Source organism: Pongo abelii, chromosome 9 (genome assembly GCF_028885655.2).
Source record: "Pongo abelii isolate AG06213 chromosome 9, NHGRI_mPonAbe1-v2.0_pri, whole genome shotgun sequence".
In the NCBI taxonomy this organism is placed as follows: Eukaryota; Metazoa; Chordata; class Mammalia; order Primates; family Hominidae; genus Pongo; species Pongo abelii.
This window is the reverse complement of record NC_071994.2, coordinates 18,012,018-18,152,134: the sequence shown is the minus strand read 5'-3', so window position 1 is coordinate 18,152,134 and position 140,117 is coordinate 18,012,018. Positions and strand designations below refer to the sequence as shown.

The window sequence follows — 140,117 nt, the reverse complement described above, 5'->3', positions numbered from 1 at the left end:
TAAACAAAAACTATTGCTATACCCAAAAAAGTCTCTGACACACACACACACACACACACACACATACACACACAAAAGGGTATTTCATTCATGCTGAACCTATGCAAAGTGAAATGAAGTAACTCATCAAAAGTCACCACCTAGCATATGGCAGAGTTGGTGCTGATTCATCCATGTTTTTTCAACATTAGCATGCAGAAGGGGTAACTGGAAAAAGATCCCACTACCCTAGAGATCTTAGAGCAGAGTTCTGGAATGAGTAGGCTCAGCAGTCACACTGCTTGGTGGGTGCAGAGATGGAGTTTGAAAGGTTCTGGGTGTGGTCAGTAGTATATAAAAATGGTGCCATAGATTCCTTCCCTCTCTGCTCTTGCTCACAATTCCTCGCATCAAGAAGTTAGGTCTTTTTTTCCTCCCCTTCAACTTGGGGTGGCCTTTTGATTTGCTCTAGTGACTGAAATATGACAGAAGTGACACTGTGCCCATTCTGAATCCAGACCAAAGAGGATACCTCTTTCTTGAAAGCTAGCCACCATGTAAAAGTCTAGTTACCTTGGGTCCACCATGCTGCAAGGAAGCCCAAGGTAGCTATGAACAGGGACACATGGAGAGAGAGGGTAGCCAAGTGGAAGAGTACCAAGGTGCCAGATACATGCATGAAGCCTTCTTAGGCTTTCCATCCCAGGCCCAGCTTCCAGATAAATGCAACTGAGTGAGTGACTAGAGCAGAAGAACCACCCAGCTGAACCCTGCCCAAATTCCTGACCCAAAGAGTAATGAGAAAGCATAAGTCATTGTCGTTTTAAGCCATTAAGTCTAGGGATAGCTTATTTTGCGTCAGGAGTTAGTTGAAATACTACTCGGAGGGAGAGGAGCTATGGAGGTGTGTTAGAAAAAAAGATATATCATCAACAGGCAGGGAGTAGGGAGGGCAGGTCAAGACAAGAACCAGCAAGAGAATATCATGAGCCTTAGCTGGGCAGACAAGGTCTTCTACAGTCTGGCCCCATGATGCTCCCTGGCACTTCAAGCACACATAGCTATGGGGTGATCTCTAAGCCTCACACAGCTTTGCCTTTGCACATGCCATTTCTTCCTCCTGGTGTGCCATTTGCTCACTTATCCTTCCAGATCCAGTATCAAAGACAGACCAAAAACCCATAGGAAGGCAATGGGTTTTAAGGCCCTTAGAGTCTCTGACTCTTGTCTATTTCTCCAGCTTCATCTCTTACCCTCTCCTCTCTCTGTGCTCCAAACTCATGGGTCTTATTATATTAGTTATTTGTACCTTTTGCTCCTTCCCTTGCACCTTTTGCTCCTTCCCTCTACAGAACCTTTGGAGGTGCTGTTTCCTCTGCTAAGGATGCTTCCCAACCTCCACACCCATTCCACTTGGCCTAGTTAATTCCTGCTTCTCCTTCAACTATCAGCTGAAGCATTTGATCTTCAGGGAAGCCTCCCATAGATCCCAAAGTCAAGTCTGGTTCCCTTGTTATTTATTCTCATAGCACCACGTTCCTGCCCTGCCCCCAGGGTTATTCTGAGAAATCTGATGCTCCTGTTCTCATAGACTATCAGTTCCTTTAGGTCAGGGACCATATCTGTCTGTGATCACCACTATGTCACCAGTGCCTAGAACAGTTTGTGGCACATAGTAGATGCTCAGTAAATACCTATTGAATGAATGAATAAATATTATCTCCTCTAAATAGCTTTAATTGACACTCCTCTCCCTCTGAGATTCAGGCTTTCTTTCTCTTCTTAGTTCCCAGGACACTTAGTTTTTATCTCTGTACATCTTATGCTGAACTGTTCTGGTTATGTTTGTCACCCCTTCTAAACTGTGACTGTGATAAGGCCCAGGTCCTGTTTGTTTTTCTATCCCAGGAGCACAGCTCCAAAACTGGTGCAGACTAATTTGTCCATTGTAAAATGTGGAAGCTTGGAAAGATGGAAGGTGGATATGCATGCTAGTGGTGAGATTCCCCATCTCATCGTGTTCAGAAAGCCAAAGATGTTCTTTAGAAAACCATGCCAGTGTACCAGTCAGGACTCTAAAATAACTGAAAAAGTCAGCTGCCTTCAGGTATGGTGGGATCCAGGGTCTCACACGCAATGGCTTCAGGATGTGGCCTCTGTCTTTCTCTCAACACTATGCTTTGCTGTGTTAGCCTCACTCTCAGGCAGGCTTTATCTATACTTACTAACTTCCAAAAGCTCTAGGTCATATCCTTCTAACTATGAGTCTATTAAGAGAGATTCTATTCCCCAATAGTTCAAATAAAAATTCACCAATAGATGCCAAAATTATTATAGTCAAAAAAAAAAAAAAAAGGCTTACCAATAGAATCTCATGGGACCAATTTGGTCACATGCCCACCCCTAGGCCAATCACTGTGGCCTTCAAGAATCAACACTGTAATTTATCAAACATACATCACTTGCCCATTCCTGGAGCTGGAGATAGAATCAGTCCCACTGAACCTATGGGTTTAAAATGGGCTCAGCAACCAGGAGACAGGGCAATGGACACTGAGCACATAAAGTCCACCACATTCACTCTGCCCAGACTTTACAGCTCTGTTCACTGGAGCTCCAAACACACCGAAGGGTCTGCAAGGGATGTTGCTGCAGAGGCCATGACAGGCTGCGCATGGTGACATTTCCCACTCACTGTGGCTCTAAGATTTCACTTGAGCGGAGCATAGCCTGGCTTTCCATCATCCTGCTCTCCTTCCACCAGCCCAGAAGCCTGGTGGAGTGAAAGCCAGAGACTCCATGACTAAGGTGCCCTGGGATGGAGATTCCCCCCACCCGCTCCTCCTACAGAGAGAACCCACACCAAGAAAAAGCACTTAGCCTTGATGCTGGTTTCCTGTCGCTGCCCTTCCTATTGAGACGTCATTGGCCTTGGCTCCCTTCCTGACTTTTCTATTTTTTTCTACCTTCTGTTAAAGAGGCAACAGGTCCATAAAAGATTTATCCCATAACCTAGTGTTTCAGGCTCTACCTCCCTGTTGGTTAGACTCCCTGACAGATTAATAAATTAACAATTTATTCATTGTTTTGTTTGATGGATGGATGGATGGACATACGGACAGATGGACAGATGAGTGGATGGATGGATGGATGGATGGATAGATGAATGGATAGACAGATGGAGGAGTGCAATGAAAGGTGGATGAATTGGTTCTGAGTGCCCTCAGAACACTCTATCTCCTCATCTTCTCATATTTACCAACCTAGGCTCCAGATTACTGTAAATATAGAAAGCCCTTTTTCTTGTCCTGAAATCAGTTTCCCAGCCCTCTCTTATTATAACAATGACTGATATTTAACATGGTTAATTCTTATCCAGGCACTTACCCTGAGCTAAGTACTCATTCAATCTTCACAATTCCATTGTCTGGGTGCTGTTATTGTCTACCGTTTACAGTGAAGGAAACCAAGGCTCAGAGACAGGAACTTGTCCAAGGCACACAGCCAGTCAATGGCAGAGCCACAAATCAAAGTGTGTGACCTTAGCCACTATCTTCTAGGGCCCTATGAACACGAACCTCAGCCCTGTCTACACCAATTTTCTATGGAATAAGGTCTTCCACCTCACCTCTTTGTAGACTCATATCAAGGAATACATTCATCAAAGTAACACTAAGCTATACTCTGAACAAATAAATCCTCAAATTTCAGTAGCTTATCACAACCAAGATTTTTGCCCTACTCATGTTATGGACTAATGTGGGGCAAGTGGCCTTCTTCCATCTGATAGGGGGCCTCCAACAGGGGAAGGGAGAGGTGGAAGAGGAGCACTGGCTCTTTGCTGCCTCAGCCTAAAGGGAACACATGTCACTCCTGCTCACATTTCACTGACCCAACCAATTAGTGTGTGGACATTTGGCGAACACATCCCATCTCTGCCACAAAGAGCCATACACTCCTGCCAGGGGTCATGCAGAAGATAAAGGCTCAGCCAGCCAAGTCAGTACAAATTCAGAGGGTGGGGGAGGAAAAAAGAGCCAAGATTCAAGCTGGTGGCTGGGGAGTGGAGAGAGATGGATAGGATTCCGGAATTAACCAGGTACAAAGCACCCAACACTTGGGTGGTACCCCCATGTCTATTGTCTTGACTATTGCTCACAAGTAAGCCAACCCTAAGCTTCTTGGCTAAGACTCAGAACTCTTGTTATCTAAGTTTATGGCTGTTAATTACAGGATTTGACCTGAATTAACTGAACAATGCAGAAAGAATAACAATCCCTGACTTTTCAAACTTTAGATTTTCCAAATCATACAGCAATCATCTCATTTGACCCTCACAATAACCCTATGACGTGGGTATGCTATCTCTACCTCTATTGTGCGATAATGAAATTTAGAGAAGGACGATGTAATTGACTGAAGTCACTCAAAACCTGTGCGTGCTGGGATACATCTCAGTGCCAGTTTTCTAATACATGCTAGGGGCTCTTTCTTCTACAGTTCAGCTGTGTCTCATGCAAATTTCTACGGAAATCGACAATGTGAAAATGAACATCCATAGGATTTGAATTCAAAAGCTTGGGTGCTCTGTGCACCAAGAAGGAGTTGTTTAAGCGTACAGGTGTTGAAGTCAGATGGCCTGGGTTTTAATCCCAGTTCTGCCACCTGCTAGCTGGGTGATACCTGGCAAGTTAATCTACCTGCGCTCACTTTCCTTACTTGGAAAATAAGGATCTACTGTACCTAACCCATAAGATTATGGTGAGGATTAATGAGACAAGGAATATAAAATGCTTAGCACAATGCCTGGCTCAACATTAGAACTTTATAAACACTGAGTGATGCCGCCAAGATCTTTCTGGGAGACAAAAAGATGCCACTATTCCTTCCTTCCTCCCCCAGGGCATGATCGTGTCTCACTACATGACACTCTTGGCTTCAGCTGGAGAACAAACTGACCACCTAACCCGGCTTCACGTGCAACTGCCCGCGAGAAGAGAATGTTCTTTTCTTTGTCTGAGATTCGGCACTGGTCACTGCCGCCAATCCCAGGTCTTCGTCTCAGATTTGCTGCCACCCAGAGGCCATTTCATGCCATGCCAGGATGACTCTCCAAAGTATTCCTTGGGACAGTGGTTTTCAAAAGAAAGTAGGACGTGGGGGCGGGGGAGGAAAAGGAAAACATATCCAACTCTTGGAAGCAGGCGAGACTGTGGGGGTTGAAAGAATCCCGCAGGGGACCCTGGCGTGCCCTCCACTCTGCACACTTGAGGTTGTCTGATTTCGGTGAAGCCGAAAAGAGAGAAAAGGGGAAAGGGAGTCAAAAGGATCCTGTCTGTCTTCACCAGCACTAGGAATGTATGTCAGCTGGTGCTTCCAAGGGGTGTCAGCTCCACCTCGTGGAATGAGAGCCAGTGATTTGTTTCTGATGCAATTCTTCAGCCAGTAAACACAGGAACAAGGAAGTTATGACATGACCTTTCTAAAGATCCTTAAAAATACACCAGCCAAAGGGACTAGTATGGAGAATATGTAAAGAATCCTTGCAACCTGGCAGAGCATGGTGGCTCATGCCTGTAATCTCAGTACTTTGGGAGGACAAGGTAGGAGGATCACTTGAGCCCAGGAATTCATGACCTGCCTGGGCAACATAGTGAGACCTCGTCTCTACAAAAAAAAAAGAACTTTTACAACCTAATCATCAAAAGACAAATCAGCGAAGGGTTTTGTATTAGTCCATTCTCACATCGTTATAAAGAAATACCTGAGACAGGATAATTTATAAAGAAAAGAGGCTTAATTGGCTCATGGTTCTCCAGGCTACACAGGAAGCATAGCAGCTTCTGGGGAAGCCTCAGGGAGCTTTCAATGATGGCAGAAGGCAAAGGGGGAGCAAACAACTCATATGGCCAGAGCAGGAGGAAGAGAGAGAGCGGGGAGGTGCTACACACATTTAAACAAGATCTCACGATAACTCACTCACTATCAGGAGAACTGCACCGAGGGAATGGTGCTAACCCATTCATGAGAATTTGGCCCCATGATTCAACTACCTCCCACCAGGCCCCACCTCCAACACTGGGGATTACAATTCGATATGACATTTGGTGGGAGCACATTTAAAAAATGTGCTCCCACCAAATAAAACCAATAAGCACATGGAAAGGTGATCAACATGATCAGCCATCAGGGACATGCAAAGCAAAATGATAAAGACATGACCTCACACCCACAAGGTGAGCTAAAATCAAAAAGACAGGTGTTGGTGAGGATGTGAAGAAACCAGAACCCTCACACACTTCCGGGGGGTGGTGGGGAGAATGGAAAATGGATGCAACTTCTTGAAAAACAGCCTGGAGGCTTCCCAAAAGGTTATAGAGTTACAGTATGACTCAACAATTCTACTCCTAGTTATATATATCCAAGATATGAAAACATATATCCACACAAAAACATGCACACAAGCTCCCATAAAAGCATCATTCGTAACAGCCAAGAAGTGAAAACAACCCAAATACCACCAAATAAGATGTCTATAGTCGGCAGGGCACGGTGGCTCACACCTGTAATTCCAGCACTTTGAGAGGCAGAGGCGGGCTGGTCATTTGAGGTCAGGAGTTCAAGACCAGCCTGGCCAACATGGTGAAACTTGTCTCTACTAAAAATACAAAAAAATGACCAGGCATGGTGGCGCAAGCCTGTAATCCCAGCTATCAGGAGGCTGAGGCAGGAGAATCAATTGAACCCGGGAGGCAGAGGTTGCAGTGAGCTGAGATTGCGCCACTGCACTCCAGCCTGGGCAACAGAATGAGACTCTGTCTCAAAAAAAAAGATGTCTATAGTCATACAATGGAATGTTATTTGGCAATAAAAAGGAATGAAGAACCAACACATGCTATAACATGAAGGAACCTTGAAAACATTATGCTAAGTGAAAGAAGCAGTCACAAATAACCGCATATTGCATGATTCTGCTTATATGAAATGAAATGAAATGTCTAGAATAGGCAAGTCTATAGAGACAGAAAGTAGATTTGCGGTTGCCTAGGGCTGGTGCAGGCGTGAGGCTGGGGGTGGGGGTAGACAATTTTGGCTAAGGGGTGCAAGGTGTCTTTATGGGCTGATAAAAATGTTCTTAAATTGCTTGTGATGATGGTTGCGCAACTCTGAATATACTAAATGCCATTGGATTGTACACTTTAAATGGGTGACTTATATGGCAGGTAAATTATTTATCAATAAATCTGTTAAAAAAGTAAAATAAACCAAGCTCTTCTTTGTACAGCTGCTTGAGGCAAGGGCAGTTTCCAAGCCCCTGTATTCCCAACAGTATGAATCACAGAAGGAAAACAAAATCAGGGCCTCTGGAGGCTGGAGTCAGGAGAGTTGTGTTGTACTGCGACCCTCAGTACCCAGAGGGCTCTTCAGTCCTGGCAGCAGCTCATTGCCAGTGGCCAGCATGGCCAGGCCCATTGAAGCTGGAGGATACACTGTAACCAGCTGACACCATGTACCAAGGAGAGTAACACAGCTCTACTAGCACCAGGTATGGCTGTAAGGCCGGGTGTGGCATAAACTCTGCCAGGTCACACATAGGCTCCAGACCCATAGACACCTGCTCTAAAGACAGAGACAGAACAGAAGCAACATGAGCTTTGGCAACAGACAGACCCAAATTGGCACCACGTCCCTTCTGTCTATCAGTTCTATGACCTCAGGCCTATACTCATCTTTTAAAAAATTCAGTAATAATGCCTATCATGTAAGCTGCCCTCACTCTTCCCCTCCCCAGTTTGTTTTCTTTTGTTGGGCTAACATTTATTGAAGGCTTACTAGGTACTAAGCAAATGCTGTACAGGCATTAATATCTCTGTTAGTCTTCACTGCAACCCCAGACAAATCCAGAATGATTTCTTATTATGCCATTTTTAGATATGAAGGAACTGAGGTTCAGAGAAGTCAGACAACTTCTCCATTGTCACAAAGCTAGCAAGTGGCAAAGCCACTATGCCCAAGTCATCATTTTAAGTGTCATTCTATGCTCTATCCATATAGCAAGAGTGACATTTCATAAGTAAATAAAGAGCTTGACACAGAGTTGGGCCCTCAGAAAACAGTGCTGAGAGCCAGGTGTATCAGCGTCCCCACACTGCTATAAAGAAATACCCGAGACTGGGTAATTTATAAAGGAAGGAGGTTTAATTGACTCACAATTCTGCATGACTGGGGAGACCTCAGGAAACTTACAATCATGGCGGAAGGTGAAGGGAAAGCAAGGACCTTCTTCACATGCAGGCAGGAGACAGTGTGAGCAAAGGGGGAAGAACCCCTTATAAAATTATCACATCTTGGGAGAACTCACTATCACAAGAATAGTATGGGTGAAACCACCCCCATGATCCAAACACCTCCCACCAGGTCTCTCCCTAGACACATGGGGATTACAGTTAAAGATGAGATTTGGGTGGAGGCACAGCCAAATCATATCACCAGGGTACCAAAATCATTCCCCCTGAGTGATGTCCCTATCCAGAGGCCACAGACAGGACACCTGGCATGAGAAGGTGACATGGTTTGGATGTTGGTTCCCTCCAAATCTCATGTTGAAATGTGACCTCCATTCTGCAATTATACAAGTGGTAAGAATGAAACAAAATGAAACAAACAAAAAAGAAAAATGTCCTCCAATATTGGAGATAGAGCCTAACAGGAGGCATTGGAACATGGGGATGAATCCCTTATGAATGGCTTAGTGCCAGTCCCTTGGTGATGAGTGAATTCTCTCTCAGTTAGTTCATGTGACATCTGGTTATTTAAGAGTTTGAGACCTCCCTCTTCTCTCTTCCACTCTCACCATGTGACACACCTGCGTCCCCTTTGCCTTCCTCCATGATTATAAGCTTCCTGAGGCCCTCACCAGGAGCAGATGCCAGTGCCATGCTTCCTGTACAGCCTGCAGAACTGTGAGCCAACTAAACCTCTTGTCTTTATAAATTACCCAGTCTCAAGGAATACTTATTCTTTGATAGCAATGCAAAAACAGACTAATACAAAAAAATTGGTACCAAGGAGTGGGGTATTGCTATAAAGGTACCTGAAGATGTGGGAGTAGATTTTGAACTGGGTAATAGTTAGAGATTAGAAGAGTATGGAGAGTTCAGAAGAAGACAAGAAGATGAGGGAAAGTTTGAAACTTCTTAGAAACTGGTTAAAGGGTTGTGACCAGAATGCTGACAGAAATATGGACAATGAAGTCCAGGCTGATGAGGTCTCAGACAAAAATTAGGAACTTATTGGACAGTGGAGGTCAACAAAGGTCACCCATGTTACACCTTAGCAAAGAGCTTGGCTGCTTTGTGTTCAAGCCCTAGGGATCTGTGGGAGTTTGAACTTCAGAGTGATGACTTAGGGTATCTGGCAGAAGAAATTTCTAAGCAGCAAAGCATTCAAGATGTGGTATGGCTGCTTCTAATAACCTATGATCAAATACAGAGACAAAGAAATGACTTACGTTTGGAACTTGTATTTAAAATGGAAGCAGAGCATAAAAATTTGGAAAATTTGCAGCCTAGCCATGTGGTAAAGAAAGAAAAAGCATTTTCAGGAGAGGAATACAAGCAGGCTGCAAAGCAACCACTTGCTAGAGAGATTAGTGTGACTAAAAAAGGATCCAAGTGCTAATAAGCAAGACAATGGGGAAAAGGGCCTTGAAGGCATTTTAGAAATCTTCTAGTTAGCCCCTCCCATCACAGGCCCAGAAGTCTAGGAGGAAAGTACAGTCTCAGGAGCCACTCCCAGGGCACCCGCTGCCCTGCACAGCTTCAGGACACTGTTTCTTGATTCCGGCCTACTCTGGCTACAGCCTTGGCTCAAAGGTGCCCAGGTACAGCTCAATCTGCCACTCTAGAGGGTTCAAGCTGTAAGCCTTAGTGGCTTCCACATAATATTAAGCCTGTAGGTGTGCAGAATGCAAGAGTGAAGGAGGCTTGGTAGCTTCCACCTGTATTTCAGAGAATGCATGGAAAGGCTTAGGAGCCCAGGCAGAAGCCTCCTGCGGGGGTGGACCCCACCACAGAGATGTTCTACTAGGGCAGTGCAAAGGGAAAGTGTGGGGTTGGAGCCTCCACACAAAGTCCCCACTAGAGTGCTATCTAGTGGAGCTGTAAGAAGGGGGCCACCACTCTTCAGACCCCACAATGGTACAGCCAACAGCAGCTTGCATCCTGAGCCTGGAAAAGCCTCAAGCACTCAACTCCAGTCTGTGAGAGTGGCCATGGGTGCTGCACCCTGCAAAGCCACAAGGGCAGAGCTTCCAAAGGCCCTCGAGTCCCACCCTTCCATAAGTGTGCTCTGGATGTGGGACATGGTATCAAAGGAGACTATTTTGGAGCTTTAAGATTTAATAAACGACTTGCTGGGTTTCAGACTTGTGTGGGGCCTACTGCTCCTTTCTTCTGGCTGATTTCTCCCTTTTGGAATGAGAATATTTACCCAATGCTGGTACCACCATTGTATCTTGAAAGTAAATTACTTGTTTTGATTTTACAGGCTGATAGGTAGGAGTGAGTCTCAGATAAAACTTAACACTTTGGACTTGATGCTGGAACGAGTTAACACTTTGGAAGACTGTTGCGAAGGAATGATCGTAGCTTGCAATGTGAGAAGAACATGAGATTTAGAGGGCCAGGGGCGGAATGATATGGTTTGGATGTTTGTCCCTTCCAAATCTCATGTGGAAATGTGACCTCCAATGTTGGAGATGGTGCCTGGTGGGAGGCAATTGGATTATGGGGGCGAATTCCTCATGAATGACTTAGCATTATCCCCTTCGTAATGAGTGAGTTCTCTCTCCATTAGTTCATGAGAGATCTGATTTTTTTTTTTTTTTTTTTTTTTTTTTTTTTTGAGACAGAGTCTTGCTCTGTCGCCCAGACTGGAGTGCAATGGCACGATCTTGGCTCACTGCAACCTCCACCTCCCAGGTTCAAGCAATTCTCTGCTGCAGCCTCCCAAGTAGCTGGGATTACAGGTGCCCACCACCACACCCAGCTAATTTTTCTATTTTTAGTAGAGACAGGATTTCACCATCCTGGCCAGGCTGGTCTTGAACTCCTGACCTCATGATCCACCCACCTCAGCCTCCCAAAGTGCTGGGATTACAGGTGTGAGCCACCATGCCCTGCCAGATCTGATTGTTTATGGTTTAAAAGAGTCTGTGACCTCCCTCGTCTCTCGCTCTTGCTCTTGTTTTTTGCTCTGTGATGTACCTGCTCCCCCTTTGCTTTCCTCCATGATTGTAAGCTTCCTGAGGCCCTCACCAGGAGCAGATGCCAGTGCCATGCTTCCTCTGCAGCCTACAGAACCATGAGCCAATTAAAGCTCTTTTCTTCATAAATTACCTAGCTTCAGGTATTTCTTTTTAGTGATGAAAGAACAGACTATATGGAAGGGAAGGATAATGCCTTTGGTAGGCACATCTCTTGAGCACTGTGTGCTTGGGACTGTGTTAAGCAACTTACTTGCACATGCCAGAAACTATCTGTCCTGCCCAAATATTCCATGTGCCCACCTCTTCAGGAGACTCTGATAGAAAGGCAACAGCCTACAGGAAAAATCATACCTTTACCAGAAGCTGCCTTTTGCTTTAGAGGGAAATGGGGCAGACAATTTACAACTGGCCTAAAGTGAATAAGAGAAGCTCTGAAGACAGGACCAGAGGATGAGGCCAAGGCAGGGCTGTACATCAGCCACTAGACTTACTGTGGAACAGCCACCCAGTGAGAAGGCTAAACTTACCCTTCCCAAGTCCAGTCACTTCTCACCCTGTGTTCCAGTTACTATTGCTACGTAACAAATTACCCCACAATTTAGCATCTTAAAATAACCATTTTTATTATGCACCTTTATTCTGTGGGTCAGGAACTTGGGCAGAGCATGGGGTGAACAAGATGACCAGAGGGATGACTTGTCTCTGTTCCATAATCTGGGGACTCAACCAGAAAGACCCAAAGGCAAGGAACAACTTGATGGCTAGGGCTGTAGTTATCTGGGGCCATTTTGCTCATACGATGGGAGACTCAAAGGCTGGGATTAACAACAGAGCACCTACATGTGGTCTCTCCCTGCAGCTTGGCTTCCTCAATGCATGATGGCCTTGGAGTACTGAGACTTCCTACTTAGTGGCCCAGTGCTCCAAGCACCAGTATTCCAGCTACTAAGGCAGAAGAATGTCAAGGAATTAAGGAATTTGGAGGCCGTGTTTTAAAGCCTTCACACCCTGGCTTCCAGGAAGGAGCCAAGCTCAAGGGCATATGCAAAAGAGACTGCAGAGGATCTTCCCCTATCCGGGGACCTATTTCCTGCAGAATCCAATGGCAGAATCTCCCAGGCATAATGATAAGCAAAAGAAGACAGGTGCAAAAGAGTGCCAACTGTGTGGTTCCATTTATGCAGCATTCAAGGAAAGACAAAACTAAGTTCAGAACAGCAGTTACCTGCAGGTGGGGTGCAAAGGGGCACAAGGGAGGGAGCTTTCTAGGCTTCTGGCATGTTCTTTATATTAATACATTTGTTACACAAATGTATTCATATGTAAAAAATTAATCAACTCCTACACTTAAAAGTCATGCACTGACCACACTATGCATTTTCTACTTCAATAAAAATTTTGTAAAGGAATTATCCTCAGGAGGAGAGGAGAGGGGGTACAAAAGAATTATCCTATCCAGTCGGAGCACCTCACTCTCCATTCCTTCCCTTAGCCAGATTTACATGCCCTAGAAAAGCAGATTCCCAGGCCTCCCCACTCTGGCTAGTCGATGGCGTGTGGATGCAGCTCTTTAGGGGAGGTGTTTCCAGCCCCTCCTCTGCCCTTCTGCCCGGACTTCCTTCTCCGTTTTAGAATCCAAAAGTGCTGGAAGGTGCCAGGACTATCGCAATTTCATTTCATACCCTCATTTTATGGAGGAGGAAAGCAGGAAGGGGAGTGGTGGAGGGACCAGAATGTGCAGCCAGGGAGGCAGGTGAGGCCCGGACTCCCCTGACGGCCAAGGCAGAACTACAGTCTTAGCGTCTTTCTCTTCCTCTCATTGAGGCAGAGCCCTCCATTGCCCGTAAGACTGTTTAGCATCCATGTCTATCCAAATGGGAGTTTCTGGAAGGCAGGAAGGTTTCTCACTTGATAAGCTTCCCGGACCCACCCAGCTGGGTGGGGATTTTCCACAGGGCCCAGGCAGAGGGATAATGCTAGCCACTCCTTGGGGCGTGGCTCTGATCACAGACCCTGGGGGCTGTGGGCCTGAGAGATTTCACCCCTCCCAGAATTACCAGAAACGGGATGGGAAGCTGAGATGCTTTCACTTTCCAATGAACCTCTCAAGGCTCGAACCAGAAGCCAGCATCTTGAGTCCTAAAATGTGAAGCCCCAACAATCAAGCCCTTTCCTGATCTGGCTTTGCCCATCCCCCTGTCTCTTGCAGTCAGCTTCTATTATGGACTGAATGGTGTTCCCTCAAAATTCATATGTTGAAGTCCTGACCCCCCCAGTGCCTCAGAATGTGACTATATGTGGAGATAGGGTCATTAAAGAGGTTAAGTTAAAATGAGGCCGTTAGGATGGTCCCTAATCCAGTCTGAATGGTGTCCTTATAAGAAGAGGAAATTTGGACACACGGACACACCAGGGATGTGCAGAGGAGGCAGGGAAGAAGTCAGCCGTCTGCAAGCCAAGGAAAGAGACCTCAGAGGAAACCAGACCTGCTGATACCTTACTCTTGGACGTCCAGCCTCCAGAACCATAAGAAGATAAATTTCTGTTTTTGTCTGTGGCATTTTGTTACAGCAGCCCTAGAAAACTATACAGCTCCCATTTCCTAAGTGTAACACATTTTTACACCTGCCTGGGGTGCCTTTCCCTCCCTCCTCCCTTGACCCTCTGAAAAACACCACCTTCCAGTCCTTCCCTGCCAATTGCTCCATGACATGTCTCTTCAAGCCCCAAGTCAGGGAACTGTGCTACACGGTCTTGCATTGTACACATGTAACCATTATCAAATCTATGACACCATATTTTAGTTTATCTTCTTGCCAGACCTTGACCCTGGAGACAGGGGCTATTCCTTACTCATCTCCGCATCCCCAGCCTGAATAATAAATGGTTTGATAAAATGTCTGCGGGATTGAACTGAACTGGAGAATTTGCTGAGTGCTTCGGCATCCCCTGGCAGGGACTCTGGCCCTCAGACCCCACACTTCCCCTTCACTGTATCCACCTTGCACCCTGCACAAATGCCAAGAAAGGCTTTAAGGTCAAAAGAATTAGCACTGTCTTAGAAATTGTATAGAGGTGGTCCAGATGGTCCCCAACTTACAATGGTTCAGCGTACAATTTTCTGACTTTAAGATGGTGTAAAAGCAATACACATTCATTAGAAACCATTCTTCAAATTTTGAATTTTGATCTTTGCCCAGGCTAGCAATAAGTGAAAATATGCTCTCCTGTGATGCTGGGCAGCAGGAATGAGCTGCAGCTCCCACTGAGCCACACTATCACGAGAGCAAACAACTGGTACTCGACAGTATACTGTGTTGCCAGATGATTTTGCCCAACTGTAGGCTAATGCCAGTGTCTGAGCATGTTTAAAGTAGGCTAGGCTAAGCTGTGATGTTCAGTAGGTTAGGTGTAGTAAATGTATTTTCAACTTACAATGGGTTTATTGGGCACTAACCCCACATCATAAGTCAAGGAGCAACTGTATTATAAAACAAAGACTAGGGGAGGGCAATGTTTAACCTGGAGACATGGATTGCTCATGATAACAATCTAGGATGCCAGGGGCTGAACACAGCAAACTTGAGGGGAGGGGACATCCCTTCTCACCTATCCAGCACCCCAAAGCTTGAATCAATAGCTCCTTCCCATGCTGGGTGAAATCAGCCCTGAGCTGTCTGTGAATCAGAGGAAGTGTTTGTGTGTGTGTGTGTGTGTGTGTGTGTGTGTGTGTGTGTGTGTGTGTGTTGGAGAGGGTCCAGGCGAGGAATGTATATATGCATCCTGAGGTGGAAAAATCCCTAAACTCACTTGTGTGGTGAAGCAGCAGGGCTGGAGGCTTCTAGAAGCCTAGGGAGGGTGCAGCCTTTGACTTTCAGACAGGCCTGGTTAGAAGCCCCACTCCTTTGCTGCCAGCTGATAAAGGAGCCAGATGAAAGGGCCCAGCATAGCTCCTGGCCTTTGGAGCATGCCCTTTATCCATAGGATGCTACTCTTCTCCTGATGTCCATCTTCCCCTAGTGCTGAGCCCAAAGCACAGAAGGCATCCTGTTCGGGGCCAGGCTGGCTGGGGTTAACAAGAGAAAGGCAGCTGTTTCCCGAAAACAAAGGGCTGGGTCAATAAATCTGCCGCAGCAGCCATTGATCAGTGAGGGCAAAGGCTCCCGCAGGGAGCAGTCAGCCAGTTTCTCTGAAACGTCTAGAACAGAGCCATCCAGGAAAGCAAGGCTGAGGCTTGAAAGGCCTTTAGGTAGGCCTGTCCTGGGGTCAATATCCTCAAAGCACAGGGTCCCTCTCCTCACCCCCAGCACCCTCCAGGATCAGACTCAAGAGTCTCACAGAATCACAGAGCTGGAAAGGACCCCAAGCATTCTCCAATGCAGTTTTTTATCTGGGGAACATGTTAAGAATTCATCCATCTATGAACTTGGATAGGTCGGGGGGAAAAGGTTCACTAATCTATAACTGAAATTTAGCATTTATTTCTATCATGAACCTCAGCAACAAACTACAGTAGAATTCAGAGAACCTAAGACTTTGTCACCAAGAGACATGACAGGCATTTTTATAGCTCAGTACAGGCATTCCAGAATTCTCAAAACATTGTTCATTAATACTACCTCAAAATTGTAGTAATGATCAGGACCACCACTAGATCTCGCTTAATGCATTAATAAATAAGCATTGTTACTGCTATATCACAAATTTGTTTTTTTATTTTGACAACTGTATTTTGGTATCATTAGTTAAGTTTGTTATACCATGTATTTTATATTACCAGCCTTCAAAAGTGTCCATGACACAGAAAGGATTAAGAATTCCTACTGGGCTTTAACCCTCACTGTAGATGGAGAAACCAAGGTCCAAGACAGACAGTGCTTCTTCTGGATGGATGGATGGATGGATGGATGGACATATGGATGGATGGATGGATGAAGGGATGGATGGATGGTGAGTGCACAGATGGTGAATGGATTAATGGATAGAAATGTAAATGAAAAAATAGCACAGTAATAGCAATAATAACCCTCATGGACTGCTTACCCTGAGCCAGGCATTATTTTAAACTATTTAATTCCCACAATAGCCCTATTAGACAGATAATATTATTTTCTCCATTGAACAGATAAGAAAACTGAGATATAAAGTTGTGAAGTGACTTAGACAAGGCTACAGAGCCAGTAAGAGGAAGAGCTATGTATGACTCAAACCCCCGAGCCTGCACTCTGAACCTCTCTTCTCTATGACTGCTCTGAAGCAGTCTGGTGAAGCTTGGTTTAGTGCTGAGCTCTGGGATCATAAAGCAAGGACTGAATTCCAATTCTGGCCACTTGCAAGATGGTGACTCTGGGCAACTGATTTCACTACTGCAAATCACAGTTTTCATCCATAACATGAAGACAGTAGTATCATCTCCATCATGGGATCATACGTAGATTAATAAGTCAGGGAAAGCACGTAGCACAGTGCCCAGTACGTAGTATTGCCAGATAATTTTGTTTTTGACGAATGACAAGACCAAGGCATAGACCCATTTAGAATGGTGATATGTATCTCTGTGCTAAAATTGCCAAAAATAAGAAAATTAAAGTAACAAGGCTGGAACCCAGATCCCAGCTCCTGGCAAAATCGAAGGGTGTCAAGAATTAACAAGTTGAGACTGGGCGCGCAGTGGTTCATGCCTGTAATCCCAGCACTTTGGGAGGCCGAGGCGGGTGGATCACTTGAGGTCAGGAGTTCGAGACAGGCCTGGCCAACATGATGAAACCCTGTCTCTACTAAAAATGCAAAAATTGACCAGGCGTGGTGGCGGGTGCCTGTAATCCCAGCTATGAGGGAGGCTGAGGCATGAGAATCACACCCGGGAGATGGAGGTTGCAGTGAGCCAAGAATGCGCCACTGTACTCCAGCCTGGGCGATAGAGAGAGTCTATGTCTTAATAAAAAAAAAAAAAAGAATTAAGTTGACTTTCAAACTGCAAGAGTCGAAAAAAAAAAAAAAGAAAAAGAAAGAAAGAAGTGCCTAGTGAAATGTTGCTTTCAAGGTGGTGTAGACAAAGGGATGGATTTAGATTGAAGTAAATATATGAAAATTCTAGTAATTAGCGATTCCTTCTGAAGAGTATGGTATAGAAAGGGAGGGAAAGAACAACCTTGCAGTGGAGAAATTCAACAAGCACTACCCCAGCCAGCTGGCCAAGGTTAAAGTTACTGGTGATAAATCACGTTGATATGACAGACATATCATAGATAGATGGCACTTTAACTTCCAAAAACTCATGTACCCAGTCTAATCATGAGAAAAGTATCAGACTGACTAAAATGGAAGGGCATGCTACAAAATACCTGACCAAAACGTCTCAAAAACTATCAAGGTCTTCAAAAAACAAGCCTGAGAAACTGTCCCAATCTAAAGGAATCTAAGGAGATAGGATGACTAAATGTATTGTAGTATCCTGAATAGGATCCTGGAGCAGAAATAGGACATTAGGTAGAAAGTAAGGAAATGTGAATAAAGTATGGACTGTGGTCAACAATACTGTATCGATATTGCTTCATTCGTTGTGACAAATGTGCCATACTAATGTAAGCGATTAACATTAGGGGAAACTGGGGGTGAAGTACAGGAGAACTCTCTGTACTATCATTTCAGCTTTGCTGTAAATCTAAATCTATTCTAAAAAAGAGTATTCGCTTTCAGAATGCTAGTAGTCGATCTGATGGTGAGATTACAGGCAATTTCTTTTCTTAGTTTTGTCTGTATATTTTTAATTTTTCTTCTTTTTGAGACAGGGTCTCTCTGTGTTGCCAAGGCTGGAGTGCAGTAGCTATTCACAGGCTCGATCACAGCATACAACCGCCTCCAACTCCTGGGCTCAAGCAAGTAAACTGAGTCTGTAGCTGCGTCTGTATTTTTCAAATGGTCTATGAGGAATACATACTGCTTTTGACATCAGAAAAAAAATTCAATGAACATTACTTTTTTTAAAAAAATGAATGGATGTTAGGCTCTTTGGAGACAGTACTATATACACAAAAGTATAACTAGAGTCGTCCTTGGACAGCGACTAAAACCCATTTTATTGGCCGGGCGTGTGGCTCACGCCTGTAATCCCAGCACTGTGGGAGGCCAAGGCGGGCAGATCACTTGAGGTCAGAAGTTCAAGACCAGCCTGGCCAACATAGTGAAACCCCATCTCTACTAAAAATACAAAAATTAGCTGGGCATGGTGGCGGGTGCCTGTAATCCCAGCTACTCAGGAGGCTGAGGCAGGAGAATCTCGTGAACCCGGGAGGCGAAGGTTGCAGTGAGCCGAGATCATGCCATTGCACTCCAGCCTGGGCAAAAGGAGTGAAACCATGTCTCAAAAAAAAAAAAAAAAAAAAAAAAAAAAGGCCAGGCACGGTGGCTCACCCCTGTAATCCCAGCACTCTGGGAGGCTGAGGCGGGAGGATCACAAGGTCAGGAGATCAAGACCATCCTGGCTAACGCGGTAAAACCCCATCTCTACTAAAAATACAAAAAATTAGAATTAGCCGGGCGTGGTGGTGGGCGCCTGTAGTCCCAGCTACTTGGCAGGCTGAGGCAGGAGAATGGTGTGAACCTGGGAGGCGGAGCTTGCAGTGAGCAGAGAGCGTGCCACTGCACTCCAGCCTGGGCAACAGAGCAAGACTCTGTCTAAAAAACAAAACAAAACAAACAAACAAACAAAAAAACAAAAAAACACTTTATCACTCTGCACCCAGGGCCTGACACTCTCCCCGGGGGAGGGTGGTGTGCTTCTGAACCTGCCAGCATTTTTTCTATCTGTGATGCACTTGCTGGCAGAGGTCAAAGGGCTATCCCAGGTGAGCCTACACTGCTGGCTCGAGAGGCCCCAGGCAAATCAGCCCCAGGAAAATCTCGTCCATCAGCTTCTAGGCCAAGCCTCAGCCTGCTCTGGGTCATCAGTCTGGGAGGCAGGAAGACTGCAAAGGGTCCTCAGTTCTCACCATACGAACAAAAGACAAGACGAGACTCGCCAGGAATGTGTGGTTTGTCCCAGGCACTTTGTCCTGCATCCAGACCTCAAGCAGTCCCATAAAGCTGATTCTTTATTTTTGCACTTCTTTTAAAGCTCAGGCTCAGAGAGAGGGTTCCCAGCTCACAAGAGGCAGAAGCAGGATATAAATTCTGATCTACTCACTCCAGAGCTGCCCGCAAGAAGGACACCTGTCTCTACTCATCTCGGGAATGTGCCATGACCACAGAAGATGGCTGGACTACGTTTAGGAGACAGGATGCTGGAGAAAGGAAGTGTCAAGCAGCGGGCAGCACCCTTCAGACCTCCCCTGACACCAACCACTACCACCCCAATACTGAGGGCTCCATAGACAAAGGCCAGCTCGTTCTTGGGCCCAAACACCAGTTGCAGCTCCTGGATCCTGGGAAATGTGGGAGAGCACCAGAGACTGCTCCCTGGGCTCCACTCCTGTTCCATTCCTAAGGGCATCCTCCATCATCCTGGTGTCCAATTCCTAGGCGGACAGGCCCTCCCCTTGCTGAGGACCTCCAAAGCAGGGGCCAGGAGAGAAATGGTGCTGACACATTTCTCACTGTAATTGCATTGGGACCAGACTCTTTCTCTCTCTGAGAGTTAGCAACAAGAACCCCTGGGAGGAACAACAACTCAGCTTTCTAACAGGTAGCCTTCCTTTTTTTTTTTTTTTTTGAGATGGAGTCTCACACTGTCGCCCAACCTGGAGCTCAATGGCGCGATCTTGGCTCACTGCTACCTCTGCCTCAAGCACTTCTCTCACCTCAGTCTCTGGAGTAGCTGGGATTACAGGCGCACGTCACCATGCCTAGCTAATTTTTGTATTTTTAGTAGAGATGGGGTTTCATCATGTTGGCCAGGCTGGTCTCGAACTCCTGACCTCAAGTGATCCACCCGCCTTGGCCTCCCAAAGTGCTGGGATTACAGGTGTAAGCCACTGTGCCCGGCCACAGGTAGCCTCTCTAAAAGGGTTTGTTTTTTTTTTTTTTTAAATACAAACACTGAGATGTTGGCTTCAAAGTGGTCCCCTGAAAGGCTGTCCAGTTATTCTAGTGACTCCTCCAGAGCTCATTCAACTCTTCAGAAATTGCCTTCAGCGCAACCTTTGACCAAAATTGGTCAACCTGCTTGATTGTCCAAAGTATTCCCCAATACGGGTAGCCAAAGAACTTTCAGCTATTTCCAAAATCCAAATCCAGGTTCAAAAGACCAAGACCTGCCCCTCTGAGGCCGCTCCCGAGAACCCTGGGCATAGTCTGAGAAAGGGCTGCATGGCAGACAGAGCCCCTGTGCTGGGATCAGACCAGGCTCTATTTGTTCCTCTAATGAGTCTTAAGTATTTGGCTTGGGCTCCTGCCAGTCCTACTCCTACAGAGAGAAGGGAGTGGGAAGAATGGGACAAAGCTCATGCCAGCTCAGTTCTGCTGGGCCCTGGGCAGACTGGCACAGGGGCTGCCTGGCCCAGACCCACCCAGGGGTGCAGCCAGGCACCCATTTGAAGCCCACAGCCTTTCTTTACCCTCCACTTCAGGGGCTTCCCACAGTGCAGATTCCTGGGCATACTTCCTGGGTTGGAATCCTGGGGTAAGGCTCAGGAATGTGCATTTTTAATAAGCACCTCAGGAGACTGTGATGCATAATGAAGATTAAAAACCAGTGTTCCAGAAAGTCAATGACAGGGATTCAGGTTGGCTTGTGAAATTGTGTATATGTGCATTTTTCTAGAGTCCACAGTTGTCAAATTCTCAAATTAGGTCAATAGTCCCCATAACCCTTTAAAAGTTTTTTAAAAACAAGCCCGATGTGGTAGGTCACAGCCTATAATCCCAGCACTTTGGGAGGTAGAGACAGGAGGATGGCTTGAGGCCAGAAGTTCAAGACCAGACTGGGCAACATAGCAAGACTCCATCTCTACAGATAATCAAAAAAAATAATAACTTAGCTGGGCATGGTGACACATACCTCTAGTCCCAGCTACTCAAGAGGCTGAGGCTCAAGGATCACTTGAACCCAGGAGCTTGAGGCTGCTGCAGTGAGCCATGATCATGCTACAGCACTCCAGCCTGGGTGACAGTGCAAGATGCCATCTCTAAAAAACATTAAAAATTAAAACAAAAGGCTAAGAAGCACTAGTAAATGAGATGATTCCTAAGTTCAGTTGTAGCTCTGACCTGCTACAACTTGGTGACCCTGTTCAGGCCCCCAACAGGGCAAGCCCCCAGGATGCTCTCCTTTTACCAAATCTCAGGGAAAGACAAGGCTGGCCTTGAAAAAGGCTGGCAAGTCTGGGGAGACCAGGATGACATAGAACTAGGCTGAGGGACAATAGGATGGCAATGGCCATGGGCTTGGGTGAGAAATGACACAGCTTAGGGGAAATTCTAGAATACCTGAGCTGAAAGGACCCTTAGATATCAATGAAGGCAAACCCCTGGCAAGAGGGGTAAATTTTTACCAATATCAGGTCCTCTCTCTCTGGCCACATAGCTAAACTACATTTCTCACTCCCCCGTAGTTGGCGGAGGTAATGAGTTGAATTCTGCCCAATGGAATGTGGATCTCTGCTATGGTCTGGATGTTTGTATCTCCCCAAAATTCATATATTGAAGTCCTAGCTCCTAAGGTGATAGGTTTAGGAAGTGGAGCCTTATGGGAGGTAATTAGGTCATGAAGGTGGAACCCTCATGAATGGGATTAGTGTCCTTACCAAAGAGACCCCAGAGAGCTAGCTCCCTTGCCCTTTCCACCATATGAGGACAGTGAGAAGGCACTATCTTTGAACCAGGATGGGTGATATGGTTTGGCTCTGTGTCCCCACCCAAATCTCATCTTGAATTGTACTCCCATAATTCCCATGTGTTGTGAAAGGGACTCAGTGGGAAGTAATTGCATCATGGGGGCAGTTTCTCCCATACAGTTCTCGTGGTAGTGAGTAAGTCTCATGAGATCTGATGGTTTGATAAGGAGAAACCCGCTTTGCTTGATTCTCATTCTTTTCTCTTGTCTGCACCACGTGAGACGTGCCTTTCACCTTCTGCCACGATTGTGAAATCTCCCCAGCCACATGGAACTATAAGTCCAACAAACCTTTCTTTTGTAAATTGCTAAGTCTCAGGTATGTCTTTATCAGCAGTGTGAGAACAGACTAATATAATGGGTTCATATGAAAAGGCCCTCACCAGACATCAAATCTGCCAGTGCCTTGATTTTGGACCTCCAAGCCTCCAGAACTATGGGAAATAAATGTTTGTTGTTTGTAAGCCACCCAGTTTAAGGTATTTTGTTACAGCAGCCCAAACGGACTAACAACAGAAAATGTGTATCAAGAAGTAGGGTGCTGCTATAACAAATATCTAAAATGTGGAAGAGGCTTTGGAATTGGGTAATGAGTAGAAACTGGAAGAATTTTGAGATGAATGCTAGAAAAAAAAATCTACATTGCCATAAACAGACTATTAAAGCTGATTCTGGTAAGGGCTCAGAAAAGGGGTGCTACAGAGAGAGCCTCAATCTTCTTAGAGATCACCCAAGTGGTCATCAGAATGTTGGTAGAAATACAGATGGTAAAGGCTGTTCTGATGAGGTCTTAGATGAAAATGAGGAACATCTTATTGAAAACTGGAGGAGAGATGACCCTTGTTAAAAAGTGGCAAAGACATTTGGCTTTTGTTCATGTCCTACTGTTTTGTGGAAGGTAGAACTTGTGAGCAATGAAATAGGATATTTGGCTGAAGAAATTTCTAAGCAAAGTATTGAAGGTGCAACTTGGCTCTTCTTAAATGCTTATAGTAGAATGCAAGAAGACAAACTCTAAAGATGGAATTTTTCATCAAAAGAGAAGCACAACTTAAAGATTAGGAAACGTCTCAGCCTATTCATATTGTAAAAAATGAGAAAGTGTGCTCAGGCATTTGCTACAGAGACTAGCATGAATCAGACATGCGCTATTCATCAAGACAATAGAAAAATGGCCCCAAAGGCATTTCAGAGATTATAGGGGCTGCCCCTTCCACCACAGGCCTAGAGTGCCAGGGCCTAAGGAAAAGAATGATTTCAAAGGAGGAGCCACAGGCCCACAGTGCTCACTGTCCAGCATCACCTCAAGGCTCTGCTCCCTGCATTTCAGTGTAGTCCTCCTCACCATCCCAAGTTCAGCTCCAGTGGCCACCCTCCTCCCACCCCTAAAGGACATAGGTGGTAAATTTTGGTGGCATCCGCATGGTGCCATCTCAGCCAGTACACAGAGTATATGTACTGTGGGGACATGGTTACCTTCACCTAGATTTCAAAGATGCTCCAGAGAGCCTAAGGGGCCAGGCAAAGAACCACTGCAGGGGCAGGGCCACTGTAGAAAGCCCCGAAGAGGGCAATGCCCAGGGGAGCCACGGAGGTAGGGCTACCTTACAACCCAGACGAGTGGGACCACCAGTGTGTGACCCCAGCCCAAGATAGCTACAGGTGCATAACCTAGGCACAGAGCCTCCACAGAAAATGGGACCACAAGACAGAACTGCCATGGACGCAGGACCACCACCCCAGTGGGTCCAGAAGACAGGACCTCTCTACCCCTGTGGACTTAAGAGGGCAGAGCCTCAAGTCAAAGATGACTATTTTCCAGCCTTAAAGTTTTGCACTTGCTAGGGATCTGTTACCCCTTCCTTCCTATTTCTCCCTTTTGGAATGAGAATGTCTATCCTATGCCTACCTACCCCACCAGTGTATTTTGGAAGCACATATTTCACATGTTCACAGCTGGAGAACATTTTGCCTCAGGATGAATTATGAATTACGCTTTGAGTCTCATCCGTATCTTTTTTTTTTGAGACAGAGTCTCACTGTCACCCGGGCTATAGTGCAGTGGTGCAATCTCAGCTCACTATAACCTCCACCTCCAAGGTTCAAGTGATTCTCATGCCTCAGCCTTCTGAGTAGCTGGGACTACAGGCACACACCACTATGCTTTTTTATTTTATTTTTTTTCTGTACCTTTAGTAGAGATGGGGTTTTACCATGTTGGCCAGGCTGGCCTTGAACTACTGACCTCAAAGTGATCCGCCCACCTTGGCCTCCCAAAGTGCTAGGATTACAGGTGTGAGCCACCACACCCAGCATTAGATAATATTAAGATGAGACTTTAGATGGGTAGAAAGCCATGGTCTGAATGTTTGTGCACAACATTTGTTAAATGTTGTTAAATTCCTAACCTCTAAGGTGCTACTAGGAAGAGAGGCCTTTTCCAAACATGGTGGCACAGGCCTTAATCCCAGCACTTTGGGAGGCCAAGGTGGGTAGATCACTTGAGGTCAGGAGTTCAAGATCAACCTGGCCAAGATGGTGAAACCACGTCTCTATTAAAAATACAAAAATTAGCCAGGTGTGGTGGTGAGCGCCTGTAATCCCAGCTACTGGGGAGACTGAGGCAGGAAAATCACTTGAACCTGGGAGGCGGAGGTTGCACTGAGCCGAGATTGCACCACTACACTCCAGCCTCGGTGACAGGGCAAGACTCCATCTCAAAAAAAAAAAAAAAGGGAAATGTTTAGTTCATGAGGTTGCAGGTCTCACAAATAGGATTAGTGCCCTTATAAGAGAGGTCCCAGAGAGCTCCCTTGTCCCTTCTACCATGTATGTGAGGATGCAGCAAGAAGGCACTTTCTATAAACCACAAAACAGGTCCTCACCAGACACTGAATCTGTCAGTGCTTTGTTCTTCAGCTTCCTGGCCTCCAGAACTGTGAGAAATAGGTGTCTGTTGTTTATAAGCCATCCAAGTCTACAGTATTTTGTTACAGCAGCCTGAATGGACTCAGAGTGTCTCCCACAAAAGATTCCCCCTTTCTCCATTAGATGTGGCAGAAGACTCCAAGCCCTGAAGACGGCCGAGCCACAACAGGGAAAGAGCCTGGGCTCTGAATGACTTCAAGGTGCAGAGTGCCCCTATCACCAGCCCACCCTGGACTGTGTCATGGATGAAATATAAACCTTTTTGTGTTAAACTACTAAGATTTAGGGGGTGTCTGAATTCTTGATCAGCCTATTGTAAACAATATACCCTTCTCAGTGATGTAAGTGAAAGGGAAGTGACACATCCAGTGTCAGAGTGAGCCCCTAGCGGGGCAGAGTGGGAATCAGCATTTTCCAACTACAGCCTTGGAAGAGGAGATGGGCAGCCATGACCACGCACCACCACCTGGACAGCACCAATTCCCAAAAAACTTTATTTATTGTTTCAAGTGGCAAAATGTCATTGGTCTCTGTGGGGTACCTGGCGGGGCAGAGGGAGACCTGGGGTGAGGCAGGGGTACAGTCCCACCCATTATAAAAATCAAAGGCTTTTATAAAAAATGCTATAAATTGGTATCAAAAGAAAACCCAAGGGAGGCTGGAGGAGGAAGCAGAGAGGGAGAGGGAAGGAGGAGAGGAAGGGACAAAACCTTCAACCACTAGTGATGAAATCTGGGGAAGGGAAGGTGTGGGGAGAGTTCAGAAGGTGATACAAAGTGCATAAATGTGCCTCCCCAGACGCTCCTCAGAGGTGGAGGGGGACAGAGGCTACAGCCTGGGGCATGGTGGGGCTCCAGCCGTCTCCTCACCCAGGGACCCCACAGGAATGGGCACTGCCTGAGACTGCCAGGTAGGAAGAACCTGCAATGGGAAGGGAGGAAAAGACATCAGGGAAGGACACTGTGGAGGCTTCAGCTTCCTCTCCCCTACACCCATCTTGGTGCTCCCAGCTAAGCCTGGTCACAGAGCCTGGTAAGTGCCCGCAGGGTCCCAGACCAGAAGGGCTGGCTGACCACTCTCCGTCCAGCCAGGGAGCATGGGGGGACTGTCCCTGAGCACAGGGAGGCAGGCTAGGATGGTAGCCCTCCTCCTCTTCCATACCAGGCCAGACAACACCCTGACCTCCCTGTGGACAAAATCTAGAGGAGCCAAGGGCCTACCAAGTCTCTGGAGCTTGGCTTCACCTGCTGTTTCTAACCTTGCACAGAAAGGGGCGGGAGCTAAGGGACAGAAGGGGCACGAGGCCTCCCAAGCCTCCAGGGCAGGCCCTCCTCAGACTGGATCCAAGCCCAGGAACTGGTCCTCACCTCAGTGACTTCTCAGACCTTCTTCTTCTTCAGTTTCAGGGCTTGAAGCCAGTTGGGCGACGATCCTTCTGACCTAGGAGGCAGACGGCAAAGGTCCAGAATGCAAACTTTGAGGAAACTGAACAAAACAAGGAGACGAGATAGGGACAGAAACCACCCTCTAACCAGAAGAGGCAGTCTGGGGCCTGGCTGCAGGGACCCGAATTCTGACACCATCTTCATACCGTTCATCTGGGGCATGTCCGATTGAGGCTCCTCTTTGAGCCTCAGTTTGCCTCTTCTGTGAAGTGAGAGTTTCCCTTTTCATCAGGGTAATACAGTGAGATCAGCAGATGGCCAGAGCTTAGGTCACCTACCCTGAGGATTTCTCTGGCTTGGGAGGTAACGTGAGGGGCTTCCCCAGCCCTGAGACCTTGCAGGATTTTGAACGCTGGACCGCGGACTCCTTCTGGCTCGACTTGCTCTCGGCCGGCTCCCCCTCCTCAGCTGAGCGATTCCGGGGGCGCAGCTTGGCCTGAGAAACAAGTCCAGACGCAGATAAGATAGTAGAGGGACAGGCAGTAGGATTCTCAGGGGGTGAGACCTTATCTCAAGAGTGTGCAGTCCCCAGAATCAAGCAGAGACCCCTCTGCAGTCCTTTCACCCCCAAGGATGGGAAGTCACTTAGAGATGCACTTCCCGCAGAACTGAGCTATGCCTTGCACACCTTTCTGTCCTCAAAAAGATATGGCAGGATTGAACTCAGACAAACTGGGTGGGATAAAGCCAGTGATGACTTCCCACCCCTGTTCCCTCTGCCTGCGATGCCACTCCACCACCCTGGCTCCAGGAGCCAACTCCTGTGCCTGCCGCCGGCTAAGATCAAATACTTACAAGAGGCCTTCTCCAATCCACCCTCCCTTCCCCTTCCCCTCCACTCTGCTGTTAGGAAATAACTCCTCTTTCTCTGAACAGGCCCAGCCCTTATCTGTGCCTCTCCTCAGGCACACCTGAACTTCTTCCCTCATCCAGGCTAATTATGGGCATCATGTCTCCCACTGCCCCTGAGGTTCCAGCACAAGAACACGTCTTGTTCTTCTTTCCATCCCATTTGGCACACAGCACAGGGCCCAGTGGGGCACAAAGGGATCTTCTGGAGCCCTCGATGGAGAGGAGAGTGAGAGGAGGAATGGGAGAGGGGGACAGGGAAATGAATTGATGGATGGAGAGAAGAAAGACAGCATGCAAGGTGGCCACCTGGCCAGATGGCTGGACATGTTTGCTTAATGATCAGATGGTACCTTCAGGGCTGAAGGGCTGAGGCCAGGAAAGAGATTGACTTTCAGCCCCTTGGTGCCCAAGGACATCCGTGTCCGGCGGCTCTGAGGTTCCTCCACTACCTCTTCATCTGAAGACGGCACCCGAGATGCCCGTGGCTCTGCAAAGGCCCAGGAAAGGGGCTCAGAAAAGGCAGCACACCCAGACTCCCCGAACCCATAGCCCCTGCAAAAGCCTGGCTTAATGCCCCAGAGATCAAGAGACATCACCAAATAATACATCAGCCCTACCCGTAGAGTCCTGGAACAGGCGTGCGTCCGAGTCTGCTGCCTCTGACAGGCCCAAGGTACCCCCAGGCCGAATGGCCGGGGCCCGGTGCCCACGCTTGCGCCCCAAGTTGGCACGGCTCCGATACATGGCACTGTCGAGGATCTCGGTGTCCTGCTCGGGACAATGGTGACACCACTGCCATTGCTGCCTCATCCCACGGGAGCCCCTCAACAGTAGCTGACCAGGAGCTGGACCCCTCCTGCAGCTGGAGCTTCACGTTCACATGACACACCTACAACGCGCTTTCTGCCTCCTGGACTGGGACTGCTCAGGGAAGCTCCACGAATGGGGCTCTGGCTGCATCGCCCTCACCCACCCACTGTCTTGGGCTCACCCTCCACTGACCTCAATGAAGGAGAAGTCCTGACTGGGGGATCTGGCAGGAGGGCCTTGGGAGGGTCGCCGAGAAGTCTGTGCTGGCCCCTGATCGCTCCACCTGGCTGCTGAAGAGCCCCAGGTGCCATCCACATCTTCTGTTTGGCTGGCCTCACCATCAGGCTGGGGCCTCCAGGACGGTGGAGAGTCCCTGCCAGGCTCCAGCACCTCCTCCTGGGCAGCACCTGCCCGGGCTCCTTCCTCCTCCAACAGGCCCCCAAGGCCCAAGGCCGCTGACTCCCTCCGAGCCACCGCCTTGGAGCTGCTGGCTGCCAGCATCTCCTCCAGCAGGCCCTGGGAGCCGGAGGGTGGGGGGCGGGCTGGGCGCCTGCCAGGGCTGTAAAGGGGACAGAGAGAGAACGAGATCATCATGAGGCCCCATCTCCCTGCCCTGAAGCCTACTTCACAAGCTCCTTCCCGCAGCCCCCAAACTCTCCCTTGCCCTCCTCCTCATGCTTTTTCCAGACTCCTTCAAGAAGGACACGGCTGGGGCCTTGAGCAACACAGCACACAGGTGAAGAGCTGAGCCAGTCTGGCAGGTTCAAATCCCTGAGACCTTGGGTGAGCCCCCTCCCCTGGAAACAGCTCAGGCTTCTCTAACTGCACAGAGTCAAGAAAAATCTAAAGCACTTAGCACAGTCCTGGTCAGCACGCACCCCAGAAGGAGCCACCATTATTCCTGCTGCTGTTGCATGCTAGCAATGTGTTCCCTCCCAGGGCCACATGCTCGGGCAGTCACACTCCTTGGGGTGAGCCAGGTACTGGCCCACCTGCCTCTCCGGACTCATGTTGTCTTCAGTCCCCACGTTATGCCTCTTCATTCCCCAGGCTCACAGAGCAACCAGGGACCATCAGAAGACACCCGGCCCTCACATGCTGCTGGCTTTGAACGAGCTGCTCCCTCTTCTGGAAAGCTCCCCGCACAACACTGTCCCTGGTGGTACTGTCCCCTTGGTTCAGTTCCGCTTCCGAAGCTGCCCTGCCCCTCCCAGCCACCATGGCCGCCTCGGCACTACCAGCCCTGGGCTCCAATCCTGCTTCTGTCCTGTGGTTCTTTGTTCCCATAGCCTGTCAGTGAGGTCCTCAAGGGCAAAAACAGGGCCCTTTCTGCCTTTATGCCCCCAGCACCTGACCCAGAGCCTGGCTACACGCCGGACTAAGCAAATGTTTGCCAAGCAAATGAGGGGCTGGGTCACCTTGGACCTCCATGCAGCATATGCATCTTCTGTCTACTGCTTCCTCAAAACACAATGCAGCTGGACACGGGGTGCACGGCTCACGCCTATAATTCCAGCTACTTGGGAGGCCAGGGCAGGGGGATCACGTGAGCCCAGGAGTTCAAGACCAGCCTGGGCAACATAGCAAGACCCCATCTGAAAACAAAATACAAACACGGCACAAGCACACCACACACTCTCTCACTAACTCATACTACCCACCCGGTCCAGCGGCCACTCCCCAAAATGACAGACACATTCACATTCATCACACACACTCAGGCAGAGAGCTTGTGCGCTGTTTGTCACTCCCCAAGATGGACCTCGCACCCACCACATCTACAGGCATGGCACAGAGCCACACCTGACACAAACACGCGCATCCCCGTGCCCCCACCCCCCACCCACACTCATACCATGCACAGAGGTGTGGGAAAGGCTGGCACAGCAGTGCCCGGAAGCCAGGCCCCAGGTTCCCACTGGGATTAAAGCAGGAGGAAAGCGGGGCAGGTGAGTCAATACCAAGCAGAAAGAGGGTGCAGGGAGAGAGAGCATGAGTGGCAGTCTGTCCTTCCACAACCTGCTGACAGATGGAAATTAAAGTTGTCTGGGGAGAGACATTGGGGGAGGAGGCAGTGGCGGCAGCAGAAGTACAGCAAGGCAGCAGAATTGGGAGCAGCCCTGGCTGGGGGCCAAAGCCAGCTCAAAATCAGGGAGGATTTGGAGGGAGGGGGCGGCAACAGCACCCCACCCAGACTACAGAGGCCAGGCCCAAAGCCTCTCCCTGGGGTGTGGCAAAAGAAGACTAAGGGCAGGCCCCATGAGCTAAAGAGATGTAAAATGCCCAGGCTCATGCCTGTAATCCCAGCACTTTGGGAGGCCAAGACAGGCGGATCACCTGAGTTCAGGAGTTCCAGACCAGCCTGGCCAACATGGTGAAACTGTTTCTACTAAAAATATAAAAATTAGCCAGGCATGGTGGCAGGTACCTGTAATCCCAGCTATTTGGGAGGCTGAGGCAGGAGAATCGCTTGAACCCAGGAGGTGGAGGTTGCAGTGAGCCAAGACCGCTCCACTGCACTCCAGCCCAGGCAACAAGAGCAAAACTCCTTAAAAAAAAAAAAAAAAAAAAAAATCCACTCCTAAGGCGAGAGGTGGCCCAAGCCACTCAGGCAGAGGTCAGTGAGCTCTGGAGGTGGCCTTGAGGAGCGGAGAGTGGCAAGTGGGGAAAGCCCAAGAAAGTGCAGCTACGTCCACCCCGCCGGACTAAACCCCACTTGCCCTTCACCCCACCTTAGAAGCAGCTTTTCTACCCCTAAGCACCCAGATCACATACAAGCTGAGCCCCTCCCGGCACGGGAGCAGGAAAGAGGGGTAATTAGGAACACAGGGACTGAGTCCTGCCACTCCAGGACACAGCTAGGCTCTGTCTCCTCCTATGCCTGTGGCTTTGACCACAAGTTACTTGTCCCACTCTGAACCTCAGTTTCTTTATCTGTAAAATGGGGATAATAAAAGTACATAAACTGTTCTAGTTTGCTGGCAGAAATATGTGCCTAACACATAGTTAGCACTTGACAAATACAACAAATTATTAGGATAGTCATTATCATCCTCAACACGGGTCCCTGGCCAGAGAGGATGTGCCTCATCTTGTCGCCATCTACATCCTTCACCTGGTCTAAACTTTAGAGTACCCTGAGGACCAAGATTGTATCCCACCCCATCCTCCACCACTGCTCCAGAGGCAAACATGGCGCTGGAACTACAAAACGTGAATATCCCAGTGTTCTGAGACCTGAAATGAGGGAGGGGTGAAGATGGAAAGATGTGTCTAGAGAAACAGCAGCTGACCTTGACCCCACAGCGACAGGGAGGGTGCCCAGAGGAGACTGCAAGGCTTGGGCCCAGGCGGACAAGAAGAACCCACAGCCACCAGCCGTGGGAACCGGTGCAAGTCACACTGCCTCTCTGGGTCTCAGTTTCCCTAGTTTTTGTGAGGACCAATTAACAAAACCCCATGAGTACTGGGAGTAAGTTACTCCCAACTTACAGACGAGGAATCGGAGGCCCACAGAAGAGAACAAACTTGCCCAAGGTCACAGAGGTGGTGACAGAATCAGAATACAAGCCTGGCAGATGGACCCAGAGCCAGACCCCTCTGAGCTATTCTCAAGGACTTCTCGTTACAAAGGGAACCTCCAAAATTTTCTTTAAAGAGAAAGTGCCCATAGTGGGCCAGGCATGGTGGCTCATGCCTGTAATCCCTGTAATCCCAGCACTTTGGGAGGCCGAGGTGGGTGGATCACCTGAGGTCTGGAGTTCAAGACCAGCCTGGCCAACATGATGAAACCCCATCTCTGCTAAAAATACAAAAATTAGCCGGGAGTGGTGATGTGTGCCTGTAATCTCAGCTACTCAGGAGGCTGAGGCAGGAGAATCACTTGAACCCAGAAGGCAGAGGTTGCAGTGAGCCAAGATCACACCATTGCACTTCAGGCTGGGAGCCTGGGCGATAGACCGAGACTCCATCTCAAAAAAAAAAAAAAAAAAAAAAAAAAAAGAGAAAGTGCCCATAGTGTAGAATTTCCCTACATCAGAATTTCCCTGCACAGAACACTAGGTTCTTGGACATTAGCCAAATTAGCTTGGAAAATACTGCATTACTTGTCTTTAAGGTACTAATATATGCTAATATACAGACTAAGTCTTCTGTATGGCCACAGAGTACCCAGCATTTTCCAAACATATTCACAGACTGGTATTCTTTAGGACACATTTTAGAAAAGGCTGCCCGAAAGCATAAAATTCAAACAAGCCCCTCAAACTCCTCTCTAAATCAACTGTTTCTGTTCGGCTTTTGAGGAGCCATGCTTTCTGTTAGGAGCCACGCTTTCTGTTGCATACAATGAGGCTCACCTGTATGGCATCACGGCCAACCCCTGAACTCAGGTTAAAGTCAACACTGGCCAGATTATAGTAACACAATCACAAAAGCCTGGGTGCTTTAAAGACACAATGAGACCAAAGCTCAGAGAATCAGTGCTTCCCTGCTTCTCTGACACTATCCTCCTCTTCCCCTAACCTAGTCCCACCGCAATCCCTGCCCCACCTCCCTCCATCCTAAACTAAGGGAACAAGATGATCACTTTCCACTTCTTAAGAGCCACCCCACACAGAACGGAAAGGCAGAGAGCTTGTGGGGGGGCGCTGGCGGGGCAGGGGGGCATGTCCCACAACGGCCACACCTTAAAGCAGTTAACACATACAAGTGAGAAAGAGGTACTCCTGACTCTGCCCTTAAGGGGTCACACCACCTTTCCACCCTCCAGCGGAGAGGATAAAAATCACTTTCCTGCTTCACAGAGCAGCTGTGAACATCAATGAGGTAAGATGTGTGGTTAAGCATGGGGCATGCAAAGTTCTATGAGTCCCAGGAAAAGAAATCAGGAACAACCACGCCAAGCCTGGACTCTCCCCTGCACCAGGAACATTAAAGCTGGAACTCTGCACTTCCTGAGTCAAACCCTGAGAAACTGAGGCTCAGAGCCCAGCAACCTGCCCAGGACCACAAGGGCCTCCCGACACCTAGTCCTGCACCCTCCCCTCTTCCCTGCAGTCCTCAATGCAGCCTCGGCGGTTCCCTGTGCTCCACCACCACCCCATCAACAGCCTGAGTCATGAGGAAGCTCCCCTTCCTCAAACCACCCTGGGCATCTCCCTGGGCCCATCTTCCTCTCTCCCTTCTCCTCCTCCATCCCAAATGCCTCTCCTGACTCCCCAAGACCACCATGATGCTCTCTAGCCCCTTCCTGCTCCTCTCCTCCCACCACCAACCCCTTCCACTTATAAAAGCCCCTGCCCCACACACCCAGTGAGAAGCTCCCACTGTGGGGCTGGAAAAGGTACCATTTTCTGCTCACTAAAGGGAATAAAAGCAAATCTCAATGGATGGAAATGTTAACAAAACGGATGCAATGCCTTTTTAGCACCTTTCTCAGCTGCAAAATCATCTCAGCTGGTTTTAAAACATCCATGAAACAGATTGTGCTTGGCTTGCAAAGCCTTTGGAAAGCTCTTTCAGCAAATTTGCACATAGAGGCCAAGCTCATGGGGCCAGGTCCCCATACCCTTCGGGTTCTTGAACTTGCTATTCCAGGCTTTATGATAGGACAGGCAAGAAGCACCAAGTCCCTAACCTCTTTGAGAACCCGTGGGTGCCACTGTCCACTCCACTCCTGGCTGTGGTGGCCCCGGCCAAGAAGACACGGAATTCTCTGCCCTATGCCTATGAAAACACCTGTGGCTTCAGGGCTGAGAGGCCTGGGGAACGGCTACTGTGTACAAGAGTAGAACCCATCAGAAACCATCCAAGCTATGACATGCACCATTTCCTCCGTCACAGTCACAATTCCAAATCACCAAGGAAGCTCAAACATGGGTTGCAAAAGTAACACATTAGTCATCCTTCAGAAAAGGAACTCACCTGTATATCATATTTCAATTTTTTTTAAGTAGAATTAAAAATTCTTAGTCCAAAATGTCTCAATTACCCAAACACTAAAAGTCCTCAGGAAAAACTGTTTCTTCCCTCCTCAGAAAGGTTCTGATTTCTTGGACAGCCCTCACATGTTCCCTCCCACACTCGGGATGGGGCTCCGTTCATTACCTGGCTCCGAAGCTGAGGGCTTCTCCTGTTTCCATTCCAGGGTCTGCAGGGTGTGGCTCCAAGGAAGACGAGGAGTCATCTTCACCCTGGGTCTCTGGCCCACTTGTCTCACCAACCCCCAGCTCCCTGGCCTCCAAGGGGTCTCTGGCCTCCAGGCCAGGAGACAAGCTGCCATTGTGCCTCAGGCCGGGCTCTGGGCACTGGCTCACCCCACCCACCCCATGCTCCCTGGCTTCACTCGGAGCCCCAAAGAGCTCCACATTCCGGGGCGCCAAGTCCTGGGTCCAGTCCATCTGCCCCACTCCACATCCCCGTAGCCCCTGAGAATCTCCAGACTCTGGGTCACAGGTCACCTCCAAATCCCTCAGGCCCAGATTGTTACCCCAGTCCATCTGGCCCACCCCAAGCTCTTTGTGCTCTCCAGGACTGCAGACTGCCCCTGGGGCCATATTTCTCAGCCCAAGGTCAGGTGTCCAGTCTGCCTGTCCAACTCCACGTTCTCTTGATTTAAGGAACTCTCCGGCCTCCACACCTGACCAGTCAGTCTGCCCCACGCCACTCTCTCTGGCCTGGCTGTGGCCTCCTCCCTCCCCGACCTCAGCCAAATCTTTGCTCTTCACATTAACATCAGAAGTCCAGTCCTTCTCCCCAACTCCGATTCCCCCGGGCTCTTCAGACCCTCCACTTTCCAAACAGCCGGCCAGGTTCATGTCTCTCAAGCTCAGGCCACCTGACCAGCCCATCTGTCCCACGGCATTCTCCCTGGCCTCGCTCGAGCCCCCGGAACCCACACAGCTGGACACTTCCAAGTTCCTGAGACCCAGCTGGTCAGTCCAGTCCACCGAACCAGCTGTGGTCTTCCCAGGAGGCACAAAGTGACCACCTCCCATCTTGCTAGAAGGGCTAAAGCCAGCACCACTCACTCTGTCGTTGCCAATGATGCCAAACTGATAGCTCCTCTCACTGGCCTCGACGCAGAAGTCCCGGCTCCAGTCCTGCTGCCCTGGGCTAAATGCTGCCTCTCGCCGGGGGCCAACACTGAGGCTAAACTCACCGACCCAGCCTCGCTTTCCCATCTCCCCATCTTCCAGGTCAGCACTGCCAGGGCCGTGAGCCCCTGCCTGCTGTCTCTCCTGATGCCCTCCCACCTCCTGGCTAGCATCACTGTTTTGCCAGCTGCTCTGGTCTCTCTGCCCGAGTGCCCCATCCGGCACGTGGGCAGTGCTAGGACTGAACAAGCCCCCTGATTCTCTCTCTCCTGGCCGGCCAGCATCCCTGCTGCCCTCTCCAAGGCTGTCTTCCACACTTGGAATCTTCTTCTCAAATTCCTCATCCTGTTGCTGGGCTTCCTCGGGGCTGAACCCAGAGCTCAGGGGTCTCGTTCCAAAGCTTCTGTCCTGGGCGTCAAGGGTCCTGGAGCTGCCACCACTGCTGTAGTCCCTTATCCAAGCGCTCTTCCCAAACTCCTGTTCCTGTGGCTCCGCACCCCGGCTGCCATAGGTGCCGAGTGACACATCTCTCTTCTGAAACTTCCAGTCCTGCTCATCGGCATCTTGGCTGCTGTACCTGCCACGGTGGTCCCTCTTCCCCAAATCTTGGCCCTGCTCGTTGACATCTTGGCTGGCATAAGTACCCAGAGAATCTCTCTTCCCAAATTCCCAGTCCCCGAGGCTTACATCTCGACTACTGTAAGTACCCAGTGAATCTCTCTTCCCAAATTCCTGGTCCTGGAGTTCCGCATCCCGGCTGGAGTAAGTGCCCTGGGAATCCCTCTTTCTGAACTCCCAGTCCTGAACATCTGCCTCCTGGCTCCGCTGAGTGCCCAGCTGGGCTGGCTTTCCAACTACCCGGTCCTGGGCTGTGAGTGCCCCTGGGGCAGACACTTCACTCTGGTCTTGGCTGCTGCTGGCCTCCATCTCCTCCTGGCCGATGCCACACCTGCTGGCCCAGTCCCTAGTGCTCCCTTCCCCTGCTCCTTGCCCATACTTGCTGGTCCAGTCCCTCTCTCCGAGACCTGGGTCTCCTCTAGGGCTTGCACCCCCAAGGCCATAGTCCTGAGAAGCACCTTGACACCAGCTGGAAGGACTGAAACTGCTGGGCTGTGGGTCTCCTGTGATCCCAAATTCACTCTGCAGATCTTTCTGGGACCAGCCAAGGAGTCCCTGGGAATAAGAAAAAAAAAACAGACAAAGAAACGATTAGATTCAATCGGGGTGGGAGTCAATCCAGCATAGTCAGCGCTGCCTAGTGCCTGAAAGCCCCACTTTGGCAACAGAAAGCTGTGTGACCTCGAGCAAATCACCTAACCACTCTGGGTCTCAGCATCCTCATCCTTAAACGAGGATAATTCCTATTGCATGGGGCTGGTGTGAGAGGATTAAATGAGATCATTTAGGCCACGCACTCAGCACAGTGCCTGGCATGCAGTGGGCACTCAATCGATGGTCCCATGGTCATGTTTACAACTCTTGGGCAATACTTGGCCAACAGCCAGGAGAGGAGTGGTCTTCACACAGGAATGGCGGGCAGTGCACTTTCCTTTTGATTAGGAGAGGTCAAGATTCAAAGCCTCTCTGCGACTTGCCTTGCAAGGCAAGGTTCCAACACCCATGACAGCTTTTCCAGCCCGTCCTCCCCCATGTCCATCTGACCCCTGTCCTCCTATAAGTACCCAGGCCCTTCTTCCCCAGCCAAAGTGCCGTCTGCTCAATCTTCCCCAGGAAGACCTCTCAGCCCTCACCCTGGCCCAGGAAAGACAGGAAGGGCAGCCTCTGGCACAGGGGAAAATCCTAGCCAGGGCTTCTTGCACCCCACCCCCCACCTCACGCTCCCTGACTCACCCTTGTGGGCGGGACAGCCCTGGGCTCAGGGCTTCGGAGCCGGCCAGCCTCATCCCTCAGCGCAGCGTTGGCTAGCAGCCGCTCCAGGATAGACATGCTGGCCTCCCCATCCCCGGGCTGGGCCATGGCCCCCCGCCCCCAACCTGCCTTGGGGCTGGTGGGTGCGGCCAGACAGGCGCAGGGATAGGGCTGGGCTGCTCCCCGCGCTGGGACCTGTCCGACGGCTCTGGCGCTGGCTCTCCCTCACCCTGGCCCTGCTCCCTCCGGAGCAGCTGCAGCTTGGGCAGCCCCGCCCAGGAGCCAGTTGAGTCACCCACATCCCGGGACAGACACACCTACTGCAGGAGTCAGCTTAACCCCTTCCTGCTCCTCCTTCTCCCCGCCCCCCAGCCCCCAGAGGCCCCCAGGCTCCTCCTTTCCTGCAGCCCCGCCCCTTACAGCCCAGGCCCGGCTTAAGAAATAAATTTCAAAAGCCACCTGGCCCCCGGCCCTTAAATTCAGAGGCAGCCTGGTAGGAGAAAGGGCACTGGGCCGGGAAACGGCGCTGGCCCGGGCCCAGCCACCAACTTGCTGGGTAACTGCACAAGGCTCGCCTCCTCTGAGGCCCAGCTGCCTGTCTACAAAGCAGGTCTGGAGCTCAATGTTAATAACGTTTGTAAAAGCCAACACTTCTTAAGCACTTAGGATGAGCCAGGCGCTATTCTTGGCACTTTAGACATTACAGCTCATTGAACCCTTGCCAGCACCCTTGGAGGTAGAGCTCATCTTGTTATCCACATTTTACAGATGTGGAAACTGAGGCAGAGGGCAGAAAAGTCACTCTTTTAAGGTCACACCTGGGCAAAGGAAAGCAGAGCCAGGAGATGAACCCAGGAGCCCACGCTCTAAATGGCTACACTGTTTTGCCTTGAACGATATTCCCATAATGAGAGACTGAATACTCGGCACCTGCCACGCACTGTGCCGAGAGCTTTCCACTTCGATTTACTCATAGTATAACTCTAAGAGGCCAATGCTACTATCAGGAAAGCACTCTGAAGCTCAGCAGTTAAGGTACATTCTTCCCAAGACCAATCAGCTAGCGAATGCTGGAGCTGGGATAGAGCCTCACACTAAACCCCATACAGCGTCCTGTGTGGCTCTGCAGAGCTACAATCTGCAGATCCACAGCTGCCTTGCTCGCTACCACAGCCCAAGCTCTCGACATGTAAAATTCATGTTCAAAGAATGAAGCCCACCCAAGCCCTGGCCTCTGTCCCCAGAAGTCCCACTCTCCCTATGCCCATTCTCACCTCAGAGCAGGTACTTGGGGACTGTGCGTCCTTCAGCTCAGATCCAGCTCCCCGCCTTGCACTGCCACCACTGGGTGGTGGTGAAGCCAGGAGGTCGTCCAGCCAGCGGGAGCTGCTTTCAGGGCCCGGAGGCTCGGGGGACGCCCTACACAAGTCTTGAGCCTCTGTCCTGGGTTGGGTGGTCTCAGCCCGGTCTAGGGTCATGGCCTCCTCCTCGACAGGCAGTGCCTGCCCAGGCTCAGGGACATCAGCAAAGAGAACACAGGGCTGGTCAGGGGGTGCTGGCTGCTCCTGCCCCAGGACTGGCTCCAGGATGGGCAAGGCTGCCTCCCTGGTAGCCAGGGGGAGAGGGGACTCCTGTCCAGCCAAGGGCTCCTGCGACTCGTATCTCTCCTCTGCCTGCTGCAAAGGTAATCCAGGTGTGCCCTCAGTTGTAGGCAGGGGCTCAAGGGGAACAGCTGGGAATTGAGGTTGACTCTCCCCATCGCCCTTCTGGGTGAGGGACATGCTTGGATCATCCCCCTGCACCCAGGAGCTTCCTGACCCACTTGGAGCTGACCCGGCCCCTTGCCCCTGCTGAGACACTCCTTCTTCCCCGCTGGAAACGGCCAAGTTGCCAGCCTCAGCAGCCTCGGCAGCCTCACTTGCTTCAGTGATGGGGGAGGGAGGCGGGGAGTCCAGCCGCCACACACCCAGACCCGAGGGCCGCGTGGGGAAGGTCCATTCGAAGGACTCTGATAAGCTCCAGTTGGACTCTGCCCCAAAGGGACGATCCAGGGCCAACTGGCTCCCCTGGCCTTGGGGCAGGGCAGCCAGCGAACCCCCCAGCTTCTCCTGGTCCTGACTGGGTGACTGGAGCACACCTTCAGAGAATCGGCGCTGAACCAGGCTGGTGGGGCGGAGGTGTGCGTCTCCCTTGGCCTCCTCCTCCCCGCCAGATGGAAACGTCCGAGTGAGATCCAGCAACTCACCCACCTCGATCACGGGCTGGGGCGAGGTGGCAGGGGGCTGATCCAGGCTGTGGGGCTCCAAGACCTCAGGGGGAGGGCTGCTGGGTCTGGGGGCCTCTGGAGCCCCCTCGGCAGGGAGCCCTGGGCTGGGGGTGTGGCGGGAGCCCTCATCAGGCAGGGCTGCACTTGGAGCTGTTGGAGTCACAGGGGAGCAGGGAGAAGCCTGGGAAGCTTCAGGACTCTGGGCTTCCAGAAGCTGCGAGTGGCAGGGAGAACTCTTATCAGGCGAGTGAAGATGGGGAGAGCCAGGGCCTGAGCCTGAGGCTTCTGCGGGGAGGCCTGGGCTGGCAGGGCCTCCATTCTCTGAGGAGGGGGCTGGACTTGAGGGAATCCAGGGCTTGGAAATCTGCAAGAGAAAGATCAAGAGCCGTCACTCACCTCTCAGCGGGGCGGGGAGGGTCCCCTCTGACCCCACACAGACCCCAGGTCAGCTTCTCCCAGGCTGGGAGGAGGAAACTGGAACCCGAGGGGGTCCTCTTGGGATAGCTGGGAGGGGCCCCACAGACGACTCAAGGCAGGACTTCTCACAGAGCCCCCTTTAGACCTTCTCCCGCAGAATGCGCCTATCCTTATTCACAAAGCATAATTCCTACCATCTCAGGTGGTTGGAACCCCTCACCCACTCAACCCAAAGCTCATCTGAGGATCTCCTCAGAGGTCACAGTTCGGGGTCCAGAACGCCTGCTTTATAAAGGGAAAAGGAACATTGAGAATCTGGCTCTTGAAGCACCTCAGCACGTGGGAGTCGGGAGGGGAGAGAGGGTTTCGCATCCAAGCAGGATTCGAGGTGCAGTGCAGCTACAGAGCAGCTCGCGGGAGTGGCTACAGCATGCAGGGGGTGCCCCTCGTGGCACGGAAGGTGCCAAGGAAGCAGGAAGGCCATGGGACCCAGGCAAAAGGCACTGGGGGGTGTGACAGCGCCTGGCTTGAGCCGTCCCAGCACTGCCTCTTACCAGCATGTGCCCTCCCTCACGTATGGCGGACACTTGGTCTCTCTGAGCCTCAGCTTCCCCTGAGGTACATTAGGGCTGGTGGCGACAATGCTCATCTCCCAGTTAGGTGAGGGTGAAGGGAAATGTGTGCACTGGCCCCTCGGCCTAGGACTCATGGGATGATGGCGGCAGAGAGTGGGGAGGACGTGGAGAGAAGAGGGGGACAAACAAGGCACCAAGCACCTGGCACTCCACCTGTCCCCAGACAATGAAGTGAGTCTGGCTCCATCTGACCTTTGCCCTCTGCAGAGGTCACGCTTCCCTGGCCGCCCTCTCCCATGTAGTTATTTCTCCCACATCATCACCTACTAGGCCTGGGCAAAATAAAGGGTCCTGCTTGCTTCTCAAGGTCCCTTCTGTTCCCTCCATGCTCACTCCCCTCTGCAACGTTCTAATTTCAAAGCTCGTGCCCTTAAACTATAGAACCCACAATTCTTTCTTGTTATCAACCCTTACGCACCCATCATTCCTTGAAAACCATAACCGCTGCATCACTGCAACCCTCTCCATCATTGCTGTGATAGCTTACAGTCATCTCCATAGCCAGATGCGACCCTTCCAGCCTGTGTCATTGACCTCCTCTTCCCCAGTGACTGTGCGACCCATCCTCTCAAGGTCACACCCTAGACCTCATCCTTACCAGTGGCTGCAACCTCGGCATCATCTCAATCCCAAGTATCCCACCTGCCCATCCCCACCACCTATCTGACCGGCTCACTCTATTTCCCCAACGCCCTCATTTTCAGCCCCTCTCGTAGCACAGCCCCTTAGCCCTAATTCTTTCTCATTGTCCCCCACTCCCCTCATATCCTCACCTCTCTTCTTATCACCATTAACGTCACTTTTTACCCAACGCTCAACTCCCTCATCTGCTTCATCACACTGTTTAACCTGTTTAAACACAGCTCTCCAATACAGCTGGGCCAATCCCAGCCCAGCACCTGAGTAGCTGCATGTGGCTGGACAAAAACACACAATCGTGACAGCTGGTCTCACTCCAGATTCACCGCTGACCTCAAGCCGGCCCTAGAGCTGCCCAGAATCCCACGGCACTCCCCCTGCCATTCACTCCATGATTCTCTCCCAGGCAATGTTTTAGCATCTTCTCCCGTCAGACCTCCACACCTCCCCCAATCCTCTCTCAGCTGATGGCCTTGCTTCCTGTTCCCTGAGAACACAGAGGCCACCAGCAGAGAACCCCCGACAACCCCCCCCCCACCGCCACACACACACACACCACCCACTTCCTGCATGGGAGCCCAAGCACTCTGCCTCCCCTTCTGCTATCAGGCACTGTCCTCGCTTGGGGCTGAGGTCAATCCCTCCTCTCTCTCCTGCATCATTGATTTTTTTTTCCCCTCTCTACTGGATCATTTCCATCAGCACACAAACTGCTCTAATTTCTTCTGTCTTGAAAAGCCAAAAAAGCAAACCAAAAAACCACTCTTGACCCCACATCACTCACTAGCTACCATCCATTTTCTTGAAAGTCCTGTCTACATTCACTATTAATATCCACAGTTCTTCTTGTCCCCTTCTCTCTTGAACCCACTCCAAACAGGCTTTCTCCTTTACCTTGCCACCTAACTACTCTCGTCAAGGTCACGGATGACCTCCCTGGAGCTGAATCCAATTGTCTGTGCTTACCTTACTTGACCTGTCAGTGGCATCTGACAGCTGATGGCGCCCTCCCCCAGTCCTGGAGGCTGTCTCCACTTGGTGGACTCTCTCACTATCCTCCCAGTCTCCTTGGCTGTACCTCCGGGCCCTCCCCTCCTGCACCATCCCCACTCTCAGTAATCTCAGCCAGTCTTCACAAGCATCCCTACTCTGACAATTCCCAAGTGTTCCTTTCAAATTTGCTCACTTCCCTTGAAGGCCAGACTCGGCTACCCAACCATCCGCTTGACGTTTCCACATGGATGTCTGAAAACTATCTCAAATTCAACAAATCCACAAAACAAACTCCCATCTCCCCCGATCCTGCTTCACCCTTAGAAGTCCCCGTCTCGGCAACCAGAAACCATCCTTCCGGTTGCTCAGGACCCCAAAAGCCTTGGGGTCACCCTTGATTCTGTGCTATCTATCTGAAAGTCCTTTCCACCATGCCTTCAAATTCTATCCAAAACCAACCACTTCTCCCCATCTCCACCGTAGGCTACCTCCAGGGTCCAAGCCGTCATCATCTCCCACCTGGACTATTCCAACAGCCCCCTGACTGGTCCATGCTGCTGATCTTACCTCCCTGCAACTGATTCTTAATCCAGTGGGCCAGGTGACTCTTCACAACTAAGACAGCAGCATCCCATGCCTCTCCTGCAAACCCTTCAAATGGCCTGTTGCTCTCACTCAAGCCAAAGTCTTTCTAGAGGCCTTTGAGACTTGACACAAGCCAACCCCCCCACCCATCGGTCCTCACTACCACCTAACTCCTCTCTCACTGCAAGGCAGACATCCTGGCCTCCTTGCTAGGAAAGCACCAATGCCTTTGTACTTGCTGTGCCCTCTACCAAGAATGCTGCTCCCCAGACATGCACACAGCTCAGCCTCTGCCCTTCACAGTGACACCTTCCCTGACCACACTCGTCCCTGCACTCTCTACTCTACCTTCACAGCTATCCCCAACATCCAGCTCCTAACAGGCGCTCAGTCACTGCTTGCTGGATGGACAAATGAATCAAGTCAGATCTCCAGCTAGCAAGGGCTGTATCAGCAAAAAGGGCCATCCTGTACCTTGTTTACTCAAGAAAGCAGGCTGACCATCTTCAAGAACAGGAGTATGATGGGAAAATCTCAGCAAAAGGACTCACCCCTCTTCTGAACCCAGAAAAGGCAGCCCAGCCAGGGAAAGCATGGGAGGCAGACACAGCAGCTCCTGCCTTAGCCTAAGTTACTTACCCTTTGTAAGCACAGGTGCTCTCATCTCTCACATGGGACTAACTGGGTCTACTAGCCAGAGTTATCACAAGGATTGAGTTAGTTAACGTTCCCGGAACAGGCCCAGTACATAGTAGTGACTTAATCAATGGCAGTTGCTGTGGATACTACCATTACTGTTTATGATGAATGGCCTCATGGCCTTAACCACACCTAGCCACTTTGGTGATCAAGAGCACTGGCCCAGGAGTCGAAAAATCCCAGGTCCAGCCCTCCAGTGAGTCACTCTCTCCATGGGCCTCAGTTTCCCCATCTGAACTACAAGGAAAGTAAAAAGATGATCTCAGATGACCCTTCCAGCTCTAAAATACGTGATTCTGATTCATAACCGGAGGATAACTCACATCAGCAGGTAGCTCCGAGCTGGCTGCCTTAGCCAGGTCCCCGTTGAAGGCCAGGTCGGAAGGAAGGCTCCTGTGAGGGACGAGGACAGGAAATGGAGGCACGGAATGTTAGAGTCTGTCACAGAATGAAAAATGTGGGAGAGTCTCCCAATTCAACTTTAACAGCACCCAAAGGTTAAACCGTCCTAGTCATTTACTCTTGAGCCCTGCCTGCAACTATTAGGGACACAGAATCTGTCCGTTTTCCATTCAGCACGTGCCCTGGAAAACAGTGCTTATTCCCTACCTGAGCAGGAAGGGTTAAATTCCCCAGCTCCTTTAGGAAAAGCATCCTGGATGCCCAGACCTCTCAACGGCTCCTAAAAAGATAACTCCTCTTTCCTTTCACCCATAAGGAGTTAAAGTTCTCCTCTAGCCAGGAAGAGTGCAGCTGGTCCTGCTGCCCTGCCAATACTTCTTGAAGAATTGCAGTGGGGGAGGGGAAGAGGAAAGAGTGATTTTCCAGGGTTGAAGTTGTTCTTAAGCTCTACTTGGAGTGAGGGAGAGAAGGAAGATGGCGGGTGGAACCCAGCCTGGGCAAGAGTGTGACCTCACAGCACCCTGGTCTGGGACAGGCAAAGGACTAGCTCTGGGGCCAAGGCTCCAGACACTTTCAGGTGAGAGAAGGGCAAGGCCAGAGGGCAGGGCAGGGCAGGGCCCCTCAGCTTCCCGCTCAGCCCAGACCACACCAGCCCTTGCCTTCATAGCAGTAGGAAGAGAAAGGGAGTCTCGGAGCCCAGCAGAGCGGTCAAAGGCCCAAGGAGCCAGCCATACCTCAAGCTGGCTCTCCCAGCACTAAGGACAGCCTCTGTGCAGCTGATGGCTCCTGAGATGCCTCAGCCTTTTCCTCCAATGTCCCATGCCCACTACCCAAGAAGCACCTCCTGGCCAGCCTTGCTTTACACTAGTGGCAACTCTGGAGAAGCGTATCATATGCAAATATCTCCAACCAGCCAAAATCTCTGTGCAGACACTAGCTGGCCTGGCATCAAGATGTGTTCCTCTCGCCGGGCGCGGTGGCTAATGCCTGTTAATCCCAGCACTTTGGGAGGCCGAGGCGGGCAGATCACGAGGTCAGGAGATCGAGACCATCCTGGTTAACACAGTGAAACCCCATCTCTACTAAAAATACAAAAAAATTATCCGGGTGTGGTGGCGGGTGCCTGTAGTCCCAGCTACTCGGGAGGCTGAGACAGGAGAATGGCGTGAACCCAGGAGGTGGAGCTTGCAGTGAGCCGAGATTGCGCCACTGCACTCCAGCCTGGGTTACAGAGCAAGACTCCGTCACAAAAAAAAAAAAAAAAAAAAAAAAGATGTGTTCCTCTCTTACCTCTCCCATCAGATTCCGCCTCACAGGCAGAGACTGTGCCCTACTCATCCTGACACACGCAGCCCCACCCCAGGACTGGCACACTGCTCTGCCCACTGTAAGAGCTGGCAGTTAAGAGCAGAGGATTTGGAATCAAACAAACATCTGTCTCTGCCTCTTAAGTTGCTGAGACTATGGGAGTCATTTTTGAGCCTCAGTTTCCTCATCTCTACAATGGATCTAATACTCCCTTGAACAAACAGGATGCCAATGAGGCAAAGTTTGGTGCTCAGCTCTCAGTATATAGAAACTAAAAATAAACTTCTTGGCCGGGCATGGTGGCTCACGCCTGTAATCTCAGCACTTTGGGAGGCCGAGGCAGGCGGATCACCTGAGGTCAGGAGTTCAAGACCAGCCAGGCCAACAGGCTGAAACCCCAACTCTATTAAAAATACAAAAAAATTATTAGCTGGGCGTGGTGGCCCACACCTGTAATCCCAGCTACTCAGGAGGCTGAGGAAGGAGAATCACTTGAACCTGGGAGGCAGAGGTTGCAGTGAGCCGAGATCGCACCACTGCACTCCAGCCTGGGCGACAAGAGCAAAACACTATCTCAAAAAAAAAAAAAAGTCTATTGTCTATTAAACTTCTATACTGTACATTTGAACTCTCTAACATAAACCTGCATCAACTCTGTAAAGAAAAACTACAACTTTAAAAGCATACAGTAATGATAACACCATCTGCCGGGGAATGATTTGTGACCTAGATCGGGATCTGCCTGTACTCACAGCACACAACCAATCTACAGGTAAAAGTCACAACCCTATATGGGGCCATGCACTTGGTCCCCAGCCCCCACCCAATCCCACCCCACCTGACCTCCAGGCTGCCACAAAATATACAACCTCCCACCCTTCACCTCTCCTCAGGGGTCTTGCTGTGCTCTTCCTGGCACTCTGCTGGAAACTTTACTGGCCCCTCCTGGGACCATCCCCTGGAGAGGGTGCTGCCATCCTCATCCCTGGGAGCAGTGGTCGTGCCATAGGTCCTGGGGCCATATCGCGAGCTGCCATCGTGGTTAAAGGTGAGGCGGGAACCCCACAGGCGGTCAGGGCTGGCAGGGACCTCCTTCCGAGGCTGCTCCATCTTGGCCAGGATCTCTTCCACCGTAGTGGCCGCGAAGCGCTCTGAGGCTGGGCGGAAAGGGGCAGGGGCCTTCCGTACGCCCCCTGGGGCAGCACATCGAGCTGGGGGTGTCAAAGGGGGTGGCTCCTCTTTCCCAGCCTCCTCTTTCCCAGTCTCTTGGGTGGCTTCTCCTCCAGTGGAGGCCTCAACCGCAGGCCTTGGTGCAAAGGGAAGGGGGCGCTTGCTGCCACCATAGGGCTGGGGTCCTGCCAGCATGTTCATCTTCCTGGCAGAAGGCAACTCAGCCAGGGGACCCCGGGGAGGCCGAGGCCCAACAGGCACCAGCAGGCTGGGTTTGGCAGGCAGGGCTGGCTTGGCAGGCAGGGCCCGAGGTTTGGGCTTGACAGGGGGTTTGGCCCGAGTGTCACCTACCAAAAGGAAAGGGTTGGTGGGGGAGCTGTCAGAAGAACCAGGAAGCAGAACTTCTTTGTTTCCTGTTCCACCTCATCTCCCACCCTCCAATTTAAGAATATTCACGTCTTTCGAGGCACAAGTCATATGCCACCTCTTCCATGAAGCCTTCCTTGATTTTCTACACACATCCCAAAAGCATCTTCTCCCTTCTTCAAACTCCCAAAATGTTTTAGCCAATTCCCCTTTTAAGCTGAAGCTATTTAAGGACCCACCTGGCACCTTATTTCGTCCTGTACTGTATTTTGCCCCTAGCATAAGTTATAATTAAACAAAAGAATGAATGAACAAATGAGCCAATAAACAAATGCCTGCCTGTCCCTATCAAGCAGTCAGCACCCCCATATTCCCAATCTAGTTTTTTCACCTTACGTGACACTCTTCTCTATCATCCATAGTAAACTTTCAATCTCAGCTGAGCTTCTCTATCCTGCCTCCAGGCTGCCTCCTCCCCCAGCCACAGCACACTCCCAGGCCACCTCCCCACTGTCATCTGGTGTGTGACTGGGAATGCAAACTTACTACTGACCCAAGTCAAACAAAAGTAAATCTGCTATGGGAAGAAAAAAAAAAAAAAAAAACAGGACCAGAAGTCTACCTTCTATATAAAGCTAAATGACCTTGGAAGTTGGAAGTACCCTCGTCCACAATCCTCCTGATGGAATCTCGTACCTCCTACACATTCGGCTAAATATAAGAAAAGAGTCTACACAAGGAGCCAGGAGGTCTGGGTTCAAACTCCCACTTGTACACTCCATTTTTCCCTGTGGGCCTCAGTTTTCCCCTCTGCAAAGCATGCAGCTTGATCCATATAATCTCAAAGGTCCCTATCTGCTCTTACACCTGTTGGAGATTTATGATCCTAAACAGTTCTGAAGAGTCTCAAGAGAAGCTGAGAACCTTTCAAACTCATCCTGCACTGCCTTGGTACTCCTTCCCTATCTCAACAGAATAGTCACTCAACCACCCCCTAAGACAGATAAGAGGGGGCAGCCTCTGCCCTTCCCACCCCCTCCCAGCCACCCGCCTCCACCCTGTACCCATTGGTACCTGGCTCAGAGCCAGTAGGCACCAGCTCCTCCTCCATCTCCCGGGGCAGTGGGGAAGCCATGGCTGAGCTTTCCCTGAGAGTAGACACTTTCATCACATGCGGCAGACCCTTCTTGAGAGCGGGGAGGCAGAGAGGTATGAGCTGGGGTGGCTGCAGACCTAGGAAAAGAGAGAGAAGAGAAGGAAAAAAAGAGTTGGGCGTTGCCAGTAGGTTTAGCGGAGAGAAGTCTCCTATTTCTAACACAGGCAGAGTGTGGGACAGGAAGAGACAACTTGGGGTGGGGTAGGGGGGGTGGGGAGGGTAGGAGGAGGTCAAGGGAGGTTCCCAGCAGCCATATCCTCAACTCTTCAAAGATCCTCCCCAACTCTTACCTCCTAACCCCAAAGTCCTAGCGCTTCAGGGAGTCACTCACTGCTCCCTCCTCTGACAAGCTCTCCAAGACACCCCACTTAAGTCCCCACAGTGCCCCTTGGGTAGGACGGCCCCGCTGGAGGTGTCTACTCAAAGCAGAGCTAGAGAGCTGCAAAGTATGAAGTCTGTCTGTGAATCACCTCACGGGAGACGGGAAAAACCCGCTCCTCCCCAACCTGGGCTCCGCCCCACTGCCTGCCTCCCCCTTCCCGCTCACCCTCCTTCCCTCTCTCCCTCCCTCCCGCAGCTGGGAGTGGTTCCTTCTCCCCCCTCTCCCTGTTCTCCTTCCACAGCCCTGCCCCACTCTCCCCTCCCTCAGAGCTGTCTCATCCAAACACGGAAAAATAAGGAATAAAAAGTAAACATCTGGAATATATTTTTTTCTTTAATTTCTCAATCGCTTGGCTTCAGCTTGGAATTTGATGAGGTAAAGCCAGGGCCTAGTCCTGTTGCCATAGCAATGGCCTCCCACTGGATTTCCAGGGCCTAGCCAAGAGGAAGGAGGAGCCGGCCCAGGCCTGGGCTGGGAGAACGGGACAGGGCTTGAGAACATCCGGGGGGTGGAGTGACTTGGGGGAAAATTCCCTGGGGCTCCACCTTCCAAGACAGTCAGGGTGGAGCAGCCACAGCCTATGAAAAGGGGCTATGTGGGCTTCACTCACCAGCCTAGGGTTGGCTTTAAGGAGTTCTGAGGGGGACAGAAGAAATTAAACCAAGAGGCACAGCCCGGTGGTAGAAGCCTGTCACATGAGCTTCAGGATCTGATATACCAAGATTCAATGCTGGGTGGGTCTACCACTTTCTAGCCATGTGACTTCTCCAAGCCTCAGTTTCTCCAACTGAAAAATGGGATTATTGAGACCCTGAGGGGGCTTACATGAAATAGTACATGAAATAGGCTTGGCACAATGCCTAGCACATAATAAGGGTTCAACAAATGTTGCCTATTATTACTGTGATTCCATTCAGTGTCACCAATGAGGTAACATCCCTGATAACCACCTCCTCCTCTTCCCTGACCCCAGGCTACCAGCATTCCCAGACCATTCCTTCACTCTCCCAGGCCCTAGTCCTGTCACCTGTTCTTCAGATACTCCACCACCTCCTCAGTTCCCATCCTGACTCCTGAAGCACTCTCCCACCCACAAAAACATGGAGACCCTGGGGGATAGGGTCCTGCACCTCTCATGCAAGGCGGAAGTTTCCCTCACTTGGTATGCAGAGCCCTGAGGACAACCCAAACTTCTCCTCTCAACCTGCAAGGGGCATTGCCTCACTTAAAGTCACCCACTCCAGCTGGTCTGGGAAGACAGCACCAAATCCTTAAAAGGGACCCTCAGTGCTCAACCTCTGCAAAATCCAACTCCCCTCCCCTAACGCTGACCCTGCCCCAGGTGTTTCAAAGATGGGAGAGGGTATGAAGACAGTAGAGAAACCCAGTACTGTCAACCCGTTGGTCAGTCAACCACCACGGAAGACTGCCCACTGTGGGTGGGTGAATAACTGTGCAGAGCCAGACCAAGTGTGGTGGGGGGAGGGGCACATGATAGAAAAAATAAAATTAAAACACAAGATTGTTTCCTTGTCCTTGAACATTATTACTAGGGACATAGTGTGGGTGGTTGGAGATGGAAATGAATTGGCTCAGAACCAAAAAAATCCTTTCACCTGGGGTTCTGATGGGCCCCTCTGCGGTATGAGGGGCTGCAGCAATGAAGGCGGGCTCAGAGTCCCCAGGTGCGGAGGTGGCCACAGCAACTCAGAGACCCCAACCAGGGGCCCCTGGTGACCAAGGCCACCATGGCTGTGGCCAGAAGCTGCAAAATCGCAGCGGTTCTGAGCACTCCCCACCCCCAAGAGACCAGGGGGTAGAGGGTAGCAGGGTAGAGACGAGCTGACCCCTGGCAGATAAGGCCTCCAGAAGGGCTGGGCAGCTCCAGCCCCGGAGGAGACTCGGCGCAGGCGGGGTCGCCCCTATGGACCCCAGGATCTCCAGCCGGATCCGAGGCTAGAGAGGTCGGCAGGGACAGCACGTAAACTGCTGGAAAGAGGGAGGGCCAACGGGAAGATGGAACAGCCCCGGGCAATGGGCTGTCTGGAGGGGCCCAGTGGGGAGCTCTGGACACAGAAGGGACGGCGGCAGCCGAAAAGGAGGAGAAGAGGATGGAGGAGGAGGGGGCGGCGGTGGCGGCAGAAGCGGAGGACCTGTGAGCGGGCTGTGAAGCAGCCGGCGAACAGACGGTGGGCTGCAGACGTCGATCAGGTGGGGGCGGACTGGGGTGGCTGGAGGCGTGCCGAAAGAGCCGGGGGAGGGGGCTAGCGCGGCCCAGGGGAAGGGGAGGCAGGGGTCCCTCCAGCGGCTCTGCCCGCCCCCGGCCCCGCCCCAAGCCCTCGCCCCCTCCCCCCTTTCTTCTGGCTCTGCCAGCACGAGCTCCAAACCATGCGCCCTCCGCCCCCGCGCACACGCGCCACCTTCCCCCGGGCCTACAGCGTCCCCAGCGCCCCCGGCCCCTGCAAACTTTCCTGGTGACCCCCGACCACCACCACCTCAACCCGAGGTGTCGGCTGGAAAGCACCCACTCCTCCCATGCCCCTCCCCCGCCCCATCCCGGACCCCGCCCCCTCCTTCGCCCGCCCGCCCCCGCGCACTCACGCGCTCGCCCGGGATCCGGCTCCGCTCGGCTCGGGGCCCCGATGCCAGTCCCCGCCGCCGCCGCCGCTGCTACCGCCGCCGCCGCCGTCACCGCGGGACGAAGCCACTGCGAGCCCCGGCGGGGCCCCGCCCCTAGCTCCGCCCAGGCCCACGCCCCCAGGGCGCTTCATGAATATGCATGAGCCGGTGGAACCCGGGAGTGGGAAGCCCGTGCAGAATTCGTCCCACCGTCGGCGAACAGGCGCGGCCCAGTACTCAATTATTCATGAGGCTTGCAGATGAGGGGCCCGCCCCAGGCTCACACCGGGGCGAAACTGATGCAATTCAGCCGGCCGCGCTCGGGTAAAATGGCCACCGAGACGACTGCCTAGAGAAACTGCCTTGGCGGCCCCTCCCGGGCCCCGCCGCCTGCACAGAGCACAGTACCATCGAGCTACGCCGGCAAGAAGGTAGCCGCCGGCGGACTGGAGCGGCTTCCTGGTACAACCACCTGCGTGGTGAGAACGCGCGCAACGTGGCCATCCTCCTGTGTCAATTCAGATTTAGCGCCACCGTGAAGAAGTCTGGCAGCTCCGCATTCCTCATTAGTGACCTTTATCTCCTTTTAGGCCCCTTCTCAGACATGGGTTCCTCCCTACACTGAAGTTTGTATCCCCCCTTCTTCCCGTAAGAACAAAAGCTTCACATATACTCCGTACTTTCTTGCACCACCACCAGGCTGCAACCACCACCACCACCCTACACACACGCTCATCCTCCCCGACTCTCCAGGCTCAGGTTTCTACTCCCCCGGCTGCGGGAAGGACAGTCAATCCTGATTTCATTATCGAAAGCCTTGAAAGACCCTTGACTCATAGGTAAAGATGCAGCCAAGAGCTGCCTCCCCCTAGCTTGGTTGGCTAATGGAGTGTAACTGGGAGAGACTTCCTAATCAGATCAGCTCTCATTTCTAGACTCTCAGGTGGCCCATCCGGGCAGAGGCGGGTGAAAACCAATGCTTGTCCAGCCGGGAACAGAACAGGATGTACCTCGAGACTTGCTTCCCGGCTGGCCAGGAAGGCCCTGCCCAGTCTGACCAGAGCAGTAACCACCACCAATAAAAGTGGGAGCAACACACCAGGGCTACAAAGAAAGCATGAGGACATGGTTTCCAAAGTCAGTTCCCTTTATTAAATCATTTTCACAGACCAGAAATACAAAATAAAAGTAGAAATAGGCCCCAGGTAGGAGCTACAGGCCTGGCCTCACATGACCCCTGCTCCAGCAACTTGGAACAGGACAAGCAGCAGCTACATCCTTAAGGTCGGGAAAGTAAGATGAGGATGTGGATCCTGCATTGCCCTGCCTCCCACCTTATCTCTCCCCAAATTATAAACAGCCATCCTTGGGAAGCAGCAGAGTTAAGACGTCTCCCCACTGCCCTAGTGACATACACACCAACAGGAGAGCATGTTCAGATGGCACAGAATCCAGGGACTGCATTTCATGAGGAGAAACCGGTACCAAAATATGGGTGGGGAGTCTGGGGGTGTGAGAAGGCAAGCGCAAAGAGAACCTTCCTCCGTTTCTACTCGTCGGATCCTGACGCTGAGTCCTCTGAGCTGGGGGGAGTACTGGCTAGTTCTTCTTCTTCAGAGTCCTGAAAACCAAAGGTGTCTTAAGGGAAAAGCTGGAGTCATGGGTGCCCCACCCACTCTTCGGTGACGGGCCTGCAATTCCCTACCGCCCCCAACTACAGCACCCACCTTCAGAACCTCAGAATTCCACCATCCACTCCAACTCACTACTCTTACAGACCAACCCCACACAGACACACATGCCCCTCACCCTGCCCAGCCCACAGCCCCCACATTCCTGCCGCACCTCGCTCCTCCTCCTCTTCTTTTTGCTCTTGTTCTCTCCCGAAGAGCTCTCATCACTAGACACAAACTCTTTGCTCTTGAAGCTCTCGCTTAGCTGCCTTGAGGACAACTTGGATGATGAGCCCCTAGAGGGCGTGGATTTCTTTTCCATCTTTACCTTTACTTTTTTCTTCTTCTTTGACTTGTCCCTGTATTGGCAAGAGGGAAGGGGAGCTGGGCCTTCAGGTCCCCCATTACCATGACCAAACCTCTTCCAGCTTTAACAAGGCCTTTCCCAATCCCAGCCACACGGCCCATTTCGCTCTGAACGTAAATAGCTGTGTCAGCCTCAAGGGCACCAAGGGAGAGTATCATGAGTATACCAGAGGAATCAGAGGGCACAGCCTAAAGCAGCCCCATATGCAAAACCTACTTGACATTTCTTGCTTTATCTTTTAGAGTTCATGCAAACTGTGCACTGCACTCCATAATAGTTATTTTTTTCGTTCCCCCATACCTTCAAATAAAATGGTCCAGGAAAATAGGCCATATTTCCCCAGTGACTTGAATGCCCCATCGTGTCACCCATACTTGGGCAATGGCCTACCCAGGTTTGAGAAGCACTACCCTACTGCAGTCAGAAGCATATCTGCTGTGTTTAACTTTCCAATGCTCAACTTCAGCCTGTTAAAAAAAAAAAAAAAGTCCGCCACAAAAATCAGTGACTGGGCCGTGTTCTCGACACTCACCTCTTAGAAGACTCGCCTCGGCCCCCTTCATATTCTTTCATGGCTTTTTCATAGTCCCTCCTGGCATCCTCAGCCTTGCGATCCCACTCCTGTCACACACACACACAAACAGTGAAGAATAAGACCTCTCCCATCTCCCCTCACCCCTGATGCAGGCAAAATCGATACAGAAAGTCCCACCAACGGCTCATACTGCTCCCCTATCAGTCATGAGACTCGCCACCCCAAGACAGCGCCTCTTGCCAGCCCATGAGAGGCATCACCCCTCCTCTGCTGCTACTCACCTCTTTCTTCTCTTTGGACATTCCCTTCCAGATCTCGCCTGCCTTCTTGGAAAGATCCGTGATGCTGATGCCAGGATGGTCTGACTTGATCTTCTCTCGGCTGGCATTGAGCCACAGCATGTATGCAGACATGGGCCTCTTGGGGGCATTGGGGTCTTTGCCCTTCTTCACCTACATAAGAACCCAAATGCCTTCAGCTATTTCCCATAGAACCCATACATTTTCCCAAATAAATTATTTAGATCATTTAACTTGGAGAAAAAGTGGAGGACTAAATAGCATCAGGCGAGACGAGAGCTCCCTAAGGGCAAGGACAGTATCTCCTTCCCCTCTGCAATTCAGTGCCTAGCTTACCAGGACAGAAGCCCATCTCCTAATTCAGACCTTCCAGAAGCTTATTAATCTCAGGGCTAGTGAGAAAAATTTCCAAGAAGATACCCCTCAAGGCTATAATCACTGGCTATAAAAAACAGCCCCAAGGAAGAACAGGTCCTACTGGCGGTGGAGAGGAGAAGGTAAAGAGAATGCCTCCCACGCCCCCCGCCCACTGCACCACACACAGCACCCCCCCATCTACAGTCTGCACCTCCACAGGCTTCTTGCGGCTCTTGCGGTCCTTGGCCATCTTGGCCTTTTTGAGCTGTTTCCGCTTCTTCTCATCCCGGTCACTGTCACCCTCATTACTGGAGGAGCTGGCAGAGGCGTTGCTGTCAAACCTGCCAGAGAACAAGCCAGGCTTAGACTTGAGGAGGGAAGACAGGACCCCACGGCCTCAGGACAGGAGGAAGACAAATCCAAAGATACCCACCCAAAAGGGGCAAGGGAGGAAGACCAGAGGACAGTATCCACCACCAATCCCCAACACTGCTTCCTCGCATTCACTGAGGTGGCTTCAGCCATGCCCTCTCCAGACCCAGCCACAGCAATTGGTTACTTGATCGGAATTAATGAATGAAAAACAAATCCATGAGCCAAACCAGGTCCTAGTCCATCCCCAGGACACCACAGGCAGAAACGCTGCCTCATTCATGCCTGGAACATGGCCCAAATTCACTTCACCACTTCCTTCGGAGTAATCACCTTAATCTACCCTATAGTCTTTTTTGTCTTTTTTTTGTCAGATGGGTAATGTGTCAACGTCATAACAAGGCTGGAGGGTGGCACGTTTCACACACGCACGTAACACCCAACCATTATGTTTGTGAACTACAAAAGGATTGGCCCCTACAGTCTTCTGATGAAAAGATAATCAGTTACTACAAAAAGAGGAAAACCAACTTCAGTCCAACCCAGTGCCTACCCCTATAATTGACAGTCTTATCTGATATATTTGAAACTCCTCAAAAAATGCAACTACCTTACACCTGTATGCTGCTGGACAGTTTCAAGGCACTTTCACAAGTATTTGTTCATTAAACCTTCATAAACCTTCATAAACATGTGGCAGGCTGAACTAGTGGACTCCTGTTGGGTGTTTTTTTGCTGCCCGACATTCTTTTACAATTCTTCTGGAGTAAGAGAGCAGAGTCCCAATTTTCTGTTGGGAACCACCTTGCCCCCACTCAGGAAGGGCTTACCCCAACCACAGGCTCTAAGGGTGGGCACTTGGCCTATTTCTGGCCCATCAGACCCCGGCCCATCCTAATAACTCAGGCTAGAAAGGGGCAGGTAACCACTGTGTTCACTGTGCTGTTCACCAAAAGAGGCACTTCTGGTGTTGTTCTAAACCAGTAGGATTAAGCCTGCCCTGAGCTTCTGAGAGTCACTGGGCACCCCATGGGGTAAACCTATTTTTAATTAAGGAAATCGGAAGAAATAGATTTGAGCACCTGAATCCAGTAGTGTCTGAAGCCAATTAAATCCCCAAACTCCGCAGTAACATGAACTTATGAAATTCCCTTTTATATGTTCCCTTTTAAAGTGAGAGTGAGTCACATTTCTGACACTGCTAACAGAAAGTCTTAACCAATTTAGCAGGGGTACTACTACATTTCTACCGATGAGGAAATTGAGATCAATGACTTACTCGACAACCCCCAGCAAGTAAGTGGCAAGCACCAGCTCATTCCCATTCTCTCCTCATCCAACTACGAACCAGCCCCGACTGGCACATTCAGGGTGGTATGGCCATAGACCCCACCATACTTTTCTGACTTCAAAATATGCCTTGCACTTACAAAGCCCTTGACAATTTCCAAAACATTTTCGTGTATCACCTCATTGGAAGTCACTCTCCCATTCTGGGTCAGTAGCTAATGCTGGGACCTGAGAAATGTCCAGAAATCTTCTGGTCCCTTAAGCTTATGGGTCACCATCTTATCCCCACAAGGTACCACCAAAACTCACTCCTCTGCCACATCTTCCTCCTCTTCACCTGGGTTGAATGACTCATCTGAAAAAGGGCACAGGATGCATCAGCTTCTGCCCCAATGGAAATCCCCCCACCTCACCCAGGCACCCAGCTTTGGCCCAAGGGTGAGTCCAGCCCGGGCCACAGCAAGGAGCGTCTGACCATCCTCGTGCTCAGCACGGAGGCTAACCCACCGGTTTCTTCTCCTGAGTCATCGCTGCTGTCATTGGCATTCTCCTCCCGGATCTTGCCTTCCTCCTTCATCCTCTCCAAGTAGGCATCATGCTGGTCCTCATCAGAGTCGGCATATTCATCGTAGCTTGGGTTCATGCCCTAGCCAGGGAAGAGTTCACAGTGGGGCCAACTCACCCTCGAGCCAGAATCCCTGCACACTCAAAAGCACACCCCCATGCCTGTCAAGTCAGAGCAGCAGCTCCCAGCAGACCTGGGGCTGGATTGTCCACACACAGCCAACGTGCAGGGCCTACGCCCAAGTACTTCCTGCCAACTGGGTTAGTCCAAGCCCCAAGCCCCTCCCTCTCCCAGCCCCACTGGGGGCTCCTGAGGGGCTGCATAGACTGGTCTAAGGTCATGCAGAGGAAACCTGCACCAGGAGGGGGAAAGGGTCACACGCACCTCTTTTTTCTATAAGGGTAAGAAGAGAAGAAAGAGTGAAAAAGAAGCCGGAAAAAATCTCCACCCCTTTCTCCCCTACAGAAAGACCAGGAGAGGGTCTCATCCTCCCTACACAGAAGTACCTCTTTCAATCCTCGATTTTTGATGTTGAGCTTTTTCGCGTTGACAAAATCAAACAGTTTCCCGTACTCCTCCCTGTGAGGGGACATGCACCATGTTACCAGAGAGGTAGTGCCAACACAGGGGCAGACTAAACAATGTTCTGATTCCAAGAGCTGGGGTAGACTGTGGAGCCTGGAGCTCTTGACTATGCTACCCAACCCAACAGCTTAGAAACCCCCAGAGGATAGCAGTAAGGCAGAGCCAGAGCCAGACATTAGTCCTGAAAGAACTGCATGGCTTTGAAGAGCTCTGGGAAAGAAAAGGCAGGGAGCGGTGCGCATCTGTTTACCAAATAAGCTCAGAGGGGAGTAAGTGTGGGGCAGGGGATGTGGTCATCTTTTTTCATACTTCACAAGGTTGATATGAGGATTACACGTGAAGATGCTTATAAAACATTTAGTCCACAGTGAGCACTCAATAAGCATTAGCCGCTATGTTCTCAGGCACAAAGCTCATTCCAGGAAAGAAAGAGATAGCATTTCCATCATGGTGGGGAGTTGAGGAGAAAAAAGACCAGTAGTGAAGACATATAGCTTTCAGAATACGGAAAAAGTTTGTTTTTTTGTTGTTGTTTTGTTTTGTTTTCTTAATGACCAGAAAGAAAGCAACGGAGAGGTTTCTAAAGTCTGAGCACTCCAGGGAAAAGGACCAAATCCTGATGTAGCAAAAGAAGAATTCTGCTCTAGGGTTGGAGAGTGCCCCAGGCCATGCCAGCCTTCCTAGACAAAGCTGGCTCGGGACCAGGATGCCCAGGAAGTGACAGGTGGAGGTTCTCACCTCTCAATGCTGCTGAAGGTATACTGAGTGCCCTGCTTGGTCTCAATTTCAAAGTCAAAGGAACGAGTAGTAGTGGTACCACGAGCAAAGTTGACAAAGGAGATCTCATCGAAGCGGATGTGCACAGGTGGCTTGTGGACGTAGATGAAGCCCCGCTCCAGCGGGTACAGCAGTCCTGAGCTTGCCTTGTAGGAACAGGTAATGCACTGGGCCCCTGAGTGCCTGACAGAGGGTGCAGGGAGCCTGGTTAGTGCCAACCTCAGCAGAGGCAAAGGGCATATCTAGCAGCAGCGACACGCGTGCTCATGTCCTCGACTAAGTAAACCTCACTGAGCTGTTCTGACAGAGGTGCTGACACCTGTTGTGACACAAGGTCCCCTCCAGGCCTCTAACAGGCTGCATTCCCATCTCAGGAAGGGTTTACCAAGGAGACACGGCATTTCCCATACCCAGGCAGGGCAGGATCCCAGGCCCACACTCTCACCCTTGGAAGTTGCCTGGCACTGTGATCTTGCGGTTCACCAGTGCTTTCATGACCCGGCTGACCATCTCATAGAGGGATCCTGACATGTTCTTGGTGAGCCGACCCTCAAAGCGCTTCTCCACTTCTTCCCTACAAAGAAAGCAAGGTGAGGTCACAACACTACTGCCTTCTAATGGCACACCTGTCTCCTGCCTGGACAGTGGCAGGAAACGAGTCCAGGGAGACACTCACTCGTTCATGTTCAGAGTCAACGAAATGTCCTCGTCCTTGGAGAAGAGGAGGATCAGGAAGTGGTAGCGAGTTTGCCCTTGCTTGATTGGGGGATCCAGGCTGATCTAGTAAGGAAGAGTACTAATTGACACTCTACAACACCTTGCAATTAACCAACATAGAATTCTGCACACCAGTGAGATCCATCTACTTAACACTTAGGCAAAAACCAGGATTATCCGGCCATAGGGGTTTCTGCTTACCACAAAGAACATCTGGCGCTGGTCCTTGTGGGGTAACAAAAACAGACGCAGCACTGTGGTATAGGGGATCTTGTAGTCAAAGGTCTTGCCATGCAGGTGCAGAAAGGTGGGGTAGATCCGAATATCATAACGACCACGAGGAGTCAGACACTGCAGCTCCCGGAAGATGCAGATGGCATCTCCCGTGGCCTGGATTACATCCGCCTTCGACAACACATTCTGGGCAAAGGCCTGCAAAAGCACACATTGGTAACCAAGCAGCAGGCCCTACTCCCAGGCCAGCCAACGCCTGCTCAGCACCATCTGCTGCCAAGGCAACCAGGGGAAGCCTCACCTCAACAGGGTCCACACCATCCTCCTGGGTGGGTGGGACGTAGAAGCGCACCTCCATGAGAGACACCTCTGCGTCATCGTTTTGGTGGAATTCCAGTGTCACCTCATTCTTGCCTGTGGTGCACTGGGACACATTGCTGAGGGGTATCTCAAAGACTGGCTGGTCACCAATGTCAAAGGAAAGCAGCTGCCCTGTGAGGAAAGGGCTTATCCAGCCACAAGCTCCTCCCCTTAAGTCTGCATAAGCAATATTCCCACCAAACTCAGTTCCACAGAAACACGATACTGCGGTTAGTCTGTTTAGACTGTAACCCCAACCCCAGGCCGTATATTGTAGGTACTCAATAAACACATGATGAACATGCAAACAGATAGGAAACCAGAGACAGTGGCAGAGGGAAAAGAGCAAAACAAGTAAAAGGCTGAAACCCTTCGCCCTATCTTCCTCCCCAAACCTCAGTCTTCCCCAGGACTCACCACCAAATTTCACTGTCCCCCAGTTCCAGCCCTTCACACAAAGGTCCTTCTCCATTAGCTCAAGGCGATAGTGAGTTTTGAAGAAATCAGAGAGTTTCTCAAACTCCTGTGGGTGGAGAGAAGAAAGCACAATCCCAGTAAACCCTGGTGGCCTTAACACCGACTTGAATGTCCTGGGATTATCTATTTCTGAGAAACTGCCTCAAATAGGCTTTATAAGAAATCCATGCTGACTTAGCAACCCAGCTGATGGTAAGATTGTTGAAAGAGGTTGCTTCTAGCCACTGGATCTGACATTCCTGGTTATGGGCCATCTGACTTTATAAACTTTGCATAGGTATTACTTTAATGAAAATGGAAATTAAAATCAAATAAAGCCTTTAACTCACGCAGTTCAAAATAGAAAACAAAACCCACACTTTAAGACATCAAGCTAGCCAGGCACAATGGCTCATGCCTGTAATCTCAACCCTTTGGGAGGCCAAGGTGGGCGATCCCTTGAGTCTGAGAGCTCAAGACCAGACTGGGTAATGTGGCAAAACGCCATTTCTACCAAAAATTATGAAAAATCAGCTGGGCATGGTGGCATGTGCCTGTGGTACCAGATACTCAGGAGGCTGAGATGGAAGGATTACTTCAGCCCTGGAGGCGGAGGCTGCAGTGAGCCGAGATTGCGCCACTGCACTCCAGCCTGGGTGACAGAGCAAGGCCCTGTCCCAAAAAAAAACCAAAAAAAAAACACACACAAAGACATCAAGCTAAGATTCTGAACCTTGATAAAAGCCACAGGCAGAAACTACTATCTAAATCAAGATAGAAGAAAATCTTCTGGAGTCAAGGCACACAGAAATTCACAAGACTTCAACGCTCAAAGCCAAACACTGATTGCCTGATGGCCTCACAGCCCTGCTCTAAGGAGCCCAAACTAGCAATCACAGGGTTACATGAGGAAGGAACCTCGAGTCTCTAGAAGATTAAAATAAGATGATGCAGTAAAAGGAGGTTTATAGCCATGGGACATCTCACCGATTCTCGGAAGCCATCATACTTGTAGACATGGCCATTCTTTGTAAGCAGTTTAAGTCCATGGCCCAGAGCAACACGGCGCCAGATGCCTTCTGTTAACTCCCCAGCCTGGATGTTGTCCACTTTGCCTGTCTTGCTATTCTTGAAGATGATGCCCTGGCGGCTCAACCTCAGTCGACCATCATTCTGTAAGAAAAGCAGGCCCAGATGCATGGAGACAGTACACAGCATGTCCTGGGTTCTACGGTTCTACCTAACACACATTCCTGCTGCAAGTGGACTGGCCAGATTATCAATGCAGGAGCAACAGCTGAGGGGGCCAAGGAGTCTAGATTCTAAACCAGACTCTGATATCTAGAACCCTTAACAGATTCTCAGTTTCCTCATTTGTAAAACAGGAATTGGGAACTGAACAGCATATACGGTCCCTATAACTCTGAGACTATATCTCAGTATTGCCTTGTGTTGGTGGAGACACTAGGTACACACTATACTGAGTCTTTTTCCAAGATAACGTTACCAAAGCAAGCTCTCATTAATGGACAAAAACTCTACCCTCCTTCCTTCTCTCTACTTGTATCAACTGTCCAAACCATTCTCACCATGGAGCCTTTCACCTCCTGATAGACATCGTTGAACTCCAGTGTCTCTGCCATGTCGACCCCTGCCTGTGGTGGCCTGGGCAGAGCCCCAGGCTGCACAAGGGAAACCAAGTAAACTGGGAGCTGGGCCCCAACTCCTGAGTGGGTGTGCGGATGCTCAGCAGGTTGGGAATCTGAATTCAAGAGGAAGACAGATAAGCATGAAAGATAGCACCTCGCTGTGCTCACGGATGGAGCCAGGTAGCAACTCCCAGCTGCGCCTGGATGTCTCAGGATTTCCTCTGCCTGGAAACCTACAGACGGACGCTGCAGTGCCCGAGGATCCAGGCCTAGGCCCGGGTGGAGAACCGGGCCTGGAATACCGCTGACACCCAACCCGACGCCCGCTCTGGCCGCTCCGGCGGGAGCCATGGCAACGAGCAGCGGAACCCCAGGGTCTGCCCGGAGCCCGCACCTCGCACGCGCCCCAATCCAGCTCAGAGTGCACGGTTTCCCTCGCACCGCTCCCACCACCCCCGCGGCCCCAGACCCACGGTTCACCCCCGCCCCACAGAATGGATTCGCCCGCTCCCCGCGGTTTCGAACGCGGAATGGTCCATGTCGAGCGTCCCGTGGGGGAGCTGCCTTCCTGGGACCGGGGGACGACCACCACCTACCTCCTCAGGCTGCAACCTCGCGATGGCCCCGGCGCGGGAGGTGGGCGCGCTGGGGGGACGCGGGGGGGCGCGGGGCGGGGGATGGGGGGGGACACCGGGGAAGCTTTTCCCGCGTGCGCGGCCCCGCGTCCCGCCACCGGAAGCCGTGCACAGGCCACAGAGAGGACGAGCTGGCTAGAGAGACGCGAGCCGGGCCCGCCTGCGAGACAGTCGCATAGAGCGTCAGCGACTCTGGAGGACCTGAGGGAAGGGTGTTTACCGTGAAGCCTCTCTCACCCGGTGGAATCGGCCTGGAAAATGTGTGTAGGGCTCTTTAGAAACTACAGACACTTCTTCAGTTGAGACTAGATACTAAAGAGAAATTGTGTCGTTTTATTGTATCAGACTTAATACGGGGTTGGGTGGTGGAATGATGCGTGCCCGTTTCTCTGCAAAATAGTTTCTGTGTCATGGAAAAGAGTCTATGGGACAAGAAGAAAAGTATTTGAACAGTTGTGGGAAGAAACGACCTCTCCCACCGGCCGCGGAGAGTATGCGGGTGTTGGTGTCATCGTGGGTGCACTGCTTTCTGGCTGAACTGTCAAGTTCACTGTCTACACCCAAAATTTTCACATCCCTAACCGAAAATTATAGGTACCTCCAAGAGGCTGGCAAACGGCCGTATCCAGTTCAAGTCCTGGTGTCAGATTCACCTTGGAGCCAGAACTGATTTGAAACCACATCATCCTGGGGTTGCGGAAGCCAGGTCTCCCCCGTATAATCCCAGAGTGCATTTTGCAACATCAGAGACCACACCTGGAAAAGATGTTTTAGTTTTTCTACCCCAACCTCCTTTTACTGATGGGAAAACTGAGACCCAAAGGGGAGTGAGTTGTCCAGGGTCTCAGTGCGTTGGCAACAAGGCTAGGTAGGACCCAGACTTCCTTAACACCACCAGTCCAGTTATCTTCTGTCATAATCACAGTGACTGTTATGTTCAGAATGACTATTGATATGTGTCCTACATGAAGACATTAGTACAGAATATGTAAACTCAAGATTTCCCTGACAATCAGTACACCAGCTTGCTAACTCAATCCTGGGGTAAGAGACAACAGGAATGCACTCTTCTCCCCTGAACTCATAGCTTTAACCTCTGAGTAGTGGCTATTCCAGCATTATCTAGCAAAATAAATTCAACTGGGTTTAATAAATAGATATTGAGGGCCTATTACTACTTTAGCACACTTCTCGGATTTGAGGAAACTTGAACAAGGTGAAAACATCCCCGGCCAGGCGCGGTGGCTCACACCTGTAATCCTAGCACTTGGGGAGGCCGAGGCAGGGAGATCACTTGAGGTCAGGAGTTTGAGACCAGCCTGGCCAACGTGGTGAAGCCCTGTCTCTATTAAAAATACAAAAATTAGCCAGGCATGGTGGCGGGTGCCAATAATCCCAGCTACTCGGGAGGCTGAGGCAGGAGGATTGCTTGAACCCAGGAGGCAGAGGTTGCAGTGAGCTGAGATCGTGCCACTGCACTCCAGCCCGGGTAACAGAGCGAGACTCTGTCAAAAAAAAAAAAAAAAAAAAAAAAAAGAAAGAAAAAAAAAAAGGAAGGAAGGGAAGGAAAGAAAGAAAAAAAAAAAAGAAAAAAAACCCAGCCCCCCAACCTTTCAGGAAAACATAATCTAACAAATGATTTTAATAAATAAACTGACAAAAAAAAAAAAGAAGTTGGCACATATACACCGTGGAATACTATGCAGCCATAAAAAAAGGATGAGTTCATGTCCTTTGCAGAGACGTGGATGAAGCTGGACTCCATCATTCTGAGCAAATTATCGCAAGGACAGAAAACCAAACACTGCATATTCTCACTCATAGGTGGGAACTGAACAATGAGAACACTTGGACACAGGGTGGGGAACATCACACACCAGGGCCTGTTGTGGGGTGGGCGGAGTGGGGAGGGATAGCATTAGGAGATATACCTAATGTAAATGACAAGTTAACGGGTGCAACACACCAACATGGCACATGTATGCGTATGTAACAAACCTGCACGTTGTGTACATGTACCATAGAACTTAAAGTATAATAATAATAATAAAAAGGAAACAAAAAACAAAACAAAACAAAAAAAGACGTGCTAACTGCTATACTACAGGTAGAGCGAAGCTCATTACCAACTGGAGTTAGAAATATGTGACTCTGTACTCATCACACCCCAGAAGACCCAGAAAAACTTTCAAGAGACCTTCTCCCCCGACCCATGCCACTGGGGGCAACTCAGGAAAGGAGGGGACGGCTGCAGAACTGGGTGGAATTTGGCAGACACTCAGGAATGAAGGGGGTCCTTAGCTCAGGCAGGCTATTAGGTGACTGGGGGATGGGAAATTGCAAGGGGCTTTAGGGAGAGTGTGAGCAGCTGGTGAGCTGGGATGAGGATGCTGCAGAAGAGAACAGAACAGAAACAGTAGACAGAGTGCAGATAAAACATTAGTCCCAGAGGGCTCCAGCCAGCTACATCCCAGGCAATCAGGAGCCCAGGATTGGAGACCCCACCCCTGCTGTGACATCACAGGGGAGTGGGGTGGAGACTAACAAAAAGGGGGTCCCCCGCCCTGGTCCTGGCCTCTTGGAAGCCAGAGTATCAAGAGCAGAGAGAATCTGACTAGGATTGCCTGGCTTAAAGGGACAGGCTCCCCATTCCTCCGACCCCTCTAAGCTGCCCCCTCCAGGTTGTGATCTCGTCTCCCTGTCCTGTAGGACCTCCCTCTCCTGAGGCCACCACTGGGCCCCCTTCTGAGTGTCCCCTGAGCACTCTCTCAGCATGAACTGCATATCCGACTTCTTCACCTATGAGACCACCAAGTCGGTGGTTGTGAAGAGCTGGACCATCGGGATCATCAACCGAGTAGTTCAGCTTCTGATCATCTCCTACTTTGTAGGGTGAGTCTGTGGCCCTTCAGGTCCCTGGCGGGGTGGGCTGCCTGGCATCCCGTCTTCACCCTCCTGCCTCGGTGCTACCATCCAGCTTCCTGAGCTCCTCCGCTCCTGGGGGAAACAGTTTCTTCTGTGGAGCCGAGTCTTAAAGACTGGCCTCTGCCACCCCCACCTAGAACCTGAATTCACCCAGATGAATTCTTTTCCCAGTTCATCTTCCAGGGTTGAGAGTGGTTTCAAGACACACACTCGGAGGAGTAGGGTCCCTGCCCCCAGCACTGCTCTCCACCAAGGGAGGGCTCAGGAGCTCCATCTCCACCCTCCCTGCTCTCATCTCCCCAACAAAAGAACAGGCAGACCCCCTTCCACATCTTCGAATTCCCCTCAGTCAACTCTTTGGGGTCTCAAAAAGACAAGACAGCACAGGAATAGGGAAGGGAAGGCACTGAGATAAGGGGGTGGCGGCAGGTTGATCAAGTTGGTGGCTGGGAGGGAAAGAGAGAACTGGATCCGTTTTAGAATGAGGAATTTCCTTCTGGCATGGATGGGTGAGATGGTGAGAGAGAGAAGAGCAAGGGAGAAGCCCTCTGCTCTTGAAGGGGAGGACAAAGAGGGAACTGCCCCTTGATGAGGAAACAAACAGAGGCCCAAGGGAAGAGTGGCCAAGGAGAAAAGGAGCTTTTCCGAACATAGTGCGGCTCCCTCCCCAGGAATCCAGAAATGCTCCCCTTTGTCAAAAAGCGTAAGTTCCCTACCTCTCCCTGACCCTGTGCCATGTAACCCATCCTAGGAGTTGCTTAAGAGCCGGGAAGGTGCAACCATCCCCTCAGCCCCCACCGCCTGCAAGCACACACCTACACCCACACACACACACGCACACAAAGGGCTGTGGAGCAGACAATGGCTGGGGAAGAATGCAGGTCCTATCCTTCTTGTGGTCATTTCCACACACTGATGGGCACCAGGAAATACAGGCAGAAACCTCGAAGGTTTTCTTTCCTGGCATGCGGGTCTCCAATCTTATGCTGTTCTTTCAGACAATGGGTCTTTGCATTCGAGGCAGCAAGCCACTGACTGTCAGGAGTTAGCTCAAGCAGGTCAAAGGAGAATCCTGTGTGCCTGTGGGCTGAAGCTGCATGCAAACCTGCTTGCCTGAAAAGTTGAAGTTTATGTGAGGGCGTGGAGGGAAAGGTGGCTAGATGTGACTTTTTAGGTGATTTTTTGCTCTGTGTGCTGGGCAAGCCCTGGTAGGCTTCAGTGGGCAGGTATTGTAAAAAGGCTGCACCATCCACTGGTCCTTTGGGAGATTTTAGGAAAGGGATTCAAGCTTTGGAATAGCATTAAATGGCCACAAAGTTCCCTTCCAATGTTGAGGTTTTGTGAGATACGAGGTTTGCAAATGTTCGCTGTCTGCATCTCTAGAGCTTGGCTCAAAGTTGGTTCTTAAATGTTCTGTGTTCACGTGTATATTCAATGCTGTGGTTGTTTATAGCCACAAGATGGTATGTTGGCCCAGGTGAGTGCAAAAGCTGGCTCAGCACATTCCCCATCTGGCCTGGCTCCACTGGCTCCAGGCAGAGATTGATGGGGGAGAGAGTGGGCTCCTAGACCAGCCTGCTCAGCCCCCACTGCCCTTGTCTCTGTCTCATCATGATCAGATAGAATCCTCCAGTCCTCAGCGCTGGAGCCCAGCCTGCTGGAGCAAGTGTGCGAAGCTCTTTGGCGTCTTAATTTCCAACCCCATCCATCTCCTAGCCTGACAGCTCCCCACGGGACACTACCTTCCAGTTACATCAGCGCCCTCTGCAGCCCAACCCCCTGACCTGAGTCCCATCTCCGTGTATGTGAACCCATGCACGTTGTGACTTGATGGGTCCACTGTCATTAATTTAGCAAAAATGTACCAGCATCTCTGCATGCCAGGCACTGTGGACTGAGGACGGAATGGTGAGCAAAAGCAGACAGGGTCCTCGCCCTCGTGGGGCTTACAGCGGAAGGCAAGAGATGGCATTCATCTGACGATCTCCGCAAACGTGAAATGTCAACTGTGGCTTGGAGGTGCACAGTTATAGGAGAACTGCTTTTGTGAAGGTGTTTGGCCCGGTCAGGGAGTAAGGGAAGGTTTTCTGGAGATGTGACATTTTAGCCAAGACCTGAAGGACGAGTAAGAGCAACCCAGGTGAAAGAGGGAAAGAAAAGAGTTCAGGGCAGAGAAACCCACCTCTGCAAAGGGAAGGAGCCTGGAAAACAGGGGAAAGAAAAGAAGGTCGCTGTGGCTGGAGCCGAGGGAGCAGAGGTGAGTGAGGGTGGTGTACGGTGGATGGGAACACACACAGAGGCTGGACCTCAGACACCCTTAGAGAGCTTTTGTTTTTACAGGAGATGAGTAAACAGAAGGCATGGAAGCATTTTAACCCATGTGTCTGTGTGCACTTTTGTGTGTGTGCGCCCATGAGTTTGAGAGAGAGAGACAGACACGATGAGATCTGAGTTGGGAAGAGCACCCGGGCTGATTCGCCTGGAAGTGGAGGGAGTAGGAGTGGGTGCAGGAAAACCTGCTAAGAGGCAGTTTATGGAGAGAGGTGACAGTGGCTTGGACCCAATCGAATTTGAAGGGATTTTTAAGGCTATAGTGTTACTATTTCACTGATACTTCAATCTCTTCCCCATCACCCCAACCAGGTCGACAACCTAGACTCTGCCTAACATGAGCCCATCATTTCTCTGAGAATTTCTCAGCAACACACCACCTGGTCATCTCACATACGCTCTCACCCCCGCCCCTGGCCTCAGCTGCTTGTCTGTGGTTGACACCATTTCATCACTATTTTCCTTTACCCACTCCAGGGCACACAGAGAGGCCTGGACTTACCTGATGTTTCTCACATCTTTTCTGGGTCCAGGTGGTAATCCCCACTCGCCTCTGTGGAGTGGGACTTCCCGAGAGCCCATTCCCGTTCTGGATCCTGTGGGGACCTGAGAAGTTGAAGGAAATCCCTGGGATCTGAGTCCCTGGAGGCAATAGCCTGTGCTTGGCCTGAGGTTGATTTCCAGGGCCTTCCTGGAGGAAGCTGCCTCCTTGCAAACTAGGAGGCCAGGGACTTCCCAGGCTTTTGATGCCCCATTGCGCTGAAGGGTCACTGGTGGCTGCTGGAGCCTCTGACCCCGTCGCAGCCCTGCCCTGCCTGCCCTGTTCCTCCCCCATACAAGACCCAGTCCACAAACTTGCCATCTGTACAGCCCCATGCTTTGGTTCATAAAATTCAGCCTCATTTCAGATCTTAGGTGGGAGTTCAATACATAAAGCAGGTGAAAGGGAGGAGCTACTCTGGTTTAAAGAGAAGGGTCTGGAATCCTACATTCTTGGTTCTCCACTCCATCCTCTCAGCCCAGGGTATCACTGTGAGGCACCTTGTCAGCACAATTAAGTGACAGATATGGTGGAAAGAGCTGTTATGGTGGGAAGAACTGTTGGGCTGCCCCATCTTTTTTTTTTTTTTTTTTTTTTTTTTTTTTTTTTTTTTTTTTGAGACGGAGCCTTGCTCTGTCCCTCAGGCCGGAGTGCAGTGGTGCAATCTTGACTCACTGCAACCTCCGCCTCCTGGATTCAAGCGATTCTCCTGCCTCAGCCTCCCCAGTAGCTGGGATTACAGGCGTGTGCCACGACGCCCGGCTTATTTTTGTATTTTTAGTAGAGATGGGGTTTCACCATGTTGGCCAGGCTGGTCTCGAACTCCTGACCTCAAGTGATCCACCTGCCTCGGCCTCCCAAAGTGCAAGGATTATAACATGAGTCACCATGCCTGGCTGGATGCCCCATCTGGACCAGTCATCCTGGTCCACAGAGAGGAGTGACTCTCATTCCTGCCTGCCCTCTCCCCCAATATGGAACATAGAGCACTTGGTTAGAAGCCTGGCTCTGACACCAACTAGGAGAGGGCCTCCTAAGAGTGACTTTACATCTCTGAGTCTCAGTCCCCGTATCTGGAAAATGGATTTAGGAATACCTCCTCCCTGGGAGTTATAGGGAGGGGAGGTAACATATGTCAAGTACCTTGCGGAGATGGTGACTCAGTAATAGATGGCAACTGCGACTACTTCACAAAGACCCCCCCATCACCCCTCCCCCTTTCCCTCTGCCCAGCTCACACCTTCCTAAGAGACCCCTCTCCTCCTCCCACACACACAGCGTGCACTCTTCACACCCACTCCCCAGCCTCCTCCTTGACTCCCTGGGGGCGGATGGGAGGGTGCTGGGGCGCGGCTCTGGCCTCTCTCCTGCACATCCCACCTGCCAAGGAGCTGCCACACGCCTTCCGCTCTATAAATAATAAACCATGAATGCGAGAAGAAAATAGTCAGAGCAGCAGAGTAAATGCCAAGAATCGAAGGCTCAGGCTTGCCCTAGCTCCTGAGCCCTGGCCTCCAGAGACAGACTCAGCCCCTCCGTTCTGGAAATAAAGCATCCCTTTCTTTCTAGCCGCCTCGATGACATCCTGAGGCCCCGTGAGGCCATTGAAATTCTTCCACTTGTTATTTAAGTCAGAGAGAGAGTTCTAATGTGGCCTCTCCGCCCCACTGAGCACAAGAAGGAGGCTTGAAGGAGGAGGAGGAGGTAGGAGATTGGTTGATTGTTCCTTGGAGTCCTCGGCCCTTTCCTCCTGAGACTTTCCTAAGCCAGGAGATGCTTTCACTGGTGATGGAGCAGGAGCTGGTAGGAAAAGCACAGGGTCCGGTTCAGGGGGCCAGCATGGCCTGGCTTTGAGCTGGGACACAGCTAGAGACCTTCGAGTGAAGAGGCTGTGAGTGGTCTGGAGCAGGTTGTCTGGTTAGAGCCGACATACCAGCTTTGCAATCCTGGGCAAGTTAGCACCCTCTGTGTGCCTCAGTGACATGAAGGTAATAACGAAGCTGTCTCAGTAAGAATGTAGTGAAAGATTCAGCTTAGCAAGTGCCGCATTGGTTATATAATAGTCATCTGAACTCTGCATCTCCAAATGAAGGACGCAGGGCAGGGGCCTCAGAAAACCATTTCCTTAGGTGGACGCTGAGAAATATGTCTATTCTGTGGCTAGGCACATGGAGGCTCGGTTCCAGAAGGGTGTGTTGAGACGACAGTTTGCACTCTGCGAAGGTACAGCTGCGGCCAACAGCCATCTTAGCTGGAAGCAGAGAGCCTAGGACCCAGACCTCACTCCCTTCACTCTGCAGGGCCCCAGGCTGTGAGCTAATAATGCTCATTTGGGTTTCCTGTGACAGGGAGGCTCCCTTCTCTTCTGCTAGGACGTCATTTGGCAGATGGGATTTCTACATGAGGCATACTTCCTTGTGAAATCTGAATGAAACCCCTCCCCATCCAAAAAAAGAAGAAAAGAAAAGTGCTGGGAGATAAAGCAGCACCGCAAAGCCCCATAGAAGGCGGTGTGCATGAGGGCATTTTACAAGCATGCAAGTCACTCTAAGTGGTGTGTTAATCAGGATGCCGCCTGCCTGCTCTAAAGCAGCAATAGGAAAACAGGTAACGGGTTTGAAGCCATATGCTGGTACTGTGACTACGCCCTTTCTCTCCCGCTCAAGAAATCATTCAGAATTCAAGCCAGTAATACTACCGAAAAAATGATAAATATGTGAGGTAGGAAATATGATCATTAGCATGACATAATCATTCCACAAGGTATAGGCATATCAAAATACTCACATTGTGCCCCATGAATACATACAACTATTACTTATCAATAATAAATAGGGCTGGGCATGGTGGATCCCGCCTGTAATCCCAGCACTTTGGGAGGCCAAGGCAGGCAGATCACTTGAGGCCAGGAGTTTGAGACCAGCCTGGCCAACATGGAAAAACCCCGTCTCTACTAAAAACAAAAAAGTTAGCCAGGCATGGTGGTGCGTGCCTGTAGTCCCAGCTACTCAGGAGGCTGAGGCACGAGAATCACTTGAGCCCAGGAGGCAGAGGTTGCAGTGAGCCGAGATGGCGCCTGTGCCTGGGTAACAGAGTGACACTCTGTCTCAAATAATGATAATAAATAGTATTTATTTATCAAAAATTTAAACTTAAATTAGAATAAAAAGAAAAAAAGATTCCAATGAGCAAAGGAAGACCCATGATGGGGATAACGCCAAACCCTCTCACTGAAAACCGAACAAAGAGCCACTTGCAAATATCCGCTGGGGTTTGCAGTAAATAGGATTGTGGTGTCCAAACTATAAGTGGCTGGGACCCCCGGTACATTCTGGGAGCTGCTGCTGTTTGCATGTTCCAACAGTAGGTGACCTCAGAGATCATTCAGTCCAGCCTCCACCTGAGGAAGGGGCCTCCTATCAGCACACCTGCCAGGTGAGCATCACGCTGTCCTGGAGTCTTCCCAGACATGTGGCACGCATGTAGTGACTTTCCGCAGCAGCCGGTTCTGGGATTGAAGTCCTCACCCACCTCCTTATAGAATCCTCAGGTCAGCCCAGCTCCTGCCTCTGCAGCTTCCCAGCCTCTAACTCCTACGGCTTTGTCTTCTCTGGGCTACACAGTCTCAAATTCCTTCCACTCACCTTCATCTGGTGTGGTTTTCCAACCTCATGCCATCCTGGTTAGAAGCAGAAAATGCCCTCACCCAGCATTTCCAAAAGTGTGCTCCTCTGTTCCATGAGACGTCACCAGTATTTCTCCAAGACTGGCTTCTGTGGTCAAATAAGATTGGGAGACAGTGAGGTTAACAAAATGTAACAGATGTATTTGTTTGTTTACATTGTATGTTTCTCGGGGAGGGAGGAGGGTTGCATGGCATTTTCTAAACGTATTTGATGAGCTTTTCTCATCTGTCGAATGGGGATGGTGGCAGCATCTACCTCCCAGTGTGCCATCCAGGCGGGGAAAGTCTGAGAAGGAAGGTAGGGATGGAAAAAGGGAAGGCTTCAAACACGTGGTCCCATAATAGCTTAAAGCTGTAGGAAGTACAGGTAAATGACCACTGGGTGGCAGCACAATCCAAGGAATAAGATCCGACTCTTCCTCCTCCCCCAGCTCCCCCACCTTCAACCGAACTCCTTTACCTGCCAGGTAAAAGCTCAGCCGCTGTCCCCGCTTCCTCCTCTGTTCTCATCTGACACCTGGGCAGATAGATTCTGCCAAGCACCCAACTCCCAAGGACCTTTATTGATTTGTTTACTGAGCTACTTTGTGTTGGGCACTTAGGGTACAGTCGTGGGCCAAGGCGGGAACACACGGGAGCAGAGGCCTGGGATCCTCTGTCCTTCTGTCTCCTGGATGCCTGCCAGAGAAGTGGCCCCCATCAGCAGCATAGAATGACTCTGAGCCATGCATTCTCAATGGGGCCATATGGCCCCCAAGGAGGTGAAAATTGGTTCTCACTCTTTTTATGCATAAAGCACAAATTTGCATACAGTACATAAACAGATATCTGTGATATCAAAGTTTCATGGAGGGGGGGACAACTAGGGGAGAAAATGTCTAGAAAGGCACCTGAGGGGCAGTAATGGGACAAAAGGTGGAGAAATGCTATTCTAAGTCAACCAAGGGCTCACTCTAGGTCTCACGTCTCCGGAAGGAACCATCCGCACACCCTGCCAGGCATGGCCAAGTGTTGGCAGGAAGGTGACCTCTCCCAGCTTCTGTCTGCTGGGTCTATGGACTCCTCTCTTTCTCTTCATTTATGCTCTCCTGCCCCAGGTGGGTTTTCTTGCACGAGAAGGCATACCAAGTACGGGACACAGCCATTGAGTCCTCGGTGGTAACCAAGGTGAAGGGCTCCGGACTCTACGCCAACAGAGTCATGGATGTGTCTGATTATGTGACGCCACCTCAGGTATGGTCCCCCTACCCAGAGAGGCATGTGGATGCCCAGACACTGGGCAGGTTGGAAGGGAGAAAGCGAGCAAAGAGTGCCAATGGGATTCCCAAACTAGAATCCATGATGTCACTGATCCAGAGGACCTCTCCCCCAGCAGCTGAGAGCTGTGCGGGAGCTTGGGCCTGCGGTGCTGGGCATCAGGAAAGCTGGGTTCCTCTCCAGGCTCTGCCACAACTTGTAATGCAATCAAAGACAACACACAAGGGGGAAGGGGGCCATGTGGGTGGCTGCAAAGAGCCAGCTCTGCCCCTCACCAGCCCTGTGACCTTGGCCAAGTCACTAGACACAAGCCTCGCTTTCCTCATCTGTAGAGTGGGGATAATCAATTACAGTCCCTGTCTCACAGATTTGGACTGTTGGATGTTTTTCTCTCCCTTCTTCTCCTCCGAAGGGCACCTCGGTCTTTGTCATCATCACCAAGATGATTGTTACTGAAAATCAGATGCAAGGATTCTGCCCAGAGGTGAGGGGAGGAGAGAGGTTGGGTGAAGCAGGTCAAGGCTGAAAATATTGGTGGGAGTGGGAGTGGTGGCAGGGAGGGGCGGGGTATGAGCAGAGGCCCCAAGTCTGGCCTTGCAGCTGGGACCTGGGACCTGGGACCTCCACCCTCCTGAGGCTGCTGGTTGCGGGGAGGTCATGGGAGCCGAGGGGCTCACCAGGTCAGGACAGTGTCCTTCACCAACCTGTGACCCGTCTGCCCACAGAGTGAGGAGAAATACCACTGTGTATCAGACAGCCAGTGCGGGCCCGAGCGCTTCCCAGGTGGGGGTGAGTCCAGCCCCTTCCCCACCCCACAATCCCAAGTGTTAGTGGGACCCATGGGGGAGAGCCCGTCGTTGGAGAGGGAGTGGGAACCAGCCTGTTCCATGTCATTCTGCTGGCATTTACAGTTGCTCCCTGGGTGCCACACCCAGCGGGTGCTACAAAGGTGGCATGGCCCCTGCCCCCAGAGGAGTTCCCAGTCTAGGATGGTGGTGAAAGACAGGGGTGCTTGAAGTGACCTGTGCTGTCCAGGAGGTATAAAGGACTGTGGAGCTTGGGGGAGGGGGAGAGATTGCTTCTGGGTGGGCGGTACCCAAAGGCTTCCTTGAGATGGTGACATTTGGGATGGTCCCTGAAGATGAATAGGATTTGGCAGGACAGAGGGGGCTTCAAAAAGTGCATTCCAGACAGAAGGAACAGCTGCAGCACAGACTCAGAGGCAAGGAAGGAAGCACAAGAAGAAGAGGGGTCCTCAGGGTTGCTGGGGCTCGGAGCACATGAAAGGAAGGCTGTCACCTTCCTTTGGCTGGGTCTGGGGCTCAGGAGAAGCAGCAGGAGAGAAGTCAGCTCCCTTTTCCCTGCCCGTTCTTTTCCCCCACTTGCCAGGGTCCCTGATTGGGGGAAGGAAGGGAAGGGAGAGGAGCAAAGGGCAGGCAGCCACACAGCAGCTGTGGCTCTCACTTTAGGGATCCTCACTGGCCGCTGCGTGAACTACAGCTCTGTGCTCCGGACCTGTGAGATCCAGGGCTGGTGCCCCACGGAGGTGGACACAGTGGAAACGTAAGGCTCCAAGCCAGATGGGAGGAGACAGGCCCCCACCTCAGCTCCCCTTTGCCCATGTGGGAGCCGTGCATCTCTGAGCTTGAGGAGGGTCTGTGGCTCTCTCCAGTGTTGTTCCTTCCTGGTGTGGGGGGTGGCCTCAGACCCAGGGTATCATCTTCCCCAGCCCACCAACCTGCCTCCTCCTCCTGCTCTGACGCTCAGGCACAGACAGCCCCTTCCTATAGCCCGCTCTCAAAGTGCTCTTTATCTATAAGAGGTCTCCCTTTGGAGGCATCCACCAGGAAAGGTCGCCCTGGGGTGAAAGCCTTCATTTCCCCCTCTTCTTCCTGGAAAGCTAAGGCCTTCTGTGCTCACCCACAGGCCCATCATGATGGAAGCTGAGAACTTCACTATTTTCATCAAGAACAGCATCCGTTTCCCCCTCTTCAACTTTGAGAAGTGAGTCCCCACTTCTTCCCTAAAGCCAAGATGCAGGCGCCCCTGGCCCTGCCAACCTGTTTTCAGGGAAGTGGAGATGCCCCCTTGCCACAGTTCTTCTCACTTTTGCTCCGCTGACCCATCTTCCTGGGGCTTCCATTCCCAATCTCCCAGCGGGCCTTGGCCACTGAGGATCAGGTGAACTTTGGGGTCAGTTTCTCTGCCAGCCTCCCCGCCTTGGGGCTCAGACCCAAACGGGAGTTTTGCTTGGGGTAGGAGAGGGACAACTTACGCCTAGTCCTGGGTCGAGGATGCCTTCAATGGTTGAAACCCTTTCGGTCTCGTCCCATTTCTTTTTCCCCACATCTAGCCCATGTGTGGAAATCCCTTTTCTCTTAGTCAGTTCAGCCCCACTTCATTGACTTATTCATTCCACAGCTACTCGGTGGCCATTGGCCATGTGCAGAGGGCAATGCCAGTCACTACAGAAGTGCCCTAGGCCAGGTGCAGTGGCAAACACCTGTAATCCCTGCACTATGGGAGGCCGAGACGGGTGGATCACGAGGTCAGGAGTTTGAGACCAGCCTGGCCAACATGGTGAAACCCCGTCTGTACTTAAAAAAAAAAAAAAAAAAAAAAAATTAGCCAGGCGCCGTGGCGCACCCCTGTAATCCCAGCTACTTGGGAGACTGAGGCAGGAGAATCGCTTGAACCTGGGAGGCAGAGGTTGCAGTGAGCCGAGATCACGCCACCGCGCTCCAGCCTGGGCAACAGACCGAGACTCTGTCTCAAAAAAAAAAAAATGCACAGAGTAACCAGGAATGATTCCTGCCCTCCTGAACTACCAGCCTGGCAGCTGGAGATTAGTCACCGACATACATCACCCTGATAAACAGGGAAGGGGGTGATGGGGCACCAGAAAGATGCAGGGAAAGGAAAGAGGGGAGGGAGATGGCGAGGTCCAGATGAAGGCTGAGGGCTCAGATCCCCCCTAGACGTGGAGGGCCCTGAGGCTCCGGAAGGCGGGGAGAGATTGCACAAGACGATCTTCCCATGAACCCTGGGCTGACCTCTTTCTCTGCTCCTCCCCAGGGGAAACCTCCTTCCCAACCTGACAGCCAGGGACATGAAGACCTGCCGCTTCCACCCGGACAAGGACCCTTTCTGCCCCATCTTGCGGGTAGGGGACGTGGTCAAGTTTGCGGGGCAGGATTTTGCCAAACTGGCGCGCACGGTGAGGACCTAGCCATTCTTCTGCGACCCCAAACTCCCCACCTTCAGTCCTTTCCCATATTTCGGGGCCCTTTGGCCGGCACTGGCCAGGAGCCGCCACGAGACAGCGCCACCTGGTGGAAGCATCCCAGGCCTGCCACTGGCTTTGTGCCTGAATCCTTTCTGCTCTCCCCGCGCAGAGCGGTCTTGCCCCCCGCCCCCGACGAGCCCACCTTCCTCAAGCCTCAGTTTCCCACTCCCATCTTCACACTTCACCTCAGGGAGAGGCCTTAGATCTGTAATAAGCCCCAAACGATGGGAAAGTAGACCTGTGGCCACTTTCTCCTGTGTTGTAGCTAAAGGACTGAAGATCCCAAAAGTAGGACTCAGAGGTTCCAGTGTTTACACCCGAGCCACAGCCCTTTTTTTGTTTTTTGAGATGGAGTCTCGATCTGTCGCCCAGGCTAGAGTGCATGGCGCGATTTCGGCTCACTGCAAGCTCCGCCTCCCGGGTTCATGCCATTCTCCTGCCTCAGCTTCCCGAGTAGCTGGGACCACGCCCGGCTAATTTTTGGTATTTTTAGTAGAGTCAGGGGTTCGCCATGTTAGCCAGGATGGCCTCGATCTCCTGACCTCGTGATCCGCCCGCCTCGGCCTCCCAAAGTGCTGGGATTACAGGCGTGAGCCACCGCGCCCGGCCACCACAGCACTTCTTTACTGAGCAGCATATGACACGTCACTTTCTGTTCTCCCTGCCTCCGTCTCCCACCTGGAGGATGGGAGGAAATCATTTGTCACCACCTCCACCCCACCCCCACTCTGGCCCAGGGCAGGGAGTCAGAGGGCGAGGGGAAAGCTCATACCCGGCCCGTTTCTTCAGGGGGGAGTTCTGGGCATTAAGATCGGCTGGGTGTGCGACTTGGACAAGGCCTGGGACCAGTGCATCCCCAAATACTCCTTCACCCGACTGGACAGCGTTTCTGAGAAGAGCAGCGTGTCCCCAGGCTACAACTTCAGGTAATTCCCTGTCTCTTGGGACATCAGGAGAAGAAGGTGCGGGCTGTTAACAGCAATGTTTATTGGGGAGACAAGATCCCACATCCATCCACCCACCCCTGGCCCCAAGTCCCACCTCAGGTTTCATTTCAAATCAGGAAGGACTCTCTAACAGCCATTAGGATCTAGCTGGTTGTCCTGGGAGACAGTGTCTCCTTATCACTGAAGGGGACCATGCCAAGGATTCCTGCTACAGGTCAGTAGTTAGAAGAGAGGGCCAAGGTCTCTTGAAATGCTGGGGTTCTGTGATTCTTTGCCTGTTGCTAACACTGGCCTGAAACTGTAATGTGCTTAAGTGACTTCCAGATAGGCCCATTCCCTGCACTGGGCCTGAATTTTCTAAGGTTTCTCACTCTACAAAGTAAGGGTGATAACTGGTATCATTTTACATTTTACAAGATGGCAACTTTGCATTTCTGTCCGCAAACATGTGTCACCAGTAGCAATTATAATTGTCACTGGTTCTTCAATGCCTCTCCAAACAGGAACTCAGATTAGTCTTTAAATATCATCCCAATGGCTTTGAGACTTCAGGGATCTTTTCGGGTTTTCTTTTGTTTTGTTTTTCCATTTTGAAGAAAGGGAGAGAGGAATCAGAGGACAAACTGTTTGGAAGCAACTGAAAGTGCTTGAACAAGCCATTGGTCTTCTCCCATCCTAATTTCCCCACCTATGAAATTGTGATAGTACCGCTGTGATCTTCAGGATTCAATTAACCAATGTGTGAAAAGGCTTCGGCTTTCTGTTTTGTTTCTCTCTTCGTTTTTTTCTGAATCATTCATTTATTGATTCATCCATTAAACACGTACCAATTGTCTACTACATGCTAAGGACAGTACTCAGTTATCTTAGGTTGGCAGTTCTCAAAGTGTGGACTACAAGGGGAATACTGCTTATTAAAGGTTTTGTTTTCTTTTTAATTGATAAATAACAATTGTATATATGTGGGATACAATGTGATGTTTTGATACATGTATACATTGTGGATTTCCCCCAATTTTCGAAGATCCTGAAGTTTCTGGCAGGGCCCTGTTTAAGTACACAGCATTATACACTAAACAGCTTAAATAGACCAAATAGGCAGTGACCAGGGGAAAAAAATACATAAGAATATATTTCATTTACATTTGAACATAAGAATACATATTTGAATATATTCAAATAAATGTTACTGAAATTTCCTTTGTTGAGGTGGTATTCTCTGATACAATGGCATACATAAGCCAAAAATAATCATTTCACCTTTTTAAAATGTTAATTTATAACTTAAAAAAATAATCACCCACCCCATTAAGCTTTATATTTAATAGTTTAAAATATACATGTATATTCTCTGGAAAGAAGGATCTTTAAAAATTGAAGTACTTTCATAATCAACTCCAAACTTTAAAAAAACCATAGGAAACAACACATATTTTAAAGTAGGTTAAAAATACTGTTCGGCTCACTGGAAGAAATTGGCATATTTATTCAGTTGGTATATCACACTGAGATCAATACAAAGGATATTTGTATGGTGGCTTAAAATAGTAACATATTAATAAAATTCTCATGATCTAAAATGCAAGTTTTCATCTTCATAACTTCCCTTTGGCCATTGGGAATTCTTTAATCCTCCAAATAACTCATTTGGCAGGAAAGCTTATGAAGAATGTGAATATTATAAAGACCCCCAACTACTGATATCATACAGTTTTAGAATAGCATCTCTCATCTAAAGAAGAATTGGTCTGGAGTTCTTTATCTCCAATTTATTGCGCTCCCCACCTGAGTACAGAAGGATGTGAGATAGACCTGGTCCTAAATAAGCCTGGAGGGTATTTGGGGAGGCAGGACAGAGTATCTCCAAAGACCCTGCCTGCATAATTCCCAGAGGCCTAAGAGAAACCACCCTCTCTTAGGATCTCAGATAATTGACTCCCCCAACAAAGGCCCCCAGGCCAGAGAAGAAGGAGGCAAAGCTGCTTAGTTTGACCCTTGTGATTTAAAAGTTTCCAGAGGGCCCAAGTAATAGCCCTGACATTGGGGGACATCTGATATCCGTGGCAAGCAGAGGGCTCTGCCCAAGCCCCTTCCCATCCCTTCACCTGGGTGCCCACCCACCACCCCATGCAACCTCAAACTACTGGCACCCAAGGCTAAGCTAAGAGCCCACGTGTGGGAGGCTGCAAAGCCGTCTTTCTGAATGCTCGAATAAGAGAGAAAGGGTCACAAAGCCAGGTTCAGTACAGGTCACAGTGCACTTTCTATGATATGGTAAAATTTACGCTGTTTTTTAGAATCTCACCAAACTATCAGTAGAAACCATACTAGTCACCCTGTGTGCAAAACGTTTTGTGTGCTTCAGCTCAGCGTTCCTTGCCCACCCGACAAAGTAGATGCTACAATATCCCCCCCAACTTTACAGAGGAGAAGATGGAGTCTCACTGTTAAATAACGTTCTCAAAGTCACAAAGCAAGCAAGAGGGGGAGCCTGGATTCAAAACATATTTCTTTGGATGATCTCCACCCCAGCCAGGAAGACTAGGGACATTTGTACTTGTTAATCCTCAGAAAAAAAAAGCATGCCTATGTGGTTGACACTTTCATCCCTGCTTAAAGACAAAGAATCTAAGTTCCAGGGAGATTTCAAGACTAGCAGATTCTGGCAGCACAATTCATAGCCCGGCCTTTTGTCTCCCAAACAAATTCATTTGCCGCTCCCTCCAACAGAGGCAGATTTTTCAACACCCCTACTGTTGCCATTTGCTCTGGAGGGAATGGAATTATTCAGCCAACATTCGGCCTTGCTTGAATCTGCTAACTAAGACATCCAGAGGCAGCTAGAGATTCACATTTCCATCACTAATTACGTTCACAGCTCCCTTCCAAATGTCACTCCCTCCCGCCCCTACTTTTTGTAGCTCTTTGCCTGCAGAATCAGAGATTTTGAGAATTTATAGCTGTTAAAGTTCCCTTGCAGTCACCCAGAGTAAGGCGGTCACTTTACAGATGGGGAAGCGGAAGTTCCAAAGGGGGCATCTTAGAGTAGCCTCAGAGGTCATTGGATCTCAACTCCTAACGTGACCCTTGTGATTTAAAAGAGTTTACAGACCCATGTAAGAGATTACAGGCCCATGTAATCACCCTGACACTGGGGGATATCTGATCTCCGTGGCAAGCAAAGTGGCCTGCTCCAGTCATTGGAAAGGTGACCTCAAATTGAGCCAAAATGTGTCTCCCTTCAACTCCTCTCCAGTGTACTTGGTGCTGTCCATGCAAGTTAATCTTTATTTTTGTGATCCCCTAAAGATTCTGTTCTTCCCCTACCTGAAATTTAGTGGAGAGATTTTATTTTTATTCCTTGGTCTGTTCTGCGTGTCTAAAGACTCCGTGGGCCGCTTTAACTTAGTATTTTTATGAAGCCTCTTTCCAAGCACACTGAGATTGCAGTTGGTGGGGTCATCTGGATTTCTAGCAGACAAAGTACAGCAATTTCTAAAAATAAGAACTGTTGAGAGTCACCAGTTCAGTGCTGCACAAGTGAAAGGCGCCCTCAGCAGAGCCCTGCAGTTCTTCAGGAGGCTCTCTTCTCTGTTGGCAAGGTTTCTGAGGCCCAGGTAGACCCTCAATTCACAGGAGCAGGATTTTAACAAGAGTACTATATTTCCCAAAGTCCTGGGAGCAGGTGATGTTGTGTGTGTGTGAGTGTGTGTGCACATGTGAGTTCGTGAGAGTGGGTGTATTTGTTAGTGGGTGAATGTGTGAGGCTGAGAGTGAGTGTGTCAGTGTGTGTGTGTATGCGTGAGTGTATAGGCATTGATGGTGCAATGACAGATTAAAAATACTGTATCCGTCAGGGTCCCCACAGGAAACAGATGGCACATTCTAACTGGGTAATCTGAGGAGAGTTTAATAAAGGGACTGTTTCAAAGGTGTGGGCAGGGTGTACGGAAACCACACAGATAGTGCAGTGCCAGGGCCAGAAACAGGACACTGGTTACCACCCAGGTCTGAAGAGGCGAGGAGAGGAAGCAGTGACAGGAACATGGAGACGGACAGAGCTGTGAGCAGAGGACAGCCTGACATGTGGCTGTGACTCAGGAGAGCCCCACCAGAAGCCAGAGCTGAGGCAAAGCGGCCCACTGAGGCAGCCCAGGGCAGGGCAAGGAAGGGAGGAGCATGGACCTGAGGGGCACCTGCAGAGATGTCCAGGACAAGTCCTGACAACTTTCATCTGTGAAATCACAGCCCTTCCTTACATTCAGAGGTCTCTAACTGCTTTATGCCCCCGATGAAAGTGGGGACCATTGTCCAAGGAAGACGCACGTATTCATAGACATGAGCAAATTCACAGGCAAGTTCTCTTCTTAAAGGATATTTTGTTTCTTTCTTTTTTTTTTTTCTTTTTTTGAGACAGGGTTTTGCTCTGTTGCCCAGGCTGGAGTGCAGTAGTGCAGTCTCGGCTCACTGCAACCTCCACCTCCTGGGTTGATGCAATTCCCCTGCCTCAGCCTCCCCAGTAGCTGGGATTACAGATGCCTGCCACCACGCCCAGCTAATTTTTGTATTTTTAGTAGAGAGAGGATTTCACCATGTTGGCCAGGCTGGTCTCAAACTCCTGACTTCAAGTAATCCACCCACCTTAGTCTCCCAAAATGCTGGGATTATAGGCGTGAGCTACCACGCCTAGCCAGATTATTTCATTTCTACAAATAAGATATAAATACATTCTCGGAGTAATAAATCCAACCAATGCTGATATATACAGAGTAATGACATGGGAAGTCCCCTTCATTCCCCCAGGCCTGCACCCTTTGCAGGGAGTTAACATCTGGGACAGTTTAATGAGTTTCCTTCCAGTTCTTATTCTATGCACTTATATTTATGCAGCATAAAATTCCAAGACTTTGAGGCCCTCTAAAAGCCTATCCCATAGCCAGGTGTGGAGGCTCCTGCCTGTAATCCCAGCACTTTGGGAGGCTGAGGCAGGAGGATCCCTTGAAGCCAGGAGTTCGAGACCAGCCTGGGCAGCAATAGCAAGACTCCTTCTCTACAACAATAAGACTAAAATTTCTAAAAAATAAATAATAAATGAAAGCCTAGCCCTGCACCTCAGATTAAGAGCCCTAGAGTTAAGTTTGCAAAGCCCTTTCACGCCTATTTTTGACAGATTCACAGCTCACCATCTTTCCCCACCCCCCAAGGTAGGCTCAGAAAGATTTCAAAACTTGCCTGAGATTATACAGTCTAATTAAGAGGCACATCAGGACTCACACCCAGGGATTTGATCTATATCCATTGCTTCCAGCATACCTTGCGCCATCACGTGGCTTGCAAAAAAGGGGAAAAAAAATAGCTCTAAGAGATATACCTGGTAGTGATGGCTGGTGTGATTGACGGGAGAGAATTGAAACAGTGCATTTCAAAATGCCTGATTTCTTGTTTCTCCTCTGAGAGTTCCTAAGACAGCTTTGCTACTAAAAGGCAACGCAGTTTTGGATTTCCTCTTTTGGTGTCTGGGACAAGAAAACATTTGTTCAGCTGCTAGATGTTCCTGGTGCGGTAGGTGTTTCTAGTGATCGTTTCATGTTGGAAATGTACCCACAGCAGCTTTCATGAAGCTCGGAGATTTGGCGCCTGTCCTGCTTCCAGGCAGAAACGTGTGGATCAGCAAGATCTTAGGCCAATTGACAGAGACAGAATCGAAGTGCACCCTTGGCTTTGATCATTCTCTCTACAATCTGGATTTTTCTCTTTCCAAAAGCCATAGAATATGTGTTAAAAGCAGCCAGCACCGTCATTTCCACAGAAACACTTGAAGGCCCTCTTCCATGGGAAGTGTACTTGCTTGAATTCTCCATAATCCATTTTCTTCTTCATCTTTTTTAGGTTTCAGTGGAAGTGATGCAATTAGAGTGATCCTGGATTTAGATAGCCCTTTATCATGTTCATGCCTACCCTATTCTCACAGCAACCAGTATTATTCATAGAAAATATTAGCTAGCACTCATTGAACACTTACCAGTGAGCCAGAGAATTAGCAGGTACGCTGTGTGGATTATCTTGTTGACCCCGAAGAGAGAACATTTTAGAGCCAGGTGTGGTGGCTCACACCCGTAATAATCCCAGCACTTTGGGAGGCCGAGGCGGCCAGATCACGAGTTCAGGAGTTTGAGACCGTCCTGGCCAACATAATGAAACCCTGTCTCTATTAAAAATTTAAAAAAAAATTAGCCAGGCGTGGTGGCGCGCACCTGTAATCCCAGCTACTCAGGAGGCTGAGGCAGGAGAATCGCTTGAACCCAGAGACGGAGGTTGTAGTGAGCTGAGATCTCACCACTGCACTCCAGCCTGGGTGACAGAGTGAGACTCTGTCAAAAAAAATAAAAAAAGATATAACAGCTCAAGAGAACATTTTAGAACTGGATACCTGAACTCAGGGGTTTCGTCTACCTGCCCAAGGCCACACAGCTCCCACTGCTGGAGCCAGAATTCAAACCCTAGCAGCCTGGCTCCAGAACCTGTGCTTGCAACCACAAGTAGGACCAGCATGGTAATGCCCATTCTACAGATGAGGAAACTGAGGCCAAAAAGAACCCTCTCAGGAGCAGAGAGCGAGTAACTTGGCTCTCAGGTACATCTTCTGGCTCCAGGTCCATTGATCTTTCCCTACCTTATTAATTAAAGATAAATTAATAGTAATGCATTTTTAAAAGATCAACAAGAAGCTTTTTTTTAATGTCTGCCTTTGAGGTTGATTTGGTGCTTGGAATATGAATAAATAAGTATGGCTTTGGGCCCTTCTCTAAGGAGAAGAGTTCCAGCCTGTTCTAAGGATGTTGCCCCACCCTGAAGCAAAGAGTCTGCCAGGAGATATTTTCCTATCAGTATGAAATCAACTGTAAAAGTGTATTTCAGCTGGCAAAATTACTTCCCACCAGGCAAAGCTTTGCTGAGAACACCACCACTTTCACTTAGAAACCCAAATTCCAGGCCCAAGTTTTCCCTTGCAAGTCAAACCCGGCTCCGGCAAGTTTGTTGCTGTTTTTCCTGCTGCTGTAACAGTTACGTGTCCCTGCTTTAAGAAGGAATTTCCACCACTCGATGAGAGGATGGATCATTTCTAAACAGATGTCTGAGAGCTTCCAAGGGATTTGTACATCGTGATAAAAAAACCCTTCTCCATTCAGCAAACGTTTATTGACTGCTGACTACTGCAAATGTCAGCTCAGCATGGGGAAGTACTTCTAACAGTTAGAGCTATCCAAAGCTAAATTTGGGCTGCTCCTACAGGTAGTGAGTTTCCTTGCACTGAATGTATTCAGGCATCGGCAGGGAAACCCTTTGTAGATAATGTAGGGAGAACTTTGAAGGTCTCTTTCAACTTCCAGATTATATCACATGCTGGGCTTTGTGGTGAATACAGAGATGAACAAGACCAGTTCCTAGAATCAAGCAAGTTTTAATATAGTGATGATAAACTTGAATCCAAATAATGAAAAATGCATATACAAAAAAATATATACATATATTATGCTGGGGCAAGCCAAGGACAGTCAAGATGAAGCAGAGGTAAAGCAGAAGGATGTGGGCCAGAGTTCAGGCCTTGCTGTAAATGCTGGATGTGATGTTAAGCACGTTTCATTGCCTCTGTGGGCCTCAGTTTCCTCCTCTGTAAAATGGGCTGGTTAAAGATGATGATCTTTTAGGCTCCTTCAAGCTCTAAAAGTCTAAATCAACATGTGTGGGTGTCTGAGGAAGGGCTGTGGAAATTTGGGCTGCTGAAGCATGCACTATTATTTATAGACCTATCACAATCACATTGGAATGGAGCTCCAGCCCTGCCCTGCAGAAGCACATCTGACAAATGATTTATTATGGTAATTGATGTTTGTACTTACTCATTCTTTATCTCTTGCTGGTAATGCCACAAGGGAGCGCGCGTGCACTCACACACACACGCATTCACACGCACAACATCCCAGCACTATTAGGCCTCAGAATCATTCGATTGAGTCCTGTGTTAGAGGTGTCCTGTCTGGTCACAGCTAGGGGTGTCTCAGTGAAGGCCCTGGAGGCAAAGCACATTCAGCTGGGGTTTGTGAAGAAATTTACACAACAGGAACCAGCATGGGAGTCGAGGCACACAGGGATGAACAAAGCGGGAAGCCGTCACCACTGTAGACCTGCCGCCCCCGCGGGGAGGAATGGGAGCCTTGTTATGAGCTGGGGTGCCTGGCAGGAGCAGCAGTCAAAGTGACACCGCCACAGGCAAAATCAAGGCAGAGCAGGGAAGCGGCGAGTGGATACATACCCCATCTCCTCCTTCCCACCCTCGGGTCCCCTGCCAGTGCCGCCCATTGACCAAATTCCCCAGAAACCAGCAGGGAGGAAGCCAGGGAATGTGGGCTGCAGAGGTCCCCAGACCAGAGACTGGCTCCCGGAGCAAGTGCAGAGTCTCCGGCCCACCAGGTAACCATCCCCGCTGCCCTTCAAGTGTCTAGGCTCCAGTGGCCCTTCCGGCCACGCCTGTCAGAGGAGCCCCCGACCCTGACAACTCTGGCCCTGCCTGTGCCTCTGAGCTGCTTTCCCCTTTTCCAGCTCAGCGCTGGCAGCTGTTCGGGCTCTGTTCTTTCCTCTGATGCCTATGGCATCATCGCAGTCACAGCCATGCTGTGCTTTCTCCACAGCTGAGGTGTTTTCACAGACACCAGCTTAGCAAGCTCCCTGCCCACTGAGGCTGCAAGGAACTCCTTTTGGCTCCTCTCTTAGGGAGGCAATAGGGGTAGGCAAGGGCTTTGGAGTCAAGCAGCCAGATTTCAGATCCCAGCTGTGCCCCTTGCAGGCAGAGTAGCCTATGGAGCATGTCTGTGCCTTTCCCCAACCCGTAAAATCAGGCTTGTTGCTTGATGACCAGTACACAATATTAAGAGAAAGCTGTGTGCTAGGTACTGTGCTCAGCCTTCACATTCCATAGTCCTTTAATCCTCTAGGCGACCCTACAGCTACTGCTCTCATCTCCATTTTACAGATGGAAAAACAGACTCAGAGAGGTAATTCGCCCAAGGTCACATAAACTAGGTGGCACAGCCGGGATTCAGGCCCAGGACTATCTCATTTCAAAGTGCGTAAGCCGCCAGCTACCTCGTTCAGCTGTTGTGAGGCCTAAATGAAACAACAGATGTGGAAGCCTCTAGCCTAGTGCTTAACAGGAGTAACTGTCCCACATATATTTTCCTACTCTTTCCCCCATTGCCCCTATCGAGAGGCTGGCTCCCACCAGTGGCACCCACTTTCCCACCTAGCTAGCTGCCAAATCTAACTGTTCTGCTGGGGAGCGAAGCAGCCTGCTGTTACCACCTTATACTAGCTCCACCTGCAGAATCAGGAGCATTTGGAGAAACCAGCGGCAGCAGGAGGGAGCCCCGAGGACAACCTACCTAAACTCAATCTTTGAGATGTCAAGAATCTCAGAAATTATTTATTCTTCTAGCAAGCATTTACTCAACCCCCTACTGTGAGCATTAGGCCTTTGGGCAAACAGAAACAGTGAGCTATGAGGCCAGGCGGGGTGGCTCATTCCTGTAATTCCAGCACTTTGGGAGGCCGAGGTGAGCAGATCACAAGGTCAGGATGGAGACCATCCTGGCCAACATGGTGAAACCCTGTCTCTACTAAAAAAAAATACAAAAAATTAGCTGGGCATGGTGGCGCACACCTGTAATCCCAGCTACTTGGGAGGCTGAGGCAGGAGAATCACTTGAACCTGGCAGGCGGAGGATGCAGTGAGCAGAGATCGCTCCACTGTGTACTCCAGCCTGGTGACAGAGCGAGACTATCTCAAAAAAAAAAAAAAAAAAAAAAAAAAGAAACAGCAAGATATGGCTCATAGTCCGCAGTCCAAATTATTAGCTATATAGTCTGGTGTGGCAGATACTGTAGTAGAGGCCTGAATTCTAATGGAGAGAGAAAAGGCAGCCCTGGGGGATGTCCCAACCTCAGCTCATGCCCCTGGTTTGTAGCATTGGCTGGATTTCTGTGAGGTAAATACTCCAGGATGGTCAATTTCAAGCTACCAGGGTGAAGTCACTAAACGTGGAATTGGGAAGAGATGCACACAACCGGCTGCCGGCTGGAGCGTGTGGACCCAGCTGCTGCCACTTCCATCTGCCTCTACCCACCAGCCCACCAACCCTCTTCCAGCTGCTTCAGAAACACCACGTTCTTTCCCATGAGAAGGCCTGCAGTTCCCTCAGCCAGGAAAGCGGCCCCCACCTCTGGCCTTCTTGCCCTTTTAACTCTCCATCCTTCAAGCCCCAGCTTGAGGGTCACTTTCTTTTTTTTTTTAAGTTTAAGTTCTGGGATACATGTGCAGGACGTGCAGGTTTGTTACATAGGTAAACGTGTGCCGTGGTAGTTTGCCACAAGATAAACCCATCACTTAGATATTAAGCCCCGCATGCATTAGCTATTTATCCTGATGCTCTCCTTCCCCCTGCACCCCCAACAGGCCCCAGTGTGTGTTGTTCCCCTCCCTGTGTCCATGTGTTCTCATTGTTCAGCTCCCACTTATGAATGATAACATGCAATGTTTGGTTTTCTGTTCTTGTGTTAGTTTGCTGTTCTTGTGTTAGTTTGTTTCCAGCTTCATCTATATCCCTGCAAAGATGATGATCTCATTCCTTTTCATGGCTGCATAGTATTCCATGGTATATATACCACATTTTCTTTATCCAATCTATCATTGATGGGCATTTGGGTTGATTCCATGTGTTTGCTATTGTGAACAGTGCTGCAATAAACATGCATGCATGTATCTTTATAATAGAATGATTTATATTCCTTTGGGTATATACCCAGTAATGGGATTGCTGGTTTAAATGGTATTTCTAGTTTCAGGGTCGCTTTCACATGAAGCCTTGCCTAACCTCCAGCCTAGGTTAGACATCTAACTGTGCTGATAGAATGGTACTCCTCTCCTTCCCAACCCTTCGTTATGTCCGATTTTAGCTACTTATGGGCTTGTGTGGTTAATTAGTATTTCTCTTCCTCTCATGAAGCAGAGCTTGGCAAGGTTTCAGCAGTACCTGGAACAGTATCTGACACAGAGCAGGTGTGCTCCAAATATTTGTTGAATGCTGAAAGAATGAGAGGCATCTGAGCTGGGCCCTAATGGATGAATAGGAGTCTGCAAGGTGGAAAAGAGAGGCGAGAGGAACAGCATGGGCAAAAGCATAGACGTCTGTGTCTGTGGGATGTGTTCAGGAAATGCAGGAAGGCGGGTAGTCTGGTGTGGCTGGAACTTGAGCATGTGGCAGGGAGAAGAGCCTGCAGATAAAGCAGGTGGACTGGGCCAGGTCGGGAGGGGCCAAGGTATCGAATGGTGCTGTCATTCTCACCAACCCCAATCCTAACCAAAAAAAACAAAAGTGATCTGGTAAGAACCAGAGGACTTGAGGAAAATCAAGGCTTGGGCATGGTGTATGTAGCTGAGCCATTACCCTTTTTGGATGAGGAGGCTGCAGGGTCCTTCTGTCCTGACACTGCATGGCCCCCCAAGCTTCCTGTTCTGCTCCCAGCCAGTGACTCTGGGTATGGAGACCCACCTAGCAAATGCAAAAAGATGCCCCAGGTGGAGAATGAAATTAGTTATGACCCAACAGAAATCAAGCAACAAAAGAACAGAGTGGAACGCTGGCTAAGAGTGTGGGTCCGACAGCTGGACTGCCTGGGTTCGAATCCCAGCTTCACTCACTGTTGGTTTTGTGACCTTAGACAAGTTGCTTCATCTCTCTGATCTTGATTCCTCAGCTGCGACACGGGAATAGCAACAGTACTTAAATGCAATGGGGTGGTTGTGAGCATTAAATGAGCTAATAAGCATAAGCACTTAGCACAGTGTCGGGTCACAGAGGAGTACTCAGTAGATGTTGGCTGTTATTATTACTAATATCATTATCTGCAGGAGCCAGGAGAGTGTAATGATTAAAGTAAATGTAGATATTGTTTCATTTTATCTTTATGCTAGGATAAGAAAGGGATGTGTTTTAAGCACTGACTATATATGGACACTCTCTCAACTCATCCTCCTCAGAGCTCTATTTCCTCCAATTTTTCAGTTGAAGTAAAAAGCTCAGAGAAGTCGAATGACTTTCCCAAGATCAAGAAGCTAATTCACAACAGCCATAGCACCACACCCAGATCCCCTAGGGCCTCCTTAGAGGGTTTACTCCTGGGATACAGCATCATGGGACTGTGCTCTCTGTCTAATCCTGAGTAACTCCCCAACTTCAGCTCTTCCTTTGTCCCTTGGCAAATTACATCTCTCAGCCGTGACATTCTGGGAGTTTGTAACAGTCAGGGTTAGTATTGCTAGTTGCTATGACAAACAAACCACTCATTTCAGTGGCTTAACGTGAAGGTTGATTTCTTGCCTATGGCACAGTGCACTGTGGGCCAGCGGGGGTGAGGAGCTCCCTGCAGTCATTCAGGGATCTAGGCTCCTGCCATCTTGACTCAGTCTCTCTAGAGCCTCAGAGTCCTCTCCTGACTCCTGAGCAACTGACCATCAGGTGAGGAAAGGGAAGATGTAGAAGGTACACTGCTCTAAACCACCTCAGTCCAGAGGTAACAAACCTCACGGCCATTCACATTTCATCGGCAAAAACTAGTCACGGGGCCCCAGCTAAATGCAGGGGACTGGGAAATGTGGTCTAATCAGCTGCAAAGAGAGGAGATAACCAGACCCTGGTGACCAGTGAGCTGTCTCTGTCACAGGGGTGGGCAGATTCTGTGATCCCCATCGGCCACAGGAGAGTGCAGAAGCTGGGACTTCTGGGTTACCCCCTCTGTCTGCAGCCTGGGCCCACACTCCCTGAGCTCTGTTCCTCCTCCCTCCACCCGGAAAGAGAACCAGTCTCTGCCAACCCTCCTCAGAGGGTGGGTGGTTGGTGAGATAATGATCTTACCATGCTTATTGCCTCTTGGAAGGCAGGTGCTGGAGAAAAACCAAGTCCGCTTTGATTTTTCTCCCTGTTCCCTTCACATTCCTTCCCAGGATAAATTTAGCCAGCCCTCACTTTGAACGGCAGTGCCCAGGATACGACTTTTTGTTCTCCAAGTTGATGTCACTGTCAGAGCCGTTTTCATGGTTGCAGCCTTTGGCCGGCAGTAAAGATTTCAGGATCACAGGCCCAGCCTCTGCCCTGCCCCAAACCTCTGTGATCCACCGTCTCACCCCTGCCCACTACCCATGGGCATGAGGAGACACATCTCTGAGACAAGGGCCTTAAATTCTCCAGTGATGTGAGACAGAATACAGTATTTAGAAGGCTTTGAGATCTTGCACAACGGCTGCGTTATCCTTAACAGCCTCCGAGAGCTCAGAGGCAGGACAGTTCAAGGGGCATGAGCATGAACTTTGGAGGCATCAGTATGGATTAGAATCCCAGCTCCGGCAAGTTATCTTCTCACCTGTCTCCTCATCTGTACAATGGGTCAACAACAGTATAGTCTTCGTGAGATTAGTGGAGACGCTTATATTAAGGAACTGCCTATATTGTTGTGCTCTATAACAGTGGACATGGAGACAGTGATGGTCTACAAGGACCTATAAGGACCTCCTGGAGCCTTCTGCCCATTCCAGATACTTCTTTTGCAGACTTCTTTAAAATATCCTGAGAGTCCTCCTTGGAGAATTATGTTCTTAGACCCTGTCATCTTTATAGAAATGACGTCCTCTCTTGTGTCCATCCTATTATCCTCCTTTTGCTGCACCTTGAATTCATTCTGTTTTGCCTTGGTTGTGAGGCTGCCTTCCTCCACCACCTAGACTTGAACTTAGCATCATTTTAAAGCTGGTTTAGCCCCTCCCCTCTTTCCCTGACCTCCAAGCCCTCTTCCGGCTAAGTGGTTGCACTTCTTTCTGCTGCCTTCCCAGGGCCACTCTCATTCTTACTCTGGGTCTTACTCTTTCTTGGGATCCCCTTGCCTTCCCTGCCTCTCCCTCAGCTGCACATCCCACAAGGAAACACCTTCCCAGGTCAGGCTCCCCTGGAAACCTTTTTTTCACTGAGTCGTTCTCAGCCTTACTCGAGCAACAGGTATATCACTCAGGCACACCAGCTCTGCTCGTGCCCACGCATAGGCAGAGATAGAAAATGTGTCACCCATTCTCCTGTGCTCCCTCCTGACCCAGATAAAGCTCTCTAGGACTGAGCTTGCTCCTCTGTAAAGTGGGAGTGGTCTGGGTAGGTAATCTGAGGGGAAACAGTGGGTGGTCTCACAGGGGTGACTGAATAAAGAGACTATACACAAAGGTGCATTCCAGGTAAAGGGAAGGGAACTAACCAGGCCAGTGAAGGGCCTCTGTGCTGGCAGTGAGGCCAAGCTGCTACCACCTAGGCTGGCAGGAGTGAGGGGAGGAGCAATTCCCAGAACCTGAACAAAAGCCGAGGCTGCCCAGCCACCTCAATGCCCTGGCCTTTCTTTTTCCCTGCCCTCTGATCTCCTGTCAGCGCCTTCCATTGGCTGAACCCACCTGGAAGCGGAGGGCAAAGCGGTCTTTGCAGACCAGGCTCTCAGGGCCCAGAGCTGGGCACAGAAGGGACAGAGAATGGCTGTGGAGGAGCAGACAGAATCTCGAACACAAGAATCTCAATGGTGTCCGCGTTTACCCTGTCTCACCAACAGACCTTCTAGCAGGCCATGAGCACACCTGTGCTTATAGACATGGAAACGGACACCCTGAAGGCTCAGGAACACCAGAGGCCACATTAACAAGTGGTGGAGCCAGGATTTAGATTCATTTCTGCCTAATTCCAGAATGCCCCACTGCCAGATGGCAGCCAGAGCAGATAGTGGCAGACGTTTTCCTTCCCCATCACAAGTTATCTTCCTGCCATGCCTGTAATCCCTCATTGATTGATTCACTTGGGCTGAGCATTTCCTTCTCTCTGTTGTACAGGTTCAGATGCAAATATCCCTGTCAGCAGCATCACGTCAATCATTGAACACTTTCAGGGAATCAGTTTCTCAGACCCCTGGTGGAAGAGGCCTGGGAATCTGTGGGGACTAGAGACACTGAGAGGGAACAATGTCGACCCGACAAGGCTAAGGAGCTTTCTGGGCCCTTTCGCTCCTGTGATTTCACTTAATCCTCACTACTTTCCAAGGTTACTGGCATCAGGAACCCATTTTACAGCTGTAGGACAGTAGCCCAAAGAGATGACACTTTCCTAATGTTAGAGTTTGGCCCGTGATGGGCAGAGCCACACAGCAGAAAGTGCACTGGCTTTAGAAGCCAAAAGACTGATGCGATTTGAATCCCAAATCCAGCACTTCACTAACTGTGAAACCACAGGCAAATCTCCTCCCCACCATAGGCATCTGCAAAATGGGGGTCTGAACACTCACGTCTCTGTATTGAACACTAACCCCTGTTTGTGGTGAGAATGAAATGGGATCATTTTCCTAAGTCCCCAGCACGGTTCATGGCACCCAGGAGCCAAGGCAGAGAAGGTGCAGGGGTCAAAGTCTTCGACTTGGGCAAATCTAGTGCTGAGCTCACCAGCTGGTGAACTCAGCACCAGCTCTGGGTAACCCCAGACAAGTCACCTTACCCTCTCAGAGCCTCATTTGAAAAACAGAGCAATCGCATGCCTATCTATAATCGTCCACTTTCCATTGCTTCTACAAAATACCTGAATCTGGGTAATTGACAAAGAAAAGGAATTTATTTCTTCATGTATAGAGGCTGAGAAGTCCAAGGTTGTGGAGCCAGACGCATCTGGTGAGTCTTCCTACTTGTGGGGACTGCAGTCTCGGGCGCAGGGTGTCACATGGAGAGGGGGCTGAGTGTGCTAACGTGCTAGCTCAGATCTCTCTTCCTCTTCTTACAAACCCACCAGTTCCCCTCCCATGATAGCCCATTAATCCATTAATCCATGAATGGATTAATCCATCCATGAGGGCAGAGCCCGCCGGGTCCAATCGCCTCTTAAAGGCCCCACCTGTCAATACTGCCACATTGGGGATTAAGTTTCGACATGAGTTTTGGATGAGGACATTCAAACCATAGCACTATCCCAAAGATTTGTTGCAAGGGTGAAATGAGACGAGTAGTCTGAAAGCACCTTTCGAAACTGCTCTATAAATGTAAACAATAACAATGGGTTTCCTGAGTGCTTACTGTGTTCCAGGCACTGTCTACACCCCTAACGTGTGTGGTTTCACTCAATGCTCATGTCAGCCTTATGAAGCAGGACTTTTGTATATTCTTCCCACCCACAAATGAGGAAATTGAGTCTCAGAGATGTTAAGTAACTGGCCCAATGTTGCACAGTCAGTAAGCGGCAGAGCCAGGCTTTGAGCCCAAATAAGCAGAGTGAGCTGGGCTCTGGGAGACCCAGACAAATGGAACTGAAGAAGCTTGGAGTCTAGCAGTGGCTCAAACTTTCTAACACATCAGAATCACTGATGGAAATTATTTAAAAGGTAAGTGCTGGCCAGACGCGGTGGCTCACCCCTATAATCCCAGCAGTTTGGGAGGCCGAGGCAGGTGGATCACTTGAGGTCAGGAGTTCGAGACCAGACTGGCTGGCCAACACAATGAAACCCCGTCTCTACTAAAAATACAAAAATTAGCCAGGGATGGTGGCGCGTGCCTGTAATCCCAGCTACTCCGGAAGCTGAGGCAGGAGAATCACTTGAACCCGGAAGGCAGAGGTTTCAGTGAGCCGAGATCGCACCACTGCACTGCAGTCTGGGCGACAGAATGAGACTCTGTCTCAAAAATATAAAAATAAATAAAAGGCAAGTTCTTGGGCTGCACCCACAGAGATGCTGATTCTGTGGGTTCAGGGTGGAGCTCAGGAATCTGCTTTTATAACAAGCCCCCAAGATGATGCTTGTGTGAGGGGTCAGCTAACCACACGGGGAGGAGCGTGGCAGGTGTCTCAGCAAACAGTTGGTAAGGGTTGCTTCAGTGAGCGAAGACACAGGGCTCTGGAGCACCCAGAAGGTTCAGGCAGGACAGACAGGATCCCACAGAGGGACCCATCTCTGCCTCTGACCCCCAGGTTTGCCAAGTACTACAAAATGGAGAATGGCAGTGAGTACCGCACCCTCCTGAAGGCTTTTGGCATCCGCTTCGACGTGCTGGTATACGGGAATGTGAGTCCCTGGGCCAGGCAGATGGGGCGGACAGGGGAGGCAGCCCAGACCACCTCTCGGGTTCTGAAGAAGCTCCTCTGGGGGGCAGGGGTCTGCTGCTGGCCAGCTTTGACACCCTGAGTGGGTCACTCTCCCATCAATTCACCTGTGCTGTGAAGGGGAGGGACCTGCTGATCCACCAAGAACCCTTCTGGCTCCACCTGCAGCCTCGGGCCTCACCCCCATCCCATGGGCCCTCTGCCCACTCGCCTTGGTCTTTGTGCACACAGGCTGGCAAGTTCAACATCATCCCCACCATCATCAGCTCTGTGGCGGCCTTCACTTCTGTGGGAGTGGTGAGTTCAGCCCCTCCACGCTCTGACGGGCCAGTCAGAGTGGGGCCCGGACTGGTACCAGCAGGCAGGGGAGTGATGGGGGCAGAACTCTGCCTCTGCCTAGAATGTAAAACCCCTACCCCCACTTGCTAGGTGCTTCAGTCTCCTTGGCCACCACCCTGCTGCGTCAGCCCTGGCTGGAATGTCTCCAGTCATGGAGAGCTCGTTACCTCCGGAAGCAGCCTTCCCGTTTTCAGGAGGCTCCACCTGTTACAGAGTTCCGGTTTCTCACCGTATAGCTGGGGGAGGAGGCTCTGGGTTTCTGCAGACCTGAGATGCCATAATGAGGAACAGAGCCCACGTGGCATGGTGGGCACATAGCCTGCCTTCAGGGACTTCCACCCTTCCACCCCACGCAGTCCTCTCTCTGTGCAGCTGTGGCCTGGGTCAGCCCTAGGAGCTGGGAAGGCAGCCCTGAAACATCCTGCTAAGTCCCTGGGCATTTTTCTAAGAGGGAACATCAGTCAGGCCTCCCTGGGGGACTGCTCCCCACCCTGGCCTGCAGTCTGCTAACATGCTAGCTTGGATCTCTCTTCCTCTTCTTATAAAGCCACCAGCTCCCCTCCCAGGATAGCCCATTAATCCATTAATCCATGCATCCATGAACGGATTAATCCATCCATGAGGGCAGAGCCCGCAGGGTCCAATCACCTCTTAAAGGCCCCACTTGTCAATACTGCCACACTGGGGATTAAGTTTCAGCACGAGTTTGGGTGAGGACATTCAAACCATAGCACTATCCCAAAAGTTTGTTGCAAGAGTGAAATGTCCTGCCACTGTTTAGGCAGCTTGGGGGTGCTGCCCGAGCCCACCACTTCCTGCCACCCTGATCCCACCCACCCCAGGGCACCCCTCGGAGCCCGCCCTGCCTCTCCTCCTCCAGGGAACTGTTCTCTGTGACATCATCCTGCTCAACTTCCTCAAGGGGGCCGACCAGTACAAAGCCAAGAAGTTTGAGGAGGTGAGTTGGGGGAGGGGCACCCTTGGATAAAAGGGAGAGGGGGCAGGGCAGGCAGGGTCAGGGACTCTCAGTGGCTCCCCTTCTGAGGCCTTCTGAAGGGGGGTTCACCAGGCCTCAATGAATATTTGGGGTCCAGAAAAGGGAAGGCTTGGCCAAGACTGGGCTCTGCAGAGAATCTTGGGGGTTCTGTGGGTCATCTCTGTCATGGTCCCCACCCCGTAACCTCCCCTCTCCATTTCTGGGGCAGGACTAGGGGAGGCCATGGGATGAATGGGGTTTCTGTTTGCCCTCGGGGTACATGGGAGGGGCCTTGGGATCACACAGATGTCCTGGCTCCCCTCATGACTAGGTCATGGGCGCCCACTGCTGAGTCCGTCAAATGGGGTCACAAAAGAGGACATTGCCCATAGTCAGAACTCGACAACACCAGCTCTTTCGCCTGCAGGTAAATGAGACTACACTGAAAATCGCTGCTTTGACCAACCCAGTGTACCCCAGCGACCAGACCACAGCGGAGAAGCAGTCCACTGATTCGGGGGCCTTCTCCATAGGCCACTAGGGCCTCTTTCCAGGGCCCCACACTCACAAAGGCTCCAGGCCTCCCCACAGAGGAGCCTGCCTGAGCAAGGGGGCATGGGAGGGAAGAGGGGCTCTCATTTCTGCTGCTCACTCCATGAACATAGCTGCGACCCAGGTGTCTGGGCCTCCCACTGCTCCAGCAGACAAGCAGTGCTCCCTACTGAGACCCCAATCTCACCTTCACTCCTTGCCTGGCCCCATCTGCTTCCTAGGACCCCTGGGGCAGGAGCACCTGAGCCATCCCTTTCCCAAAGAGTAGAGATGATAATGTAGGACAGATGGCCACAAGGGCCTACCAAGTGCCAGGCACTTTCACACACCTTATCTCATTTAATCCTTAGAATAATCCCATGAGGTAGATATTAGTTTCCCTTGTTTTGAAGATAAACCAAGGCTCAGAGAGACTGAGTCATTTGCCCCAGGCCAGATAGCCAAGATGTGAGAGAGCTGGGATTTGAACGTCCGTCTGACTAACTCCATCGCCCACACCCCATGAGAGAAGAATGAACTCCCAGGGTCCATCAGCCCTGCTGCTTCAGCCGCCTCCACCCTGACCGTGATTCGGTTAATAAAGAGTTAGCCCCATGCCTTTCCCAGAAACAAAGGTTGCATTTTTAGGGAGACTGGTTAGACAGTGATGAGGGACCCCATCTCTGACTTGGGTGCGTCCCAAATTTAGAAGGAAACAGAAGGCATGGCTGTCAGTAAATTTTTCCTCATCACCCCCCACAGCTGTCTCCCCAAACCAGGGAAGGGGTCATTCTTGATCTTCTCTGGGACCCCACATCCACACACATCTGGGCCCCCTCACTCTGGGGATTTGATTCCCGGACCTGGGGTCCTGTCATGGGCTGGGACCTTGTTCCAGGAGTTCAGCAGTCCTCATTTACAACATCGGTGAAAAGGCTCCAGTGAGGCCTGGTATCTTGTGAGCTGCTCAGCTGGGTCGGCCAGGCCTGTCCCCATAGGCTCTTGATAAGGTGCCCCGTTTTCTAAGGTTAGAAGCTAAAGGGGCCTTAGAAACCATCTTATCTAACCCTCTTGCTTACAGATGAGCAAACTGAGGCCAGAAAGGGAAAATGACTGGTTCAGTGCCACAGTTCGTGGCCAAAAAGGAACCCACATGTCCTGGTCCTTCAGGGAAGGAGGCAAGAAGAGGAAGCTGGGTCCATTGACCCAGACATCCTCTATCCCCTTTCTGTCCTCTCTTACAGTGAGAGGCCCAGAAATTGCCCCAGGGCAGGGCTCTGGGGCAGACCCAGGTTTTGTGAATCCTAAGCATATACAATTTGGGGACATGTCTTTAGAAAGAATACAAAATTAGGTATTAGAAGGGGCTCATGCGAGTGAATGAGCCTAAAGAATGTTTCAATAGCTTCATGATAAATCTGCATCTGGCAGTCGGAGTGGGCATGATCATGAGGTCTTAGCAGCACCAGCTCAACTGTAGATGGAGGGCGGCCCCTCAACACAAGGCACAGGAAGTGGGGAAGGGACAGCTTCAGGAGTAGTTCAGGAGGCTCAAATGGTGGGTACTTGCAAAGGCCTTGCCCAATGACCCCCCGCCCCAGGGGGAGAAGAGGTAAGACCCACCCCACATAAAGCTCAACACCCCTTCCCTCACTCTGCCCTAACCCACAGCCCCATGCCCAGGATGGTGGGGCATATCTCCCCAGGGTCAGCCTTGGGAATTGGGCAGTGCCTGGAGATCTGACCAGACTATGCTTCTCCAGCAGAGACATCAGTGAAGTCAGCACCACATTCTCCACCTGGGAGTCCGCCAGGCATCCCTGGGGAATTCAGCTCTTGGGAGGCTGGGGTCACAGGGATTCTCTCTAATGGGGAGATGGAGGCAGTGGTGTCCTGAGGGGACCTTCCCCACAACCCCTCCCTTTTACCCAGTGGAGGTGGTCCTCCTGCAGGTGCCTCCACCCCTCTGGAGCTGGCCAGCAAGTGTGTGTGAGCCTGAGGTTGTCCTCCCCATATCTGAACTAAGTTACCGCTTCTGTGTGCTAGATGTAGGGTTAATATCAGTGGTGATAAAAACAGCTACCTTGTCTCTGTTGCATTATGGTTTACTCAGCACAATCACCAACATAATCACATGGACCCTCACACCAACCCTGGTGAGTCCGCTATGGTTTGTTATTAATCCTATTTGATAGAAAAAGAAATTTACAGTACATGGAAATGAGATCTGGAACCTATGCCCATTCCTAACACTACATTGCCTCTTTAATCATTCAGCATAAAAGCCAACATTGATTACTTACTACTGGCAGGCAATGGACCAAATGAGTGATGGGGATTGTCTAACTCAACCCCCACTTTACAGAAGAAGAAACAGATGCATACTAAAATAAAGAAACTGAAATAGGAGAACTGGGATTTGAACCTAGAACTTAATGGCTCTGGAGTCTGAGATCATGACTTCTATGCTCTATCTGGGGAAAATCCAGAAACTTGTTAGTACCTTTTTTTCTATGTGTGTTCGTTCAGGTAATACAGGTTTTGCTGCAGTAACAAGTAAAATCGCAAGGTTTAATACAGCAAAGTAGGTCAGACAGCCCCCTCCATCTGGTAGCTGTGCCATCTGAGACACTTGGACTCCCAGGTCACTGTCACAGGGAAAGTGAAAACTGGAGGATCACAGGGAGTAATCTGAAGACCAGGCCTGGAGTGGGCTTACTTCACCTCCAGCCACTTTCCATTGGCAGGATTCAGCAGTGTGCTGCAGAGCCCAGCTTTACTGTAAGGATACGGGGAAAGTCCTAGTCCTCTTGGGTGTCTAGGAAGAGCAAATAGTGAGCACAGCCCTGGCTCTGCTTCATTATCTCCATTTTAATAGCTTCTCTTCTCCCCCTCCCACCCCACTCCCACCATTTCCACTGACAATTCCACACATCCTTCCCTTCTGTGTTCCTTCTCACAAAACCTTGTTCTCAGCAAGCTGCCAATCAGCCTTCCAGGGGTATTAATAGATAACATTCTGGGGAATTTCTTCTCTCAAGAGTATTTCCTTTTTAATCAGGGGTTATTCAAGACTTGAAGGCCTTAATCAGCCAAAGGAATGAAAATATAAGAGTTGACATTGAGGCCTAATGCTAGATCATGCTGGAGATTTGAGGGACATCTTATCTACCCCGGTCTGCCTCAAATAAGCTTCAGTCTGGAGGAGTCTTAGCCCCTCTTCTTTCCCTTCCCTACCTCTACCCCTGGTTTTGACTGGCAGGATGTTGGGCTACTGGATTTGGCTAAAGTTCATTCTCCATCAGGAAGATAAGTAGAGGTTGATACAAAGGACTTGGCATTCAGCTGAAATACCAATCCCCAGACCACGTGCACAGAACTTCCTTTATTGCCTGTCCTTCCCACCCCCAGACAGACAACACTGTTCTTCTAGAAGCATAGCATCAAAAATGGGCTTATTCTAAAGCATGACTCTCCAATAGGAAAAAAAGAGAAAGAATGGGCTTATTCATATAAAAAAGAAAAGCTCAGTATCACTGATCATTAGAGAAATGCAAATCAAAACTACAATGAGATACCATCTCACCAGTCAGAATGGCTATTACTAAAAAGTCAAAAAATAACAGATGCTGGTGAGGTTGTGGAGAAAGGGGAACATGTGCTCCCTTGGTGGGGGTGTAAATTAGTTCAGCCATTGTAGAAAGCAGCATGGCGATTCCTCAAAGAGCTAAGAACAGAACTACCACTGGACCCAGCAATCCTACTACTGGGTGTATCCCCAGAGGAACATAAATCATTATACCATGAAGACACAGGCACGAGAATGTTTATTGCAGCATTATTCACAATAGCAAAGACATGGAATAAGCCTAAATGCCCATCAATAACAAATTAGAAAAAGAAAATGTGGTACATATACACCATGGAATACGATACAGTCATAAAAAGGACGAGATCATGTCTTTTTTGGGAACATGGGTGGAGCTAGAGACCATTATCCTTAGCAAACTGAAGCAGAAACAGAAAACCAAATACTTCATGTTTTCACTTATAAGTAGGGGCTAAAGGATGAGAACTCATGAACACAAAGAAAGGAACAACAGACACTGGGGGCTCCTTGAGGGTGAAGGGTAGGAGGAGGGGGAAGAGCAGAAAAATATTGGGTAGGCCAGGTGCGGTGGCTCACACCTGTAATCCCAGCACTTTGGGAGGCCAAGGCGGGCAGATCAAGAGGTCAGGAGATTGAGACCATCCTGGCTAACACGGTGAAACCCCATCTCTACTAAAAATACAAAAAATTAGCCGGGTGTGGTGGCGGGTGCCTGTAGTCTCAGCTACTCTGGAGGCTGAGGCAGGAGAATGGCGTGAACCAGGTAGGCGGAGCTTGCAGTGAGCCGAGATTGTGCGACTGCACTCCAGCCTGGGCAACAGAGTGAGACTCTGTCTCAAAAAAAAAAAAAAAAAAAAAAAAAATTGGGTAGTAGGCTTAGTACCTGGGTGATGAAATAATCTGAACAACAAATAAACCGCCGTGATATGAGTTTACCTGTATAACAAACCTGCACATGTACCCATGAACCTAAAATAAAAGTTAAAAAAAAAAAAAAAGGGACTATTGTAGTGTGTAGTGTGCAGATCTGTGTGGGGCCCTACTCCCAGGTAGCTCCCCTTCCATGCCCTTGGGGAGAAGGACCACTTGACATGCTGTGATTAGGAGCTGCCTGACCCAATTTCCATCCATAGCTGTTGGACAGACCCCTCTACTGAGGACAGGCCTTTTCACGTAGAGACAGTCCCTGGGGCCCAGCATGGATAAAGTCCCTGGCAATGCCAGTACCCATTCTCCTGTTGCCAGAGGCCTGCCCATGTTGAAGGGCCTCATCTCTGTGCTTTCTCCATCACCCACTTTCCCCAGGGCTCTCTGTCCTGTCCCCTCGACTTTAGCACCCTTAGAAACACAGCAAATCTGGGAAAAGTTCTTTTCACTCCTGAAACCATATCCCATCAGATGCTGGTACAGATATACACAAACACACAAACATAGTCCTGTATGCAGGTATGCTCAGACACACACTGAGACATATACCCACCCACATACATACCGGTCAAAGACACAGAGGAAGACACATATGCATACACAGAGAGATTTGGGAACATAAGGCTGCAAAGCTATGCAGACATATGCATTCACAGGTGTATGCAGACAGACATATCCATAAATACACAGAGATATATAAACATATGCATACTCAACATGCAAATTCATACTGACTCACAGATTTATGCACATTTACATATACAAATTCACACATATACAGGTATACACATGTATACAAACACTGACTCATGTACACACCAAGATATATACGCACACGTGTACATGTGCACACACAGAAATACTTTTGTATTCTCCCTGGGCCCCATGTGGAAACACACTCCCAAGAAGTCTCTCTCTCCCCACCCCCTCTTCCCCCCACAATCCAGGGCTCTCTACCCTCTTGATACCCAGTCTCAGGTCTGAGTTTCCTACTTCATCAACTCTACATCCTTCCTGGAGCCCAGTACCTCATCTGTGACAAAGTTAATAGCAACAACAATAATCTCTCTCAATGTCCCCAGGGTCTGAGAAAGTGGGGGATGGAGAGACACAGAGGCCTGGGGCTGCACAACTGGGAATGGGAACTACCAGACACCCTGGCTTGTGCCCAGGGCCCTGCTGGGGAGAAGTCGCTCCCTCCTAAGGATGTGGCCCCTCTACAGAGGTAGGCCAGGAGGAAGGAAGGGGAGGACCACCACCCTCCTGGGAATGGACGGGGAACATGCCTCAGAGGAGGCTGGGGACTCACAGAGGTGGCTGGAAATAAAATTGGGGGCCATTATCAGAAGCCAGAAAAGCATAGGGCCAGAGGAGCAGTCTGCCCCAAGACAAGACTGCTTTCTCCCCACTTCCTGGTGTTGTCCCCTAGGTGGGACCTCAGTGTTCCACACCAACTCTTGAAACAGCTCCATCACCTTTTTGGAAAGCCACCCCACCCTGCACCACATACTGAATCCAAACACAGCAAGAGGACCAGCAAAGCACTCCACACCAACTGAGCTCCCACCCCTCACTCCCCCAGTCCTTACCCATACTCCCAACCCCTCCCTCCACCACACCCAACCCTACTCCCATCCCCCCACCTCCCACCCCCACCCCTACTCCCATCCCCACCACCATCTCCACCACCTCTACTCCCACCCCCACCCCCCAATCCTTACCCCTACTCCCAACCCCTCACCTGCACCACACCCATCCCTACTTCCATCCCCCCACCTCCCACCCCCACCCCTACTCCCAAGCCCTCACCTGCACCACACCATCCCTACTCCCATCCCCCTGCCCCTACTCCCATCCCCCCACCTCCCACTCCCAACCCTACTCCCAACCCCCCACCTCCCACCCCCACCCCTACTCCCAACCCCCCACCTCCCACTCCCAACCCTACTCCCATTCCCACCACCATCTCCCCCACCCCTACTCCCAACCCCTCGCCTCCACCAACCCTACCCCTACTCCCATCCCCCCAGCTCCCACCCCCACCCCTACTCCCATCCCCCTACTTCCCACCCCACCCCTACTCCCAATCCCTCACCTCCCACCCTCATCCCTACTCCCATCCCCCCACCTCCCACCCTCATCCCTACTCCCATCCCCCACCTCCCATTCCCACCCCTACTCCCATTCCCCCACCTCCCACCCTCATCCCTACTCCCATCCCCCACCTCCCATTCCCACCCCTACTCCCAATCCCCCACCTCCCACCCTCATCCCTACTCCCATCCCCCCACCTCCCACCCTCATCCCTACTCCCATCCCCCCAGCTCCCACCCCCACCCCTACTCCCATTCCCCCACCTCCCACCCTCATCCCTACTCCCATTCCCCCACCTCCCATTCCCACCCCTACTCCCAATCCCCCACCTCCCACCCTCATCCCTACTCCCATCTCCCCACTTCCCACCCCACCCCTACTCCCAACCCCTCACCTGCACCACACGCATCGCTACTACCATCCTCCCACCTCCCACCCCCACCCCTACTCCCATCCCCCCACCTCCCCTCTCCTACTCCTACTCCCATCCCCACCACCATCTCCACCACCTCTACTCCCACCACCCACACCCCCGCCCCATCCCCCCTTCCCTACCCCACGCCCAGGGAAGCCTTCAGGCCGCCCCAGGTCCCGCTCCGCCGCCCTCTCCGCCGCCAGCCCCCACCGGGCCGCCCTACTCGGCCGTCGCCCACTTTCCCGAGAGTGAATGCTTCCAGGATTTTTCCGAACTGGGGTAATCCCCCAAAGTGAGCAATAAAGAAACGAGAGTCAGGAAATGCTGTGGGAAGTCTGGATTTATGAGCAGGAGAGGTTGGGGGACGGGAGGAGGCTGCTGGCAGGGTCTCCGTGCCGCTGGCTTAGAAGGAGCAGACGAAGGGCAGTTTCTTTTTGCATCGAGCTCGTCGCCAATAACCTCCTAGCAGCAGAGAGCACAGTGAAGCCCACCGCCCTGCGGGGTCTGGCCTGGGCTTCACCTCTTTCCCTCCTCAGGGGCCCCCTATGTCCCCATCGATGGCCATCATCATCTGCCAGCTGTGTGCTTGCCCCGCATCCCTACTGGCTCACATTTGCTGAGCTCTTACTGCTAGCTAGGCTGTGTGCTAACTGCATTAGATGGACTTAGGTGGACTATTGCATTTAATCCTTACCATGACTCCAAGAGGTGGGTGCTGTCATCATCCCCATTTCACAGATGAGGAAACGGGGGCTTAGTGGAGATAAACAACGTGCCTGTATCTCAGTTGGCAAGTGGCAGCGCTGGGATGTGAACTGCAGCAGTCTTGCTCCAGCACATATGGTCATAGCCACTATACTAAACTCACCTCTGGCACCCATGCTGCTGCCTACATCTGCTGTTGGAGGCAGGCATCTTGTCTCTCAGCCATCCCTAATTCCCCCATCCTTCCTTTTCTCTCATCCACACCTTATATCCACTTCTGCTACTCTCATTGGTCATATCTGTTGTTCGAATTTATTGCCCTCATATCAAAGGAGGCAAAGAATTTTCCCACACACACACACCATCCAGCCCACCCCCCTGTCTCCAGAACTCCTATCACCTGGTTTTGCTTTGAGCATTCCCTATGTCTCAGCCCTCCTTACACACAGGACTTTGGTTCTTCAGTCAGCGGGAGGGTCTGAGTTTAGGGAGGTGTGTTCAGGCAGCTCAAAGGGGTAGCATTAAGAATCCACTTTACTATCCCTTCTCCCTGCCCTGGTGCCCTTCTGCCTCACCTTTGGTGCATAGGGCCACACAGCAGCCTCGCCCATTCCTAGGTTGCCCTGGGGACCAGTATGCAAAATTCCAGTGGCTTCCATCAGTCCAGCAAAACCGCTTCCACAGGAACTAGAGAAGTGACAGGCTAGGTCAGAGGGCAGAAGTTCAGATCCAGGACCTCAAAGAATACCCCCTGTTGACTTCTCTCACTGCCTACCCGGCCAGGAACCAGACACCCTAGAGAGCCATTCCTAAGAATTTCCAGGCAATGACAGGAAGAGCAACCATCTCTCTCAGCCATCACACAGAGCAGGCTTCTCAAACTTTACTGTGCGTACGTTATCTCCTGGGGATCTTGTTAAAATGCAGGTTCTGATTCAAGAGGTCTGCAGTGTGGTCTAAGATTCTGCAGTTCTAACAAGCTCCCAGGTGATGGTGGTACAGCTGATCTATGGACCATACTGCTGATCTACGGACCGTACCAAATATAATGCCACTTATTCACCCACAATTCCAGAACCACCCTGAGAGAACAAGGTCTCCATTTCAGCGATTTTAAAAAACCAAGGCTCCAAGAAACCTATTTAGCTAGCTTTCTAAGTGACTAAGCTGGGCCTGGACTCTGTCTCGTGACTCCAGTGGTATGCTGGTAAATGTTTATACCAGCTCTTGGGGTGGGTGGGAGGATGGGGAGTAGAAAGGAGCCCTGATGTGTAGCAATTGCCAATTTCCTTTGTGTAAATACTCCCACCACGGCTGACGTCAAGCTGCAAGCATGTAGTCACTGAGCATGGAGTTGGGAAGAGATGTGCACCGTCAGTTCTCCTGAGCCAGTACAAGCCATCTCCAGCACATCATTGCCTGCCACATTAAGGAAACCTTAGCTGCTGGCCTGAGGCTTGGCACCATCAGGTGCTACTTTAACACATTCAGAAAGAACTTACTGCACCCAAGATTTGGCCCCTGACTTACCCAGCCCCTGAGGATGCCTCCAATCCAGACCTGGGCTTGGTTGACTGTGCTAGTGCAGCACTGAATGCGATAGTTGAAGCTGAAGTTGTGGATGGAGACAAGGTTGCCTCTGTAGCATCTCCTGCAGACATTCTGCAGACAGAAACAAAGTAGAGAATTCCTTCTCATTTATTTCAAGTTTCTGATTCTCCAGGCAAGAGCCCAGCATCCCTTTTCAGGTCAAAAATAAACCTACTTGCCTCCCTTAATCCTATATTTTGCTTCTTAATTAGCTGTCAGGACAATCCTGCAGGAAATAATAATACTCATAATAATTATAACCACCACTTATTGAGAGTTTATTACAGCCCAGTGACTATTCCAAACACTTTTCATGTATTATCTCACTTAATGCTCACCACAACTCTAAGAAGTTGGTGCTATATATATTCGTTTTACAAATGAAGGTGCTAAAGCTCTGAAAGGCAAAGCAACTTGCCCAGGTAACACAGCTAATAAAAGGCAGAACCAGAATTTAACACAGGTGTTTCTAACACCAAAGCCTTTTGTTTAAATCAGTGGTTCTCCCCAGACCAACAATATCATCATCACCTGGGGATTTTTTGTAAATGCAAATTCTCAGGCTTCACCTCAGCCCTCCTAAATCAGAAGTTGTGCAGGTGAGGCCCAGAAATCTGTGTTTTAACAACACCTCCAAGTGATTCTGATGCATGCGAGGATTTGAGAACCACTAGCCTAAATGAATAGGGAACAGAAGCCTGAATGTACTCTCTTCTCCCCCAGGTCCTCCGCAGTAGCCTCCCTACTACTTACCTGAGCTTTTGCAAACGTTGTAGGAGTCCGCACCAATAGGTAGTGGCAGGTCTTGCACCTTGGACTTCCCTGCACTTCAACAATGTCTTCTTCCCTGGGGCACTGAAAGCCCTTGTCTAAGGCAGCTGGGTCTGACTCCATGGCTTCCTCATCCTCAAAGGTGTCTTGACAGGCAGAAGCCTTGACCTCCTCTCCCTCTGCCTGAATCACCTCCTCGGTCAGAGCCAAGTCTCTCTCCTGCTCCTTTGAACTATCCAGATCCTGGCCTAGGTCTGCCTGTGTCTCTAGGCTCTCCAGATGGGGGACATCATTCTCTGGGAAGAAGAGGTAACCTGCCATCAGGTCAAGAGCTTCCTTGTTCCAGCACCGTGGACAGCTCCAGCAGCCTCACTTGAGCTTTCCTAGGAATTCCACCTGAAGACAAGACTGGAGGATTTCCTTGGTGTTAAGTAAGGAGAGATCTCTCGGGTCACACCCACAAATGGACAAGAACCTGACTTCTGGCCGACACCACGAGTGTGTGTTTTGAAGGTGGGAGAAAGCACGTGTGAGAAGCCTGGAGCAGTCACCAGCCCTTCATCTTAACAGGTAGGTGGTTTTTCCTTCTGAAAGTTCAGGTTACAGTTGGCCGGGTGCGGTGGCTCACGCCTGTAATCCCAGCACTTTGGGAGGCCGAGGCGGGTGAATCACAAGGTTAGGAGTTTGAGACCAGCCTGACAAATATGGTGAAACCCCATCTCTACTAAAAATACAAAGATTAGCCAGGCGTGGTGGCATGTGCCTGTAGTCCCAGCTACTCGGGAGGCTGAGGCAGAAGAATTGCTTGAACCCGGGAGGCGGAGGTTGTGGTGAGCCGAGATCGCGCCACTGCACTCCAGCCTGGGCAACAGAGTGAGACTCCGTCTCAAAACAAAACAAAAAACAAAAAACAAAACAAAATCAAACAAAAAAAGAGAAAGTTCCAGGTTACAGTTCTGAGTCCAAGTGATATCTTACCGGAGATGAGCTGTATCAGCTAAAGAGGGAAGGCTGTGGTCCTGGCCTCATGAGTGCAAATAAAAGCCGGGGGAGGGGAGTGTAGGAAAAAGGAAAAAAGAGAAAGACGGATAAGGAGGCAAGGGAGAGACTTACCCAAATGAAGAGCAGAAACTGTTCCCAGCAGGAGAGCAGGCAGGAGCAAGAGGCGTTGCATGTCTACTGTCTTTTAGCGAGGACACTACTCCACCTTCCTTCTTGGGGCTGTCTTTGTGTGTCTAGTATAGCCCCTGGCACGTAGTATAGAGGGAATGTTTGTTTAATTGTTTGATTAAAGAGCAAACAAGATTGCTTTCTCCTCTTGCCATGAACAGATCCTGAGCTGGAGAGTATAGAAAAGGAATGGTGGGAGGGATAACTCAGTTACAAAATTTCATTTGTCTTCCAGTCTACATTGCTGCTGTCCAGTATCACCCTTAGCCTAGACTCCTGCCCCTGCGGGGACAGGTCTGCTTAGCTATGATGTTCCTAAGCACAGGCCTCCTACGTGTTTGCCCTGTGAGGTGCTGCTTCTTCCCAGGGCCTACACTGGTCCTGTCTGGGCAGCCAGAAAAGAACTCACCTTCCAAGAGTCTGAGACCTCCACTCTCAGTGCCTCTGGCTTCAGGGCCCAGAAGCAGCCTTTATACTGGGTTTTTGGGGAAGTGGGAAGAGGCCAGAATGATTGCTCCAGGCCAGAGTGGGGGACAAAGGAGCTGATAACGAAGTTTGCTCAGTCTTCTCAACCCTGTGCCCTGCTCTCTGCTGGGACTGCAGGGACCTGCCTCCTGGGGCCTACTGCCTTGTTTGGGTACCCCACATCCTGGTTTGCTTCAGAAGGCCCTAGATGTTATGTCCATTGTCCAGGCATAATTATTATTTATGCCTCCTAAAATGCCCCAGTCTGAACAACAGGCCTTAACTCCAGGAGTAGCCTCCTGCTGGTGGAATCCCAGGGAGTGAAGTGGAGATCCCAGGGAGCTGGTGGGAGACAATGGGGAGAGGCAATAAGAGGGGAAAGGGAGGCTCAGTGCTCCCAAGCTCTCACCCATCCTAGGGGCATTGTGTGCAACACACCCCTCACCCTCATCTCCACCTCATCTCCACCAGGCACCACCCCTACTTCACAGAGGCAAAATGTGAGATTCAGAGAAAGAGAGAAGGCAACTTGCCAAGGTTCCATGGGAAGTGGAAGAACTGGAATTTCTAAGGCTTTTTGAGTCCAAAACCTTCTCTCTTTCTTTCCTCTCTCTCTTTTTTCTCTCCCTTCCTCTTTCTCATCTTTTTTTTTTTTTTTTTTTTTCTTTTTGAGACGGAGTCTTGCTCTGTCACCCAGGCTGGAGTGCAATGGCAAGATTTTGGCTCACTGCAAGCTCCACCTCCCGGGTTCAAGCGATTCTCCTGCCTCAGCCTCCCGAGTAGCTGGCTAATTTTTTGTATTTTTAGTAGAGACAGGGTTTCACTATGCTGGCCAGGCTGGTCTTGAACTCCTGACCTCATGATCCACCCACTTCAGCCTCCCAAAGTGCTGGGATTACAGGCATGAGCCACCACGCCTGTCCTCATCTTTTTTTTTTTTTTAAGAGACAAAATCTTGCTCTGTCACCCAGGCTGGAGTGCAGTGCTGCGATGATAGCTCACTGTAACCCCGAATTCCTGGGCTCAAGTAATCCTCCTGCCACAGCCTCCTGAGTCACAGGGATTACAGGCGCGAGCTTTCTCATCTTTAATGTGTGAAAAATCTACATCCTTTCTTCTGTGCTGTGGATCTAGATCAAGGTTCCTCAACTTTGTGCTATTAATATGTGAGGTCAAATAACTCTTTATTATGGAGCGGCTGTCCTGGGCGTTGTAGAAAGTTTAATGGCCCCTCTGGTCTCTACCCACCAGATGTCAGTAGCACCTCTCCCCACCCCCGCAGATGATCAAAAATGTCTCCACATGTTTCCAAATGTCCTCTGGGGAGAAAAATGGCCCCAGTTGAGGATCTCTGATCTAGAATATGCCACCTTGTCTAACCTCAAGGCATAGCTTCAGGGCTGGCAAACAGGCAGCATGAAAAGCTCCACACAGAGTCTCTCCAGAACTCTGTAGATCATCCTCTCCACCCAAAACTCCCCTCCTCACCTCCCATCTCCCACCAGTCTTCTGTCACCCCAGGGTCTGGACTAGAATCAGGCAGGGGAGGCTCTCAACTCAGGTACACTAAGAAATTAAGGGGACACTAAGAAACTCACTATTCAAGATAAATAACATTTTAATGCAATATTTCTTAAAAATTGAAATTAATGCAAAACAAAACATCAAAATTTTAACTGACCAAGCTCTAGACAAATTTCCAGCACGTTAAAGAGAGGCCAGCATGTCTCAAACCTTGAATTTGCCAGATGTCTTTGCCAAGAGCTAGTGGACTTGTCAGGGTGAACTCAGAGGCATCCTTGTGGGATGCTTCTCAGAACTATGCCTGGCACATGAGTGGAGGGTGACCCTTGTCAATTAAAATGTGCAGATTTGGAGGACCAGGCACGGTGGCTCATGCCTGTAATTCCAGCACTTTGGGAGGCATGTGCGGGTGGATCACCTGAGGTCAGGTGTTTGAGACCAGCTTGCCCAACACAGTGAAACCCTGTCTCTACTAAAAATACAAAAATCAGCCGGGTGTGGTGGCAGGCATCTGTAATCCCAGCTACTCAGGAGACTGAGGTGGAAGAGTAACTTGAACCTGGGAGGCAGATGCTGCTGTGAGCAGAGATCACGCCACTGCACTCCAGCCTGGGCGACAGAGCGAGACTCTGTCTCAAAAAAAAAAAAAAAAAAAAAAAAAGTACAGATTTATTCCCCATATTCCACCCCAGCCCTCCATGGCTCAGGGAGCAGGGACAGGCAGCCCAGAGGGTGAGAAGACCTAAATTCCTTCCTCTCCTCTGCTCTCCCAAGAGACCCACAAATGGAGAAGTAACTGAGAGGCCATTTCTGAGTCTGATTGCAGAGTAACGGCCTCGATCACTATCTCCGTAGCCCAACGGACCAAACCCTCCACTTATCTACTTGACTGTAGGAGGACTGGCCAGGTCCAGGACCTAAAAACCTGGTCACTGGATTTCAAGCTTGAGACTTCCCTAGTGGTGGAGGGTGGAGGCATAGACCCCCATTTGCCATTATTCTTCCTCATCCATTGGCCCAAGCCAGGGGTACCATTTCACTTGGTGGCTGGGATGACCAATAAGGTTGGCTAGTCTCAGGAACCAATACCACCATGAGCCTCACACTCGCTCATTGTTTCTTTTTCTTTTCTTTTTTCTTTTTTTTTTATTGAGACAGAATCTTGCTCTGTCACCTAGGCTGGAGTGCAATGGCATGATCTCGGCTCACTACAACATCCGCCTCCCAGGTTCAAGCAATTCTCTCACCTCAGCCTCCCGAGTAGCTGGGATTAGAGGCACCTGCCATCATGCCCAGATAATTTTTTTATTTTTGTAGAGACGGGGTTTCACCATGTTGGCCAGGCTGGTCTTGAACTCCTGACCTCAGGTGATCTACCCGCCTTGGCCTCCCAAAGTGCTGGGATTACAGGCGGGAGCCACCATGCCCGGCCTCGTTGTTTCATTTTACAGATGGAGAAACGACATCTCAGAGACTTTAAACAAGTTGCCCGAGGTCACACAGAAAGTAGAGACAGGCCTGAACCGTAGGCTCCCAACTCCTTATCCACCGGATAGCTGTGTTTCTCTAGCCTCCTCTCATCAACCTCCCTCCTGAACAGACCATTCCCTCTTTCACGTCGACCCTGTTTTCACTGTATATAAACCCTGGGCAAAGATATTCCAATGACCTCAGTGACATTTTCTGTCTGATTTAAAACAAGAAAAAACATTTTTGAAGGTCTTCCATGGACCAGACACCATGCTTCATTAAGGTTTTTACATCTGTTACTTAACAACTGCTTAATCCTTAAAAGTCATCCTACAAATTGGGTATTGCCATCTCTAGTCTATGTATGTACTACAAAAGCTCAGAGAAGTCAAATGACTTATCCAAGTTTGCACAACTAGTAACAAATGATACATCAGATCCTAGTCTGTCTGACTCCCAAATCTTTGCTTTCTTTGACACACCCAGATGTGTTACCCCCAGATAATCTAGCCAATGATGCCAACATTGCTTTCAGCATCCATGGAACCCCAAGCCTCTGGCTTAATGTTTGCATTTGTGTTCATAGGGGTTTCAAACTCTGCCTCTTGTTCCAAGATTCAGTCCATCCCCTCATTATGCAGACGGTAGGCCTTACCATCTTGAGAGGCAGTGTAGGGTGATGTATAATGAAATCACAAGTTCCAGGGTCAGCCCCTCTCTGCCTCAGCTTTCTCATCTGTAGACTAAGGCTAATGACAACACTTGCCTCTAGTGAGATCAGCTTAAGCAAAGTTCTCAGAACTATGCCTGGCACATGGGTTGAGTGAGGGTGGCCCTTGTCTGTGAAAAAGCAATGAGTGCACTGTTGATTTAGCCCCTACTCTGTGCTCTGCACAGTGTAAGGAACTCCAAGGATTCAATGATAAAGAATCATTGATAAACAGTTTCACAGAGCTTAGTTAGTATCTTACTGGAGGGGAAAATGCACACACAAACCCATATTTTGGAATATTAGCCCAGTCCCCTTATTTCATGATTTTTACTTTTTAAGAAAAAGAAAAAATCTCTTTCTTTCTTTTGAGATGGAGTTTCGCTCTTGTTGCCCAGGCTGGAGTGCAATGGCACGATTTCAGCTCACTGCAACCTTCGCCTCCCAGGTTCAAGCGATTCTCCTGCCTCAACCTCCTGAGTAGCTGGGATTACAGGCATGTGCCACCACACCCAGCTAATTTTTTTGTATTTTTAATAGAGACGGGGTTTCTCCATGTTGGTCAGGCAGGTCTCAAACTCCCGACCTCAGGTGATCCGCCTGTCTCGGCCTCCCAAAGTGCTGGGATTACAGGCATGAGCCACCGTGCCTGGCCAAGAAAAATTTTTCAATGAATGTACAATGTGTTCCTATAAAGCACACTATAGAGTGGACTGCTCAGGAAATCTTCACAGTGAATGCACCAATGTAAACATGCCTAGGTCGAGATGCAGGATGCTACTAGGAGCCCTGCCGCTTCCTTCATGCCCCTTCTTGATATTACTCCCCCAAAGAAGATCTCTGTGGACTGGAAGTCAAACTTCTGTCAAAGCACACACTCACAGTGGCAGAGATTTATGAGGAACAAGACAAAGTTCACCTACCATTTAGCACAGAACCTGACACCTAGTAAATGCTTAATAAATGGGAAATATTATTACCCTTTGTTGTTAAGATTGAAATAAGGGAAGCAATGCCTTTCCACACCAGAATATAAAGTTCAATAGGGCAAGGAGTGAAAGTTCCACCTCAGCTGCATCCTCACAGCACTCACCACAGGGCTGAACCCATAGTCCCCCATCTTTGAAATCAACAGATTCTTGTGGAACAATAGTTGAAATGAACCTGAGTTTGATTTCTGTCTCTTTCTCAACTTACTATGTGACCTTAGAGAAGTAGCATCCCTTCTCTGTACGACACTCCAAAAAAATAGAGTTCTTGTTTCACCCCTCTCTAAGCCCCCGATCCCATATGAAGATCTATGAATTGGAGGCACATTGGAGAAAAAAATGGCTTTAGAACATTGAATTATTTTATTCTGCTGACCTCCCTAGTAGAGAAGGGGTTGAGAATGCCTTCCTCCCTCCCCTCTGATTAAAGCTCCCTCACCTCCAGCTGGGCTGGAGTCCCGTGTCCCAAGATGAACCCAAGAGTGAGACAGTCTGGCTTTCCTCCCCCCGTGCTTCATCCCCACGTGACCATAAGGGGAGAGTAGCCAGCTGTAAAAGCACAAGGGTTAAAGGAACATGCTTTGGAGCAGAGTTGAATTTCAATATGGGTTGCATTTAGAGGTTCAGTCTCGGGCAAGTCTTTTGACAGGTCCTAACTTCTCTGAGCCTGGTTCTGTAAAATAGGGATCATAATTATTGATCACATGAGGTCATCTAGGCAAGATGCCTGCCACAGCAGGGGGTATGTTGTGGGTGCTCAATAAGCGGTAACAACTAGTAGATGTTTTTGTGCCTATGTTACAAATAACCATATATCCCAAGTGCCAGGGGACTATGTCTTGTATTCCCAGGCCTCATTCAGAGTCTGATGTATGGCAAGCTGTCTTATATCAGGTTTCCCCAGAAGGAGATCCTGAGAGAGGGAGTTGCGTACAAGTGTTTATTTGGGAGTTGCAGAGAGTAGGAAGGAGCAGAGAATGCAGTTGAGGAAGGGAAGGCAGCCCATAAAAATGCATGGAATAAGGCCAACTACCACAGCAGGCCACTGGGAAATGGTGCCCAATACATGTTAGATTTATTCCACTTGAGGGGCTGGGGATTGGGGTACTTATACATTCATTCCTGAGAGTTGTGGACTGTTCCCAGGGACATGTTAACTTCCTTACATATAAAACCAACCACAGTTCTGGGGTTGGAGAGAGAGAGAGAAAAGGCCTTTGGATACAGAGATGCAAACTGGGCCATTGGGAGTCTACCTACAATCTTGGAAGGTCCTGGCAGCACCTATGCAGGTGCCCAGTAATCAGGTGTTCTATGAAGAGAACTAGCTGAGCCCATTTCTCCATCTCCAAAAGGCTCCATAGACCCAACTCCACCCTCCATCCTCCTCCTCAAGGAGTGGTAGGTTCTGACCCTTCTATGAAAGGTGTGGTGTGGGGAGAGATGATAAGGAAGAAGTTTCAATGAGGGCTAAGCAGAGTGGATCAGTGATCAGAGGAGAAAATAAATCCGTTTCAGTAAAACCCATTTTATTGCAGGGAGGTGGAGGGAGGGACGGCAACCAGAGGAGGGGAGGCAGCTGCCCAGGAGAGGGCAGCTCTGAACTGCTGCCTGGGACCAGCTCAGTAGGAACAGATGAAAGGAAGTCTTCTGAGGCAGTGGGTTCGACGCCAGTGGCCTCCTGTGAAGGCAGAACAGAAAGGGACTTTCAGCCTCTTGTCCACCCCAACTCAACCCACAGGAGGGCCTCTTCTCCCACCCACACACTGCTGTGGAGTCAGAGTATATAAAAGACCCAGGAAGCCTCTCCCACAAAGGGTCAGGCTCTTCGTAGCATCTCCTCCTTGGGGCATTTCCCATCTCCCAGACCTTTCCATCGTTCATCCTCAGCCCCATCTCACCTCGGGTACACAGGGCCACGCAGTGACCACCGTGGGACCAGGGCTGGCGAGTAGCCCAGTACGCAAAGTTCCAGCGGCTGCCATCAACCCACTGAAAGCGTCTGCAGCGACCCTGGAGAAAGCAAGAGGAGAAGAAGGGATGGGGCAGAGGGAAGGCAGAGAAGCAGACCTGGCCCTGTATCTGCCAGCTCTTCCTGCTGCCCACTGGGCAATGGGCCCTTCCCTGCTGGACCATGATGGGAACTGTCCTGGTCATCTGAAATGCTGACCCATGACAATCATCACCATCAGATTCTATGCATCCCAGTGACAGGCTTATCCTTCCAGCCCTAACAAAAGGTAGAACAGGGGTTGCCAACTCATCCTAGATGTGAGGAAATAAACTCATTGTCTTGTTTTAACTATTTATTTATTTATTTATTTATTTATTTATTTATTTATTTATTTTTTAAGCAGAGTTTCGCTCTTGTTGCCCAGGCTGGAGTGCAATGGCTCCATCTCGGCTCACCGCAACCTCCTTCTCCCAGGTTCCAGTGACTCTCCTGCCTCAGCCTCTGGAGTAGCTAGGATTACAGGCATGCGCCACCATGCCCAGCTAACTTAAGTTACATAGATAGTGAGAGATGGAAAGGAACTTGGACCCAAACCTCCTGATTCTAAATCCTTAGCTCTTCCCTGAATGCCCGGGCAGCCCTCTCTGTGTTGTCTGTGGGTGTCCATCTATCCCTGGTTCTTCTGGAGATTATACAGGAGAAAAACAGACAAATCTGATGCAAGTTGAGTGCTGGCTGAGATCAGCAGGTGCACTCCATTTAGTGTTCACACTTCTCTTACCGAGCCTGTGATCCTGCCTCCAATCCAGATTTGACCCTGGTTGAGCACGCTGACTGAACACTGGATTCGATAATTAGTATTGAAGTTGTGGATGGAAACCAGGTTGCCCCTGTAGCACCTCCGGCAAGTAAACTACAGGGCAGGATAAAAGACAAAGAATGGAGCATCCTTCCTACATGAATTCACATGGGTCTTGAGTCCCCACAATTCATGCCCTCCCTCCCCTGCCAAAACCATTTGAAGGTTGGAGACCAAAATGCAACTTCTGTTTCTAGGTGGCCCTCCCCTCTTATCCCAACACCTCTGTGAGGCTCAGGTTCTACTGACACCCCCAGGGCCCTCAATGGGGAAAAGAGCCCGTGATAGCAATGCTGGGGACATATCCCACACCCGTCCCATGCTCCCACCTCAGCCTCAGCCACAGGCCACTCACCCAAGCTTGATTAAACGTCTGAAGACTTCTCACCAGGAGGTAGCGGCAGGTCTGGCACCCGGGGATGCCCACCACTTTTACTGTGTCCTCTTCCTCAGGACACGTAAGGTTTTTGTCCACCATGTCTGGGACTGAGATAGACTCAACAGCCCCATCTTCCTTGGAGGCATCTTCACTTCCAGAGCCCCACTCCTCCTCTTCCTCCAGCTCCCGGCAAGGGGTCTCCTCCATCTCCTGCTCTGGTGTCTCCTCATCCTCAGGCAGCGTCTTAGCACCCAAAGGGGTCTCAAAGGTGGAAGTCTCGGACCCTGGCAGGGAGGATAGCTAAGTGTCCTTCCTTCGCATCTCCCCTTGTTCCTCCCCAGAACCACGGACAGCTCACACCTTGCCCTGGGCATCAGAACGCTCAACTCTGCCTGGGAAGAGGAACCTGGAACCCAGTCTCTATGAGGGGAACCCAAACTGCCCGACAAGGTCAAGGTGGTTAAGAGCATGGACTTAGAGTCGGGCAGTCATGGGCTTGGATACTGGTTCCATCATCCACCAGCTGTATTTCTTTGCCTGTGAAATGGGTATACAATACCACCTACTTCATGGGGATGCTAAGAGAGTTAAAGAAGAGAAGGCATGGAAAGTGCTGTGTACTCAGTAAGCTCAAAGTAAGCATAATGGAGAAAGGACAAAATTGGGAATGTCACAGTAGAACCAAGACCACAGACATAACAGACGCCTTGAGAAATCCTTTCAACTCCTGGCCATAGGATCCCCATCCCTTTAAGCACACAGAAATTCAGAAATAGAAGACGATCAAAGAAGGGGGTGGGTGTGTAACTCTGACCCCGTCTACTATAGAAAGGAAAAAAACAGAGAAAGAAAGACTGAAGGCAAAAAACACTTACTCAGATGAAGAGCAGAAACTGCCCCAAATAGAAGAGCCAGAAGTAGGGGGAGTTTCATCTTGGCTTTATCCTGCAATGGAGAACACAGTTTGTCATTGACACACACAGACACACATGCACACACATCACAATCACACCATTAGGGGACCGCGGGAGTGAGGTGGAGAAAAAGAAGGCCTGAACAGAAATCAGAATGGGCCAGAAAAGCTCATGCCAAGCCCAGCTCCTGATGCTCCAGGATCCAGGACTCAAGGACCTCTTTCTAAACAGAACGCAGCAAACCCTGAGGGGTGGCTGAGGCTGGCTTTCCTTCAGGCCCGGAAGTAAAGAAGGGACTATTACGCTTATTTGTTTGTACTTAATGGGTCCCTCAGAGTCTATGACATAAAAGAGGTGGGAGAAGCAATGATTATTGGCTTTCCTAGGAACACATAGGACTTAGAAGGTATGTCCCCTCCTCAAAGCTCAAGAAGCCACCCACACCCTCCTCCATGTCTCCACCATCTCCCTTCCCCAGCCAAGGAGCGCTTTCACATCCCGCAGAAGGAATGTGCAAGGCAGAGGACGAAGGCTGCCCCTGCTGACATCCTCCTAACCTGAAAGCCACAGGTAGACCCCTGCCAGCCCTCCAGAAACTGTCAGCCACAGCCAGGGACCTCCTGGGAGAATAAACTGTCACCGGCTCCACCACAGCAGAGAAAGCACTCACCCACCCAGAGACCTTCCTGGGTCTTTAGATCTTCCCAAGCCCAGGTCCTTCTTTGCTTCCTCTCACAAAGACATCTTATATAGAGGGCTTGGAGGAACTTCCCCCAGGGAGAGAGAGTTTGCCTCTGTCAGAGGGAGATAGCAAGGCTGATAAGGACCATTTCATCACTTCCCTGGGGAGCCCACTCATTCAGTGAAGATTTCTCTCCCGATACCCCCTTCAGGAACCCAGGGGCCATCTGGAACAGCTCTGGGCAATTGTTCTTATCCGGGCTACACTTCAGAATCGCCTTGGGTGCTTTTCCAAAATACATATCTCCCCTGCTTTACTGGTGTTTTGAATTGCCACAAACATTTTGAGAACAAATCTGTCCATATCTATTAAAATAAAAAAATGCATATTTGATCAATTTCACTCTTTCGAGACCATCCTTTAGACATAAACGCACCTATAAGTAATAAAACTTTTACAGAGTTATGTTATTGCTTGACTGTTTGTAGAAATGAAAACAATCTTGATATCCATCAATCGGACACTGAATAAAATGTGTCCTCTCTACTCTACAGAATGTTATATGGCTATGAAAAGAAGAGCTGGACCTGTATCTATAAACCTGAAGAGATGTTTGTGCGACATGAAGTGAAAAAAGGCAAGATACTGGGGAAAGTATTTAGTATGTGAATAGTTTTACAAGCAAAAATAAAAACCCGCATAGGTGCTTATCTGTGAGCGTCCTTATATGACCATTGATGGAGGGAATGCTAAGAGGAATCACACCAAGTAGTTGACCTTGTTGCCTCCAGAAGCAGGGGAGGAGAGGGAAGAAAGTGGGAGACAGATTGTTGTTTATCTTCTTTTTATAACTTTGCATTTCTTCAGTGGTTATGGTAAATGTGTGCTGAATCTGTAATTTTGAGGCTGCCTTATTAAAGATTTTTAAAAATATGCAGATGCCCTGCCCAGAAACTTCTGATTGGCTAATAGGTCTAGAGTGAAGTAAAGATCAGATGTCTACATTTTTTTAAAAACTTCCCAGCTGACTGTGATGAAAGATGGGTCTAGGAGTCACTGTCCTGAGGATCTTCAAGTACAGGAAATGTTCACGTATGTCTAACTGCTTTCCTTCTGAATCAGACCACTCAGTTGGCCAGCCTACCAGCCTTCATTATGGTAACATTTACTGAACATTTTTAAATGCCATGCATGGCAAGTGGCTGGATGCAGTGGCTCATACCTGTGATCCCAGCACTTTGGGAGGCCGAGGTGGGTGGATCTTTTGAAGTCAGGAGGTTGAGACCAGCCTGGCCAACATTGCAAAGCCTTGTCTCTACTAAAAATACAAAAATTAGTCAGGGGTGCCTGCTTGTAATCCCAGCTACTTGGGAGTCTGAGGCAGGAGAATCACTTGGACCCAGGAAGCGGAGGTTGCAGTGAGCTGAGATTGCACCACTGCACTCCAGCTTGGGCGAGAGAGTGAGACTCCGTTTCAATCAATCAATCATCAATCAATAAAATGCCATTCATGGCAAGTATTACCTCATTTAACCTGTTTTTAAAAACCTAGTGAGGTAGGTGGTTGATACCCCATTTTCCAAGTGAGACAACCCAGGCTCTGTGTGGCTCCTGACCTCCCCGCAACACTGCCCTTATTGGATCGATGCCCTGTATACACCCTCTTGTAGCTCCAGGGGCTTGTCCTTATCACAGTTAGTCATTTTATTTTTCTTGTGAGATTACTTGGTTAATGGATTAACATCTGTCTTCCTTCGTGATGGCAAAGGCTGCATCTCTTTACTCACCATTGTATCCTTGGTGCTTAGTACAGTGCCTGGCACATAGTAGGTACTCAATGAATATATGTTGAAGTAATTAATGGTTAAGTAACGTGCTCAGGTAAATAATAGGGTTAGAATTCAAATCCAGTTCTTTCTGGCACCAAACTTCTCTCCCCTCCCATGTGCCTGCTTGTGTGTCAAAAATGATGCTATCCAGTTGGAGATAAAATCAGAGTGAAGCATAGATCCTGTATTCAATTAGCTTACAACCTAATTTGTAAGATGAGTAAATTGAGGTCAAACAAAAGGAGAAGGGTTAAGACCAAGCTAGGAAACATCCTCTGCTAATTCAGAAGGAAGTCCATCCATAGTAAAACAGAGCAGAAAAGGCTCCATGAACCAAGGAGCTGATTCCTACATGAATGGGAAGGTGCAACTAGAAGGGAAGGAAACAGGCATTCCAAGGAGAAGGAACAGCTTGAGCAAAGGTGTGGAGGTTGGACAACTTTGGTATATGCACAGGACACTGTAATTTCCTTCATAACTAAAGTTAACAGTACACACATTGGGAAAGAATGAGAAAAACAAGGAAGGATGCATTTCATCTTGAGCCAAGGCTGGAGATAATCCTCCCCTGTCTCCATTGATTTAAAAAGACAGAAGCAGGAATCAAAGGAATACTCAACAAGAGCCTAGTCAGGAGCTTTGAGCTGGGCTCTGCCCACTCCCATCCGCAAGCCCTCCCCACAGGGCCTCTTTGGCTGTTGGACAGAGGATTATTGTCAGAAGGTAATGAGAGGGAGCCCATTCTTGGAAACCAGTTGACTGTTCAGGGACCCTCACTCCTAGGGAAGTCTCTCTTTTAGGTCGTACAATCCAGGATCTGAAATCCACAGCTTAGCAACCCTGAAAATTTCATTTCATCAACATTTACTGGAAGTATACAGCAGTGTCTGAGAGGGTGGGTTCTGGAGTCAGACAGTCCAAGTCAGACTCAAATTGACTGGGTCTAGCACTTAATAGCTGCGTGTCGTGTCCTGGGCAAGTTCCTTAAACTTTCTGTACCTCATTATCATCATTTATGAAGTAGAGATGACAATACCTACCTCACTGGGTAGTGTGAGAAATGAATGAGATAATTCACATGTAGCATGCATACTGTGAGCTGCCCAGTCACCTCACCCCTTCCTGTGGTTTCTTGGATTCCATTTCCTATGGATCTTGGTGGAAGGCAGGCCTCTCATTTTTGAAGACAAAAGTGCCTAATAGATTTTCAGCTTCCTTTGCAGCTAAGGCATATAACTGGGCTCTATCAAAGAGAAGAAGCATCTATTCAAGACTTTGAATCTGGAGCTAGTGACAGAAAAGATGGAGGTCAAGAAGGCCTCTCTCTGGCGGTGGCATTGACAAGATTGAGTTCCTGGAGTTGCAGTACCCACAGAGGCACTGCAGGATACATTGATCCAGGGTCCGAGCCCTACAACATCCTGGGTGCCAGCCACAAGGTCTAGGTCTCAGCAGCAGGGGGATCCTCCCTAGACCTGTTCTGCAGCCTGACTTTGGCTCCATGTCTGGTTTTCTGGCCCTTCCTGCAATTTCATGAGCTACTCCATTTCTTTTCAGTCCTGGATTTTTCTACTCAGATCAGCCAAGGAGAGTTTCTGTTGCCTGCCATTAAGAGCCCTGACTGATGCAGCATTTAGCACAGGAACTGGTATTTAGTAATTGCTTAGTAAATGAATGCTACCCAGGGTCTTTGAGTGTGACCAACATTAATCAAACTCTCAAGAGACTGATGTCTGCTTTTGGTGCCAATGACATAAATGAGGTTGAACTGTACTCACAAGGGGCCCACTTGCCCAGGCTCTCTGATAAGCACATTCTTTCCCTGCATCACAACTGTGGTGTGCTCAGGACTTGAATTTCGAATGGGAGCGAAGAGCTGGACGCCTTGGGGTCCAGTGCCTTTGAGCAAGAGAACGATACCCATCATCTCCATTTAATCCTCAGCCCTGCCTCCTTCCCCAAGAAATGTTGACTCAACACTGCAGGATCCTGAATCTTAGGCATCCTCCTTTTAGCCCTAAAGTTACTACAGAGCTTGGAGGTTCCTAAACAGACTCAGTCAATCCTCTCCATACCAGCACTTCCAAAGGGGACCTGACAGATCACCTCTGCATTTAATCTTTTGTGATCTCATTCTCGGGGGCTCATCCCAACTTTAGGCTTGTGGGAGAGTGTGCTGTAGCTCCTGGTACAAGCTGTCCAAGGTCAGACCTGGTACTGAGGGGTCTGCCCTTCTACAAGGGTGGGCTGTTGCGACAGGAGAAAAACATGTGTGCACCAGGCAGAGCAGAGATCACCTTGGAGATGGTGTCAATACCAAGGAGCTCTTGGGATGTCCCTCCTGTGCCCAACCCCCAACACATGGCAGCTTAAAGACTAAAAAAACCACCACAGCTCCAGATACGCAGCTCACACTATTCAGCCCTCACCCTCACCTGCATCCCTCCCCACACCCTGCAGCAGAGCTTTTCAACCTGGAAACTATGAATAGGCTTCAAGGGACCATGAACCCTGCAATTATAGAAAACATATGGTGTGATGTTTCTAGGGTGAAGGTCCAAACCCTCCATGAGATTCTTTGATGACTTCCCAAAAGGCAAGAGAACCTCTAACTTTACTGAGTGATTTTTTTCCGGAAGAACCAAGAATGACATCCCACTGTTCTTCACCAATAAAGTCCTGCTTGGCCCTTTTGATAGGCAGAATTCAGTTGTCCCCTGGTGAACTCTGCATAATCCCTGGGACTGTAAATATGATGGATTTTACTCCTGTGGTTGTGTGATGTTACATGCCACAGTTGACTTTAAGGAAAAGGAACTGCCCTCTATGGGTATGATCTAATCAGGTGATCCCGTAAAAGAGACAGGGCTCTCTTCCTGATGTCAGAGTCCAACCATGTGGGTGATTCAATCCAAGGGAAATTCTCCATTGCTGGCTTCAAGGATGGAAAAGACCACGCATGTGGCAAGCAATGTGGGCAGCCTCGAGGACCTGAGAACAGCCCTCCTCTGACAGTCAGCAAGAAAATAGGACCTCAGCCCTGCAACTCCAGGGAACAGAATTCTGCCACAACCACGTGAGACTGGAAGAGAACCCTAAACTCCAGATGAGCACACAGCCCAGACAACATCTTGATTTTAGCCTTGTGAGACCCTGAGCAGAAAACCTAGCCATGCTGGGCCCACACTGCTGATGAACTCATGATGAGCTAATAAACATGAGTTGTTTGAAGCTGCTAAATTTGTGGCAATTTGTTATGCAGAATAGAATACTAATACAGCCCTCAAGGCCCATCTCCCTCCCACGGTGAAATTTACAGTGGGTGTAGGGATTGGCAGAGAAGGGTCCCACAGGAATGGGCTGAGGAGCTGCTGGAAAATAACCCAGGTACAGCAGAGAGGTAAGATGGACAGCGAGAAAGGGAGGTTTGATTCAGGCCAGAGATCCCACCATTCTCTCCCTCAGACCATAGGAAGACAGGTGGCCCTTCTAGTTACATGTTCTGCTCCAGGATTCTCTCCCCACCCTCAGAAAAGTGATGGACTCCAGGGACCTGACCTCTGGGGCTGATCAACTGCTTGTTAACTGGGCTTGGTCAACATCCCCATGGGGCAGATAAAAGCTGGCAAAAGAGCTAACGCCACTGCAGAGGCGAATGGCTCCGGAGATACGGACTGGGCTGTTGTTCTGTGAAATCAGCCTGGACAGCAGTTCCCCATTTGGATGCCCCAACAATTGACATAGACCAAGACAATTGGCATGTGAGATCTGGAAGGCCCCTTAGAAATGAGCCAGCACAGTCCCCACGTCTCAGATGGGTTCTTCCCGCTTCCTCAGGAAGTGCCATTATCCTCTTTCCCCTCAAGGAACCTCTGCTCCCGGAGACCATGAACACTCAGTGAACTTAGAAGGAATATGTCTTTGCAGTAATTGCCTCCCCTGCCCCATCTTCTACCTTCCCCAGTCCATCTACTTCTCCCCATCTCTGCTGCCACCTCACTAGCCCCTGCGACCATAGTTGATAACATGTATCACAGGCCGTTGTCCCCATGCTTCCCATTCAAAGTCTTCCCAAATAGTAGCAATTAACCCAAACCCATTACCACCATCTGCAAAGTCTTTCATGATCAGGCTTTTGTCTACAAGCTCAAACTCACTGGCTTGGCAAGTGACCCTTGTCATCCTGGTCCCAGCTCCACTGGCCAAGCTAAAGCATTTGTACTGGTTAAAAGGCCACCTCCTCAGACAAGTCTTCTCCAAGAACTCTTTCTCAAAGAAGCCCACCCACCCCACTCTCCCATTTGGTACTTTTGTTCCACATCATCACATTTATTTCCACAAGAACATTTACTAAAATGATACAATCTTGCTTTCTTACTGGTTTCTTGTTTATTGTCTGTCTCCTTCAGAAAGTAAACTTCATGACAACAGGCACCTTGTCTGTCTTGTTCACTGCCTATAACTCTGCCCAGGTCATAGAAGGAGTTTTTCCATTACATAATGAATTAATTAATCAATTGACTAATCAGCTTGAACTTTACCCCCTGGAGAAAGTTTAGCTGAGTTTAGATCAGAGCACACATCCATTTATTTCGATTCTACAGGTATTTTCTGAGCCTCATCCACCATGGACACAAGCCTCTGCCAGGCTCTGGATCATCGATTCATTCGTTCGTTTATTCAATAAATACTTAAAGAGAATCTCTAGTTTCAGGGAGGTTTAAGGTAGCTGATAAATAAGGCAAACAGAATGAACATATTAGTAAAACAAGGCAATATATTGAGGAGATACTCAGAAGTGTAGAACTAACATGAATGGAAGAGACACACATTTTCAGTGTTGTCAGGATCACTTAAAGGGTGATGGCAGGCAGAGAAGGCTTGCTTGAGGAGGTAGCGCTTAGCCTGGGCTCAACAGACTGACAGATAGGACAGGATAAGCAGAGGAGAAGTGGGATGGCATTTCTAGGGGCCAACCATCTCCTGGTGGTGCTGGAATTTGAGCCAGGATATGGATGATTTTGTGTTTCTTGGAGGTTAAGTCAATGAGTGAGCTGGCTTCTCTGCTTTGCACCAAAGCCAAGCTCCTCCAGCAAGCGGTGTAGACTCGCTGGCCACTTACTCAACACCCTCTTCCTCCTCTTACCATAGCAATCTTGTTTCTGTTATCCCTATTGCTCCATCAAAACTTCTTTTGCCCAGGTGCCTACTGACCACCCCATTGCCAAACCCAACAGACATTCTTCAGTTCTTATCCTACTTGACCTCTGCAGTAGCAAGTGAAGACCTCTTCACTTCCCCCTTCTTAAGAACTGCTTCCCTTCTCAGTAGCCTTTGTGGCCATTCCCTCCCAATTTCTGTTGGCAGGCTCCTCTTATTCTTCCAGATGGTTAAATATTGGGGATCACTTGGCTTCTTGATGCACATCTCTCCTAACTCTGCACACCCTCTGTGGGTTATGTCATCTACTCTCGTGGCTCAAGCTACCAAATATATACGCAGATCATTCCCAAGTCTTCATCTCCAGCCCCAGGCCTGTTTCTGAGCTGCAGACTCACACATATGGTCACCCAAGATGCTTCTCCACTTGGATGTCCCGTGGGCATTGTGAGTCCAACACATCTCAGACTGAACTCAACACACACACAAACACACACACACACACACACACACACACACACGCACACACAAACCTGCTTCACTTTTTGTGGTCACTTTCTCAGGAGAAATCATCACCTTCCAACTAGACCTGCAAGGCCGGACTCTGGGCATCCTTCACCCCTCCTGCCCGTCATCCACACATTAGTTAGTTATAGTGCTTTCTTCACCATCTCATCAAGCCACCCATCCCCATTTCCTCTGCCACTTTCCTAGTCACCTGCTGACCGTTTTTCACCTGGATCATTTCAGTGGCTCCCAAATTACTTTCCCTGCCTCCAGTCTTACCACCCTCCTCCACCTCTGATGCACTGTCTACAAGCAGCCAAAATGAGCTTTCTAAAACCCAGAGCTAATCACACCAGCACTTTCCAATTACTCCTTCTTGCTCTCAGGCACAGTCTCTTTATGTTTTAGCACCTACTTACCTAAACCTCTCAACACTGTGGACATTTTTAACTGGATACTTTTTTGTTACAAAGGCCTGTCCTGTGCATTGTTAGAGGTTTAGCAGCCTCTCTAGCCTCTACCAAAAAGATACCAGTAGTACCTTCTCAGCTGGGCTGTGACAATCAAAAAATGTCTGCAGACATTACCAAATGTCCCCTCTGAGGCAAAACTATGCTCAGTTGAGAACCACTTCTTGACAACCTCAGTTCTCCGCCTCACCACACACACCCAGTGCTCCAATCATGTTGAACACTCTGCTATTTTCCTAACATGCCATGATCACCCATATTTTGTCACATGTCATTTCATCTGCCCAGAATGCCTTTCCTCCCTAACCACTGCGCTCATTCCTTTTCTTCATCGAAGTTTCAGCCAAGGATCACCTCTTTCAGGAAGCTGCCTTGGCTCTCCCAGAGAAAGGTAGCAAGGACACTAATCAGGGCTTCTCTCTAGTCCAGCCCCCTTCCCACCTCCTTGTAGCAATCTTCTTGCTACAGTAGAAGTCAGTAGCAAGTTTCCCCAGTAGAGCCAGAGCCTTGCCTCCTTCACCTGTGCCTCTCTGGTCCTGCACAGTTCTGGAAACACAGTAGAGGCTCAATTCATGTTTGCTGTGTAAGTGAATAAATGAAGAAAAGCGATTTTTGTTTAAGCTTGTCAAAGATTGAGTTGGACTCCCTGAAATGAGATCTTAGGCAGAAATTTTAATAACGATAACAACAGCAGCAACTAATATTTAGGAAGTGTTTCTAGGTGCTAAGTATGTTAACTGCTCCATATTATTCAATCTTCCAAACAACTCTAGGACGCAAGTGCCATTAAACTACCTAAATTACAGACAAAAGGCTGATCCTGGGAGTGGTTAAGTCACTTGCCAGGTAAGTGTCAGAGCCAGGATCTGACTGGAGAGGCTGCACTCTTGTCAATGACTCACTTCCCCTATGGTGGTGAATAACTAGCACAAAGCCATTTGCATACATTCTTTAATGTAACTTACCCTGTAAGTTGCATGGGGCAGGTGATGATTTGGAAAGCACAAAGAATGTGGTCCTCGGATTTTAAAAGACCCTGGTTCCATTCTTGGCTCTGCTGCCCATAAGCTGGACCTCCTTGGCAGTTCCCTCATCCCCCCAGTCTCCTGTTGCTCATCTGTGAGTTGTTAAGGATGACCACCTTGCAGATGTTGCAGGACTTGAAGAGGACCAATTGAAATGTGGTGGTACAATAATCTACTAAGTGCTTGAAACATGGTGCCCCTAACAAACAAACAACAATGCTGAATATTGTCCCATGTTAGGGATAGAAAAAGCAAGGCTTGGAAAACTTAAGTGATGGTCCAAATTTTGCATGCCAGCAAACGGTGGAGATTGGAAAAGAACTCTAACTCTTCCGTTGGCCATGAGGAGAAATTTTCTGAGCCTCTTCTACATAAATGCTCATTACCGTGTGAGACACATCACAGTCCTCACCATCAGGGAACTAGAAGCTCAGAGCTGGGATTGTAGGTTGAATCTCTCTCTCTCTCTCTCCCTCTCCTCTCTCTCTCTCTCTCATGTCCAGTATTTATTGAGCCTCCATTCTGTGCTAAGTAGGGTACAAATTTCTCAGGATACAGTAGGCAATACAAAATATACAGTTACTGCCTGCATGGAGTTCCCAAATGAAAGCCTAATGGAAGACACAGCTGAATATTTTTAAAATCCTATGATGGTATATTAAACTGCAACTGTGACAAGCTCTATGACAGAGAGGTACCTGGTGCTATGAAAACCAGTACTAGGTAACAGTACAGAAAGGAAGGGATATCTGAGCTGAGAACTGAGGGAACTATAGGAGTTAGCTATAGGTTGGGTAGGACACATTCCACAGAAACACAATAAAACTGTTTCACGGCCAGGTGCGGTGGCTCATGCCTGTAATCCCAGCACTTTGGGAGGCTGAGGTGGGCAGATCACAAGGTCAGGAGTTTGAGACCAGTCTGGCCAATATGGTGAAACCCCGTCTCTACTAAAAATACAAAAAAAAATTAGCTGGCGTAGTGGCACATGCCTGTAATCCCAGCTACTCGGGAGGCTGAGACAGGAGAATTGCTTGAAGGCGGAAGTTGCAGTGAGCCGAGATCAGGCCACTGCACTCCAGCCTGGGTGACAGAGCAAGACTCTGTCTCAAAACAAACAAAAAAACTGTTTCACTGTCATGTAGCGTACTTGACCTGTAATTTGATTTTGCATATGTAATAAAAATTAGTAGCTGCCATTAATGAAGGAGCTACTATGTGCCAGGGCCGAGCACTTTTCACGTAGAGCCTTACTTATCCTTATTACTCTCTGAAGTAGGCATTATAGGTAGCAAACAAAGGCACTAAGATGCTTCATGACTCCTACAAGGACACCCAATCTAAGAATGTGATAACAGGATCTAGATCTGTCTGCCTGCACTCTTCCCCAGCCCAGGGCTCTGAAAGGAATTCATAGCCCTGCCCCTGGTAATTCACATTTCTGTGCACTTGGGTTCTCTCCATTGACTGCTGGGGAGACAAACGTATCGCAAAAATTGAATATGAAGATTGATATTTTTCATTGACTTTGGCTTAAGATTTGGGGTAATTCGAAAGTCTTTTTTTGTTTGTTTGTTTTTGCCTTCGAAGTTTTCTCATTCCAAGTAATAAAGAACTTGTGTTGTTTTGTTAGGTGGAAACAAGCTAAAGCGAGTGCTTGCAGGGAGGTTTTCCATCCTGAACTATAATAGTGGCGTCCCAGACTCCACCAGGTGTGAAATGTGGTACACGCTCTGAAGGGCACACAGATGTTACTAATAACACCTGCAGCCATACACAGCACACCTGCTACAAGCCAGGTGATTTATATTGATCACTCTCTACATGCCAGATCCCCTTTGAAGTGCTTGACGTTCATCCAGCCACTCAATCCTTACAACTCTATAAAATATTCCTATTGTTACTCCATTTTACAGATGAAGCAACGGAGGTACCAGGAATCTAAGTGCCAGAGCTTGCGTGGGGAGGAACTGGAAGTTGGTCTTGGACAGTCCATCTCCAGAGCCCAAGCTGCTGCTACCTTTTATTCCCAGGGTTACTCTCTAGTCCTTGCAACAAACCGCCGTGGTACCTATTTCCATTACAGGTGAGGAAACTGAGGTTCAGCATGGTTAAGGTCACATAGCTGATCAGTGCCTGCAAAGCCCAGAGCCTTTCCCACACACCCCACTGCTGTAGCCAGCCTGCAGGCCTGAGAGGTGACACTGGACCCAGGAAAGAATATGCTGAGGGGCCTGTGAGCAGATGTTTGGGATTAGAACATAAAAACTCAAAATTGGGCCAGCCGCGGTGGCTCACGCCTGTAATCCCAGTACTTTGGGAGGCCAAGCCGGGAGGATCACGAAGTCAAGAGATCGAGACCATCCTGTCCAACATGGTGAAACACAGTCTCTATTAAAAATACAAAAATTAGCCGGGTGTGGTGGCATGCACTGCAGTCTCAGCTACTCAGCAGGCTGAGGCAGGAGAATCGCTTGAACCGGGAGGCGAAGGTTGCAGTGAGCTGAGATCGTGCCACTGCACTCCAGCCTGGCGACAGAGAGAGACTCTGTCTCGAAAAAACAAAACAAAACAAACAAAACACCTCAAAATCCCTGGAGGGTCTGGTGTGAACACAAGCCATGGTCCTGGGTTTAAGATGCACTCAGACATTGTCCTGTCTGTGAACTCCTTATCACCAAAGGACTGGAGCTTATGCCTGGAAGCCTGGATGGAAAATATTCTTCCCACAGAATGTCAGAGGAATGACTCACTGCCATGCCCCTGTCACACCTGAAGCATTTGAGAGTCATCTATCCCCTGAGGGGCTGGCAGGAAAAAGGGCTCCTAGACATAAACACTGGGACCATCACTCCAAGCTTTGAACTTGGGGAGGACTACTTGAGCCTGGGAGGTCGAGGCTGCAGTGAGCCATGATTTTGCCACTACACTCTAGCCTGGGTGACAGAGAGAGACCCTGTCTCAAACAAACAAACAAACAAACAAAACCACATTGCAGGAGGAAGTCTCTCAGGGCAGAAAGATGAGAGCTGTGCCTGTGGGTTGCTTCTCCTGCTTACTCCCTCTTGCCCATTTTCCCTAGAAATCATCTCTGATTCTGACAGAATAGAAGTGTTCTTAGCAGCACCTGGGCAGGACCTGCCAGCACCTTCAGCTAAAGTACAATTAGCACCAGATTATGGATAGTGATTAGCGGGTATGAGGTCATTCTTTGGAATATCCCAAGGTGCTCTTTTGTGATAAGCCCACTTGACAACAGCTCACCTTCTGAGTGTTTTTATTATTTGCACTCTCCAGTCTGCGGACCAAGGCTGCCCTCTGGCTCACCGTCATCTAGGACCTCCACACAGGCAAGGAAAGGGAAAGGGAGTAGGGGGTGGATGGGGATAAGGTGTGGCAGAGCCACGAGATGGGGTTGTGAGCAGCCATTTAAAATCATGTTTTTGGCTACTATTTGATTACATAAGGAAAAGCTTATGAGATCATTTTAATTATCACATACAACCAGTCAAATGACGGGAGGGAACATACCAACATGTTAACCATGATTATCTCTGAGTGGTCCAATTAATGGTGATGCGTCTTTTTCATGTCCCTCTTTATTTTCTCATCTGTTTTAAATGATATCTTTCTTACAAGAGAATAAATGCAGGCTGGGCATGGTGGCTCATGCCTGAAATCTCAGCACTTTTGGAGGCCGAGGCAGGAGGATTGCTTAAGGCCAGGAGTTCAAGGCTGCATTTAGGTATGATGATGCTGCATTCAACCTGGGCAATACAGCAAGACCCCTCCTCAAAAAAAAAAAAAGAAGAAGAAGAAGAAGAAATGTAAAGTAAAGGTAATGTCTAAATGAACGTCACCTTGGGAGTCAGACAGACCTGGTTTAAATACCAGCCCCACAATGTACTAATGGGTGAACCTGCCTTTCTTCATCTGTGAAATGGGGCTGATCATATGCACTTCCCTGGGCTGAATAGGCTTAAAAGGGATCATCACACAAAGTTCCTATTTCATGCTGTTGGCTGTCCCTTACACGGCAGGTGTTCTCCCCCTGATGGAAGGGCCCGGCTTGGCACTGTGGGGGTGTGATGGGGGCCAATTCACCTCTAGTTCCTCTCTACTGAGGCTGGTTACAGGAGAGAATGGTTGCATTGGAAGCCCGTTGCTGATTGAAATCAAAACTTGTGAAAGCCCTGAGTTGCTTGCTTCCTCATTGTTTCCACTTGAGGAAGAAGTTGCAGGAGGCGCCAGGTACAGTGGCTCACACCCATAATCCCAACACTTTGGGAGGCCAAGGTGGGAGGATCACTTGAGTCCAGGCGTTTGACGCCAACCTGAGCAACAGAGTGAGACTCCCCAATCTCTATAAATAAATAAATAAATAAAAAGAGATTAGCCAGATGTGGCGGCATGTGCCTGTAGTCCCAGCTACTTAGGAGCTCAAGCAGGAGGATTGCTTGAGCCTGGGAGGTCGAGGCTGCAGTGATCTCCAGCCAAGGTAACAGAGTGAGAACCTGTTTCAAAATAAATAAATAAATAAAGTTGCAGGAGGAAGGCTCTAAGGGCAGAAAGATGAGAGCTGCGCATATGGTCACTTCTCCCACTTACTCTCCTCTCGCCCATCTTCCCCAGAAATCATCTCTGATTCTCACAGAAGTGTACTGTACACTTCCTGGGGAATCCAGGCATCTTTTCTTCCTTTAAATAACAGTTTTATTGAGGTATAATTAACATACCATAAGTCCACCCATTTTCATCACCCCATTAGCCGTCACTACCCATGGCCTCCACACCCAGACCTACCCAATCATGAATCTACTTTCTGCCTCTACAGATTGGCCTATTCTGGAAATTTTTTTTTCTTTTCCCTTTTTTCTTTTTCTTCTTTTTTTTTTTTTTTTGAGACAGATCCTCACTCTGTCATCCAGGCTGGAGTGCAGTGGCACGATCTTGGCTCACTGCAACATCCACCTCCCAGGCTCAAGCAATTCTTGTGCCTCAGCCAACCAAGTAGCTGGGATTACAGGCGCATGCCACTACGCTCAGCTAATTTTTAGTAGAGACGGGGTTTCGCCATTTGGGCCAGGCTGGTCTTGAACTCCTGGCCTCAAGTGATCTGCCCACCTTGGCATCCCAAAGTGCTGGGATTACAGGCATGAGCCACTGCACCCTGGCCTGACATTTCATATTTAAATGGAAACATTAGCAGTTTCTTGTGTCTGGCTTCTTTCACTTAGCCTAATGTTTTCAAGATTCATCCGTGTTGTAGCATGTGTCAGTACTTTTTTTGATTGCCAAATAATATCCCAAATATGGTACATTTCCTTTGTCCGTTCACCAACTGATGGATATTAGGCATCTTTTTTTGGCTTTAATACATCATCTGTAATGCTAGCTGTGATCTGTTCAACCTACCACATGCCAAGCACTCGACCTAATTTGTAATCCTTACAACAGCCCACAGAGGCATGTCTATTTCTCCCACCATACTGACAAAGAAGTGGTCCATCCAAAGTCACAGAGCTGACAAAGTAAGTGACAGAGCTGAGATTTCCAGAAGGGTTTTTTTCCACTGCACCACACTGCACCTCCCCCACCCCCATGTGTTTTTCTGGCTCCTTCTAATTGGTTCTGAGGCCAAAACAAGAATCCACTCATTCAACGATCATTCATTCAACAAGAATTAGCTGGCACCATGTGGATGGTAAGCACAGATTAATTAGAGCCAGGCGAGACCAGACCTTGCCTCTTGGAGTCTGCTGCCCAGGCAAGGGGTGGGAGGGTCATGATGTGGAGACAAATACCAGTCACCAGGAAGGGTGTGACCAAGTGCCAGGGACTCAGACATGCTGGAAAGCCTGAGTAATGATTTTTGGAGAAGATGACATTTTGAGCAGGATCCCAGCAGACCAGATGGATTTCACAAGCTGAGGCAGGGTGAGCCGCCCACGCAGAGGAACTGGTGCACACACAGACCCAGAGACTGGGAATCTTGGTCCACAGGGATGGTTCTGCCCCACCGTTGGTAGGAGGTAAAGAGGGCAGGGCAGAGGTTGAGATCACACTAGTGACAGCCTTGAATGCCAGGCTAGCGTCTGGGTTTTTGTCCTGTGGACAGTGGGGAGCTGCTGGAAGCTTTTGAGCAGGGAAACAAGAACAAATCCATCCATCAGATTTAGACGCTGCTCATAGACACACTAGAACTCTGGTGTCCACCCTCAGACCCAGGCTCCTGGGCCCCTGGAAATTACACCCCAATGTCCACAGGAAGAAGGAAGAGCTGGGCTTCAGACCCTTCTGCATCTTTATAGCCCCAGCACCCAAGACAGGGCCTGACACGTGGCAGATGCTCAATAAACATTTGTTGAATGAACAGATGGATGAACCTGCCTGCCAGCCCCCTGCCTTTCACCCCTATCCCCCTGCCTCCCACCATTCTTTCCTAGTCCCTCTCCTAGCAAGGTGGGAATGAGACAGCAGGTGTGTCCCAGATTCTCCCATCCCACCCACCTGCCATCTCTCCTCCTGCACCCTCAACTTCTCCCTCTTTGCCCCCGTCCTCCCCAAGGGTCATGAGTAAACACAGGAGCAAACCCTCATGCGCTCCTACCACGTGCTAGGCAGTCGCAATGACTTTATATTCTCACAATCGCCATCAGAGATAGAAATGATTAACTGTACTTTCCAGGTGGGGAACTAGTGACTCAGAGTGGTTAAGGGACTTGCCCAGCTGCTGAGGGGCAGTCGAAACTCAAACTAGGACTTTCTGATTCCATCCAGCGCTTCTAGCTAGGGGTGTGTAGTGAGGGGTACGGTTCTGCTAAAGTTAGTTAAGGATGTGGAGAGGAAGAGGAAGCAGAGGGGTTCCTGGGGGAGGAAGTCTCTGGGCCCACATCCCAGGACCAGCGGGGTGAATCATAGTCAGGGTTCCTGCCCCACCTCTGGGTCCAGCTGGCACACTAGGATGTGTAGCCAGATTCCCTACCCTCTTCTCATGCCAGGGTAGGGCCTCCTCAGAAACATACACATGCACACAAACACACACACACACACACACACACACAGCCCAGGCCCAAAGCCTAGAGAGATGGAAACAGTAGTTGCCTTAGACACAGAAGCTTTTTCTATAAAATTATTCCCCAGAGAAATTTTCTTTTAAATGCTCAAAGTAAATAACTTATATCCCTTCTTGAAGAGGAAAACATCCCCAAAGATGGTCTGTCAGAAATCCTTCGGTCAAGCAGGTCAGCTGGCTCCCATGGCCCTTGGGGTGGCCTGACTCTGTCACTGTTCCTAAAACCTTCTAGGACATCTGCTCCAGGAAGAACCTTCAATACCAAAACTCATCTCAATTTTACAGATGGGAAAAGTGATTCTGAGACCAGACTAGGGTCAGGCCAAGGTCATCCAGCATCAGTGGCTGGGCTGAGACTGGGCCCAGGGAACCCTGTCGTCTCTTTTTCCCAGAGCTGTGAGTTCTCTAGCCAAGGCTGCACTCTTGAGGGAGAGCTAGGAAGCATAGCTGAGGCCATGACAACCTCACTCTTCACCTGAAAATTTAACCCATGGCAGAGGATCCAGGCACACATAGGCTTCGGAGCCAAACAGGCCTAAAGAAATAGTTGACACACTTCCTCCCCCATGTCATCTCCCCTGGAGTCAAGGGTCTGCCAAGGCTAAGTGCAAGGAGACACTCCTGTTTTGAAATAAAGAAGTTCCACATGTCTTTGCTTTGAGTCTGTGTGATATCGATCTGCTTGGCAACTGAGATTCTTTTCTTGCTGCTCAGACGTCCTTGTTAACAGTTAAATATGTCTTTATTTTGTGTGCGTGTGTGTGTTTTTTGGCTGGGATAGGCAAAGTCTTTTGGGACACGAGGTCCTCAAAGGTGGAGGAAGATGAACAAAACCATCCTCAGGGCTGAAAAGTGAGGGCTTCTGAACTATGCAATTGCAGAGGGACTTTCTTTCCAAGTACGGCATTCCCGATATACCAGAAAGGGGTGGACGAATGTCAGAAGAATGGCAAGCATGAACATCACGTTCACCTGCAGGGAGAGCAGAAGTGAGGTGAAATCCAGGAATTCTGAACAACAGAACTGTTGCTCAATGAAGCAAGCACTGGTCCATTCCATGACAGATGAAGGGACCAGAAGTCTACCGAGTTTATATTCTACTTTTCACCCAGACACTATGGTGCCCTGGAGGAAGGACTTTCAGTTACTTTTCATTCTGCACTATGGGGTGGGGTAGAGGAGGAATATCAAGCCCATTTCACAGATAAAGAAACAGAGGCCTAGCAAGCATTCAATGACATGTTCAAGGTCACATGGGAAGCTGGTAGAGGCACCAGCTAGAATACACATCTGATTACTAGGTCACCTGATGTCACAATCAAGTCATTCGCCTCAGATTTCAAGTTTACTCTTTTGGCCATACACAGTGGTTCACGCCTGTAATCACAGCACTTTGGAAGGCAGAGGCGAGTGGATCGCTTGAGGCCAGGAATTCAAAACCAGCCCAGGCAACATAGCGAAACCTCAGTGTCTATCAAAAAAATAAAATAAAATAAGCTGGGCATGGTGGCACATGCCTGTAGTGTCATCTGCTCAGGAGGCTGAGATGAGAGGATCGCTTGAGCCCAGGAGATCGAGGCTGCAGTGAGCTGAGATTGTGCCACTGCACTCCAGCCTGGGTGACAAAGCAAGACCGTGTCTCCAAAACAAAAACAAAAAACATTTAGTCTTTCTTTTCTCCAAGTGATGGATTTAAACTCCTATTCTACGATTTGCTGCTTTAAAAATAAAAAATGAGGCAAATAGAGCTGTGCAGTGGTCAAAACACAGAATTCAAAGTTGACTTTTGCTCCTTAGCCGGTGCCTCTGAACACATAAGTAACCTCTTTGAGCCTCAGTTTCTGCAAAGAGCAGGAGAGTCATGCCCACCTCCTAGAGCAGGACCTCAGAGCATCGCTCCAGGTGTAAGGACACAGAGGTGAAAGCACAGAGCTCCTGTCCCTGGGGTCAACTGTGGAGACCCTGCATGGGCCTAGGGGAGAGGCCAGGGTGGGCCTGCACTCACCACAAGCAGGAAACACCTTTGAGGTCTCAGGATTTTGCTTGAAGTTTCGTGAGAATTTCCCACCCTACTCCAGAATGTCTGTTTCCCCACACACACAAATATTTTTGCCCCAAATACTTGAATAACACAGACCCTTCGGGAAGCTGCACGATGCTACATACCCAGGCCATCACAGCCAGATTTGGGGCAGCCAAGGCCTAAGGCCAAGGCCTCCTGCCAGGGATGCCCATCCTCCCAGTACTCACGTAAAATGGGTCATTCTGAAGGGGGCCTTTGATGAAGGTGAAGATGGGGAACTGCAGCAGAGACACCACAGCCGACAAGGCCATCACCAGCCCAAAGAGCTTGCCAAAATGCTCCGAAGGGAAACTGGGGAGAGAAACCAGAGGGGTTCCAGTGAGCTTCAGGGACCCTCCCTCCAAGCAGGAGCCTGGCCTCTGGGGGCTCTGTCGGCCACTTGTCCCCAGCTCCCCTGTCCTAGGCCTGCCCTCCAACCACACCTGTCTGGCCTTTCCCTCTTCACCTGTGCTCAGACATTTGACCCACAGAACCCAGAGAAGGCACATGCGGGACCCTGGACAAACAGACAGGACCCTCATGCAGGCTGCACAAGGGAAGAAAAGACAGGCATGTAAATGGATGGCACGCCAGACAATGCACGCACTAGCAAAGGAAGTAAGACTAGAGTACTAAGGGCACAAAGAAGGGAAGACACTTTTCCGTCTCTTCCCTGGAGAACTGGAATAGAAGTGGGCCTCAGAGGATGAATACGAGTTCACCAGGTAGAAAACAGAGGGAGAGGGCACCGCAGATGTAAAGGCTCAAGTGCATGAATGTTCTATCCTTCCCACCACCTCTGGTCTCACCCCCTCCACACCTGCCCCCAAACCCAGTCTCCCACACCTGACTGCCTCCAGGCCCAGCCTCACATCCCAATTTCTTTACCTCCAGCTTCTCTTTGCCCCAGTGTGTCCCTCTCCACAGAGCCTGCCCCAAGGCCACTTACGCAAGGGTGAGGAAGGCCGCATTGCTCCCATAGAGGAAGGAGCGGCTGATCACTTGCAGGATGAAGGTGAGGTACTGGAGAGGGAGGACGGGGACTGAGGCACAGAGGGCGAAGCCCAGGCACAGCAGGGATGTCAGGGCCAGTGAAGGCACCGTTGAGCAGAGTGCCACCGCCAAAGTGGAGGAACCTGGGCGAACAGAGAGGAAAAAGAGGCTCTCTGTAGGCCAACCCAACAGAAGTCAGGGAAGGGCCAACGAAGACTGGAAAAAGGGGAGGAGCCACTATCCATCCACTGTCCCAACAGAAACCTGGGAGTCATCCTCGAATCCTTTCCCCACAAGCCCCACCTCAAATTCATCAATAATGCTGATCATTCACCTCCTACATATCATTCAAATGTGCCCACTCCTGTCCAAACCCACTGACTCATCCTAGCTTTAAACCACCACTAACTCAGTCATGGATTACTGCAATGCCCTCCTGACAGGCTACACATCTGCCCCTCCCCGCCCTGAACATGTAGCCAGATCCTCTTTGTAACACTACTGGTAATAGCAAAAGACTGGAAACAATCCAAATAGCCATCAGTACAGGAATGCTGCAGCAACTACGCTGCAGCCATGTAATGGAGACCCAGGCAGTGGTTAAAAGGCCTGAGAGGTCCCTGCTACAGAGCACCCTCAGGATAGTGTTACATCAAAAAAAAACCCTGCAGAATAGTGTATACAGTATACTACCTTTTATCTAAAAGAGAGGGAAATGTATGGATATGGTTTGGCTGTGTCCCCACCCAAATCTCACGTTGAATTGTACCTCCCAGAATTCCCACGTATTGTGGGTGGGACCCAGTGGGGGAGGGTAACTGAATCATGGGGGCCAGTCTTTCCCACGCTATTCTTGTGATAGTGAATAAATCTCACGAGATCTGATGGGTTTCTCAGGGGTTTCCACTCTTGATTCCTCCTCATTTTTCTCTTGCCACCACCATGTAAGAAGTGCCTTTCACCTCCTGCCATGATTCTGAGGCCTCCCCAGCCATGTGGAACTGTAAGTCCAATTAAACCTCTTTTTCTTCCCAGTCTCAGATAGGTCTTTATCAGCAGCATGGAAACAGACTAATACATGTATACACACCTACACAATGTTTGTATTTAAAAAAATAAAAATGGTTACCTAAAGAAGAGGAAAAGGGGTACAAGAAACAGAGAGGGAAAGTAAACTTCTTTGAATATATCTTGTTCCACAGTTTTAGCTTTGGGAAAATGTAAATGTCTGATATGTAAATGTTTTACAAATAAAATTAAATAATAATAGGAAGAAAACAAGTAAAACAATCTTTAAAAATCAGAAACAAAATAAAATGAAGCCAATGAACATAACTCTATACCAAGTTGGTGACCCTTAAAATCAGTAATTTGGGCCAGTGTGGTGGCTCACACCTGCAATCCCAACACTTTGGGAGGCCAGGGCAAGAGGATTGCTTTTGCCCAGGAGTTAGATAGACATCAGCCTGGGCAACAAAGACCCTTCCTCTACAAAAAAAAAAAAAAAATTATTTTAAATTAGCCAGACATGGTAGTGCATGCCTGTAGTTCAAACTACTTGGGAGGCTGAAGGGAGAGGATCACTTGAGCCCAGGAGGTTGAGGCTGCAGTGAGCCGTGATCGTACCACTGTACTCCAGCTTGGGCAACAGAGCGAGACCTCATCCCTAAAAATAAAAAAGAAAATATGGCAATTTGACTGTACATCTCTAATGGGACATATCCTAAGGATGAGAAAGGAATAAGGACAGAAAAAAGGAAACAAAGAAGTAGCAACAGTATTTAGCAATTGTATTGTTATCAAGTAACATCAATATTGCTAAAACCAGTAATTATATTTAAAATACTATATATGTGTATGTACATTTATATATGCATATGTTAGGAACCAAGATTATCAGAGGAAGAGAAAGGGCTACAAATGTAAAATTAAGGAAATAAAAATTTGAATAAAAATATCAGTATTAAGTATTTACGATATTTTTCTTATAAAAAATTATATATATGTTAACTCTATCCAAAACCCAAAAGCAGTGACAACCCAGGAGCAATAAGAAACCTCAGCATCCAGACTGTAGTCTCTAAATACCATTTCCAATTAAAGAAACCCAGGGCTAGTTGGGAAAAAATGACAATTTCAGGTCTGGGGCAGGAAACACACCTAGTGAAATGGACCTGAACATTTAACTGTGCTAGAAAGTAAGGAAACTGTCTAGAAATAATGTGATTTCATCTAAAAGACACAGATTCTGGGTTGGTAAAGTTTTCAATGGCCAAAAGTGAGACAATTTGAGCATCAAGAAGAATCATGACAGAACAGATTGAAACATGTCAAATATATTTTAAAATGAAATTTTATAAATGAAACAATTAGTAGCCATCCCTGGAGGTCACTAGGGCACCAACTCATATTTCGAACTGGTAAATAAACGTGTAAACCAAGCATTTATTTCTAGGTAACAAAATACTAAGGAATGTTTTTCTTTCTAGAAGAATTCTAATGATTAAAAGCAGAAGGTAGAAACAGAAAATCATCCTTTTGGCCAGGGGCAGTGGCTGTAATCCCAGCACTTTGGGAGGCCAAGGCGGATGGATCACCAGAGGTCAGGAGTTTGAGACCAGCCTGGCCAACATGGTGAAACCCCAGCTCTACTAAAAATACAAAAATTAGCCAGGTAGTGGGTGCCTGTAATGCCAGCTACTCGGGATGCTGAGGCAGGAGAATCGCTTGAACCTGGGAGGCGGAGGTTGCAGTAGGCTGAGATTACGCCACTGCACTCCAGCCTGGGCAACAGAGTGAGACTCTGTCTCAAAAAAAAAAAGAAAGAAAAGAAAATCATCCTTTTGTGATCCTAATAAAATAACGGGCCTAGGCATTGATCACTAATGGCTCCTAAAATCACTAAGTATATGGTTGATGGGAAACTTTATAGTGGATGGATCAGACTCACAATGTCTAAACCAGTTGATCAATCTTAACATCGTAACAAGACAACAGACACCCGGGGCTGCTGATGGGAGACCAGAGGAAACCCATAGCTCTACTGCTGAGTTATTAGTGGCAAAAAAATATATAAATATATTAAACTGTGTTTCCTCCAAGCTTCCAATTCTGCTGTTTACAGGAAATACCCAAGGAAAGGAATACTTTTAAATGACACATTAAAACAACGCCAAATCCAAAATATGGGAAAATGACCCAGTTTCTTCAACAAATAAACAAGAAAAGGTAGGGGGGAGGACTGTTCTAGATTTTAAAAGCTATAGAAGACACAGCAACCAATACACTGCATGGACCAGGGATGGATCCTAATTTGAACAAACCAACTATAAAAAGATGTATTTGAAATGATTGGAGGAATTTGAACAGTGACTGCACGGTAGATGATATGAAGAAATTATTATTATTTTTTAGGTGTGATCATGATTTTATGGTGATGTTTAAGTAAAAGAGGCCTTATTTGTTAGAGATACATTTACGGGTATAGAGAAATATTTACGGATGAAATGATACGATGTCTGAGATTTGCTTTGAAAACTCTAGCAGGTGTGGGAGAAGCAGGTGCATGGGTGGGGGAAGGGATAGATGAAATAAGTATGCAAAATGTTAGTCTACTTTTGTCCCTCCTGACCCAGCAGGTTAAAAACAAAAGAAAAGACAAGGCATGGTGCTTCACGCCTGTAATCCCAGCACTTTGGGAGGCTGAGGCGGGCAGTTCACCTGAGGTCAGGAGTTCAAGACCAGCCTGACGTGGTGAAACCCCGTCTCTACTAAAAAGACAAAAATTAGTGGGGTATGGTGGCACACGCCTGTAATCCCAGCTACTTGGGAGGCTGAGGCAGGAGAATATCTTGAACCCAGGAGGTGCAGGCTGCAATGATCCAAGATCACACCACTGCACTCCAGCCTGGGCAACAGAGTGAGACTCTACCTCAAAAAAAAAAAAAAAAAAGGAGAAAGAAAAAAAAAGAGAGAAGATGTCATGGGGTAAATGAAGACCTCCCTTCCTGGTTCCCTGACCAGCCCACCCTCCCCCGCATCTCACCTGTCTTTCTTGCTTCCTTCTGGTACTTCTCTTTAAGCCGGTCCATGAGCAGGCCATTCCAGGGGGCACACAGCACTCCGAACTGAGTGAAGGCAAAGGCATTTGTGT

General features: G+C 49.6%; 6 protein-coding genes and 1 non-coding gene across 25 annotated transcripts in view; 1 reads left to right on the top strand and 6 right to left on the bottom strand.

Moving 5' to 3' along the window:
- Positions 1-25,487: 25,487 nt before the first annotated feature.
- On the bottom strand, positions 25,488-50,845 carry TNKS1BP1 (tankyrase 1 binding protein 1). 2 transcript variants are annotated; one of them, XM_002821789.6, is made up of 12 exons: positions 50,700-50,845; positions 47,635-47,793; positions 45,908-46,541; positions 43,638-43,707; positions 38,355-39,710; positions 34,223-36,384; positions 28,307-28,673; positions 27,922-28,072; positions 27,655-27,791; positions 26,731-26,888; positions 26,375-26,447; positions 25,488-25,928 (listed from the first exon to the last, which is right to left on the bottom strand). In XM_002821789.6, the coding sequence occupies exons 2-11, from the start codon at positions 47,726-47,728 to the stop codon at positions 26,387-26,389; spliced, it is 5,190 nt and encodes a 1,729-aa protein (XP_002821835.3). In that variant the 5' UTR covers positions 47,729-47,793; positions 50,700-50,845; the 3' UTR covers positions 25,488-25,928; positions 26,375-26,386. The 2 variants fall into 2 exon arrangements, with proteins under 2 accessions (XP_002821835.3, XP_009244640.3); XM_009246365.4 differs by lacking the exon at positions 50,700-50,845 and adding an exon at positions 48,007-48,270.
- A 1,001-nt stretch (positions 50,846-51,846) lies between these two features.
- On the bottom strand, positions 51,847-61,746 carry SSRP1 (structure specific recognition protein 1). The gene is made up of 17 exons (XM_002821791.5): positions 61,550-61,746; positions 60,894-61,066; positions 60,292-60,477; positions 59,266-59,371; positions 58,790-58,980; positions 58,456-58,686; positions 58,214-58,317; positions 57,983-58,111; positions 57,499-57,720; positions 56,682-56,754; positions 56,118-56,256; positions 55,920-55,965; positions 54,160-54,289; positions 53,574-53,744; positions 53,290-53,378; positions 52,563-52,749; positions 51,847-52,338 (listed from the first exon to the last, which is right to left on the bottom strand). The coding sequence occupies exons 2-17, from the start codon at positions 60,945-60,947 to the stop codon at positions 52,267-52,269; spliced, it is 2,130 nt and encodes a 709-aa protein (XP_002821837.1). The 5' UTR covers positions 60,948-61,066; positions 61,550-61,746; the 3' UTR covers positions 51,847-52,266.
- LOC112135662 (small nucleolar RNA U13) lies at positions 54,689-54,791 on the bottom strand. Its single transcript, XR_002916917.1, has one exon. It is a non-coding gene; the product is annotated as a small nucleolar RNA U13 (small nucleolar RNA).
- Positions 61,747-64,054: 2,308 nt separating the features above from the next.
- On the top strand, positions 64,055-100,099 carry P2RX3 (purinergic receptor P2X 3). Of its 9 annotated transcripts, none has more exons than XM_054524372.2 (13): positions 64,055-64,480; positions 72,168-72,303; positions 72,740-72,811; positions 73,053-73,116; positions 73,797-73,890; positions 74,254-74,331; positions 75,403-75,544; positions 76,403-76,539; positions 93,639-93,732; positions 94,002-94,067; positions 94,200-94,415; positions 94,990-95,067; positions 96,030-100,099. In XM_054524372.2, exons 1-13 carry the CDS (start codon positions 64,362-64,364, stop codon positions 96,075-96,077), a joined length of 1,344 nt encoding a protein of 447 aa, XP_054380347.1. In that variant the 5' UTR covers positions 64,055-64,361; the 3' UTR covers positions 96,078-100,099. The 9 variants fall into 9 exon arrangements, with proteins under 9 accessions (XP_054380347.1, XP_054380345.1, XP_054380351.1 ...); XM_054524370.2 differs by having other exon boundaries at positions 95,513-97,687; XM_054524374.2 differs by having other exon boundaries at positions 64,159-64,480; positions 73,053-73,110.
- A 2,885-nt stretch (positions 100,100-102,984) lies between these two features.
- Positions 102,985-107,344, bottom strand: PRG3 (proteoglycan 3, pro eosinophil major basic protein 2). The gene is made up of 6 exons (XM_002821787.3): positions 107,308-107,344; positions 106,842-106,975; positions 105,711-106,024; positions 104,898-105,029; positions 103,943-104,054; positions 102,985-103,124 (listed from the first exon to the last, which is right to left on the bottom strand). Exons 2-6 carry the CDS (start codon positions 106,900-106,902, stop codon positions 103,066-103,068), a joined length of 678 nt encoding a protein of 225 aa, XP_002821833.3. The 5' UTR covers positions 106,903-106,975; positions 107,308-107,344; the 3' UTR covers positions 102,985-103,065.
- Positions 107,345-113,563: 6,219 nt separating this feature from the next.
- On the bottom strand, positions 113,564-116,885 carry PRG2 (proteoglycan 2, pro eosinophil major basic protein). 4 transcript variants are annotated; one of them, XM_024254909.3, is made up of 6 exons: positions 116,719-116,885; positions 116,123-116,192; positions 115,224-115,531; positions 114,791-114,922; positions 113,957-114,068; positions 113,564-113,736 (listed from the first exon to the last, which is right to left on the bottom strand). In XM_024254909.3, the coding sequence occupies exons 2-6, from the start codon at positions 116,178-116,180 to the stop codon at positions 113,678-113,680; spliced, it is 669 nt and encodes a 222-aa protein (XP_024110677.1). In that variant the 5' UTR covers positions 116,181-116,192; positions 116,719-116,885; the 3' UTR covers positions 113,564-113,677. The 4 variants fall into 4 exon arrangements, with proteins under 4 accessions (XP_024110677.1, XP_003777815.1, XP_003777816.1 ...); XM_003777767.5 differs by having other exon boundaries at positions 116,832-116,885; XM_003777768.5 differs by having other exon boundaries at positions 115,257-115,531; positions 116,832-116,885.
- A 16,049-nt stretch (positions 116,886-132,934) lies between these two features.
- SLC43A3 (solute carrier family 43 member 3) overlaps positions 132,935-140,117 on the bottom strand; it is a 25,464-nt gene continuing 18,281 nt past the window's right edge. For all 7 annotated transcript variants that reach the window (XM_063728428.1, XM_063728427.1, XM_009246358.4 and 4 more), the window contains 4 exons: positions 140,010-140,117; positions 135,921-136,107; positions 135,160-135,283; positions 132,935-133,881 (listed from right to left, as the gene is read on the bottom strand). The exon at positions 140,010-140,117 is cut by the window's right edge and continues 9 nt beyond it. In XM_063728428.1, coding sequence (XP_063584498.1) covers positions 133,777-133,881; positions 135,160-135,283; positions 135,921-136,107; positions 140,010-140,117 — 524 coding nt within the window. In that variant the 3' untranslated portion in view covers positions 132,935-133,776. The remainder of the gene's footprint in view (positions 133,882-135,159; positions 135,284-135,920; positions 136,108-140,009) is intronic.

What these genes read in the sequence shown, in the direction of transcription:
- PRG2 (XM_024254909.3), bottom strand. Translation starts at nt 116,180, where the DNA reads ATGAAACTCCCCCTACTTCTGGCTCTTCTATTTGGGGCAGTTTCTGCT. An exon ending in AGTTTCTGCTCTTCATCTGA is followed by an intron (nt 115,532 to 116,122) that starts GTAAGTGTTTTT and finishes CCTCCCTGCCAG; the next exon opens with GGTCCGAGACTTCCACCTTT. An exon ending in CGTGGCCCTGTGTACCCGAG is followed by an intron (nt 113,737 to 113,956) that starts GTGAGATGGGGC and finishes CTGCCTTCACAG; the next exon opens with GAGGCCACTGGCGTCGAACC.
- PRG3 (XM_002821787.3), bottom strand. Translation starts at nt 106,902, where the DNA reads ATGCAACGCCTCTTGCTCCTGCCTGCTCTCCTGCTGGGAACAGTTTCT. An exon ending in GAGGCATCCTCAGGGGCTGG is followed by an intron (nt 104,055 to 104,897) that starts GTAAGTCAGGGG and finishes TCACTTCTCTAG; the next exon opens with TTCCTGTGGAAGCGGTTTTG. An exon ending in TGTGGCCCTATGCACCAAAG is followed by an intron (nt 103,125 to 103,942) that starts GTGAGGCAGAAG and finishes CTCTGCTGCTAG; the next exon opens with GAGGTTATTGGCGACGAGCT.
- SSRP1 (XM_002821791.5), bottom strand. Translation starts at nt 60,947, where the DNA reads ATGGCAGAGACACTGGAGTTCAACGATGTCTATCAGGAGGTGAAAGGC. An exon ending in ATGGTGTGGACCCTGTTGAG is followed by an intron (nt 58,687 to 58,789) that starts GTGAGGCTTCCC and finishes GTGCTTTTGCAG; the next exon opens with GCCTTTGCCCAGAATGTGTT. An exon ending in TGACTCAGGAGAAGAAACCG is followed by an intron (nt 55,966 to 56,117) that starts GTGGGTTAGCCT and finishes GCCCTTTTTCAG; the next exon opens with ATGAGTCATTCAACCCAGGT.
- TNKS1BP1 (XM_002821789.6), bottom strand. Translation starts at nt 47,728, where the DNA reads ATGAAAGTGTCTACTCTCAGGGAAAGCTCAGCCATGGCTTCCCCACTG. An exon ending in GCCTACTGGCTCTGAGCCAG is followed by an intron (nt 46,542 to 47,634) that starts GTACCAATGGGT and finishes TCCTTTTGGTAG; the next exon opens with GTGACACTCGGGCCAAACCC. An exon ending in AGGACTTCTCCTTCATTGAG is followed by an intron (nt 28,073 to 28,306) that starts GTCAGTGGAGGG and finishes TGTCCCGAGCAG; the next exon opens with GACACCGAGATCCTCGACAG.
- P2RX3 (XM_054524370.2), top strand. Translation starts at nt 64,362, where the DNA reads ATGAACTGCATATCCGACTTCTTCACCTATGAGACCACCAAGTCGGTG. An exon ending in ATCATCTCCTACTTTGTAGG is followed by an intron (nt 64,481 to 72,167) that starts GTGAGTCTGTGG and finishes CTCCTGCCCCAG; the next exon opens with GTGGGTTTTCTTGCACGAGA. An exon ending in ACGTGCTGGTATACGGGAAT is followed by an intron (nt 93,733 to 94,001) that starts GTGAGTCCCTGG and finishes TTGTGCACACAG; the next exon opens with GCTGGCAAGTTCAACATCAT.